The sequence below is a fragment of the Sinocyclocheilus grahami genome, unplaced genomic scaffold (assembly GCF_001515645.1).
Source record: "Sinocyclocheilus grahami isolate Dianchi unplaced genomic scaffold, SAMN03320097.WGS_v1.1 scaffold149.1, whole genome shotgun sequence".
NCBI classification, from domain to species: Eukaryota; Metazoa; Chordata; class Actinopteri; order Cypriniformes; family Cyprinidae; genus Sinocyclocheilus; species Sinocyclocheilus grahami.
The window spans coordinates 1,963,837-2,107,749 of NW_015505328.1; the positions used below are offsets into that span (position 1 = coordinate 1,963,837).

Below are 143,913 nucleotides of genomic sequence, written 5' to 3' on the forward strand. Positions count from 1 at the left end.
GGCATAGGAGGAGATCATCCCAGATGCAATGGAAACGCCCTCTGCTGTTCTTATCCAAAGTCAAGGCTTGTTTATGTATGTTAGAGGGAGGATGGAAAATAGTATGGAGTATTTTTCTCATAAACTTGCACATTTTGGCCTTGACAATGTATGAGATTTAACAGTGAATAGTAACATTTATACAGTATAATATTATAATAGATCAAACAGTAATATATGCCCCCTGGGGCAAGATGACCCCCTGATTTGGCATTTCACATCCGGGAGCTGCAGGAATAGCAGTAGAGCACCGATGCATGATCTCCAGCTGCTGTCAGTCGCTCACCAGCAGGTGGCGCAAGCGGCTGTTGATGAAGACCACAGCAACAGGTAAATTAAAGGGGTCATATGATGTTGCTAAAAATAACATTATTTTGTGTATTTGGTGTAATGAAATGTGTTTATGCAAAAAACACATTATTTTCCACATACAGTACATTATTGTTTCTCCTCTATGCCCCGCTTTTCTGAAATGCGTTGATTTTTACAAAGCTCATCGGTCTGAAAGCAAGGTGTTCTGTGATTGGCCAGCTATCCAGTGTGTTATGATTGGCCAAATACCTCAAGCGTGGCCTATATTGCTTTCGGTTGCTTAGTTTCCTTTACTTGTATCATGGCTTGTGTGACTCTGTGCTGTAATACTGTGGTTACCCTCATACATCACACTCCAGGATTCCCCAACGAGGCATAATGCGACTCAGTGAACTAATACAGTGATATAAGACATCAGATCTCAGAATACACTTTATTGATGATTATGCGAACTATATTCAGGCAAGCAAATGAGGTCAGAAGAACGCAACGCGCTGCATTTTCTGTATAGTTGCTTTCCCTTACCACTGATCTATAGAGTCAAGAGTCCTACAAAGATATAAATACCACGATTAGTTTTAACAATATGCAACCATTTTATATTGACATAAAAATAGGAGTTAAAAACCGCCTAGGTGTATTATTGCTGCAAATTTAAACCGGAGAAAGCATTGACGCGCTATCACACACAAGGGATCGTCTAACAATTCCACCGACTGGGTTAAAACGTCCAATGTATTTGAATTAAAATTACTTTTAACTTTTAAAATAACACACTGTCAAATTGTAAAGCTCGTACTGCTCATAGTGATTTACTACAGGTGAGATTTTGCCAATACCTCCCTTCATATCTGTACAGTACACACTTATTTACATATAAAAGATCCCTAGAAAGGGTTTTTTCATGTTCCAATGGTTGTAGTACGTTGCTAGATACAAGACTAACTTACTACAGGTTAGATTTTGCCCATATCTCCCTTACGGTATGTACAGTACACCAATATCTTTAAAAAAAACTACAGTAATTCACCAAAAGGGTTTTTTCATGTTCTACTGGTTGTAGTACGTTGTTACAAGACTGACTTACTTCATGGGAAATTTTGCCAATATCTCCCTTACTTTAGCCTATGCACCATTCACAATTATTTAAAACAAAACAAATCTGTAGGACCCCAAAAGGGATTTTTCATGTTTCAAAGGTTGTAGTATAAAATATTGATGTACTTTATGTACAGTAAGGGAGGTATTAGCAAAATTTCACCTATGTAAGTCAGTCTAGTCACTAGGAATGTACTACAACCTTTGGAACATAAAAAAAACTTATGTGAATTACAGTAATTTCTTAAGAATAATTATATACTGTATATACAGTGAGGAAGATATTGGCACAATTTCAACTGTAGTAAGTCAGTATGGTCACTAGTAACATAAAACATTTGGAACACGAAAAACCCCATTTTGGTGAATTACTGTAATTTTTTTTCTTAAAAAATATTTGTGTAGTGTACATACTTGGGGAAAGTATTGTCTAAGAGAGTTATTGGCAATATATATTTAGTCGGTTTGAGTAAATTATTAATTTACTGTAAACATTAATTTGAATAAATTATTGGACTTATTGGGCTCATATTATGGGCTCATCTGCTTAAATGTACATAATATACAGTAATATATTTTATTAATTAGATGCCAAATGTAATCATTTATTGTCATGGTCTTGAGGCAATAAACCACATTAAGTGTTTTGTTTATGGGAACTGTTTAACGTGTTAACATGCAGTTTCGCGCGTTTCGTAACTTGCGTTCATATCCTCATCTGCCTGTATATAGTTTGCAGGCTTCCTCCCATTGACAGACAGGCACATGACACACATGCGCATTTTTTTCCCCCAATCCACTTCAGTGCAAACTGCCGCCCCACAGCTCATTCTAAAGATTTTATTGGTTGTGTCAATTAAAGTGTTGATTTCCTACACTATGCTACAAAAATGCCAACCCCTCCGTAACTCCCCAACCGGACCTCACCGGACAATGGCACCTTTTTAGTTACACCCAGCATCACTATCCCCCTCCTACCCTGCGAATTTCGAGCCTCGTTGCTTAGAACAAAGTGATAAGAGTAAAATATTTCCCCTACGCTGCGCTGGGCTGGGATGGCTCGCAGGAGAGCTCGTGGGTGATTCCCGTTTATATCATTACGCAGAGGTTCAAACTCCAGTCTGAACACCACTGGCCACGAGCTTTGGGCTCTGCTCTCACGGAGAATATTTATTTATATAGCATATTTTATTTTAGATGAACTAGAAACGATATTTAATTTATAAAGTTTTATTTTGAAATGTAAGTCGATAACAATTGGCTGGAGCCAATGGTGAAAGTCTTTGCGTGTGGAGACCCCGCCCCATTTTGGAGGTTCTGCCCACTTTTGGAGTTTGCAGTTATGGAGGGTTAACCCCATGCCAGCGACCGCAGCGGTGTCTGCTACCGCTCCTCGCCAGGAGCCGGATGTCTGGAGGAAGGTGTGGGGTCCCGGGAGGAAACGCCACGGCCAGTGGAGGAGCCCGCGACGTGACTCTGAAGACCACAGTTTTTGTGAATGAATGACTTAATCCACCTGTTGCTTTGGTCTTCATCAACAGCCGCTTGCGCCACCTGCTGGTGAGCGACTGACAGCAGCTGGAGATCATGCATCGGTGCTCTATACTGCTATTCCTGCAGCTCCCGGATGTGCAATGCCGAATTTTCTGCTGAATTTTAACCACTGAATTTGAGGAAGCGAATTTGGAAAGTGAAATAAAATGGACCGAAATTTGCCTGTCGAATATTATACATCGTATTTTTAAACAGATTGGATATTTTGGAAGTGGATTCTGGAAGGTGAATATGAATTATTGATTTTTTAATTATGAAAATGTGTGTGAAATAGTTTGAATTGAAATTAAATTAGACAACTATGTTAAATTTCAGGACCGAAAATGCAAGCCCTGGAAATACAAGACATTAAAATGCAAGCGCTGTTAATGCAATGCATTATTTTTTCAATTAGTGCTGTTCAACATGCTTTTTTGTTTCAAAGACATATGGCATTATTTTTCTTCCATAACTCTCCCCCTTAAGAGTAAACATATTATAAAAACATACAAAATATGTTTACATTCCTAACTGTTCCTAGACACGCGACAGGGCATTTGACTGCTACCACGTTCTCCTGTCCTCTTTTGTGTTGAATCTCCAAATCATAATTCAGTATCATGCTCGTTCAAAGACGCTGATTCCTTCAGGAGCAAACATTTTTTGTCGGAGCAAAGATAGACAAAGTAACTGAATGTAAAGTGTAAGCTATTAAAAAGTAAGTAGCTCAATTATTCACTGAAATGTTGTGTAAAAGCAATATTACACACGCAATCATGTTTGAGGGTGGAGGTAATTATAGAAACAACAGCACTCTTGTGTGCGATAGCTGGGGCTTAAATATAATATTAAATAGTATAATATATTAGGTAATATATACTGTAATGTGTGCTCTTAAAACGTAAATCTAATAGTATTTAATGAGGTTTACAGAGGAAAACTAAATTAGATCTTATCTGAACATTTATTTTTGCTGAAATAGCTCACAATAACTTTAATATAGCTCATATATTAACTGAGTGAGTGAGAACGAGATACTGCTAATTAAAATGCTATGCTTCAGGTTCAGTTGATACTAGAAGGACATTATTGTTGCCTTTAAAGTCTCAGTCAGACCCATCTTCCTAAAATATACACGTCTGGATTACTGACAGCATACACACACTCTTCAATCATACTTCCATACACATACTGTTCTGTGGGATAATAGAATTAACAGCGTTGGGCTGGAGTATCTAAAGAAACAGAGACGATTAAATTGACAGCTACGGTAGGCAGTGCCAGCGGCCTGACATCTACATATGATGGATGGCAGACATGATTTTCATTTAGTGTCTGTATTCATATATAGCGCTCTCTAGCCATCCGCCAGCAGACGAGGGGAGTTACAAAGGAGAGAAATCTTTGTGCACAGATTAGTGTGCTGGGAAATGGATCGGCGCATGATAGGAATCTAGCTAAAGTCCATTATTAACTCAGCAAAAGATGGATAATGAGTTATTGTCTGAAAAAGTGGTTTGGTGTCTATATAAATAAAAAGGGACAATGAAATAATAGATGAACAACACTCAAAAAGGGAACGAATGAATCCATTAATGAAGTGCATTTTTCAGGTCTGTATTTTTGTCTGAATTATTTAAAAGCATTTGGATTTCAGAACAAAGAGAAAATGATGAGGGAAGGCAAGGAGAAAAAAAAAGCAGGGTCGAAGAGAGACGTGGCAGAAAAATAATAAATCTGGCTTGTAAAAAGAATATTATTAGCATTTAATGGCTCAGAGAAGAAAAATAATATGCCACACATATACAGTGGTGTGAAAAAGTGTTGGCCCCCTTCCTGATTTCTTATTTTTTTGCATGTTTGTCACACTTTAATGTTTCAGATTATCAAACAAATTTAAATAATAGTCAATGATAACACAAGTAAACACAACATGCGGTTTTTAAATGAAGGTTTTTATTATTAAGGGAAAACAAAATCCAAAACTACATGGCCCTGTGTGAAGAAGTGTTTGCCCCCCTGTTAAAACTGTGGTTTATCACACCTGAGTTCAATTTCTCTAGCCATACCCAGGCCTGATTACTGCCACACCTGTTCGCAATCAAGAAATCTCTTAAATAGGACCTGCCTGACAAAGTGAAGTAGACCAAAAGATCCTCAAAAGCTAGACATCATGCCAAGATCCAAAGAAATTCAGAAACAAATGAGAAAGAAAGTAATTAAGATCTATCAGTCTGGAAAAGGTTATAAAGCCATTTCTAAAGCTTTGGAACTCCAGCGAACCACAGTGAGAGCCATTATTCACAAATGGCAAAAACATGGAACAGTGGAGAACCTTCCCAGGAGTGGCCGGCCGACCAAAATTACCCCAAGAGCACAGCGACGACTCATCCAAGAGGTCACAAAAGACCCCACAACAACATCCAAAGAACTGCAGGTCTCACTTGTTTGTTGCTGTCGTGTGTTTTGAGTTTGAGCTCCGTCAAGTAAATTTTTTGTGGTCTAATTTTTTATCTTAAAATAATTTTATACACCATCATTTTCGTTTCTATAACGTGTGAATACATCACCTATCGTATTCTACAACAAAAACAATCAGAGCGCCTTATCACTAGTTTTATTTTGATTTCCCGAGTCCACTATTAGCATATAGCCCGCTAGCATCGCCAGCGTGGTTGCCGCTAAACTCGCTTGCATTACTAATACTCTATTCACACACATTGCCATTGTTTTACTCACTGTTACTTGCTTTAATGGCGGATGTGTGTCTGCCTTTGAGTTCAGGTGAGGACACGTTCAAGCTGCATTTGGTGCAGCTCGAGCTGGAGGCCGTGGAGAAGCAGATCCGCGACCTGGTAGAGAGGCAGACCCAGTTGAGAGAGTGGAGAGCTGCGCTGGAATCATCCCAGGCTGACGCTCACAAGTCTGAGGTAAGTATACAGCGCGCTGCTAATACTCCCACCACCTCTACTCCATGTGTTTCTCTGCACAAGCCCGGTGCACCCAGGACGCGATCTTCCCAGATGTCCTTCACTCCGGCGCCGGGACACCACGGACCCTGGGAGCATCCACAGCGGAAGACGCGAGCCAGACCCCGGGCGATGACCTCTCCCCCTCCGGTCTTCGAGATCTCCACCCTTCGCCGCTTCGCTCCCCTCCACGAGACGGAACGCGACGCTGTGATCATCGGAGACTCCATCGTCCGGCACGTCCGTGCTACGTTAGCTGAAGGTAAAGTGCACACTCACTGTTTCCCTGGTGCTCGTGTTCTCGATGTTTCTGCGCAGATACCCGTGATCCTGAAGGGCAACGAGAGCACTGGAGCGATCGTGCTTCACGCGGGGGTTAACGACACCAAGCTGTGGAAGACGGAGACACTGAAGAGGGACTTCAGGAGCCTGATCGAAACGGCCCGCGACAACGATCATCGTGTCAGGACCGCTTCCCACGTATCGACGAGGACACGAAAGGTTCAGTAGACTTTTTGCTTTAAATGAATGGTTATTGTCATGGTGTAAAGAACAGAAACTGCTCTTTGTTAATAATTGGAATCTTTTCTGGCAGCGTCCTAGGCTTTTTCGCGCTGATGGCCTGCACCCCATCAGAGTCGGAGCGGAACTCATGTCGGACAACATCTCCAGGACGCTGCGCTCCATATGACTAGTAAGTCAAATCTCAAATAACTACCCTGATGACTTGTGTTCTACCCGCTTAAATGGTAGAAGTACTTGCGCTGTACAATCTATAAAGACTGTGTCTGTTCCCCGAATAGTGAGGTCAAAATATAAATTGAATGCAGGATCTAGAAAAATTCTGATTGTGATTAAACCAGAAAAATGTAAAATAAATGAACAAACTATTTTTTAAAGTTTGGGCTCCTAAACATTAGATCACTCTCACCCAAAGCAGTTATTGTAAATGAAATGATCACAGATAATCGTTTTGATGTACTCTGCTTGACTGAAACCTGGCTAAAACCTAATGATTATATTGGTCTAAATGAGTCTACTCCACCAAGCTACTGTTATAAGCATGAGCCCCGTCAGACTGGTCGTGGCGGCGGTGTTGCAACAATATATAGTAATATTCTCAATGTTACTCAGAAGACAGGATACAGGTTTAACTCATTCGAAATACTAATGCTTAATGTTACACTGTCAGATATGCAAAAGAAATCTATTGTATCTCTTGCTCTGGCTACGGTGTATAGACCACCAGGGCCATATACAGATTTCCTAAAAGAATTAGCAGATTTCCTCTCAGACCAATTGGTTACTGTTGATAAAGCGCTAATTGTTGGTGATTTTAACATTCACGTTGATAATAATTAGGACTTGCGTTTACTGACCTAATAAACTATTTTGGAGTCAAGCAAAACATCACCGGGCCCACTCATCGTTTTAATCATACGCTAGATTTAATTATATCGCATGGAATTAATCTTACTGATATAGATATCGTACCTCAAAGTGATGATGTTACTGACAATTTCCTTGTATTGTGCATGCTGCGTATTACTAATATTAACTAGGCCATGTAGTTTTGGATTTTGTTTTCCCTTAATAATAAAAACCTTCATTTAAAAACTGCATGTTGTGTTCACTTGTGTTAACCTTTACTAATATTTAAGTTTGTTTGATGATCTGAAACATTAAAGTGTGACAAACATGCAAAAAAATAAGAAATCAGGAAGGGGGCCAACACTTTTTCACACCACTGTAAATGCGTATAACTGCATTTACATCACATACAGATGCATGTATAGACTATATACAACACTGCCACTCTTTTTTCACCCTTGTTCATAGTTTTTTTTTTATACAGAGAGGAAAATGCAACCTTACTTAAAACAAGATAAATTTACTTGAAAAGTGAAACTACCTAACATCATGAGACTTATTTTCAGAGAATGTTCTGCTTTATATAAATTAGATATAAATGAATACATTTATATATAATAAACGTTAACAGAACTTCTACATTTATAGACATTAATACTGTAGCTAGAATATATCTCTTCATAAATAATTGTAACCAAAGTTAAAATGCATTATATCATCTGAAAGTTTGTTTGTCAAGTATTATGATGCATTACTTTCTAAATGAATAAGTAATATAATGGATTATAACTATGGTTATAATTATTCATAAGATCATACAATGCATTATAAGGTGCATTACAAGGCATAATTAATGCATTAAAACTACGTTTATAATGAATTATACATAAAGGCTTTAAGTAAAGTGTTACCAATTTGTTTAATATACATTTTAATATAATTTCTACACACACATAGATACACTAGATAGATAGATAGATAAATAGTTAGTTATAGTTATAGATTAAAGGGTTACTTCACCCAAATATTTAAATTCTGTCATTAATTACTCACCCTCATGTCGTTTCAAACCCGTAAGACCTTCGTTCATCTTCGGAACACAAATTAAGATATTTCTGATGGAATCTGAGAGCTGTCTGACCCTGCACAGACAGCAACGCAACTGAAATCTTCCCAAGTCCAGAGACGTAGCAAGGAGATCTGTAAAATAATCCATGTGACATCAGTGGTTCATCCACAATTATACCAAGCTACGAGAATACTTTTTGTGCGCAAAAGAAAAAAAAACTTTATTCAACAATTCGTCTCCTCCGCATCCGTGTGACACAGCTGACACAGAACAGCATATGCTGTTTACGTCCAGCTGATACTCTCCAAAATGGCACCAGGGTGATGCGGAGGAGATGAATTGTTGAATGAAGTCGTTGTTATTATTTTTTTGCACACAAAAAGTATTCTCGTAGCTTCGTATAATTGCGGATGAACCCCTGATGTCACATGGAATATTTTACCGATCTCCTAGCTACGTTTCTGGACTTGGGAACATTTCAGTTGCGTTGCTGTATATACAGAGTCAGACAGCTCTCAGATTCCATCAAAAATATCTTAATTTGTGTTCCGAAGATGAACGAAGGTCTTACGGGTTTGAAACTACATGAGGGTGAGTAATTAATGACAGAATTTTTATTTTTGGGTGAACTAACCCTTTAAATGTATATTTAATCAGAATTTTAATATAAATGTGGAGATAATACATTATGAGACAAAATAACAATTAAAAAATTATATGATTTGTTTCTTAAAATGAGGCAAAATTATTTGCCTATACTTATTTCAACATACTGTATATTCTCTACAATTTTAAATGTCAAATCTCTGTTTGTTTCTTAAAATTATATTGTTTTAATTTCTGATTTTTTGCAGCGTTAATTAGTGAGCAGTGAGTGTCTTTATTTCAGGTACATTGTGTGCAAGTGCTATATGTGACACCAAGCAGCTCAATGTAGTGATTTCCTCTCATGTCATTTCTCTATATAACACTGAAACAGAGGTCAGCCCGGTTTGATAACCTTTCCTAACGCCTCTGTTTCCATCCTTCCATCTGAGCAATAATCTCCTGTCAGTAGCAGTGTAAAGCTGACTAAGTCCATCAGACTGATAGCAGCCTTGCGTCTGAGGACTTTGTGTTCTAGTTTAAAGAAGCTATTGACTGGTAACAGGAGTGTATTATTACAGTCATTCACCGTAAAAGCAATTGCTGCTATTACATGTTCTGTTGGAATGGCGAGGGAATGGGATTTGTTGCCCTATCTCTTCAGGAGCTCTTCTTCCCGCTGCACCTTAAATGGGAATAATCTCTTTCCAGTATTCAGAAGGTATGGATGGTATAGAGCAGAAAGGTACAGCACTGTATGTTGGTGCCATTTTTGCAATTTTTCTCTTTTTCTGTGGTAATATATTTAATTGAATATTCCTCTAAATTAAGAAAGTCAAATCAAATTTCTCAGAATGACAGATCTCCAGGTCATGGCGATCCATAAGTATTTATACAGTAGCAAGGGCATCATTCATAGTCATATTCATATGTGGCCATAATCTGTTCATCTGCATGGATTGATCTGCAGCTCGTCGGTTTCACGCTCACCAAGCAGGTCTGAGAGCGTTTGTGAGAAAGATAATATGAATATGTTCTTAAATATATCTTTGGGTGATTTTGCATTTTGGAGTTCAGATCTTAGGGGGCAAGTGCAGCAAGACCTCCTATTGAGTTTTGAACATGATTAATTCATGGACTGTCCTTCACCATCTAAATTTCTCAGTTAGAATGTGATGTGTCTCTGTGTGGGTGTAGAAATAGGTGGGAGTGAGAGAGAGATCACAATTGCTCTGAAAGAAAAATGAAATAAATTCATAAATCATAGAGGCCTCGCGGAATGCTGTGAGTTTTTTTTTAAGAGGAAGTGTACTTAGATGATTCAAGTGATCAATGTTAAATTTCATAGAGACAGGCTTAGAAAAAAAGTCCTGTGGCATTACCAGAGTGCAGCGATGGTATTGTTGATTGTACCATGGTACTAATGAATGCAAGTAAAGTGAGAAAGTTTCTGATAATAATCATTGTTTGGAAATATGATGCTGAATGGCTTAAACCCACACGCTTAACATTTAAATAGATCGCCAATATACTATGTAGAGGTAAAATTATAATGTTTTTTTTTATTTAGTAAGTAAATATGAACACACACACAAGTATATATATATATATATATATATATATATATATATACTGTATATATATAATCAACAAAAGTGTGGGGCCTTGCATTCTAATACTTGTATTCAGCATAGACGCATTAAATCGATCATTCAATTGATCAAAAGTAACAATAAAAACATTTATAATGTTCCAAAAAATTCTGTTTCAAATAAATGCTTTTCAAATTTTCTATTCATCAAAAAATCCTGAAAAAAGTATTATGGTTTACACAAAATTATTAAGCAGCACAACTGTTTTCAACATTGATTATAATAAGAAATAATAAGAAATATATAATAAGTCTACAGAGAGAGAGAGACCACATTTGCATTGTTGTATGTTTATATAATATTTCCACAGCTACTTGAAAGTATGCCATATAATTGAATAGAAAAAAGCATGGTATTTCTGTGTCCAAATTTACCAGCGAAACTGTTTGGTACTTGACAGTTAGTATGAACTGCTGAGTGTCTGTAATTGTCTTGTGTCTGCATGTGTGCAGCCATCTAAAGGTTTTTCTGTTAGGACACATAGTGCTTTGGCATTCAGAAATGACCTATTTTACCCACTGAACAGATGTCACCAGGGCCCGTCCACTCCGCTCCAAGCTGACATTGGGAGTTTGGCCTTGGTTGCCAGTTTGCAACCTGTCCAGTTTACCCCTGCCCTGTCTCACATGCCAGCCAGCACCTCAGTGCCAGAGAGGAAGAGACTTCACCTCTCTAATTTGCCCTCACTGAAGCTGCCAAACACACTCACACTCTGTGGGAGAGCGGAGAGAGAGAGAGAAAAAAAAGGAAAATAAACAAATGAGTGCTTGAAACCTGAGAAAATAGAAGTTGTGTTAGATTGGAACTAACTTTAATATTGCTTTTTTATTTATTTTTGTATATTTTTAAAAGACATTTTATATTTTTGTTGCAAAACAGTAATATGTAATAATAATAATTAAATTTTATTTAAAAAATGCTTTATGGATTTTTGCTACTCTGTTATTTTGTTTTCTCAAATTGCTTGTGTTTTTCTTCATTTTAAGTCCCTTTGGACAAAAGCATCTCCTAATTGAGTAAATGCTAATGTTTTCTTCATTATACAACACTATTAAGTCACAACATTTGGCAGCAACACTAATAGACAATCAGATTATTGTGTCGATGGGTGCACAAAGGTTTTTCTGACAAAGGCTTCATGACAAAACTACTATGTTGTGCAAACAAAACCACAGAGAGAGAAGTGGTGGATGTAATGAAGGGAAATAGAATGATAGCTTTAATGTGAACCAACCTCATCCTATTACTGTAAGCAGCCCCACCTCTCATTACCGCATCTGCCTGGCAGAGGTAACCAGAACTCTCGGACCGCGCTAAGTGCATTGAGCTCTGCCAAATACACCGACAATGAATAGACTCGAACGCTGAAACCAGCAGAAGTCTATAGCAGGTAAACCAGAGAGGAGCGCGCAGGGAATAAACTGACTACAAGCTGACCGGGAATGGGCATGCTGACACAGAGCATTGCCTGGAAACCCACCAGACATTGTCTAGACGACCCTCGACCTAACCTAATTTAGGATAACTGATGGTACCTGACGATCAGGGTCATTAGGGTGGACGTCACAAACAAGCCTCCCTTCCTCCCTCTCTTAGCAACACCAGCTGTGACCCACACTGCTTCGTGCTTTTGCCTGTCCAAATGAAATTCATAATCAAATCATATTATAAGATATTTAAAAGTAAACTATCGTTCAAAAGTTTGGGTTGGGAAAATTTGTTAAAAAAAAAATGTAAAGGGAGTCTCTTATGCTCACCAAGAGTAATATTTTGAAATATTATTAACATTTAAAATAACTTTTTCATTTGAATATATATAAGGACTGTTTGGTGTAATTTCAAAAGAACAGCGTTTATTTGAAAGATATTTTTGTAACAATGTAAAAGTCTATAATGATCAGTTTGATGCGTTAATGTTTGCATATGTTTTTGCTAAAGTTTTATGGTTAACTTTGAAGCAGTTTAATGTGTTAATGTGTTAATATGTTTTGCTGAATAAACCATTCATTTCTTTTAAAAAGAAGAAGAAGAAGAAGCAAAAGAAAATATGACGGGCCCCAAACTTTTGAATTTTGTGTAATTTGAAGGAAATAGTTTAAAGGTATATAATGAAAAATAAATGAGTCATTCTAGTGAATCATTTTGTTTGAACAAATGATTCGCTGGTTTGACTGATATACTGACTGCATATATTTTGACTCGGTTATGTAAATAAGAGTACTTTTGTTGTATTTGGTATACATTTGCTTGTTCAGTTTTGATACTATCACCCTAAAGGATTTTTTTATTGTTGCTATTGTATTATTTTTATTTATTTTTTTCATTACTTTTTTTTTTTTTTACAAACAAGTGAATGGTAAGTGAATGATAACAGAGTCTGTCATTCTGCCTGAAACAACATGTATAAGAAAAACGGTGATTACATTTTTGGTGGACTGTCCCTTTAAGAATTAATATGTTACAGGAAGAATAATTGTTGAATATTTATCTGAATATCTATGGTGGACAAATCCCCTATGGTGATCAATGTCGGTTACAGCCCTAGGCCTGAGGTGGTAAATATGATTTCTTAAAAGCTCAACTGTAATGAAATGGTAAGAATAAATTCTGATATTGCCTGGCACAAACGGCACTGTTTTCTGAGAAAGAGCCAAGCGCCAAAGCCTTATGTGATTTGTCTTGTGTATGCGAGAGTGTGCGTGTAATACGTATTGATATATGGATCAGATATACAGGTGCATCTCAATAAATTAGAATGTCATGGAAAAGTTCATTTATTTCAGTAATTCAACTCATATTGTGAAACTCGTGTATTAAATAAAATGCACACAGACTGAAGTAGTTTAAGTCTTTAGTTCTTTTAATTGTGATGATTTTGGCTCACATTTAACAAAAACCCACCAATTCACTATCTCAACAAATTAGAATACTTCATAAGACCAATAAAAAAAACATTTTTAGTGAATTGTTGGCCTTCTGGAAAGTATGTTCATTTACTGTACATGTACTCAATACTTGGTAGGGGCTCCTTTTGCTTTAATTACTGCCTCAATTCGGCGTGGCATGGAGGTGATCAGTTTGTGGCACTGCTCGGTTGTACTTACAACTTTGAAAATAATTTTTACACTATGTAGTTTCTATTCCATTTTATTTATTTTTAGGTGTTTTAGTACTTCAAGTTAAATTAGGCTAAATGAAAATGATTGATGTTGCCCTCGCAATTAAGATGAATTCAAATAAGTTTTAAAATATATATATTTCATTGTATTTAAGGTATGTCTATTTGTGTCTCATCCACTGTGACGGCATGGTGAGCGCTGGACTTCCTGTGTCGAGCCAGCAACACTCCGCTGCTCTGCCGTCACCCATCCTCCCAGATTAGCTAATCTCATCACTACTCTTAATGGAGGCAAGCAAGGATGACAAATTAGATTAGGCCATCGATTTACGTCTGCTGTTTAAGCATTATGCCATTTTCTGAATGAAATGAAGCTTTCTTAAAAGGAGGGAAAAGCTTTGCTCAAAAAAGGACTTGAGGAGAGAGTTTCTCTTCCCGATGTGCAGGACTGCATTATTTGTAATAGATATAATGACACTTCAGATTATGTGCTTGTTGTTACTTTTCCGAAAATTGACCCAAAATGAACATTCTGTCATAATTTATTAACTCTCATGTCGTTCCAAAACTGTATGATTTTCGTTCTTTTGTTGAACATAAAAACAGAAAACAAAAATCAATAGATTTTAGCTATGCAATTGAAGTTTAAATGTTTTTTTTTAATAATCACTTAGCAAACTCTTTAAACCTATTATTTTTGTATAATTTCTATATTATCATAGTTCTTGTTATTAGGAATGTAATTTTACTTTTATATTTTGTTTTCACTTTAATTTTAGTTAAAGTTTTAGTCATTTTATTGTGTGTTATTGTCATTTTTATTTGTTGTTTTAAAATATTTTAAAACAATTTTTACTTAGAAATTGCTGGTAAATTTTACAATTAATTAGAAAGAAAGGATTGTACACACTGAATTAAACAAAAAAAAATGAAATTGCATTTCTTACTATTCGTACTCCCATAATCTCGGTTGTACTTACAACTTTGAAAATAATTTTTACACTATGTAGTTTCTATTCCATTTTATTTATTTTTAGGTGTTTTAGTACTTCAAGTTAAATTAGGCTAAATGAAAATGATTGATGTTGCCCTCGCAATTAAGATGAATTCAAATAAGTTTTAAAATATATATATTTCATTGTATTTAAGGTATGTCTATTTTGTTTTAAGTAACAAAAATATTTGGTAACACTTTACAGTAAGGTTTAATTTGATTACATTATTTTTCTTTAATTATTATTTTTAACAATAAATAACTAACAATGAAAAATACTTGTAAAACATTTATTAATCTTAGTTAATGTTAGTTTCTGCATTTACTAATACATTATTAAAATCAAAAGTTGTATCTGTTAATATTATTTAATGGACCCGAGCTAACATGAGCTAACTAATGTTAACATGTATTAATAAATACAGTAGCAAGTGTCTTGTTCATTTTTGTTGTTTTAAAATATTTTAAAACAATTTTTACTTAGAAATTGCTGGTAAATTTTACAATTAATTAGAAAGAAAGGATTGTACACACTGAATTAAACAAAAAAAATGAAATTGCATTTCTTACTATTCGTACTCCCATAATCTCGGTTGTACTTACAACTTTGAAAATAATTTTTACACTATGTAGTTTCTATTCCATTTTATTTATTTTTAGGTGTTTTAGTACTTCAAGTTAAATTAGGCTAAATGAAAATGATTGATGTTGCCCTCGCAATTAAGATGAATTCAAATAAGTTTTAAAATATATATATTTCATTGTATTTAAGGTATGTCTATTTTGTTTTAAGTAACAAAAATATTTGGTAACACTTTACAGTAAAACCATTTTTACTTAGAAATTGCTGGTAAATTTTACAATTAATTAGAAAGAAAGGATTGTACACACTGAATTAAACAAAAAAAAATGAAATTGCATTTCTTACTATTCGTACTCCCATAATCTCGGTTGTACTTACAACTTTGAAAATAATTTTTACACTATGTAGTTTCTATTCCATTTTATTTATTTTTAGGTGTTTTAGTACTTCAAGTTAAATTAGGCTAAATGAAAATGATTGATGTTGCCCTCGCAATTAAGATGAATTCAAATAAGTTTTAAAATATATATATTTCATTGTATTTAAGGTATGTCTATTTTGTTTTAAGTAACAAAAATATTTGGTAACACTTTACAGTAAGGTTTAATTTGATTACATTATTTTTCTTTAATTATTATTTTTAACAATAAATAACTAACAATGAAAAATACTTGTAAAACATTTATTAATCTTAATTAATGTTAGTTTCTGCATTTACTAATACATTATTAAAATCAAAAGTTGTATCTGTTAATATTATTTAATGGACCCGAGCTAACATGAGCTAACTAATGTTAACATGTATTAATAAATACAGTAGCAAGTGTCTTGTTCATTGTTAATGTTAGTTAATGCATTCATTAATGAAACATAAATTTTGTATGTTTGTAAATCACATTGTAAAGTGTTTCCAAATATGGTTTTAATTAATGTTAATAACCTTGCTCAGAACACAGTGCCCTGCATGGCGCCCTTTAACCCATTTAAGCCCACCGGCAACTATAGTTGCCACAGTTTATAGTTGTCATTTTCCTTTTGTAAGTATTTTTCTAGATGTTATCCATGTTTTATTTCTCAATGACATGCAAGCAAACAACCAAATAAAAGATTTAAAAAAAAAAAAGGTATTCACTTACTTCCTGTCACATGATGCTGTCAAGTTCCTACCCCTACTTCCAGGAAGCATGGCGAAGGCAAACCCTCCAAAAAAATTAAATTTTCATGTTACTAATAAGTATTTTTTGTTGACATATATATATATATATATATATATATATATATATATATCTACATAATCATGAAGGTCTCTAGAATCATCCAAACAAAACAAATCTTACAGGAGATCTATAGTTTTTTGCATACTTAGTCAAAAGTCCAAGCGGCAACTATAGTTGCCGGTGGCCAAATGACTTGTAAGTACATATCATGGGGAAATGGGGTATACTGTGTTAATAGGTTAATAAATCAAGGTTCTTGGTCTTGTTTAGTGCTTATTGCTTTCATAATATCCCACCTAAAACATAACCCTTTAACTGTCATCTCTACTGTACAGTAGACCATAATTTTGCCCCACTTCTGTGTCTGCTTTTGCCATGGGGGGTGGGAATTTCCCATTTTCAAGTGACAGCAGCAGTTTACAAACTTCAGTCAGTCACACAAAAGAAGAATGGAAAGATAAAGAGCTAATGCATTGGATTAATTGCTGTAGATTAACCTTTTCTCCCTTTTATGACATTATGTCTTGTAAGGGGCAAAATATTGAGGCCCCTTTATCCAGTTTGGATGCATTTCCTTCTAATTGGTCAAGGACCCTAATTCGTTTTATAACTTATGATTCCATTATAATGTTGAAATTCAGACAAGTAATGAGTTTACATTTACATTATTATATGAAATCACCTACTACAGTCAGCCATTGAATACTATGAGCCTAAAAAAATGCATCATTTTCTTTCAGGTACACCTTTTTTATTATATAGATGTAATATTTTCTTAATTCTATTTATTTTTATTTGAGGAGATGAGAGAGCAATCTTTCACAGCTCTACTGCTCCACTTCTGTGCCTGCTTTTGCCATGGGGGGTGGGAATTTCCCGTTTTCAAGGGACAGCAGCAGTTTACAAACTTCCGTCAGTCACACAAAAAGAAGAATGGAAAGATAAAGAGCTAACGCATGGGATTAATTGCTGTAGATGATCTTTTTCTCCCTTTTATGACATTATGTCTTGTAAGCGGCAAAATATTGAGGCCCCTTTATCCAGTTTGGATGCGTTTTATTCTAATTGGTCAAGGACCCTAATTATTTTTATGACTAGCTTATAATTCCATTATAATGTTAATATTCAGACTCAAGTAATGAGTTTACATTTACATTATTATATGAAATCACCTACTACAGTCAGCCATTGAATACTATGGGCCTAAAAAATGCGTAATTTTCTTTCAGGTATACCTTTTTTTATTATACAGATGTAATATTTTTGTCATTCTATTTATTTTTATTTATTTATTTATTTTCATTTAACTAACACACCTCTAAGAATGAAAATACCTGCATGTTCAATAATAACCTCAAGCTTAAGAACGAAAGTGAGATTTTTCCTTGTGCACCTGTTCAAACAATAACTCGCTCATGTGCATTTATGAGAGAGAGAGAGAGAGAGAGCGAGAGAGCAGGAGATTTGACAGCCAAGTTGCTTCAGGGCCAGTGGATCTTGTTTCTTGATGTGGTTTCATGTTCTTTTGCATTTTAACACATGAAAGGTGAGCAGCTAAGTATTTGCATATATAGTTTTCCAGCCTGTGAGACAAAACACAGATTTATTTGTATCCAGTCATTACTTTCTTAGTAAATAGAGCAAAGCTGGTATCAAACAAATTAAGAAATTATTACAAAGCCAAACGTGAATCATTGAATGGAGTTTAGTCTATTAAATATTGTACAACAAATCCACTTTTTTTATATTAGGTATGCATGTCACAATATAGCCTATTGGTATGTTTCTTTGTTAGGAGATAGTATAGATTTTTTTTATTGTGGATGCTTATTTCCCTTATTTTTACATTTATATTACCTTTGCCCAGGGGCGTAAATTTCGTCACAAATAATTCAGCTAAAATTGTACTTGTAAGGATATGTATACATAGAGGAAAGCCTTACTACTATTAGTGCAGCAGAGAGACCGTGCCAAATTAGACAACTTCAAGCTGTTGTGGTTGCGCCACAGCAGTCGCATCCGTTGAAGACATTACTATCCGTCACAGTGTTGCCAAGTCCGCGGTTTTCCTGTGGAATTGGGCTAATTTATCACCGTTGCCGCGGGTTGTTTTTCATGTCCGCGCGTTGAAGCGACCCCAATAACGTGTATTTTATCCCCCGCAACGTGATTTTTTACCGGGGGACCCCTCGAAACGCAGATAGTTTGGGCTAGTTTTGAGTAGCTTTTGAGCGGGTTTTGTTATGAAAATCTGGCAACCCTTTCCCTCAAGTAGGTAACATTATTATTGCTAACATAGCGACTCATCAAAAAATACATTGACATCATCTAGAAAATAATCACTTCATCCGATGTTTAAGTGAATAAAATAGCCTTGACAGCCTTACTTACTGGAGTTCCACAACTATTGACTTCGTTCTCTCTAACCGGACTTGCTTGTGTGTGGGTGATGTGAAAGAGGAAAGCAGGCATTTGGACCAAAGCACTGTGAGGCAAGGGAGGGGCGGGGCCTAACACTCACTTAAGAGTATTTTTAAATGCTAATAATTTAATAACACTTTAAATGTAATTTTTTGAAAATCTTAAAAGTAATATATATTTTTAAATAATTATATTTATTAAATTTAACTATGTAAAAGTATATATTTTAAAACTGTAAATTATGTAGTGACGCCTACATTCAGTTGTAGCATTTAAAATGATTGATTTTAGTTTTTAGTGTTGTATTAAAAATTGATTTAGACAAAATACAATTTTAATATTTGTCCTTTTTCTGAAACGGGAAAAAATATATATTATTTTGGATGATGTTTCTATCTGTCATCTGCAGCTAATTGCTTTTTTCCTTGAGTTGTTTTTTAAATTATGTAATATAGTAAAATATAGTTTTTGCACTCTGTTACATTTTAATGTGCTTAAGAAAGTTCAGCTAAAGTTTGAGAGCGATGTTTTCATTCATAGCTCTAAAAATCCCCTGACACAACATCTTCCTGAACCTTGAATATTCCAGCTTCATTTGCATACATTTTGCAGCTCTCCTGCCTCCTTTGCCTTTTCAGGAGCATGAATCTTTCAGTGCCTCAAATCTCCTCAAAATATGTCATCAGTCTCCATTTTAGTTTTTAGTGTTGTATTAAAAATTGATTTAGACAAAATAAAATTTTAATATTTGTCCTTTTTCTGAAACGGGAAAAAATATATATTATTTTGGATGATGTTTCTATCTGTCATCTGCAGCTAATTGCTTTTTTCCTTGAGTTGTTTTTTAAATTATGAAATATAGTAAAATATAGTTTTTGCACTCTGTTACATTTTAATGTGCTTAAGAAAGTTCAGCTAAAGTTTGAGAGCGATGTTTTCATTCATAGCTCTAAAAATCCCCTGACACAACATCTTCCTGAACCTTGAATATTCCAGCTTCATTTGCATACATTTTGCAGCTCTCCTGCCTCCTTTGCCTTTTCAGGAGCATGAATCTTTCAGTGCCTCAAATCTCCTCAAAATATGTCATCAGTCTCCAACACCGGCCTGTTTAGTTGCTCCTTTAATTACTGGGAATGTAATTAATTATGTAAATATTTCTGTTTTCACAGGATATTGAGTGGTGCGCAGGATAAATGCCGGTAGCGAGAGAACTGTTGACATATCCACTCATTAAACATTACAATAAAGACTGCCTCAAGTACCCGTCCCTGCTTGTTTGTTAGCTCGTGTCCGAGATTTAATTGATGTTCCCTGGCATCGCTTTCGTTCAGACAGCTATTGCTCAAAGGTTACCAAAAGTTCAGTCTAAACTTCTCAAAGCGTTGGAGCTCAAGTAAAAATGTGGATTCTCTGAAGGTGGTGGAATATGGATGCTAGAAAAGATCAAAGATCTTCAATATTGGTCCATATGGACCTACATCAACAAACTCAAACCATCTTCTGAAAGTCTGAGAATGACAAACCTTGCTGTTTATTGGCTTGGGCCTATAACCGCTGAGAGCTATCAATGTAATCTATTTGACAGCGACTTTTTGAAGAATGCTTTGGAGAGCTATTATCCTTGATAAGATATTGCTTGGTAAAAAAGATGGTGAAAAAAGTATATATATAAAAAACAGTACTATGGCAACCATTTTAGCAATCTTGGGGTTGAAGATTGATGTTGTCGTGATCAGCAGAGAAGTTATTTGGCCAGAGAATGACCATTTTATTTATTTAGTTTGGAATGACTCAATAGTGGTGGCAATTTTTCAGAGCTCAACGTGGAAGGGTGAGATACAAATAAAAGGAGAAAGATGTTTTGATTCGGTGAAGCATCTGTGGCTAACCTCAGCTTTCATCTAGTATCAGGTTGTTATTGAGGATAATGTGTGGAATCAACTTTTTTTTTCAGAACTCGGAAGGCCTTTTTTGATGTCTGTCTATGAAGTGTATGACCATTTTTTTCTGGCACTTAAAATAAATAAATCCCAAGAATTTATTTGTATTAAAACAGACTTTTTGTTATGTGAAGGTCACACAGAAACTTGGAATCCTTTTATGTTTTCTTTATAATTTTTCAAATGTTTTAGTGCTAGACTTTCGATCAGACAATGAAAATCCATCATAAAAATTTAAAAATTATGTAAATCTAAATAAATCTACATCTAGAATAGAACTAAATAAAAAGTGAAGTAAACGTTTTTATTGTATGAGCATTATCTAGATAAATGTATATCTTATTTGTGTTGTCTTTACAACAAATTTTTATTGTGTGTCATTTGATGAGCAATAATTGTGTGACAATACAATAATATATGAAATGCTAGCAAATTTTTTGCCACTTTTTCATCAAATGATGCTATTAAACATGATGCACAAGTATTTTTGGTGTGGTGGAAATATTTTTATATTTATAAATATTTTGAATATTTTTATATAAAGTATTTTTGATGTCAGTGAACTAAGGAAAGCAAAAAAATATAAAAAGAAAAATCCTGAAGCTTTCAGAAGGACCAATTTGCAGACCTAATAAATATAATATCAGAATATGGTTCAAATTCAGGAATAGGTCCATAGAGAATACCTCTACATGCAAGCACTGTGATATAAGCCTGAATATTTAAACGGTCATGTCCCACATTGTTCTTTTACAAGCACCCAGTCCCAGGGGAAGAATACAAACCGACTACCCAGCAATGGCAACAGGCTCCTTTGTGTCTTTCTCTCTAGAGACTCCTTTTCCTCAAGTCGTTCTTTCCATCTCTCTCCATTTCTTTCGCAGACCTTATTTCGTTTATTCCTTGACCTGGATTCCGAGACAGACCCTTCTGCAGGTGTCTCCTGGTACGATATGTGTATTAGAAGGATCCAACCACAGTCCTTTTGATCAAAGGCCATGACTGGCTTCAAATTTGTTCACCGGCGAGGAGAAACCATGTAGGCAAGGGACAATAGGATGCAGTACACTTCCAAGGGTGTCGGAATTGATTTGCTTGGGAAAGGGCAAGTTGAGGCTGATTTGCACTTGCTGCATATCCAGCAAGACTCATGGGAGATGTCATTTTCTCTCATGGTGAAAACCAAAGATGGGTTCAAACGAAGACTCCATGACTGTGGCATGGAGATTCAAAACATAGTTGTGGAATAAATCGTGGAATAAATCCTGTCTAACAATTGCGCCTAGAAATATGGCACCTCAGAAGTACCGAAATAAAACACACATGCATGTAAACTCACACGTGTTCAGTGGCTATATAGAAAGAGGGAACCACGACAACAAGGTCATTTATCTTTCGTGATAAATCCCTATGTGCATCTCCAGAGACACCCAGCCCATGCGGACAAATCAACACATTTTTCACTCTCCTGCCGTCCTTTTCTGTCTTTCCCTTATTTTCTCCACCATCGATTTTTGCTCCAACTCATCTTTGTGTTTTTGCTATATATTTTTTTTTGAGAGAGATAGAGATTGTGAGTCTTACTAATGAATAAATTCAAGCTTCATTCTGAATTACTTTATAAATAACTATTTTAACCATTCCATGTTGTTCCGTTATATATTGATACATCAGATCCCTTTCAGAAAAACATCAGTGACATGAATAAAGATAACATAAAGGAATAGTACACCCAAAAATAAAAATCTGCTGAAAACCCACCCAGATTTGGAGAAATGTGGCATTATGTCACTTGGTCATCCTCTGCAGTGAATGGTGCCGTCAGAATGAGAGGCCAAACAGCTGATAAAAACAAGGAATTGACATGACTTCCTCAACAAATCCATCATCAAGACATTTTTAACTTCAAACCATTGCTTTCGCCTAAAATATCAGTCCTCTATCCATAATATTGTTTTCTGCAGTAAAAAAAAAGTTGTCACGTCTGAATCAGGAGAGAAATATGCAGAGATCAAGCACTGTTTACAAGTAGAAACAGTCTGAAGCAATCTAAAGAAGCATGCCAGTGGGTGAGAAGACAAGAGGGGATTGACTTTTTCTCTGTAGGAAGTGTTATTAAGGATTATGGACGTGTATTTTGACCAGAAGCTATGGTTTAAAGTTAGAAATGCCTTATTGAAGGATTTGTTTCTTACAAACACACAGCTTTTCACTTCACAAGACATTAATTGATAGACTGGAGTCATGTGGATTGCTTGTGGATTATTGTGATGTTTTTATCAGCTGTTTGGACTCTCATTCTGACTGCACCCATTCACTGCAGAGGACCCATTGGTGACCAAGTGATGTACCGCTAAATTTCTCCAAATCTGTTTTGATGAAGAAACAAACTCATCTACATCTTGGATGGCCTGAGGGTGTGTAAATTCTTAGCTAATTTTAATTTTTAGGTAAACTATTCCTTTAATGACTTTTAAGAACTCAAACTAGTGAAATTTGTAGCATTAATTTGGTGGCCCTTAAATAAATAAATAAATACACAAATATTTGTTTGTTCTGGCACTGACAAGGAGTTAAAATAAGAAAATCTCCTGTTTAGCCAAAACCTGCAAGCAGGTAAATTACAAACAGCAGTGGATTTTTACTGATATCCTATCGCTGACACTGTGCGTGCAGATACAAAGAAACTAAAGGCCACGCTTTTCCTGCCATTCGAATAAAACACGAACGTCTCATGACAACACACTCAAACACACACATACCCCCCAATGACAGTCTGTACCCCTGTCCATCTCCTTAATCCACCATCACTATGAGAGAAAAGCCTATCTAGGGTGATATTTGAGGTGAGCAATGGTTGTTGGCTAGCCGTAAGTCCTCTTTGGTAAAGGATATAACTGGGATTATGTCCGCATCGGGCTGCCTTTAGAACAGGGAGATGAATTCTCCTAGTTTGAGCATCTCCAAATGTGGCCGCCGGGATCATGCTAATATTTATGATTACTTAGCCGAGGTTCTTATCTGCAAACTGCCACACTGCACCCAGAATAATTTTGTTCTACTGCAATATCTCACAATCGATTTTTTCTTTAAAGGAGACAAAATAACACAATATTAGGCTGGTAGCCTCTGCGCTTAGCAGGAACAGATGAGGGTTTGGAAAAATTGGAACGTTACATGATGATGATTGAGTGACAGGTGAAGGCATAATTATTAACCTGGTTTTGGGGAAAATTTACATAAGCATTAACCCACATACTAACTTTTTTTTTTGCCTTAACTTTTACACAAACTATTTAATTTATGCACAGTATCTAAATTTGTTACTTCCTTCTTTGATGTATAGGCACTAGTGTTGGGAACCAAAAATTATGAAAAAATAAATAAATACTGGAACCAAACAGTTTTCACACATCCATTCTTTTGCTGATGTAGACGGAGCTAGAATACTCTTTTGACAGAATTTACTGCAATTTTAATGGCGCTGCAACAGTAGTAGATTTTCTACTGAATCTACGACTCGAAACAGAGAAATGTAATTTGCTTACTGAACAAATGTCGGAAAGAGATGAAATGAAATGAAAATTCTTTCATAAATTATTCACTCTCATGTTGTTCCTTCGTTAATCTTCAGAACACAAATTAAGATATTTTTGATGAAATCCGAGAGCTTTCTGACCCTGCATAGACAGCAATGCAACTACCACGTTCTGAGGTTCAAACTTAATTTTATGAAGCTGCGAAAAATATATTTTGTGTGCAAAGAAAATTAAAATAACAACTTTGTACGATGTGGTACTCTCGTGAATGTGCGACAAAGATTGACATGGAAGAGAAGAAATTGCTAAATAAAGTAATATTTTTTGTTTTCTTTGCACACAAAAAGTATTCTCGTAGCTTCATAAAATTACGATTGAACCACTGACGTCACATGGACTATTTTAACAATGTCCTTACTACGTTTCTGGGCCTTGAACATGATAGTTGCTTTGCTGTTTATGGAGGGTCAGAAAGCTCTTGGATTTCATCAAAAATATAATTTTTGGGTGAACTATACCTTTAATGGATGTTTATTTTTTGATCAGTCAACTTCACACAGTGCCAGTGCAGTCCAAATGTATGATTCTTAAGAGGTGGAACTTTTTAGTGAATCAAAAACATACAGCGTAGTCCAATTCCAGAATGAATGACTTTGAGTTGGTCCTTTTTAATCAATCAAAAAAACACAGTTTACAACGGTGAAGCTGACCCACTGACTGGTTGTTTGTATGTATGACTAAGTGTCTGTGTGTGGTTACACAATAAACAATTATGTGTTTTGTCAGTGTTATTTAGTAAAAAAAGAAGAATTTTGCCACATTTAATATGTAAATATGTATCATTTGTGTTGCTGATTAATATTTACAGCCAATTTAATATAATATAATATAATATAATATAATAATATATTATAATTTATTTTCTGTGAAATTACATTAAAAAGTCTCGGTAAATACACCTTTTGCAAGGAATTTTTAAAAATGTTTTTATTATTGTAATTATCTCATCATTTGCCAATGTAATTTCATTTCTCTATTCCATATATTCCTTAAAAGTATTAAAAGAATCATTAATGAAACCACTGTTCATGTTCGCGTAACTTAAAATTATATTTCTGACACCGCTTGAAGGCTGTCCCTGTCAAGTCCCTTGTTTTTTCTTTTGTTTCCACATCCACACATCCACTTTCACTTAAAATACAAACAGAATCTGGATGCTTCAGTTCCTGTTGAGTCCCAACGTGCTACAACACAGTGACCTTCAAGATGTCTCTTTGGCTCTGCTGGTAATTACAACAACCACACTCATTAGCCAACAACTGTCAACCTCCTGTGATTTTGTCGGTTTACCCGAGAAGCTTCGTGTACTAGTGTGAGCTAACATGGTTATGCATGGAGAACATCAAAGTGCTCTACAGAACATATGGTTATGAATACGAAAAACAAAATCTAAATAATTACCCACAATTCCCTTCCTTTTTGTTTGGCTTTCATTAAAATGTCAAAACGACTCTTTACAATGTATGTCATCTTTACAGCAGGGACAAACAGCGGGTTGAAATGATAGCGTTCCCCTGTGCCCATTTAAAAGAGTCTGTAGTCATTCTCCCTGGTGCAGTGTCTCTTACAGTGCCACATTAACACCTTCTCAGCTCACTGATTCCAGAGCTCCTTTTTTAGGGAATCAAACACACTCAGTACAGCACTACTGGGAATAACCCCCCTGATTTCTCCTGGCTGTAAGGGGTGAGTGTGTGTGAGTTCATCCCCTGAGATTGTCGAGTGATTACACACATATTACAGTGTGCGAGCTCCCATGTCACATTAAAATTGAGCTTGCTCCTAATAGCATCTTTAGCCACCTTCCTTCCACCCCTCCCTCTCTTTCTCTCTCTCCTTTCCTTTCTTTTTCTACCTGAATGACTGTTAAAATGACCTCTGAACAAAAGGTCAAGTGCTTCTCTGCAGACTTCATTTTTTTTAAGGGCCAGAGCTACAGTACAGAGTGCTTCAAGGTAGCCTAGCATGAAATTGTAATGCCGTGATAAACAATAGGTGCAGGCTTCACTGTTACACAGATGCAGCGTGTGGGTTTTGCGTAGGTGTGGGGCGGTAATGCACATGTGTAATTTCACAAGGACCCACATCGACCTGCAATCATGTGTGTTCCAATGCGCACATGAAATTGATTCTGTGCTGAATGTACCGTGGTTCTATGATATTTTGAGTAAAAAAACGAAACAAAAAAAAACAAGTAAAAAAGTGATAAAGATATTTTTAAACAGTATTATAATATGCAAATAAAAAACAACAACGGGGTCTCCCTGTTCGATGTGAGCTCATTAATTTTCAAAGTGAGCTGGCACCTTCAGGTTAAATGAGCTACAGGCGACAAGATGTTGGCATGTCCAGTGATGTGACAAAGTTGAGAAAAGTTTCACTTTATGCAAATGTACAGTGACTACCAATGAATGAAGACAGTGGAACTCTTGTCTCCTGGCAGCTATTATGCTTGAGTGTCAGTAAGATGCAAGAGAAGTTAATCTTTGCAGTGAGCAACTTCCTGAATGTATATGATATGTCACTGATTTGGTATGTGATCATTTGATATTGATATTGAAATTTAAAAAACAAATCTAAATTATATTAAATGTATGGCTGTAAATTGTGTGCATGTGTTGGAGTGTACCACGTATCCCGTGGGCCCCAGTAGAGATTTGATTTTTGAATGAATACTGTGATTCAATGATGCGCCACTCTTTTTGCCTTCACAGACTCTTTTCTAGCACTCAATTTGCCTTCACATCATAGGAAAGGTTCCTTACCATTTTTACTCTATCAGACAGCAAGAATCATATATTCCATGTGTACTTTATCAGCAAACTGAATTGTGGCATTCCTGTGACTGACATAAATAGAATTCCAGAATGTTTGGCTGCCAGACTGAGTTTTCTGTTGGTCAGCGCTGGTCAGTCAATTTGGCCAATGGCCGATACCAATTTCTATAGAAATGCTTGGATTTTGCATCAGCAGCTTTAACTGCGCCTGCACCTTTAATAGGCAAGTGTTCCATATGCACTAACATACATTAAAAATACTCAAATATGTTGATTAAATATTTTTTTTAATTTGAACTTATTCATTTACGAGTTTAAAGCATGTTTGGTGATGCAGTTCCCTTATCCAAGACAATTTCTTTCATGGGAAACAATAAAAATAAACTTAACCTTAATATATAGGCCTAGGCCTGTAATATATGATATCTTACAATTAATATATAATATTTATAATTATAACACCACTAAAAATGAACTTTTAACACCAGGATATCACATTATTCGGATATAAAATAATTATTTTTTTTTAATTTGAACTTATTCATTTACGAGTTTGGTGTTACATGTTTGGTGATGCAGTTCCCTTATCCAAGACAATTTCTTTCATGGGAAACAATAAAAATAAACTTAACCTTAATATATAGGCCTAGGCCTGTAATATATGATATCTTACAATTAATATATAATATTTATAATTATAACACCACTAAAAATGAACTTTTAACACCAGGATATCACATTATTCGGATATAAAATAATTTGAAAGGAATCTCAATGGACCGCTCACAGCTCTCAGACGCTATTGTCCTTGAACCTTGAGAGCTTACTTTGCCTTTTATTTAATAAAAAAATTAATAAATGCCGTGTAATCATTAGCCGCTTGTAATGTGAGCTAAAGATAACCAAATTTCAGCATTTTCAACACCGCCTCCCATTCAAGGGGGAGTAACTCTATGCGGTGGAATTTTATCAGACGTGATTTGATTGGCCCTTCGCTAATCCCCCTTCTCTGCAAACTCATTTTCCATTGGACGTTCTCACTGTCAATCAGGCTGTCTGTGCCCGCCCACCGGTGGCGCCAAATAAGGCACATAGTACCGCTGTATGTGTCAGTAGCCCGGACGGCTCCGTCTCATCCCGCACCGTGAGTCAAGCGTGCTCGGCTGCGACATGACCAGAGCCCCGCAGACCTGGCCACTCAAATATGGAGCAGTTTAAAGCGATCATTTTGGTGCTTTGGATACTATTGCTCTACAGAAATGAGGAGTCCCGTGCAGAGGAAGGTATGTGTCTTTATAGTTGTTTAGACGCCAGGTAAATTGTTTCCGTACATGGCGTGAAGTGTCTAGTGGAAGTATAACTCTCACTGCAGGCGTGTGCTTTTCATATTCCGGCGCTGTAAAGTTAATAAACAGATACAGAGAGGACTGAATCAGTGATGCGTTTTCATTATGAGAAGCTTTGAATAAAACTTGAAATCGAAATGACAGTCGGCGTGCTTTTAAAAACAACGATCCTAAGGAATCCGCTATAGGACGCTTTTGACAACTGCAACAATGTGTTGTTTAAGGGGAAAATGTTCATAAATAAATTGTTGAAAATGAACGAATATGGTTTTGTGTTTGAATTGCTTAGTTAGGCTACTAAAACAAGCAAATCACAATAAATTGTGGTTGTGCATCGTTTCAAAACAAAATTGTCTATATAAACAGTTTTTAGTATTGTAATATGGAGGTTAAAATGACAAGATAAATGTTTAAAATAAAAAAGATAATTAGACAATCATGTACTGTATGTGCATATATATATTTTAATGATCTTTATTTATTTTTTTTTTAAATAAAATGTACATAAATGTTTCTGTTTTGTCATAATCTGTATTCTTTTTTCTCTGTCTTGTCATTTCTCTTGGTCATGTCTTCATTTTTCGTTGTCGTGTCATTTTAATCTCCTTATTATAATTCTACAAAAGCAGATTTCAATAGATCAGGCTGTTATACTGGATTCACAATCGGTGCTTTTCTGACTGTGCTGCTCCTGGTGGGATTGTTTGACAGTCATGAAAGCTTCAGCAGTTTTGATGCCAGGCTGTCGCATTAGGCTCAGGTGAGGTCAACTAAGCGTCCCAATGAGTGGCATGGCACAGAGAGGGAAAGAACAGATAATAGCTGCGTCCCTTCAGGCTATTTGGCTATGCTGAAGAAGCCCAGCTGAGCCAGGCTGCTCTCTCTTGCTTTTTTCCCCTTCTTGCACTCTCGTACACAATGCTCTCATGTGCACATGGTTGAACTCTGCCAGCCCCCGTCCGTCTTCTGCTGGAATGCTGGTCGACTGGATTGGAATTGTTGCCTTAATGAATGTTTTGACTGCGATTAATTGCTGTGAAAGCAATGTGTTCTGAAAGGCCTTGTGTGGCTGCGCTGATATGGACGTTTTCTGATTGAGCTGAATATGTTCTCACTGTACGGAGAACCTCTTTGTCCGCAATTACATCCCAGTCCTGCTGCGTCGTTCCCTTTGTATTCAGCCCCACGGTATTCGGTCGCTGACAGGTGGGATTCAGACTAGATGAGAGCTCTTTGTTGGTGCACATTAAACAAAGAGCTAACATAAGTGAAAATTGTAGTCATTTACTTACCCTCAAGCAATTTCTAAACTCCTATGTGATGACATAGCATAGCATATGTCATCTATTCTATGGTTTATTTAGGATCAACAAGATTTATTTTTAAATAAATGAATACTTCTATTCAGCAAGGATGCATTAATTTGATTAAAAGTAACAGACATTTATAATGTTACAAAAAATGATATTTTCGATAAATGCTGTTATTGTGAACATTCTATTAGCAAATATTAAGTATATTATCAATGTTGATATTAATAAGAAGTTTCCTGAGCACCAAATTAGCATATTTGACTGATTTCTGAGGGACACGGTGAGACTTTGACAGTCTCCGCTTTGCCATCTCAGGAATAAATTACATTTGAAAATCTATTATAATAGACAAGTTATTTTAAATTGGAATAATATTTCACAATATTACTCTACTTTTGATTAAATAATGCAGCTTTGGGGAGCATAAGAGACGTCTTTGAAAAACATTTTTGTTTACTTTTCAATTTTAAATGGTGTGTATATATCATATGGGAAAAGCTGCATAAACATTCTCTCAGGCTTGCTCCATCCATCTCTCATTTCTTTTTCTTTTCCTGTGTCATTTCCCATTCCCCAAAGTGCAGGTGTCTTTCCTCACATAGTCAGTTGGAGGTGGAGGCTCCTCATTCCTGACCCTTCAGCCTTAACGCACCTTGGCATCTCATTGTGGGCTTATTTACTGCTTTTTAGTGGGTTTGCGGTTGTGGCCATGTGCCGTCGCATCTGCCGCGTTGGTCATGCTGTTCCTGTGCCGTTTAAGTACTCTGTCAGGGTGCAATTCAGACCATATGAGGGCACTTACCTAGGAAAGCTTTATATGCCTGTCATCTCTGTGCTGGGTTCCATCAACAGACTCTACCAAACTCCTCCTGAATGGCATTATGCTCTCTGAGTTGTTGGCAGAAGTGTAAAATCTGGACTTGGGCTCTGAATGTGTTAACAATGTGGCAAAATCATCATTTATCGATTCAAACAAAGACCAGTTAGCATGGAAATTCATACCGGTGCAGTGCATTTATTAAAAGCATGATTTTTAGTCCTGGCTAATGGTGACGGGTTAGACTGTCTGATGTCTGTGCTTGCGGTGCCTGTACTTGTCGTTGAAGGTGGCAGCCGGACTGTGCGGGCAAGGTTAGAGTGATTTGTGAGGTTGGCAGGTGTAGCTGTGACATCCAGGAGTTTATTTAGTGGGCCGTTGTGATGTGTGGACTCACAATGAGCAAGAAGGAAAGTAAAACAATGAGGCCTGGAGACAGGAGATGGCTGTGTCTGAAAGTAGAAAAATGCTGTTTTCGTAGGCAGTGTATGGAGGTAGAAAGGTGAGCCGTTTCCGAATTTAATGTTTGCGCAACATCCTAGCTCTATTTAGCAGCCTAACTGCCTTCTATGGCAGCATCCTAACTGAAACAGAACCACATAAGCGATTGATCTGAAGCGCTCTATATAGGCAGCAACTTGTGCGTCATAGAAATAGTGTCATGGAAGACAACTAAAAATGTATTTCAGTGCAGGCGATGTGAGAGGAATAGTGGTGCAATGGATCACAAAACTCACGGTTCGGATCATATTACGGATTTCGAGTCACGGATCGGATCATTTTTTTGGATCAGCAAAAAAAAAAATTTAGTGAAAGCTTACTTTAAGTACTTCTATACCACAGCAAAAACTACTAGCTTAACTAATAAAGTTAGTAATAAAACAAGAACGATTACACAAATTACAAGCATAGATGAATACAACAAAACACAGTTACAAGTCAGTAACTGTAGCATTCCTGTGCTCACTGCACAAGTTAAATACAGATTAATCTTTGTTAGAGCTGTGGTGTTATTTGATTAGCAGACAGAAACCGGTATTTATTGGGTGCTGTCTCTTTAAGACCAAATGCACGGACCTAATACTGACACGCATCCAATTTTTTTCTCTGCTGTTTACGTTCACTTAAGACAATACTTGCCAAAACGGGTATTTTAACATAACTTTGTGTGTATGTGAAAGAGGAATCAATTCGCTGTTCATGCGGTGTCTCTCTCTCTGCGTGTGCGCGACAGCGGCTGAGCGCACAGAAAACAGCGCGTGAGTTAAAATCGCAGTTAATACAACAGTTAAAACAGTTAATCCGCGAATCACATGCGTGCAGAACCGTGCAGCTTGATCCGTACGGATCACGCACGATCCGTTGCACCCCTAGAGAGGAATGATGCATAAAATACATTGAGTAAAACAGTCTGTTTTAAATGATTGAGAAGCTGTTTTTATTAAGAATTTCATTATCATAAGTGTTTTTTTGTTAGTTTTTTTTGCTTTGCTCATAGTCATACTGTGGATTTCTTTCACTGAACTTTTCACTATGCGTTCTATGATCACATTCTTTCTAAGTGAAGGGTACATGCAATGCTGCCCTTAAATTTGACCTAAAGAAAGTATTATTGCAGGTAGGGTTTTCACAATATCAAATTTTGTGAAAATTTCAAAAACATCATCATTGCCAAGAGAATTCACAATAACAGAATTATCACAATATCTACAGAAACTTTGAAAAAATGCTATAAAGTCAATTTCATCTTTATAATGTTGTTTTGTTTTCTCTTTTTTTTGATGGATCACCCTCAAAATAGGAATGTAGGGAGGAGAAGTGTGCGTTTGTAATTATAACTCTTCAAAAGTGCGCAAAAAGAACTTCCTGCAGACTGATGTGTTTAACAGTCTGTCATTTTTATGGAACCCAAAGGTGAGCTAAATTTTTGGGTCAAGTGTCTTGCTTTTTTCTGTCTTCTCCTCCCAACATGATTTTGTGCGTCAGTAATAACTGCATACTGTGTCATCGCCTTTTTTTATTTTTTTTATTTATTTTTTTGATAGGTGCAACACTGCCACCTACTATGTTGGAATGTTAATGAAATAGTTACTGGCACTAGATTATTTATGGTATTATCATTAGTGTACAGTTAACGTGATGTCAGTACTTCATTTCTTTTTATATATATAACAGTTATGGTCAATAGCAGTATATTACAACACCTCAAAGGGCAGACAGCATAATTAAGTTCCCTACCTTTTGGAACAGTCTTCAAAACTTAAATGTTCTTTTTTTCATGTTTTTACACTTCTAACGATAAATAAGCACTGTAATCATGAAATATTTGCTTGGGTACATTTAAAACTCACTCAAATTTCTTTTAGAATTTGCTTGAATTTATTAAAGATGTCATGGAAGTACATCTGAAACCATTTTCCTGAGGAAGACACTTGAACTGCCTCTTAAAGGGTTAGTTCACCCAAAAATGAAAATTAGCCCATAAATTACTCACCCTCAAGTCATCCTAGGTGTTTATGACTTTCTTTTTTCAGACGAATCCAGTCGGAGTTATATTAAAAATTGTCTTTGATCTTTCAAGCTGTTTCATGGCACTCAGCGGGTGTTGCATGCATCAGTCCAAAAGCACTTAATTAAAATGCGCCCATCCATAAAATAAAGTGTTTCACACGGCTCCGAGGGGTGAACAAAGGCCTTCTGTTGCAAATCGATGCGTTTTTGTAAGAAAAATATCCATATTCAAAACTTAATAATCACTTTAATGTAGCGTGCGCTCACTGTTGTACACTGGAAGCAGTTCCGGGCGGATGACGTATTAGGTCAGTGCTGCGCATGCGCCTGTGAGTCTCGTGAAAACCAACGTTTGTTAACAGGAGCAAAGGAAGCAAAGTTTCCTTCCTTTAGCAAAGGAAAATCAGTCTCCTCTTGGCTTATATTGAAATCCTCCGATATTCTTCTTTACAAATCCTAATTTTGTACTTCTAATTAGTGACTGTTGTTTTGTTTAGATCTCTCCGCTGTGCTTCCGTGTGCGTCACTTCTGAGCGGCGCATGCGTAAAGCCGACCTCCATACGTCATGAGCCCGGAACTGCAGCGCAAGCTACATTAAAGTGATTATTACGTTTTGAATATGGATATTTTTCTTACAAAAACGCATCGATTCGCTACAGAAGGCCTTTGTTCACCCCCCGGAGCTGTGTGAGAAATTTTTTTTTATGGATGGGAGCATTTTAATTAAGTGCTTTTGGACTGATGCATGCAACAGCTTGAAAGATCAAAGACAATTTTTAATATAACTCCGACTGGATTAGTCTGAAGAAAGTCATATACACCTAGGATGACTTGAGGGTGAGTAATTTATGAGCTAATTTTCATTTTTGGGTGAACTAACCCTTTAAGTCATTGACTGACTGGGCAGCCGATGTAGGTCTTATAGTCATGATTACCCATAATACCCTGTGTGGATGTCATAAGAGAATCGTTGCTTGCAATTTGGTAATTAAGCTTGATCTGTTTCCTCACAAATTGACCAAGTCCCGTATTGAGTGGAACCATGCGGATCGATGCTGCATTGTTCTCTGCGGCTTTAGGAGAAGGGTCAACGGGATTCATCTTCGTTCCCTGTGAGGACAAGTTTCTGCTGGATCTGCAGGAATGCCTCTGGAGGCGGAGTCACGTCTGAGGTGGTTTTGTGAAGGGGATGAATGGTTTTATTACCAGGAGAATATGGATGTTTCTGGAATGCCATGCAGCTTCATAAAGGTGAAAAATGAAATGTACTTTATGCCGTCAGTGTTGGATGAACATAGAAAACCAACCAGCAGAATGTTTAATTGTCCTTCCAACTGCATTGTGTAGTTGCTTTTGAATATTTATCTATTTACAGTACTGGAATGTGTCAGACAACTGGCAAAAAACATGCTGTGTATGTAACTGACCTCTTGTGCTGATCTTTATATTTAAAGCACTCTAGACAAGCATTTCCTCTGTGAAAATAGGTTGTTTGTTCTCACAGTTTCTTAATGTGGTTCAGTATCTTGATTGTAATATTGATATTAGGGTTGATGAAGAGGACAGGTTTGCTTTTGGAGGTACGGAGGGCCGCTAACATGCAGATGTGAGCTTATGTAAGACTCCAGACCTCTGGCTCTTTTAAAGGTTTAATTAATAAGACAAAGGAGCAGTAGAGAGTAAATGTTGCTTTTCTCTGTCTATGCAACAAAATTGACTGTGAGATTCTAAAGTTTCATGTTTAGAGTTTTTGAAGCTGAACACACTTTTCGCAAGGTCGACAAATTTAACCGAGGACAAAGGTATTGATCTAGGGTCATCATCTCTCCAGGCACCTGACCATCTAGGTAGATCTGGGTGGAAGTCTTGTTTAATGGAAGCCGATAGCTGACATGAAGAGTTTGCATATGAAATGCCACAATTTTGTTTAGTGTGGCATTCAAAAGTATTGATCAAATAACTTTTTGACAGTAAGAATGATAAAAATGGAACAGAATTTTGTTGCAGATAATTTTAATTATATTTTTATATATGCATAGAAAAACCACACACAGGCTATATTAAAATATAATAAAAAAAGTTTTATTTATATAGTTTAAACACAAAAACATTTATTCAAAAGCTAGATTTTTTTCATGCTTGCAAATGAGCACAATTTTCATGTTTTTTTTTTTTTTTTTTTTAAGGAAAAAATTATTCAAAAGCTTGATTTCTAATGTTTGTAAATTGCCGTATAATTTTCAGTTTTTAGGAAATATAAAAATCTGTCATATCATATGACTGACAGTTTCAGGGATTGGGCTAAAATACAAAATTGGTGTTAAAATATATATATTCTAGTGCCACAGTGTATCAGTCCTTACCAGAGGATAAAACTGGCCTTAACCCAGCAGGCTGAAAATCTTTGTCTAAATTATTCCATAATTGATATATAATATAAATTATGGAATAATTTAGACAAAGATTTTCAGCCTGTTGGGATAAGGCCAGTTTTAAATTTTCAGGCTGCTGGGATAAGGCCAGTTTTATCCTCTGGTAATGATTGATACACTGTGGCACTAGAATGTCACAATTACAGTGGTGTGAAAAAGTGTTGGTCCCCTTCCTGATTTCTTATTTTTTTGCATGTTTTTTATGAAATAAATTTTAACAAGATTACATTATCTTAAAAAAAACTTTCTTTTTTTTAAGCTTGTTGACATTTGTCAAAGACTCATCTCCTGAGCCACTGCACAAAGGAACATATCCAACACAAATATAAAGTTCAAATAGTTTTCAGTTTACACATCTGTTAGACTAAGTTTACACTAGTGCGTGTTCGTTTTAAAATGCAAAGCTCAGACAGAATCATAATTTCTATTCATTTTCCACTGATTTACTGATGAGCATCCAGTGCCCTTTCTTTTTTTTAAGCTTGTTGACATTTGTCAAAGACTCATCTCCTGAGCCACTGCACAAAGGAACATATCCAACACATATATAAAGTTCAAATAGTTTTCAGTTTACACATCTGTTAGACTAAGTTTACACTAGTGCGTGTTCGTTTTAAAATGCAAAGCTCAGACAGAATCATAATTTCTATTCATTTTCCACTGATTTACTGATGAGCATCCAGTGCTGGCTGCCTGTGTTTTCTCTTCCACGATCGCAGTTCTGACTCGAAATAAGGAAATAACATATTTCAGCAACATTACTTGGCCAAAACACACATTAGACGGCAATTGGAAGTTATTACAAACATGGTTTGAAGTGAATTTTGAGTAAAAGCAGAATATAAATCTTATTTATTGTCTTATGTAGCATGATGCTACAGTGTGCAAGAATGGTCACGTAACACACTCTTTCGGTCGTGTAATATCGGCGGAGATCTTTTCTGAAACGCCAGTGTGGACGAGGATCTTTTTCATTTTAAAACAAAAACGCACCAATGTAAACGTAGCCTTAAGGGTGTTGGGACGCTTTCACATTACCACTTCACATGTGAGCCACATCTCTGGATCTAACCGGTGTAAATTAGTAGGTGTGTTCAACTTGACGCGTTCAAGTCGAACACGCCTAGCTGCAGGCTTATTGGCTTACTGACGTTGACAAGATTAACCCCTCAGGTATCGAAATTTGGTACCGAAAGATAAGACGTTTTTTTTTATACTCGATGGTATCGAGGCAATTCGGTCGGTGCCTAAAAATGATCGAACTCAATACCCAGCCTGAACTGTCGCTCAGCTTAAAGGCTTTTGTATTTGAACCACCTGATATGTAAAGTGGATTTTAAGTATTCTCTGCCTGTTCATTGAGTGATGCCTGATAGAAACTTAAGACACTTACAGCAATTTACTCTTTCCTGAGCTGCCCACATGGGCGAGATATGTCTGCCTCTCCCTGTCTGGTATGCCAGTTTAACATGGACTTGGCGACAGTGCCGTAGGCCCCTTCGGCCCCCTCAGATGCCCGTGAAGCAGCACTCCGGTAATGTGCAAAACCCCATTAATCTTTTGAAGAGGCATTTGACCTTTCAAACTCATTAAGCGCGGCAACCTCGCACATGCCGGATGTTTTTTTTTATACTCGATGGTATCGAGGCAATTCGGTCGGTGCCTAAAAATGATCGAACTCAATACCCAGCCTGAACTGTCGCTCAGCTTAAAGGTTTTTGTATTTGAACCACCTGATATGTAAAGTGGATTTTAAGTATTCTCTGCCTGTTCATTGAGTGATGCCTGATAGAAACTTAAGACACTTACAGCAATTTACTCTTTCCTGAGCTGCCCACATGGGCGAGATATGTCTGCCTCTCCCTGTCTGGTATGCCAGTTTAACATGGACTTGGCGACAGTGCCGTAGGCCCCTTCGGCCCCCTCAGATGCCCGTGAAGCAGCACTCCGGTAATGTGCAAAACCCCATTAATCTTTTGAAGAGGCATTTGACCTTTCAAACTCATTAAGCGCGGCAACCTCGCACATGCCGGATATGAGCCTTCCTGCTCACCTTCTCCGTCTCCCTCTGCCCCCTTTATCAGGGCCTAGATAGGAACAATGTTCTCTCTCCCTTCCTCACCGCGCAGCTTTGACCACTGACCTGGAAAATCGCCCGACCTTTTAATGCGTGGTTTCCCGCTGATGAATAAATTCATAAATTGTATGCTCTGGCATGAAGGCTTTACTCAGTCTCCCTGGAGCCGAGATCAGGGCCACAGGTTTAGTAAGCCTGACTTCTGCGATTGCACTTGCTCCCAGTGGTAGGAAAACAGTTGGTGTTGGGTTCCAGGGGATGGACTGATAGGGTTAGATTTGATGGAAGCTGCTGCTGCAGAGGTTGGAGCCGTGGCATAGCAGTTTTGTGCATGTGCTCAGGTGTTGAGTTGTGTTGCTCATTTGGCAGACTTGACGGTGTTCACATGGGACATGTTATTGTAGGGGTCTAGATATGAGCTTAAAGGTCCACTGAAGTGCTTTGAAACACGCACCGTTATTTTATGTGTTGACGTCATTTTAACTGAAACGGGAGGACAGGGTGAGACATATCAAGCAGCCCTGCCCCCTTTTAAACAGCCAATAGCGTTTGTTTACATCACAACTTGGGCTAGAACTTTTGAGCTCGGTAAAGCTGCATTTGACAAGGCATGGCAGCCTCAATCTCATCCATATTGCTATAAAATATACGTAGCATTCTGTGTAGAATTCAAGTGGGTCCTATACGTTTTGTGGTCTGCGCTGACTCTCGCATGTGATTCGTCCCATGCTATCGTGTCTCTGGACCGGAGCAGACTGTGCGCGCGCAGTGCGTCGGTTCACAAGACACAGCGCGAAACCAGATTTCTTTCGCCCAATGTAAAGCATATTTACACTATCTGAATAGTTCCCTATCCCCTATATAGTGCGCTACATGCCATTCACCGTACAGAAAATACAAATTCTGTGAACAAGTGACCGATTTCAGCCGCAGCTTCAGCGTCTATTTATAGTGTAGGGGGCGGGACGGTTCGGATTCTAGAGAGCATTTGATTGGACAAAGTTTGATGAGAAGCTAAAGTTCAGGGTGATGTCATCAAAATCGTTGATCCATGTTGGCAGAAGTGAGAGACTGCAAGTTTTGAATGCTTATATCTTGTAAATACGAATTTTGTCATTGTTTTGGAGCACACTTATAGATAATGTTAAGGCTAACATATTCATACTAAAAGACAAGAAACTTAATAATTTAAAGTACCCATGAAATCAAAATTTAAGTTAAACTGCTTTTAATTTGTATGTGTCGTCTTAAAAGCAAGAGCATGCTAATTAAAGCACCACTATTAAAAATAAAAACTCCTCAAAAATCAACAGTTATTTTCTATAATATTTTCGTATTATATTTATAGCATTTATAATATTCTGAATTTTCTTTTGTTATTTTCTGTTTTCCATTTAATTTTAGTTTAAGTTATAGTAATTGTTTAGTTTTAGTAATTATGTGCTAATGTAGTTTTTTTTTTTTTATTTTTTTTATTTTTTTTACATAGAGCTTTAACTGTATTTTTACCATTTTTTTTAAACTTAAGTTTATATTTTAGTTATCTGTCAATACAAGATCTGCTAGTGCAACATTTCAAATTTTTTGTAGCATTCTAACATTTCTAAAGTTTTTCTTATATTTATATTTATCAGCTTTATTTCAAATAATGAAAACAATCACAACAGTTAACAACACTGCTAATCAACTAGTTGGTTACTGGACGGTTAGTCATCTAGTTGATCATTGTAGCCCATCTCTAATGTGAATTTGAATCTTGTTTGTTGTTTCATGTTGTTCTGACCTGATTTTGTTTCGTTGTCTGATCTTTTTTCTGTCCATCATTTCCTGCCATCTTCCAATAAAAAGTGTCAAAAAGGCCAACATAAAAATAAGATTAAAATTATTATAATAAAACTGAAAAAGGCCATAGAAATTACAAAGAGATGACATTTCAAACGTAAAATATTGTTTACTTGATCAGTCTTGACATAGTTCTTTCGAGTTTGCCAAATTAAACAAAACAAACAAATAAAAATAAACAATCAAGAAAGGTTATGCAAGACTTCAGAATAATGGAATGACAATATTTTTCTTTAACACTTTGTTCACAGATGATTGTGGGAGCTTCTGTGAAAATGTATGCCTGTGTCATTGTTTTTATCCTGAATGGGTTGACTGCAATCTCGCAGGCAAATGAGCCAGAGCTGTGGCTATCTGTATGGCTGAATCGCAAGCGCAGCTTCAGCGTCTATTTATAGTGTAGGGGGCGGGACGGTTCGGATTCTAGAGAGCATTTGATTGGACAAAGTTTGATGAGAAGCTAAAGTTCAGGGTGATGTCATCAAAATCGTTGATCCATGTTGGCAGAAGTGAGAGACTGCAAGTTTTGAATGCTTATATCTTGTAAATACGAATTTTGTCATTGTTTTGGAGCACACTTATAGATAATGTTAAGGCTAACATATTCATACTAAAAGACAAGAAACTTAATAATTTAAAGTACCCATGAAATCAAAATTTAAGTTAAACTGCTTTTAATTTGTATGTGTCGTCTTAAAAGCAAGAGCATGCTAATTAAAGCACCACTATTAAAAATAAAAACTCCTCAAAAATCAACAGTTATTTTCTATAATATTTTCGTATTATATTTATAGCATTTATAATATTCTGAATTTTCTTTTGTTATTTTCTGTTTTCCATTTAATTTTAGTTTAAGTTATAGTAATTGTTTAGTTTTAGTAATTATGTGCTAATGTAGTTTTTTTTTTTTTATTTTTTTTATTTTTTTTACATAGAGCTTTAACTGTATTTTTACCATTTTTTTTAAACTTAAGTTTATATTTTAGTTATCTGTCAATACAAGATCTGCTAGTGCAACATTTCAAATTTTTTGTAGCATTCTAACATTTCTAAAGTTTTTCTTATATTTATATTTATCAGCTTTATTTCAAATAATGAAAACAATCACAACAGTTAACAACACTGCTAATCAACTAGTTGGTTACTGGACGGTTAGTCATCTAGTTGATCATTGTAGCCCATCTCTAATGTGAATTTGAATCTTGTTTGTTGTTTCATGTTGTTCTGACCTGATTTTGTTTCGTTGTCTGATCTTTTTTCTGTCCATCATTTCCTGCCATCTTCCAATAAAAAGTGTCAAAAAGGCCAACATAAAAATAAGATTAAAATTATTATAATAAAACTGAAAAAAGGCCATAGAAATTACAAAGAGATGACATTTCAAACGTAAAATATTGTTTACTTGATCAGTCTTGACATAGTTCTTTCGAGTTTGCCAAATTAAACAAAACAAACAAATAAAAATAAACAATCAAGAAAGGTTATGCAAGACTTCAGAATAATGGAATGACAATATTTTTCTTTAACACTTTGTTCACAGATGATTGTGGGAGCTTCTGTGAAAATGTATGCCTGTGTCATTGTTTTTATCCTGAATGGGTTGACTGCAATCTCGCAGGCAAATGAGCCAGAGCTGTGGCTATCTGTATGGCTGAATCGCAAGCTTTGCAATCAGCGTGTGAAGTGTTTGGGTCTATGTATTTCTACATTTGCTCTGATTGCAATCAAAACAACTGAGGGGGGTCTGCTTTCAGAGGCAAAGAGTGTGTGTGAGCATTTCACTAAACCGTTAACCTCAAGCCAGGGTCAGCTTGAACCTCAGATATAGGCTATTAGATATAACATTGTGCATGTCGTCCAGCTTTAAAATGTACCTGATGCTATTTTTTTAATAGTGGAACGTTTCTGTAATATCACAACTGGTGCTTCATCTAGAGGCATATAAATCCTGGCACGGTTGGAATGGATACGTTATAGAGATAACAGCTTGATTTATCGGCTTTTTTACTCTTGTTAAGATCTTGTGCATGCTCAGACGTGCACTGTGATTGCTTTTTCAGAGTGTTTAGACGGCTTTACGTTCTGTTCAAGAAGCTGATTTCTCAGGGCTCTGAGCTGTTTGCTGATAGAATGTTTATTATTGTGTAATGTACTGTGGAGGTTTGGATGTTGGGCTGCAACAACTAATCAATAAAGTTTGATAATGAAAATAGTTGACGATAAATGTCATTTATAGATTTTAGTTTTTTTTGTGTGCTATTTTATTGTAATGTTTATACTTGGAGAAAATGTATAGCATGCCATACATTTGCTTTTTGTTGTTCTACAGCTTTTTCTCATTATTACTAGTCATGTGATATGAAACATAATGGTGTTTTACTTTGACATCTTCAACATTGTGATGTGCCGGTTTGTAATTGCACCTTCATTGTTCTTTTATCCTTGCACATTATGGAAAGTATTAAAGGGGTCATATGATGCTGCTAAAAAGAACAGTATTTGGTGTAATGAAATGTTTATGCGGTTTAAAGTAAAAAAAACACATTATTTTCCACATAATGTACATTATTGTTTCTCCTCTATGCCCCGCCTTTTTGAAACGTGTAGATTTTTACAAAACTCATCAGTCTGAAAAAGCGAGGTGTGCTCTGATTGGCCAGCTATCCAGTGTGTTGTGATTGGCTGAATACCTCAAGCGTGAGACGAAAATGTTACGCCCCTCACATACTGTTGCGACGAGACATAAACATTAAAACCCATTAAAAACGAGGCATTTGTTGCATCCAGTGGAGACATAATTACTGACTATAATGACTTGTACTGTCTTTTTACGTGTTGCATCGCGCCGCATAAACATAAAAGTCTGTCTGCATTTGTGATCGGAGAAATGACAAACAACAAGTGCTACTCTACTGCCCAAAACTCGCGTTTGAATCATCAGTGGCAACGAAAAACACAGCAGTCTAGCGTGAGGGGAAGCCCCGGCTTAGTGTGCGCTGAGGCCGGGATAGAGTGAGCTGAGGCGGGCTGGACTCTGCTTTGTCCACGGTGAAAGTTGATGTATTCCCTCAGCGACCAGCACAGATCAGCTCTAGGCATGACGAAGCAGATATCCGTCCTCTTTTGGAAGACCAAACAAAGTAGTTTCGCTTTCACAACGAAGCACACAGTGTCTTCGGGACATGGCTGCAGCGTCAACAATACTACAGTGAGAATAAAAGTTACGCCTTCTTTTTTTGTGTGAACATTTGGGCGGCGTTATGCAAATCTTCCCACATAGTGATGTAGATATGTGGGGGCGTGTTAGAATGAGCCGTTTTAGGTAGGCGTGGTTAACTCAACTTTTATAAAGAATATCTCTTTGGTTTTGAGACTTTAGTGTTTGCAACTTTACAGATCCTCTTTATGCACCAAGAGCTTGTAACACTCCAAAGAGAAAGGAAAAATTGAAATTGCATCATATGACCCCTTTAAATAAGATAGTACATAAAAAAAAAATGTATGTAGTTTTTTTTTTTTAAAGTAGTTTTTATGTCCAATACTGTTCAAAGGTTTGGAGCCTGTAAAATGTTGCTGTTTTTAAAAGAAGCCTCCTATGCTCACCAAGGCTTCATTGTTTCCTGTAAAAACTGTAATATTGTGAAATATTATTACAAATTCCAATAACTCTTTTCTATTTTAATGTTTTTTTTTAATGTAATTTATTCCTGTGATTGTAAAGCTGAATTTGAAGCTGTCATTACTCCAGTCTTCAGTGTCACATGATCATTCAGAAATTATTTTAATATGCTGATTTGGTGCTCAAGAAACATTTCCTTTTTAGGATTATTTAATCAGTTGTATATAGGTCAGAAGAGCAGCATTTATTTGTAATAAAATCGTTTGTAACATCATAATGTATCTTTATAAATATTATGTCTTTACTGTCTCTTTTGATCATTGTAATGCATGCTTGCTAAAATCAAAGTAATTTCTTAACTCTTCAGTGAACTATCCCTTTAAGTGTGTGTGTAGTGTTTGGTGATGTAATGTGTGGTCAGATGGTCAGTTGGCGAGGTGGTGTGGTCCTCTCTCTCAGGGCCAGATGGGGAGGCTCTCAGGAAGTGCCAGTTCCTCCTCTCCATCCACTCTGCAAGCCTGTCCTCACACACACACACACACACAAGCTCACTTTAATGGCTGTGTGTGTGTGACAGCGTTACCCTTTATTTCTCCTTGTCTCTGAGGTAATTGTAGATTACTTTAGCACTCCTTGAAGGTCAGCTCAAGGACAATTTAGCAGACAGGTGTCTAAATGAGAAGAAATAGGATTCACCTGGCAGGGAATGTGTGTGTGTTTGGCCCTTTGCTTTTTGTACCCATGTTCCTAAGACTGTTCCTGACCCAGAATGCAGCTCATACAGTTGTGTGGACGTCAGTGCATGACTGATGTTATGGTGGCCTTGTGTCTTTGTGTGGATGGTTGATGACACCAGTACTTCTGTTGCTGTCCATTCATTACCACTGAACTCTTTCAGTGTCTCTCTCAAGTATGACTCTGGTAAACCACAGATTTATTAAAGTTTGACATTAAGAACCATTGACGTTCCAGTATGACAAACCGAATGAAAGCACAAATGCTCCAGTCTTCAGTGTCACATGATATTTCAGAAATCATTTTAATATGCTGATTTGGTTAACATTTCATATTATTATTCAGCATTTATTGAAATATAAATCTATTGTGACATTGTACTATTCTTTGCTGCCACTTTTTATCAATTGTAAGCTCCTTTGCTCAGTACAAATATTAATTTCTTAAAAATAAAAAAAAAACCCCAGTTGAACTCTGTAGCCTATGGGTGCGTTACAGTGCAGCAGCGCATTAGATTAGAATGGCGATTAACGTACCTGTACAATAAGCTGCATTAAAACATGCATTCTCCCGTTCAATTTCGAGCATCCAGTAATATAATCACACATGTCTTGTGGATTGCTTTCAGAGTATGCATTTATTTGTCCCTTGAACTGTTTGGAAACGGAGCGTAAATGTGGAAGTCCTTCAAAGATTTCTTATCCTGTTGCACCCTCTATAGAACCAGCGACTAGTTGACGTCAAGCTTAAAGCGTCATGGCAGAGCATTGAAGTCGATTAGTCGGTGCAACCCCTAGTGTGTACATGCTTCCTTATAGGTAGCAAAGGTGCAAATCAATGTCACCAAATGTCAACCTGAAGGCAGTGCACAGTGAATTCTTCAATTGAGAGATGGTGGGACTTATTGATGGGCATAGTTTGCATTAGGTCCGTTTGTAATAGCATTTTAAACCTGCCAGAATGTAGCGTCTCGGTTTGTAGCTCAGTATTTTAGAGTTCTGCTGAATCAAAGTCCGATCACATTCCTAGTGTTTGAATTAAAGTTCAACAAATACTTCAGAGCTGTCTACCAAATCCTCCAATACAACTAAAACAAAGCCCAAATGCCATTGCACCTTACAAATAACACCGCAAATACAAGCATAGCAGATGTATATTATAACAGCAAACAACAGCATGCAGTTGCATTACTCAGAAATCCCTGCAGTGAATCCCTATGCTAAGAAATTGTGAAATTTGTTAAAGCAAGAATCACTTTTATGGTTGTACATTTTCCCCTCTAACTAAATATTACTTTTTGGCATATAACATGTCCTGCACCGGCATGAATAATGCCTCATATCTTGTAGCTTGAAAAGTGCTAGTGGGTATGGCTTTTAACTTACTAGCAGCAATCAATCAAACCCCTTAGCAATACACTTGTAACCACCCAGATCACCCTATCAACTGCTTAGCTGCTGTAAACCACTGCAACACCTTAGCAGCTGGATGCCTTTTCAACAACACACTAGTGGCAACTTTTGCTCAGACATGACTTGCATGTTCTTCAGAAATTACAGTGTTATTATGTAACACCACACTTAGTGATGTGCTTACAGTATTATTGAAATGCCTTGAAATGTGCTTTTTAGCTTCATTTACACAGTCTTCTGATCGTACATGCACACGTCGCTCTGTTAGCTGGTCCTGCCCGGGAGAGTGCAGATGTAATGAAAAATTCAGGGCTGTTCTGTGGGTTGTGCGAGCTTAGAGTTGAGAATACTGTTAAATACTGCAGCAGTCACAAAAGGCAGCGATTTAAAACACTACCTGGCTCCTTTCGTGCCCCAAGAGCCTAAGACTGTGTGTATATTCAAGCTATCAGTCTATCAGTATTGCTAACCCAGAGTCTGTTACATTAGCATTTCCCAAGTTGGTCTGTCCAATTTCTAATGTTTTCTGGAGTCTTTTTGGTAGAAAGTTTTATTCCAGGTTGGTTTAAGTGTGAGAGACTGGAGAATTGAGAACACCAGCTTGTTTTTTTTTTTTGGAGTGATTTGAGTGGTAGCAGGCTTGGCCAAGTGGACTTCCTCCTGTTTTAGGTCTGGACTCTGACTCTGCTTAGTGCGATGCCACATTTTGACATTCCAAACTTGTCTGAGCTGTCGTGTTCAAATGCTTCCCATCTGCAGGCCGGGCTGCTTGAAAACTAGCAGTGGAGCATTTGCATTTTAATTTGCATTCAATCACCGTTGTGTGAGTGTGTGTTTACGTGCGTGTTTGCATTTATGGTGTCTTCTGAAAATTGCCTAGTGTTTTTCCGTTTTCCTTCTTTTTCATTATAGAGGCACTACGAACCTTAAATTTCAATCTGCCATTCAGGGTGAATGTACTGTAGATGAGCCTCCCACTATCTTTTTTCACTTGCAGTCTGTATCTTTCTTTTCCTTTCCATACACCGATTTCATTAGCGATGTGATAATAACCAAAACTCTTGGACAGCAGTTCAGCAGAATTTATTTTTTATTTTTTATTTCTCATGCTGCCTCATACACGTACACCCACTCACACTAACAAATTTAACATGATGTTTTCCTTGATTGCTAACACACAAAATATGATTCTGTTGGCCCAAAATCCCAAACCATTGCTTCAGTTCTCAAAACAGACATTTTTTCTTCTTCACATTTTTACATTCAGAAGGCACTCAGTGTCTATATGAAGCACAGGTTAAACCATTTTGAAAGCTCAATGCAATGTTAATTTATTTGTCAATGTTGTACTTTATCATATAGATTGAGTAGCAAAATTGTTCACAAGTCAAAAGATGACATTGATTATTTGTCCAACAATTATTTTAATTTGTTTTGATGGGAGAAAAAGTTTTGGACTGAAGTGTTGTAATGGTTGTTGTTTGTACAGATTGCTGTGTAGTTTCAAGTTTCTAGAAAACTGTATGTGTTTTAAAAACTGTCAGGGAAAGTAGTTACAGTGTCCACATTACGCAGGGCTTAGTTTAGGTAGTTATGTAATTTCTCTTTTTCTCTCTCCCTAGTCTGCAGTATCACCTGTACTTCGTGTCATCCTGCCCTCTCTCCTTGACTTTCATTCTCTTTATTCAGCTCCGCGTTCAGTAGTAAGGAGGCTGTTGGGTTTCGGGGCTTCTAAATGATTGGCAGTAGAGAAATGGAGAGAGAGAGAGAGACCCTCTCCCTGTGCTTTGATTAAAATCCCTGAGATCTGTCCATTAGTGGATGGGCCTCTTCAGAGGATGTGTGGGCTGGTAGATATTGGGGTGCCACAGGAACCAGGGTTAGGACCTTTTCCTTTTCACTTTATGTGATGCCTGTCACATTTTTCATTTCAGTCTCCTAAATGGTTTCGCTTTCCTCTTTCCTTACAACTTGAAATTTAAATGTGTGCAATCTTTCCATTCCTCCACACTAAATAAGAAGATGGAAATCCCTCTCCGTGGCTAAATTACTCATCAAAAGCATAGTCTTTTAACAGCGTTGAGCATTGAAAGGGTATCTTAGATCATATTTCCAATGCCATCATTGATTAATGTTTCCTTCAAGGTAAACAAGTTTGGCAGATAATTTCCTTGCCACAGGAAAATACACTCATTGGTTTAAACCATTTATGGAACATTATTGGTCAAAAAGCTCCTTTGTTTGATCTAGTGATGAATCACAATGGACTTCTGCCTACATTTGTACATTCCATATGTGCCTCAGGTGGTTTTAAATAGAAGCACTTGCTTCAATGAGCTTGAAATTGATGTCTTCCAGAGATGACCTTATCCTTGCCAAAGGCAAAGGTCAATACAACACATCTGGAAAAGTCAATTTGTCAACTTTGACCTGATAGAGGCTAAAAAATCAAACGGGCATTTTGAGAGCCAGCTTTGGTTAAATGGTTCATTTGATTTGATTAGCATGAAGATTCATCCGCAATTCCATGTTGAGTTTCACAAAGGCTGCATCCAAAATCGCATACTACTTTTGTATTTTCGAAAAAGCGTGTTCTATATGGTATGAATGTGTGTAGTATAAGATGCAAAACATTTGTCATGTTACCTACCAGTGTGAACCATTCACAAATCCTCTCCCGTAGCCTCATTGGATAGTAAAGTGTCCATTGGATTTGCACTTCAAAATCTTGTTGGAAGTGCTACTTGCCGTACTACTTGCCATATGCATTCTGTATGCACATTACCTTTTTTAATCAAGTTATTTGATAGTCATGTGATCACAATGTAGCATTTGCTGTTAAATTGCTATTGTATCCTAGATTGCACTCTTTAAAGTGGTAATTTTGGAAAAAAAGTATGCCGTATTCAGCATTGGATGTAGTAAACATTCCACTCTACATCTAGACAATGAACTCTTGTGCTCTTGTACTGTAAGAATCCCAAACATGTTTTAGCCACATGTGAGTAACAGTATTGTCATTTGATATTTTGGCTTCAGCACCCAAGTTTTTGATAGGTTGGTATGACTAAACTAACAAAAGTTTAGTCATACACAAAGAGATTTTTAGTCATGCGGAGGTGTGATTCACTCCATGACCATTCCGTCTGTTCTTCCATTTCTAAGAAAACACAGAGTGCACAGAGGCCACAATCCAGAATAAGACTTGTCTTTTTAATGGCCTCTCTATCAACGCGGGGACCGTTTATAGATCAACAGGCCTGTGGAAAGAAGCAATAAGGGCCTTCTAATTAAATCCAAACAAGCTGAAAGGAGCCATTCTGCACCTGATTTACATAATTAGTGGATTTTTTCCCTTTTTTTTGAAACAAGGTATTTGTGGATTAATATGCTCAAAATATCTACCTCACAGATAAGCAAATAAACAATCATGGAATAAATTAATCGAGACAGTGTGAGACAGCTGAGCAATGAGATCTGACAGTTGTACAAATGATAACGAAAAGCCTCGACTTCAGACAGAAGAAGAGCAAGATAAGCGACATCTATTATGAGACTTTGGATTTATACTTTTATAGGATGTTGCTTGAAATTTCTGGTATATTCCTATCTAGATTTATTTTTTTTTACTTTGTGTTTTTATTTTGTATTATATTACGATAAGTAGAGAGTCCTGTTCCCATCAGAGCTTAAAGGGACCCTGCAGCGCAGACACCATTGCGACTGATATATTTCCCTGTCATCTATCCACTGAGCACACGCCGGTAAGGACAAGCTTTCTGTCCCATCTGCCATCCATTCATCCTTCCATCTTTCCGCAGTTTAACAGGCACAGACCTGTTATTCTAACTTATCGACTCGCCTGGCCGTATTCTTTTACAAGCCGCCCGGTTGTGCTGCCCATTGATTGATCAGCTGTCGAGAGTATGGATTTCTGCGGTTCCGTGATGTGCCGTATTGATGGATGGCCGGTCGGGCTCCATTCTCTCTCGACCCCAGACCTTTCCGTCTCTCTCTGTCTGTCTCTCACACATACACCTTTGACTTGCCTTCATTCATCAATAGGATGGAGATCAATGTCTATAGTAATAATGGAAAGACGGAGGGGGTTGGAGAGAGTTAGAGAGTTTGGACTGATGATATGATATGATGAGAGGCGTTGGATGGATGTGATTTGAGTGTTCATTTGGAAGAGTTTGGTTTAGCGTTGTTCTCTTATTTAGTTCATTTCTTTTTCACATACACGCTTTACATTTTCAATCTTTTAGGGTTAGTACGGTTTTTAAATGTTTTGGAATGAAGTCTCTTAAGCTCACCAAGGCTGCATTAATTAGATACAGTAAAAACCGTACTATTATGAAATATTACAATTTAAAATAACTATTTTCTGTTTTAATAGGCCTACATTTCAAAATGTAATTTATTTCTGTGATGGCTAAGCTGAAATTATTTTATTTTTAGCCTTTATTCCAGTCTTCAGTGTCACATGATCCTTCAGAAATCATTCTAATATGCTGATTTGCTGCTCAAGAAACATTTCTTGATATTAGTAATGTTGAAAACAGATGTGTTGCTTAATGATTTTTTGTTTGAAACCATGATTAGATTCTTTGAATGGTAAGTTCAAAGTAAAAATTGTTTATAATGGAAATATTTTGTAACAATGTTACTTTTGTTCGATTTAATGCATCCTTACTGAATAAAAGCATTAAATTATTTTCAAAAATGTAAAAAAGACTTTTTCAAAATAATTTAGACTTTTGAATGCAAGGTTGTAAAGTGATTCTATTACAAAATGAGACAATATTTGTAATGTTTTAATTAAATTAAAGTATCATAATGGTTTTCAAAACATTACTGTTGTATATTTGTATTGTTTGTATCCTTGCTGTATAATTATGTCTTAGATTTCCGTTGTACTTGCATTACATTGAGCCCTTTTTTAAAATTCTTATTTGTATTTTATTTACTTATTTAGTTAGTTAGTTTGCCAAATGGGGGCTATGCCAAAATATGTTTTTTCTGATATTTAGCTTAGAATATTTCTTTATGCATATAAGTTTATACTAACTTATCAGTGTGTGTTTCAACAATTTAAATGACAAGCAGTTGTAGTACCTCTGTGTGTTCATGTCCCAGTGTAAGGGAAAATAACTCATTTTAGACTGCCAGTCAAGATTAGCATCAGTGACGATGCTTAGTTTGATGACATGAAGCATTCTGAACATAAGCCCACCCCTCAAACAGCCATGGGTGGGAGTGTGTGGATATGTGAGTATGAGGACAGCAAAGGAAAATTCAATCCACATCCTCATAATATCTTTAGTGATGCCTCTGTAATCTGACATTTAGTGCATTAGAAGAGGAGGAGAAGATGCAAGGGCAGGGGAAGTCGTCATCTTTGAGGATGAATGAATGAGACAGGTGGGAGTGCTGGAGAGAGGAACGGCCCTCCTCCTGTCAGGGGCGTGAATGGGAGGTGATGTGGTAATGTGGCGAGAATCAGAGTCTAATTTGATCTAAAGTGGATTCCTAAATTGAGAGAGGGGGAAAAAGTCTTTCCCTCTCTCTCTTCCACTTACGTAACCTCTCTTCCACATTTTTGACTCTGTTGCTTATTAACAACGACAGAGAAAGAGAGAGAGAGAAGGAGATTTAGGGATGGGAGAGGAGTTGTTCCCTTACACTGTTCTCCTTTCCTAGTACAGTGTTTTTAGTAATGCACCAAGAAGAAAATTCTTGGTTGGAACTGAACCTTAAAAAAAACAGTAGACACTCACATACTGTAAATGCTGCTTAAAATTTGCAATGATGTTATTAACTACCACTCAAAAGTTTGGGCTCGGTATAAAATTTTTGATTGTTTTTGAAATAAGTATTTTGCTCACCATGGCTGCATTTATATGATCAAAAATATAGTAAAATGATTGAAATGCTGTGAAACAGTAATATTTTTAAAATATTGTTTAAAATAATCTATCTGTCCATCTATCCATCTATATATATATATATATATATATCGACCCCAAACTCAAAATGAGCAGTGTATATTTAAGAGCATTGGCATTTCTTTATAACTTTATTTTCTTTATAAATTGCTTTTCAGTACTTTTCTTTATAATTTGTGCTGTCAAACAATTAATCACATCCAAAATAAGTTTTTGTTTACATAATATATGAGTGTATACTGTGTATATTTATGTATGTATAAATACAAACACATGCATAAATATATTTAAGAAAAATGTTGTTTATATATTCAATATTTATATAGAATATAAAATATAATTATATAAATGTATATACATGTAAATATTTTCAAAATATATACTGAATGTGTTTATTTGTATATACATAAAAATACACACACATTATGTAAACAAACTTTTATTTTAATCGTTTGACAGCACTAATTATAGCTAAATTACTATTATTGTTTTGATGCATTTCTCATCTTTATCATTAACTTTGAGCGAAATTTTACTTGTGTAAGTTCCTCATAATCTCTCATTGAGTTTCTATATTTCTCTAATATTTTGAATGAATAACGCAGCAACTGTGCGTCTCGTGGGCTAGACTAACAAAACATTAAAATTAAACAACGTCACTTATATCATCATCACCGCATCTCATGCTCCACTGATGACGCTCCCTGACGCACTCCTAACATTCAAATGCAAATGTTTATTTTAAATTTGACAAATATTGATTCTTTATTCACAATCTCCTCATCACAGGCAGGCACTGCACACATTTCAGCATGTGTTCGTGTTTGTGTGTGCTGTCTGCGTCACTTATAGCACGTGCCAATATCGAAAAATGTTTTCTATCGTTAGCGAAGAAGGTGTACCGTCGATAAATATTGATACCGTTTTATCGCCCAGGCCTAAATTAAACCCTCTTGACTTCATAAGGGGAAAATCCTGACCAACATGGACAGGAACACAAAGGGCGAGAGAGGGAGATGCCAAACAGTGGCTACAGCTACAGAAATCCTAACTGCTGTGGCATAGTCGGGACAAGCATCCTGTTTTGCTCACAAACAAACAGCTCTCATCTGAATAAAACATTCTTTTGCTCGACATGGCCAGATGACATGGAGGTACCAGCAACGATACGGCTTTATTTATTGAGGTGTGTCTGAAAGCTCCACTAAAACTGTCCTCTCACTCAGAAAAGAGCTCTGGTTAACACAAAAGGCCCACCATGACATTTAAAAAAACACAGCAATCAGCACAAAGGCTAAGTGGGACAAGAGGTCGAGAAACAAGTGTGTGTGTGTGGTTCTGAGAACTTGTGGATGCTCAAGGGTTGTGCATGTGTGCTTTCTTATTATTGGTAGTAGTCAACCGCCTAACATCCACCCAAAACTCTATATTTCTTCGGAAGATGTAAAATTCTAGTTGTACAACATTTTTGCAAGTAGAACAGTTCTGTCACTTTGAATGTACATTAGCCAGAGCTGTCTGTTGTCTCTTTGATGCTTTCTAATCATTTTGACTTGGCTCACATCTCATAACTCGTTATGTAAGCACATGCTCTGGCTGACAGCACTCTCCACTCTCTGGGAGTTGGTCACATGACCTGCCTGCTCTCAGCCTAACCCTTATTGGCGACTGCTGTCTTCATTCGTGACGTGTTTTAAAATAAGGAATTATGGATTTGTGATGAACCTGGCTGTATAGGCAATTTTGCTTGGGATAGCACTGAAAAAAGTCTGTGTAAATGCATATTTTGCAGTATATAAAAATAAGGCTTAAATATAATGGTTAAATAAATTTTAAATTGGAGGGGAAAATATACAGTATGCATGCTTCTCACTAATCATGAAACTCTATTTCAGCATTTTCTCTATATACTACTCAAAAGTTTGTGATTGGTACGAATTTTTTTATATTTTTGAAAGATGCTCATCAAGGCTGCATTTCTTTAATTACAGTAAAAATGTTAAATATTGTACAACCTAAAAAAAAGTTTTCTATTTGAATATATTTTAAAATGTAATTTATTCCTGTGATGGCAAAGCTGAATTTTCAGCACTCATTATTAAAAGTTTTCAGTGTCACATGATCCTTCAGAAATCATTCTAATATGCTGATTTGCTGCTCAATAAACTTATTATTATTTTCAATATGGAAATCAATTGTGCTGCTTAATGTTTTTGTAGAAACAGTGATACATTTATTTAGGATTCTTTGTGAATAGAAAGTTCAAAAGAACAGCTTTTATTTGAAATGGAAATCTTTTGTAACATGATAAATATCTTTATTTTTTGACTAATTTAGTCTATCCTTGCATAATAAAAGTATTAATTTATTTAAATAAATAAATATCCTACTGACCCCAAACTTGAACTTGTTCTTATGTTTGAAGAAAAAATTGTTACATTTAGTTACATTTTCTCAATTCACTCGCTATTGTCAGATGTGGCAGAATTTTGGATTCATCATATGCCATCTCTCATACGGCTTCTGATGTATGAAGCCGTATGAGAAATGACATATGAAGCCCAGCCCTCCTCATATACAAAAGTAAAAATATGCCTTTACTTGCTTAATTCCAAATCATCTTCACAGAGCATGAAGCAAAGCAGTTTTCAAAGCTGTGCATGTCAGTCTTAAGTCATTCCATGACCGTTTAATGACCCCAAATCACTTGTTAAGCACATTAACTTATTTCTCTTCACTCTGACAGCTCAAAGGATCTGGTGGGGAGATGATGACGTTACAAGCGAGTCAAGCTTCATCATTTAGGGAGACTGAATCAATAGGAAGCTGTCACTCACATCTCCGTCAGCACACGAACCTGCCATAACCGGACCCCACACGGTCACCGCCCATGACTCAAGCCATTCTCACTGACCAACCGCAGAAAATCTCTTGCACCTCGACTTCCGCTCAACCCCCTTTTCCTGAAAACAGTGTTTCATTTATAACTGCCTACAAGCCTAGCTATGTCAAGATCATGTAAGAGCCAAGCAAGTCGGTTTTGGAAAGGATGTCGTGTTGTGTTAGCTCGGAGGGGGGTTGTGTTTTTAAAAGCGGGCGCTCGGCACCGTGACCCATTTCGAAATGATGCCAAGCTGATCAGAAAGAAGAGCGAGAATGACTGAGAGGTCCTCGTGAATACACCTCCCCCTGTGCGGAAACCCAGGCAAACAGCTGTTTTTATGATTCAGTGGCTTGTGCGCGTACGTGCAAACGCTTCCATAGAACCCTAGAGAAAAGCAAGCGCTCTTTAGACCCCAATGGCAGAGCTGAAAGTTTAATGAGGTCATAAAGGTCTGTGTGGGGCTTCAACTTAATGCGCTTTGGCATTTGGTTGGCTTTAACGGCCACTAGCGCACGCATGCACATAGAGAGTCCATTTAAGTTTGTGTGTGTGCTTATTAGAGGGATAATGTTTGGTCGATGAGTGTCCCACAGGTCTCTGGACTCTGATTGGTGCATTCTGAGCCTGTGTGTGCTTTATGTATATACGCAGATAAGCTGCATGGAAGCGAGTTTAACAACATGTGGCTAATCCTCTCTATTGAATGTTATGGTTCTCATATTATAATTCTTTCACTGGGATTTACATAAGTGTGTTGGGGTTGACAGGGAGATTAGTGCCCCTGTGACATAAGCACATCCTTCAGTCAGTCCTCTTTCTGACGTTCTCTTTGTTTGTGACCTCTCTTCAGAGGTTAATTTGGGTTTTTGGGGATGAGGGAATAATTCTGCTCCCAGGTTCTGCTAATGTGTAGATGGAAGAATAGTGCTTAATGTAGTGAAGGTTATTTGGGGTGAGTACATTCGCTAAATGGAGACAAAATATGTGTATTTTTGGAATCAAAAGCCCCGGAATGACATCCCGGATCATTTCGGCTCGATTCAATGGAATAGTTCATGTTAAAATAAAAAATTGGTCATTTACTCACCTTCATGTCATTCCAAACCTGTTTGAGTGACTTTCTTCTGTAGATCATAAAATGAAATGTTCAGCAGAATCTCCAAGCTGCTCTTTTTTTGTATAGTGAGTTGGGGACTATGACTGTCAAACAGGATGTCTAGTGAACAATGACTTAAAAAAAAAAATCTAATGCATGGCTTCAAATGATTTGGAATATAGCGCTTGAGTTTTATGACCTGTTTTATGACACTTTTATGCTGCTTTTGCGTTTTTTGGAAGCTTGAAAGCTCCATTAATTGCATGGAAGAGAGTGACTTTAAAGTTGTGATGATCTTCCATATTGTGATGTACATCAGAGTGAAACAGATTAATGAAAGAGAAAAATATGTTGGAAGCAGACTTGGATCTGTCGGTTGGATGGAGGCAGATTTGAATGTGAGCTCAATTGTAAGAAAAGGGCAGCATTCAAAATTATAAGAGAAGTCTGGCATACATCAAAATCTTCACCGGAAGATCGAGTTATAACATTTTGATTTTAAAAGTTACTAGCTCTTTTTTTTAATTTATTTTTTAATTAGAACATATGCATGGATAAATCGTTCACAATAAGATCAATCACATGCATTTAGAAAACAGACTTTATTAAGAGCACATTTTTAAATCTACCCATTTGTGTTCCACAAAAGAAAGACAAATGGTTTTGGAATGACATGAGGCAAGTAAATGATTTTTCATTTTTGGGTGAACGATTTCTTCTACTTCTTGTTTTCACATTTTTTTGCTGTTTTTCTATTTTCTCTTAGTCTGACCTCACTGTGTCTCTCTTACTGCATTGTGTAGTATAACTTAGTCTGGCACAGCGTCTCTTTCTACTTTTCTGTGCGTCTCTTGAAGGTCAGATCAGTAGGGGGCCCGTGTCAGCAGAAATCAAATGGCATCTTGTCCCCTAAAAGTGGAGAGACCAAGCAACAGCTGTTCTGAGGGCGAAAAAAAACCCCCCACTCAAACCAACTGAAGCAAAGTCAGAACACTGTGAAATTTATGTCTATGTTTACCACAGAAAACCTTGGAAATGTAAAATACTCACCCCTCAGTACATTTTCTATATTTTCCCCCCCTCATAATACTTGGCAGTAACCGCAAATCTACAAGGCTAAAAAATGCTCTGAGTTATGCTGTAAGATACAAGTGTTCTCGTGGCAGAAGTGCACAGCTCCTCTGAAGGAACTTTCTGCAGCTCATCTGGCTTGTTGTGAAGTGGCATTCAGACTAGAGTTGTGGTGTCAGAGCCGTGTGTGTGTGTTAATACAGAGTCCGCCCCCCACTCAAACCAACTGAAGCAAAGTCAGAACACTGTGAAATTTATGTCTATGTTTACCACAGAAAACCTTGGAAATGTAAAATACTCACCCCTCAGTACATTTTCTATATTTTCCCCCCCCTCATAATACTTGGCAGTAACCGCAAATCTACAAGGCTAAAAAATGCTCTGAGTTATGCTGTAAGATACAAGTGTTCTCGTGGCAGAAGTGCACAGCTCCTCTGAAGGAACTTTCTGCAGCTCATCTGGCTTGTTGTGAAGTGGCATTCAGACTAGAGTTGTGGTGTCAGAGCCGTGTGTGTGTGTTAATACAGAGTCCGTGTCAGTGGCATAGTGGTGGCATTTTGCTGGTCTCACGTGGCTCTGTGTTTGACAGCAGAGAGCTGAGCAAAGAGAAACATTTTGGTAGCAATAAATATTAATGAAAAATTCAGCTTCTGGTAACCCACCATGTTTGGCAAAATGAGGGCAGGTACTGTATGTGGCAGAATGTGGGCACTTTAAAACACTAACTAGGCAAACATGTACTTCCATTTAAAAGTTTGGATTCAAACGTATATGCTGTATACTATACTATATAATATATAAATATATGTTTGCCAATTTAATGCACCCACATATCTTTCATAATTTTGCAGAGGAATATTACAGTATTACTACAGTTACTACTATTAATACAGTTTTACGATCATTTTTATATTTAATATGAATAATTATGAATACATTTAAGTAATAATATCTAATATATTAAATAAGAATAGAATGTAAGAATAGAAAACTAATTTTTAAATTTGGAATAATATTTCACAATATTACTGTTTTACTGTATTTTTGATCAAGTAAATGTAGCATTGGTGAGAATTCTTCTTGAAAGAAACTTCTTTCAAAAACATAAAAAATTGCAGACCCCAAACTTTTGAATGGTGTGTAGTTTACTTGAATTGTTCACAGAATATTGTATCTGTATAGTTGAAACTTTAGGGAACATGTGCAACTTCTGCAGTGCAACCCTGCTCCTCCATAATTGCAAAAAAGAATGATTACTTCTAAATACAAATAGTGGACAAATAGTTAGTCCCGCCCCAAACTCACACCATTGGTTGAGCTATAAGTTGACATGTTGGACTGCTCAAACAAACCACAGCATAACAGAGCTATAGTGTTTATACTCTTTGTAAATGTATTTGTCTTTGCACATTACTCTGGAAAAGGATACTTTAGCATAAAAAAAGACATGTTTGCCCTTATAAATCTTCTTGTTTTGTACAGATTTAGGCAGAGTGTTTTAGGAATGAAAGGCAGTGGTGCTGTCCATGGTGCTGAATTGTCCCTACAGTCATGTCGCTGTCCAGGGTGCTTATACAGTGTTTCTGAGTACTGGTGTTGTCTGTGGTTCTGAATTATAGGCTTCATCCCAACAAGCCTTGTCCAAGGTGATGATTTAGAGCCCAGGCTCTATTTGTGTCAAGGGCATCTTTTTAAAAGTGTTTCAGCTTGCCCGAGTTAGTTAACACAGTCTTGTACTTGTCCGAATTGCTGAATAACAACATTCAAGGGTTCACTGCTCATTTTAATTTAGTTTATAAGCAGAGTTTCACATTAGGGCTTTGTCATTGTAGAATTGCAGCAGAAATGACAAATGCCAACATGAATTTGCTTCACAGGCCTCTTGGGCTCTATTGCATCATGGTGGTGTCGTAAAACATTTATTTTCTCTTTAGAAAATTAATGTTTAAATGTTAAACCAGCACATTGTACCACATACCATATTTTCTGGCTGAAATTCATCAAGATTCCTGTGCTTGGCAAAGCTGACCAGCATTATCAGCTGATGACCGGTGCACTTCATTTCACTAAGTGCAGCTCTGCAGGTCTGTCAGTCCCCATTTGAGCTCTAATGCTCCTCTGATGCAGTCACCCTCCAGATCAACAGCCCGTCCTCTGGGTCTGTGTGTTCATTATTATTGAACACTATCAGTTCTATGTGCTCTGACAGTGAGAAAGAAAATGCACAACATATAATTGCAATTTAGTGATTCTGATACCTTATCAGTTCTTATATTGTTTATCTCTTGATTTGTTTTTTCCTACAGTTGTCTTGCTGAATTCTAAGGAGTCCCAGGCAGAGCTGGGTTGGACCTCATATCCTTCAAATGGGGTAAGACCTTCATTATTCATTAGATCATTGTAGATGTAGACTATACCATGGTTTTAGTTAAGTGGCTCTAAGACCATCATATAGTTCATTGTGGGACTGAAACAATGATAATGATAAAGCTGATAACAATTGATAATGAAAATAATTAACAACAAAGCGATTATGGAAAACATCCACCACCGTGTCACTTTACAGTAGTGAGTAACACTTTTGAAACTTACTATGAAACGCATCTGAAACAGCAGATGTCACAGTGCAAGCTTCTGCAGAAAGAAAATGCAAAACCAAGCCGAGTGCGTTTATATTAAGAGCTTTAAACAAATGAATAAGCATAACGTTTGATGCAGGTCTCTGTTTAATGTGTTATAGACGTGTTTCCTTCTTTTTAATGTTTTTATCTTCATTCCTGTATTCCATTTTGCATAATGCTGAAGAAGTGAGTGTAATAGTTTTTTATGATTTTTTTTGTAATTTTGTATTGTCTAATAGATTTTATGTTTTAGGTTTGTATTTTATTTCTGAGTATATTCTTGTCTATTGTCTGTGTACTGATGGATGGAATAAAGTCGTTGTGTTCTAGCCATTGTGTTTCTACAAAAATGACCGGACAGTGTGTATGTGAGCACCATGAGTCCAAGACAAATTTCCCTGCAGGGACAATAAAGTGTCCTGTACTGAACTGAATTGAATTGAACAAACAGATGGAGCGCAATAGAATGGGAGCACAATAATAACTTTTTTTAATAAAATACAAAATAAAATAAAGAAAGATGGGATTTTTTTTTCATCCAATTAATCGAGACAGATTAATCATTTATCAAAACAATTGTTAGTTTCAGCCCTAGTTCATTAAAAATAAATTTGCATTTGTAATATGTAAAATGTGAATTATGAAATTGTGATTGTTTAATTGAACAGTTTTTTTTAATAAGAGTTCCCTGAGTCCCGACCCTAATTTAAATAAATAAATGAATGAATTAATTAATTTGAACTTGCTAGTAATAACCCGGTCTCAGTATAAACGTCTGTTTATTCAGAAATATGTGGTTTGTTATAAAACATATAAATACTATAGATAGGTAAATAGAGAAATAACAGAACCAGATTATTTTTATGATATTTGTTTACATTAATGGTTCTTGAATATCTCTAATCCTTCACCAATGTGTATAGAATACCACACTAAATTCTAAAATACTCGCCTATTTCTCAGTACATAAAATTCAGATGCTTCTGTTGCAACACAACGGCTGTAAACCAGTGTAATCCAATTCGTAAACGAATGACATCTGTGGTCTGGTTCTGTTTAATGAATTGGGCTAAACGACTCATAACCAATGAAGCCATTGGTCTAAAACTGCTCACTTGCTGACTGAATCATTCAAAGTGTTTACTGAATTAACATCTGACTCATTCACTGAATTACAAGTCATTGGTTTCAGTCATATCTGACTCGAAATTCACAATCAAGTGTCAATGTGTTATGATGTACTTGAGATTTGTGAGACATACTTCAATGTAGTTGCTGTTCAATGGGATTTTGGGCTAAACTCTATACCCAATTTCTTTCTCCATCTCTCTCCTCCCCTGCATCTTTACCTTTTACTGGTCTATTTCTTGTTTCTTTTCTGCGTCTCGATTCCCCAACTGTATTACTTACTCATCCCTGCTGTAATCCCAGTATGGACTGCTTTGCCCTCACCAGATAAACCCCATTTGTCTCTTTCTGTATCCTATCTCTCATCTTACATCTTCTGCTCTCTTTCTCAATTCTAAACCACGTGCTAAAGATTACATGCATAGCTTGATTCATAGCTGAGATGAGCAGTAAGCCTTACAGAGGACGGCTCAGCTCAGGACGGACACGTTCCGTCATTCGAAACGTTATCTGTGAGGAAAAACGACTGCGTGCTGGGGACTCGCTACAAGCTGTTATTTGTTTAGCTTGTTAATTCTGGACCTGACAGCGATTAAATCCTCCGTCTCCTGCTCCCAGATGTTGCCCACCACAGCTGCGTGGACGTACACACACACGTACATGCATACATGCCACGCAGGTTTGATCTCTCTGTGGTTTTCAACAGGATGCGTTGAAATTCACTGCCACTCATAGTCGTATCTGTGGAGAGACTCTGCCAAACTCAGATGCGGATTCAAACTGCTCCATTCCCTCAAAAACGAAGGATCTTCATTACACTGCAATTAATTGTGAAAACATTGTGAAATTGTTCGTCTTTAGAGGCTCATTATAATCTCTCTACAAGACGATGAGCTTGTTTGTGGTGCTGATTGAAGATGCTTTAGTCTTAATATATTCTGTGTTTGATATACTGTAGCTGATTTGGCATTAAGCTTTATAAACTGTACACACTAAAAATATATATGCCAACATGATGCTCTTATTGACAAAGACAATGATGTGTACATATGTTTACTCTTTGTAATAATTATGCCTATAGATCTGCAGTAAGTTACTAATTTACATCTGTGTGTATATAGATATCCCCCAAAATATCCCCTTTCTAGGCATTTAATGTACCACAGGTAGCATTTAAAAAAATATTATATTTTATCTTATTAAATAAAAAAAAACATGTAATTTCATTTCATATTTAATTTAATTTAATTTCTCACCAATGTTAATAGATAAAAGGCCAAAAACTTTTGCAATATATACAGGTGCATCTCAATAAATTAGAATGTCATGGAAAAGTTAATACACGAAAACCAACTTGTGTATTAAATAAATTCAGTGCACACAGACTGAAGTAGTTTAAGTCTTTGGTTCTTTTAATTGTGATGATTTTGGCTCACATTTAACAAACACCCACCAATTCACCATCTCAACAAATTAGAATACTTCTTAAGTCTCGTGAGTTTGCTGGCCAGTCAAGCACACCAACACCATGGTAATTTAACCAACTTTTGGTGCTTTTGGCAGTGTGGGCAGGTGCCAAATCCTGTTTGTTTGAAAGAATCCTTGAGAGATCCTAATCTAAAAGATAATATAGAGTGTATAGATATTTGTGGCTGTTTGCGGCTAACTGAAGCAGTGCTACGAGTAGGAATGTTACACACAAAAAAATCCTTTTATTTATTTATTTTTTTTACATCGCAATTCAATTGAAGATAATTCGATCTATGATTGTCCCACAATGAAATAATCTACATCGTCAAATTCCTGAGAATGAGAGCTTTCTTGTGATATATGACTTGACTTTTTTGTGAAAAAAATGTAAAATACACATTTTTTGTAAAAATTTTTTGCAATGGTTAGGCGGAAAATCGTGTGTGGGATGAATACATTTCTAAGCTTAATTTTACTGCTTTATGAATATAAAAACCAAAAGGAATTGTATTCGTTGTAAAGACGACATTCCAAGCTTTCAAATGAACCCATATATGGGCTGATACCATATAAGGAAGGCTATGTAAATGAAGCATACACATTTTTAAGTATCCGGGTCCGCAGAGTTTAAGTTAAGGCACAATGAAAAAGTTGAGATTTAAAGGTGCTGTATGTAGGATTGACACAGAGTGGTTGAACTAGGTATTGCAGTCCAAATTCAAAATATTGGAGAGGGTTTTTTCACCCGGCCCCTCCTCCTCAGACTTGACGCACACGCAGGTTGCCTGATAGACGACACCAACAGGAACGAGCGCACTTGACGATGAATTAAATGAAATCCACTGTTTCCCGCCAAATGGCAACCCGGGGTGCCAAAAAACAATTGGGTAAACTGGCAGTGGGCGGGTTTCACAAACCAAAACAGGAGAATAACTGACTAGCATTGTTTTTCAGATAAACAAATTTGTTAACTTAGGATGTTTCTTAAATATCTGCAAACATATTATGGTATTTTTATGCTTTAGTAGAGTCACAAACTTACATACAGCACCTTTAATTTAATTTAATATTATTTCATTTCATATTTCATTTTCACCAGTTTTCCCCAATGTCAATAAATAAAAGGCCATGATTTTTAAAGCACGTTCAAAAAGATAGTACATTTCACCAATGTTAATAGATATTTTATTTTATTAAAAATCTTTATTCTATTCTATTCTGTTAATAGGTTAATGGCAAAAAAAGCTTTGCAATAGTCTAGATCTACAGTCTGTGATTCTTATTCAAACATTTCTTTATTTGAAACATTTTTTTTCTCCCTCTTATCATTTCAGTGGGAGGAAATCAGCGGTGTCGATGAGAAATACAAGCCCATTCGCACATATCAAGTATGCAACGTGATGGAGCCCAGTCAGAACAATTGGCTCCAGACGGGTTGGATATGGCGGCAGGGGTGCCAAAAAACAATTGGGTAAACTGGCAGTGGGCGGGTTTCACAAACCAAAACAGGAGAATAACTGACTAGCATTGTTTTTCAGATAAACAAATTTGTTAACTTAGGATGTTTCTTAAATATCTGCAAACATATTATGGTATTTTTATGCTTTAGTAGAGTCACAAACTTACATACAGCACCTTTAATTTAATTTAATATTATTTCATTTCATATTTCATTTTCACCAGTTTTCCCCAATGTCAATAAATAAAAGGCCATGATTTTTAAAGCACGTTCAAAAAGATAGTACATTTCACCAATGTTAATAGATATTTTATTTTATTTGATTAAAAATCTTTATTATATTCTATTCTGTTAATAGGTTAATGGCAAAAAAAGCTTTGCAATAGTCTAGATCTACAGTCTGTGATTCTTATTCAAACATTTCTTTATTTGAAACATTTTTTTTCTCCCTCTTATCATTTCAGTGGGAGGAAATCAGCGGTGTCGATGAGAAATACAAGCCCATTCGCACATATCAAGTATGCAACGTGATGGAGCCCAGTCAGAACAATTGGCTCCAGACGGGTTGGATATGGCGGCAGGGTGGCCAGCGCATCTTCATCGAGCTGCAGTTCACCCTGCGCGACTGCAACAGCATCCCAGGCGTGTCCGGTAGCTGTAAGGAGACCTTCAATCTCCTCTACGCCGAGTCTGACTGGGACCTGGGCCGTGTCACCCGCGAAGACCGCTACAGCAAAATCGACACCATTGCGGCGGATGAAAGTTTCACGCAGGGCGATTTGGGAGAACGGAAGATGAAACTTAACACTGAAGTCCGTGAAATAGGACATCTCAATCGCAAAGGATTCCATCTGGCCTTCCAGGATGTGGGCGCATGCGTCGCGCTGGTTTCCGTGAGAGTGTACTACAAACGCTGTTTGTCAACAGTGCAGAATTTAGCAGTGTTCCCAGATACGGTAGCTGAAGCTGCCTTCTCGACTCTGGTGGAGGTGAGAGGGTCATGCGTGAATAACTCTGAGGTGGACACGGACAGTCCTCCCAGAATGCATTGCAGTGCTGAAGGGGAGTGGCTGGTGCCCATCGGCAAATGCAGCTGCAGTGCTGGGTATGAGGAGGGACACAGCAGCTGTGAGGGTAAGAAACACTCTTCTACCCAAAACTTTGTACTGTAGCACAAAAGTTTAAAACGCATAATGGTTTGAGTTTTACACACAGCAACCTTGGTGAAATCCAAGCAGTCCTTGCGGTCTCATAATTTATGCAGGTTAGCTGTGTTTTTTTGCCAGATGATGAAAGTTTTGGTCTGTTTATTAAAGTAATAGTTCATGCAAAAATGCAAATTGTCATCAGTTACTCACCCTTAATTTATAACTAATTATTAATAAGCAGCAAATTAGGAGTTTGAGGCAAAAGTCATAGTTAATGGTTTGTTAATTGTGAGAATTGGACCTTAAAATAAAGTGTGACTGAAATATAAAAAATTATTTATCTTTTCCATGTTTGTACAATTAATATAGATTGAAACATTTCATCTTTAAAAACACTGCTAAAATATCATAAAAAAGTGATCAATATGAATCGCTCACTATATTCTGAGTCCTGATAAAAATGAACTATTCATAGATATTTTTAGTCTAGTGAGCTGTTAACCTTTGCAACTGGATCATTGAATCAGTGAGCAAAACCAAATCTGTCATTTATAAACAAATCATTCTGACTCATTTCAAATATCTGACTCATAAAAATGATAACAATTTACAATAAAGTCCCATTAGTTAATGTTAGTTCATGTATTGTATGTTTAGATTAGTTTAGTTTGTTTTTATAAAGCACATTTAAAAACAAGTTGGGTATAAAATAGGGCTGTGCGATATTGAAAAAAAATGTGATATGCGATACCTTGTTAAAAAATGCGATATTCGATATGCAATACGATATTGCTTAAAGTGTGTAAAATCAATTTAAATGATATTTTAAAATATTTAAAAATGAAAATGATATAACTAATTTGTTTCACATTCTTTCTTGGAAAATAAAGAATCACTATAACTTCTGAAAGTGACCAGCAGTGTTTTAGCATTACTTAAAAAGTAATGTCACAAATCAGAAAATTTAATTTAACATCAATGTGAACATACAAACAAAACAATTAATGACACTAATTTTATATCATTGTAACTTTGCTTTCCACACACTTTAAGTACTTCTTCATAAACCACAGCAAAAAGCGAAAGACGAATCAACTCGGTGTTCGCGCGCTGTCTGAAACGCGTCTCTCTAGGTGTGCGCGTTCAGGTGTGAGTCAGACAGCAAGATGAGACAGCAAAGAGTTGTTTTCTGCAACTTATTGCACTTAACGTCAAGCAATTCTCTGCTATATGCGTCAAACTAAAACTTTGACCTTTTTGAAACGTTTTGATTTAAGTAGCCTATTATTAAAATTAATATTGAGATATTGACATTTGCGATATTTCGATAATTTCGATATATATCGTGCAGCCCTAGTTAAAATGTTGAAGCCAAAGTGCTATACAGGTAGTATAAAACAGAATTAAGAACTAGACATTAAATGATGCTGCTGGACAAATGATATAATGTATGTAATGAACTAAGATTAACAAATGCTGAAGAAGTATTTTTTATTGTTAGTGCATGTAAACTAATGTAGTAAATGAAACCTTAAATGAAATCCCAAGTGAAATCTTACTGTAAATTAAAATATATTGTATAGTGTGTTACCAAAAATGTAGTTAATTTTGGTCTTTACACAAGTCTATAATATGGCAACAGAAGACTTGGAATATAGCACACGAGTCTTATAGACCGTTTTAACATCTCTTTTTGGGACTTTTTTTTGCCATTTTTGACAGCCTCAGTCATCGTTCATTTTCATTATGTTGAAAAAAGTAGCCAGGATATTCTTCAAAAATCTTTTGCTTTTCATGTAAGAAAGATATTCAGGTTTAGAACAACGTAAGGGTGAGTAAATGATGACAACTTTCATTTTCATTTTATTTAAAACCCAACTTCTTTTCAAATGTGAGGATTTAGTCAGATTGCATTTTTAGATGCGTTACATGACGGTTTTAGAAGCTCCCAGCTGTTTGGTTGCTTTGACGTGGGTCAGCGACACTAACAGTCATCCGTTCGGTTTCACTTCAAGGGTCAGAAATACATCAGCGCTGACTGAGAGTGTCATGCTCTCTGAGCTTTCTGTCTGTCAGTGTTTGGGTGGTGGAATCTCTCCTCCCACTACAGCTGTATGTCATTTGACCAGTGCGTCACTGCGTTATCAACAGCCACTGGTGTGTGTGTGTGTGTGTGTTTGTCAGTGTGATATTTCACAGTCCATCTTGAAGAATTGTGTGATGCAGTGTGGGAGTTGTAGTCAGTTCACACGTACAGCAGCAGGCTGTTATAACAGACCCTGCATTGTGTCTATTTTGTTAATGTTGTCAATGAATCATAAATCACTAAGAGGCATGTGATACGTGGGCGAAGTAAACTTACGAACAAATACATATTGGGCAAATTTAAAGAATTGCTGTAGTTTGTAAACCTGAAGCTCTTTAATGATAAATGCATATGTTTGAAGGAGATACATAAACTCTATAAATCTTAGGTTTCATTTATTTATTTGTTTGTTTGTTTATTATTTTGTTCATTTAACACGACATTGCCAAGTTTTGGATATGCGCCTTTAAAAAATATAATATAATATAATATATTTTATTTACTATTTAATCTATATCTTTTTTGGATAGGTTACTTTAAAAAATATTATTGTTGTTGTTTTATAATATCATAGAATAGAATAGAAATGTAAATAAAATAATAAGATTATATTATATAATACAATATAATATGATACAATATTTTACAATATACAATATTACATTTAGGTTCCTTTAAAATATGATTATATAATTTTTATATATAATATGCAATAATATTGTTCTTTTTAATATAATATAATATAATATAATATAATTAATATAATATAATGTAACATAACGTAATATATAGGGGTGTGTGATATTGACAAAAAATATATCTTGATATTTTCTGGAATTTTAGAGATAAAGATAATTAGACAATATTTTGCTGAGTGTGTTATTGTTCTGATATCTTAAGGACTACCGTGGACAGCTGACTCCTAATGTTTTTGATATTCTTCATATTCTGTGAGGTGGTCAGTTCACAGCAGTGATAGAAAGTAGCTAATATTTTTCAATGAGTTTAAATTGATTTTATAAACATAATATTGTTCTTTTTAATATAATATAATATAATTAATATAATATAATGTAACATAACGTAATATATAGGGGTGTGTGATATTGACAAAAAATATATCTTGATATTTTCTGGAATTTTAGAGATAACGATAATTAGACGATATTTTGCTGAGTGTGTTATTGTTCTGATATCTTAAGGACTACCGTGGACAGCTGACTCCTAATGTTTTTGATATTCTTCATATTCTGTGAGGTGGTCAGTTCACAGCAGTGATAGAAAGTAGCTAATATTTTTCAATGAGTTTAAATTGATTTTATAAACTTGATAAATGAGTCATTGCGATTGAACCGAATCATTTAAACGGTTGATTAATTCAGGAACGAAACACGTCATGTTGTTTAGAGACGCAAAACAGTGCTGTGGTTCTGTTTTGTATTATTTTTGTAGGCAAAATAGAGCAAAAACAGGCAATATGGTGTCTAAAACATAAGTCTCTTAATAGTAACTTGTTTATTGAACTGTTGTATAAAATCAATATTATCACATTTGTAATCATGCTGATTTTTGGAGAAAAAACGGCTCCCTTCGCGTGATTTTAACTATATATATATATATATATATATAAAACTGCCATTTTACAAACACACACACACACATATGTATATGTAATATGATAATCAAGTATTGTTTAATAATAGAAGTTTAGTAATTAGAATTAAAACTTGGTAACTATGAATGCAAATTAGTCATTTTAACTGAACTTAGTGCTGGTGGTGGTGTTTTTTTTTTTTTTTGGGTCATTCAGGGAAAAGAACGAAAAATGGGGGGGGTTTATGGGAAAAAATGAACAATAATACTAATTTGATAATAATATATGAATTCTACTAATAAGAACAATATAAAACGCACCAAGGATTAACAAGCTGCTGGATTCATGAATGTTAATCAGATTGTGTTCGTTCGCTGGAACTGATTTGCTGAAATCAAAACAGGGACGATAATAAGTGAGCACCAGCCAATGAGATTTCATTGCGCATTAGTTCCGCCCACTACCGGAGAACCCGGCAGTTCTTAAAAGCTGAAGAATTCCAATAGAACTCCATTATTTTGACAGGAAAATACAACAAAGAATATTGTTTACATGTAGCGCATCAATTCTGCATGTTATGTCGTGCGCCTTCACACTACAGTTTATGTTACGCCAAACTTATACTTAGCCTCCAACTCACGCAGTGGCGAGTAAAATCTGAGAATTTATTAGCCATTGGCTAATATTAGACATCATTTAGTCGCCCAGAGTGAAGATTTAGTCGCATAAGCGAATGATTTACTCGCAATGTAGAGGGTTGTAATATATGGTTTTTGGAGCTCATAAAAACATGTTAAAAATAATACGTTGTTGTTGTTGATGTTTTATACCGTGGTATATATCTAATTACCATGATTTTTGTGTGAAACCAACATTGTACCATCATATTTTTGGTATGTAATTGCTATAGTACATGGATGATTTAGTACCGTATATATTTCAAACTCCTATGGTATTGCTATCTAATGACTTAGTATTACCACAGTATTTTTTTTGGGTGGAGAGTGGAATGCGTCCTTGTTTAGCATTTACTCTGTTGTTCGTCTGAATGCATGTTGTCTCTCAATTTCTCTCTCCGTGCTGTCAGTCTTCGCTGTCATCTCAGCTCTTTGATTAGTCCTGTAACCCCAGATGATCTTTTACAGACTCGGTCACACTCACTGTGGGTGAGACGGACTATCAAACCCCACACATGACACTCGCCATCTCCCACTCACCCCTCGCTAACACTTCTTCTTAATTCTCCTCGGTGTGAGCTGATACATATGTCCAAACACAACCTGTCCGTGACTTCCTGTTTCACCTCATTTGTGGCGCAGTACACCATTCACACATAACCACAATGACAGTTTACTAATCAACACTTGCAGAAATATGCAAATATGTCAGGGTCAAGGCAAGGCAGCACTACATTCAATCCTTAGCACTGCATCTTAGTTTTCTGCATGCTTCGGCTCTAATGAATTCAACTCCAACCTTTTAATACACAGACGCCATTCAAACTTTTTTAAAATGAAAAATTTAACTTTTTTTTTTTTTTTTTTAGTTAAAATCAAGTTCAAGTTTCTTTTTGTTATGTTTAGTAAGTAGTCAACTAGTCATTCACCTGAGGAGGGAGTTTCTTTTAGACTCCCTTTATTTTTTCGAGTGTTTAGCTGTGCCCACATGCTCTTTGTTTGAAAATGTGAGTGTGTGATGCTTCAGATGTTTTAGTCATGATGAGCTGTATGTGTGAATGGTGTTACTACATCAGAGAAAAGGCTTGTCATAACTCTCTAAAGAGAGGATGATTCAAAGGCCAACGATGAACAGGATTTCACACCACACATTTAATGACACAGGAAGACAAAAACCGACAGCCAATCAGAGAGCGGGCAGGAGCTGAGGAATGTGTGTAGGGACAGATTGGATGAGACCCGAGAGAGATAGATGGAGAGAAAAAACTAAATTGGAGGAAGATGGTAAACAGAGCATGAAAAACACAAAATCTTGTATTTATTGCATGTGCACTGACTAGGATTGTGGTGATACCCACATTTCAGTATTGGATACCAAAACAAGCTATTTTGTACAAAGCTTGATGCTAGTTTCAGTTCTATAGGAAAAACAAACATGCTATTGAACATGCTGCTTTGCTTTATTTCCTTTTACTTTTTTTGGTTTTAGGCAAATTAAATTGAAACAATTTAATGTTGCCTTCTAGAATTTTTCAATTAACTATTTATTCAGGTTTTTCCAAGTGATTAAATAATCATCAAAGACGTTGAAAGATAAGAGCAGTGAGGTTTTTGGCAATATTGTTACATTATTACATTATTGTTATATATTATTATTTATTATTTTATTTTATTTTTTATTAAAATTTTTTTTTTTATTCTATTTTATTTTATTTGTGTATATATTTATTTTTGTGTATAAATTTTTTGTTTTGTTTGGTTGTTTTTAATTTTGTTTTGTATTGTTTTTTGTGCTAACACACTGAATTAGTGCTATGCAGGTGATGCCAGTTTGGATTTGACTTGCAATACTTCCTAACCCTTTCCCCATCTCTTCGTTATTTTCCCGTCTCTCTCTGTCTATAAAAGTTGTGAAAAATATACAGAATAACACAAAATATTCATTCATTCAAAGAAGAATAATGAAGCAGAAGTACAGTGGAGGGATAGAGGGAGAGAAAGGCATGAAGTATGGATGAGGTGGACTGAAGGATTGAGGGATGACGGGAAGGAGAGCTGGTGAATTTGAAGATTGCAGCGGTGTCACTTGGTGTGAGCTGAGGTCTCCGCTGAATGCTAATGAGATGGATGTGCGGGGCAGACTCGCCACTCTGTCAGGAACTCTCAGCTATTGATCAGCTCTAATGCTTCACTAAACTGTTCAAGCACACTGTGGATTTGTCCACTTGCTGTGTGCTGTGGGTCGGCACTTTTGGACACCTGTACGTGTGTGTGTGTGTTTGTGAGCGAGAGAGGGAGAAAGTGATGTTAATGAGTGAAGAATGAACGGCGATTCTGAAGTGTGAGAGTATGATTTATGTGTTCACGTCAGTGTGTGTGCGTGTGTGTGTGTGTGTGCAAGAGCGAGTGTGTTTTAACTAAATGGCTCGATAGTATTGACCCAGGCCATGAGTAGCTGTTGATTGTGTCTGGAGAGGTTGCACTTGACAGGACTCTCTGTGTGTGTGTGTGAGGCCATGAGCCTTGACGCATCACATTTAATTATTTGCAGGCCGCTGTGGGCCTGTGTTCTGTCTGAAAATGCAGGAAAGGATTTAGGGGTTACTGGAGCGGTATTTCTGATTTATGTTCAGTCAGTGATAAATGCAAATTCTGATAAACCGCGTGAAGTCTAATCATTACAGTTTAACACGTTGCAGATGGATTTGTGGATATTTGCCTTGTTTAGTTCATCAGTTGGTCTGTCATTGAACATTTGAAGGTTTGAAGTTAACATGAAATCAAGATTCACTCTATTTACTTTATTAAAGCACAATGCACATCTATAATTTAATTATTTTTTTCATTATTCTTTCTTTTATTAATTTTCTTTCTTGTTTTGTTCTTGCTTTCATTAGTGCTGTTTCACTTGGATATATGTCAAGTTACAAAAATGAAATGGGCCGTGAGCAATGGAAAACAAAATTTTCTTTTTAATTCATGTTCATGTTTATTTTGTGACTGATTCATCAGTGTATGTTATTTCAAAGAAATAATATCCTTCATAATCTTTAATCAAAATAAAAATGTTCTCTTCTTCTGAAACAACTTGTTTTTCCACTGATGTCGCTTAGGTCATGCAGGCAATTAGATAGTATTAACGAATAGCCAAAACAATTTTTATTTTATTTTTTTATATTTAAACCTATATTTAAAGAGCTCAATTATTTAAAGCGACAGACAACATAACTGCTGTGCATGCTTGTTGTACATTATTGGGGATAATAATATAGTTAACTTTATAGTACAACCTTAGTATAACCTTGTTCCTTTACTCAGGAATATGATTATGTTTTAGAAGTAAAATGGGTTGTAAATGCTGTTTCATGTTTTACTTAAAAGATGAGACAGGAAGCAACATTTTAGTCAGGTTAAAAGCACATATGATAAGAGATCATCTGAGACGTGCAGTATGTTTCTGCACGAAGACAAAGCTTTCAGTTAAATTAATTGGATGAGAAGCGGTTGTCTCTCGTTTTCTCTTCCACTGTCTGTCTCTCTTCATCTGTCTCTGAATGACTGTGTGAGTGGGAAGCTTAATTTGAGGACAAAGTGGTGAAATGTTGAAGACCAGAGGGCATTTCAGTGTACTTGCACACTGTGTGTGTGTGTGTGTGTTAGGGGGCAGTGCAGGTCATCCGTTGTGTCTGTGGGTAGCTGCTGTGTGTCAGAGAGCAGCTGATCTGATGCAATTTGATGTACCAGCAAGTGCCGCTCTAGAGAGACCATCTGCTTTAACAAACACCTCGGCCTTCCCATTGTGCACATTTCAAAAAAAAAAATTCTAATGTGTGCATTTACATTAATTTGAAGCTTTCCATCCAGTCCATCTAGAAGGCTTGTTCAGTTAGGTGCAGTGACTTAAAGGTATAGGCACAAACAGACACATGTTTTAAAGGCAGCGTAACAAGACCAGCCCATTTTACTATAATGGTCATTATATTTGAGGATGAAACTAAAGACTTTGAGGATGAAATAAAATGCTGTGAATGTGTAGAAAGGTTAGGCACTTTAAGTAATTACAGAGATGGCACAAACGAAGCAAAGAAGGAAAGAGAAGAACTAATGACAGGAAGAGTGAATGGAGGAAAAAGGGGAAAACATAATTAGACATGTAAGCATGGGACTGTGTGTGTGTGTGTGTGTGTGTGTGTGTGTGTGTGTGTGTGATTTGTAGTAGTTTAATTAAAGGTGCTGTTGTAACTCACAGATGTATAATTAGAAAAGTCTTAAGCCTGCAGCAGTTGTTGAGATCGTTCTGGTGTGTGGCGACTCTCACGCCAACGCCTGCCATATTTCCACACACACCCTTATGCAGCTTAGTTGAAACGCAGTGGGTGTTTCTCTTGTCTGTTAGTTAGTTTGATCTTTTGAAAGTTCTTTTGTTTTTGTTCTTTTTTGTTGTTGTTGTTGTTCTTCAGTTTCTTTTTTTCAGTCTGTTTTCTTTTATTTTTGATCTTTAGTTTGTGTGAATGTTCGTTTGTTCTTTTGCTTGTTTTATCTTTCTTGCTTTCATTTGTTTGTTCCTTTTGTTTGTTCTTCTGCTTTTCTTCATGTTTCGTTTGTTTATTTTTTTAAGTTCATTCTTTGCTTGTTTCATCTTTCTTGCTTTCTTCCTTCATTTTTTTTCTTTTTTCTTTCATGTATTTGTTCTTTTGTTGTTTTGTTTGTTTTGCCCTTTTCTATCATTCCATTATTCATTTTTCTTTTTATTCCTTCATATAAATTTTCACTTGTTTTACTGATTTTATTATGATTTTCTTTGGTCACTTTATTTTAAGGTACAACTTTCATGATTGACAAGCCATTAACTATGACTTCTGCCTCAAACTCCTAATTTGCTGCCTATTAATATTTAGATAGGTAGTTGTTAATTTTAGGTATTGGGTAGGATTAGGGATGTAGAATATTGTCATGCAAAATGTGCTTTATAAGCAGGGGTTAAATTGGAATTTGTTATGTGGGGGGGGGCTCTATGGTATCGAGCTTATATATATTATTTAGATAGGTAGTTGTTAAGTTTAGGTATTGGGTAGGATTAGGGATGTAGAATATTGTCATGCAAAATGTGCTTTATAAGCAGGGGTTAAATTGGAATTTGTTATGTGGGGGGGGGGCTCTATGGTATCGAGCTTATATATATATTTTTTTGCAAATGATTTATTCTTTTCCCACTAATCTCATTAATACTTACATTTCATCTATAAATTCAATTGTAATAATGTGATTATCTATACGTTATCAAATTAAATCATTTACACTGAAAAATACAACTGCATTAAATAATATTGTGAGGTTATTTTAAATATGTTTTAATATACAAACAAGAAATTATGGTGGAAATGATACTTTTCAACAAAATTAAAACGCTAGTAGGTGCCAATAGTGAGCGTTTAATGAGTGAGTCATTGAGTCGTTCATTCAAACGATTTGTTCATACAGCAGATTCATCAGATGTTTATGCATGGGTCAACCGATTCGTTCAAAACACGGAAACAATCAGCAATGAATCAATTGGCTGGTTGCTGTGAGATGCGCTGTGTTTCCGCCTAAAATGTAAGTGACCTAATATTATTGTATTTGCTTATTGACGTCATAATGGTGAAAACGTTGTGTGATGTTGCCTAACTAACTGTATTTTAAATATAAAAACCTTTAAATATAAAAACTTTTACCTCAGGATGCTGAGTTTCTTTTGTGTTGCATGTTTTGATTTCTCCTGGAGAGGCTGCGTGAGCCCCGGACGGCCCAATTTAAATCCTGATTATAAGTACTAATAAACAGCCAATATTTTAATAATAAGCATGCTAACAAGCAACTAGTTAATCTTGAGAATTTGCTCTTATAAAGTGTTTTTTTTTCACTGTCTTCTTTCTTTCTTTCTTTCTTTCTTTCTTTCTTTCTTTCAACTCTTAAGTCTCTCATAGCTATTTGTTTCTCTCAGTTATCAGAACGGGTGGGTTAACCGGATACATTACAGTGTGATAGTGAGATTAGTGTGTGTGTATGTAGGGGGATGTGTAGGGAAGACAGCCAGCCATTTGTGGCTTGGCACCCCAGTCTTTGTTCTGGCTGGCATCATGCCACCTATGCCCATCTGGTACAGGCTCTGTGATTCTTCCCCCGTGGACACTCACTAGTGTTCATCATCTCCAGAGCTGCAGCTTTAAAAATTCACACTTTTGCCTGAGAGACTGCTGATCATGGACAACTGCATACAGTTAGCGCACATACGCATACAACCATATGCAAAACATGGGCTGATGGAGCCATTTGTCTCTTGGCACATGGTGGGGCTTCTGTCTTTTTGTGTGTGTGTGTGTGTGTGTGTATGTGTGGGTGGGGGAGTTTTTCTGCAGGTGTCTTGGGTCAAACAGAACTGGATCTTTGCCACAGGGTCACCTTCAAACTCCATTGCCTATCTAGTTCTTTCTCTTTCACGCAAATGCTCACTGAAGGGGGAAAAAAACATCTCAACAGGTTAATTTCTCCACAGAGCTACAAAACTGTGACAGTAACCACAGTAGAGTGTCATACATAAATTACACACATTAGCTCTGCTCCAAAACCCAGTGAGCTGCCTCGCTGCATACTGTCTACACAGGCAGGTGCCTTCCAAGGCAGCATCCCAACTTTCATGATGCTTCACAAGTGACTGATTTGGAGTGCTCTACATAGAGAGCAACCCCATGTGCCACACAAATAGCGCTCTGCATGGGAGACTTCAGTTAATTTTCAGTAGAGTTTGATGTTAGCATGTTGTTAGAGGATTAGTTCACCCAAAAATGAAAATTCTGTGATCAATTTCTCACCTTCATGCCATCCCAAACCCATTTTGTTTGTATTCAAAACACAAATGAAGATATTGTTAATTAAATATAATGAAAATGAAAAAGCGATTTCAAAAAGTTCATAAAGACACCGTAAACGTTAGGCTATATATATTAATCAAGCAGTTTAATCACAGGTTTCTGAAGAGAAGCAATAGCTTTATACATTGATTAAAAGTTGATTAACACAAATAGAGTACATAAAATCAACCCTCTCAGAAAAAAAGTACAAAAGTTGTCACTGGGGTGGTACCCTTCAGTGTTAATTTCAATGACGCATAATTTTCATCAACAATATTTTTTTACCGACGATAACAAAATAAAACTCATTTTGAATGACAGAAACTATGATGATAAATCTACTGACATTTCGTAATCAGTGACAAAACAAGACAAAAATGTTAGTGAGGGACGATTTGGGAAGAGATCCAGTCAGAACAAATCTCCTGCATGGTTGGGAGGGTAGATGCACACATTTGAACCTACTGATGTATCCGGACTTAATAAGATACTTGCTCCACGTCTCATAAAATGCTCAAATGTCAACATCTGGGAGTAAGAGTAGAGCAGACATATGGATAAATTTGAAAAGCATGACAATGCGAAAGACAACTCAATTCGATCCAGTTTTCTGAGCGCATACACCCGAATAATGCAAACAGAAAACGCCTTTCAGACAACACACAAGTACTGAATTCAGTTCTCTTTCACATCTTATTTCACATGAACAGAGAAATAAACACAAAAATGATGTCAAATTATCCATAAAACAGTAAAACAGGTATTCACTAGGGTTGTGACGGTGAGGAAATTTTCCCACCGGTTAATCGACGTGTGACAACACCGGTAATACCGGTATCACCGCGGGCGTTCCCTATTTTCCTCGCTTTCCTTCGCTTTTAAATAGCTTGTAAAAGCGGTGTGCCCATTTTACTTTAATTTTCAAATAGCAGCAATTCGGAGTAAAGCAATTGTTAGTTTGAATTTTCCTTCTTTTACTCTCTTTCATTCGCTTTTAAGTGGCTTAAAAGCGCCGTGCGCATTTTACTTTCACTTTTGAATTAACGGCAGTTTGGCGTCAATTGCTATCAAAACGATGGTGGGGGTCGGTGACGCGGTGGGAAAGTGACGTAACCGGTGTTGCGGCTTAACACCGGTATCACCGTCAGCACCGTCTATCGCAGCAAGCCTAATATTCACGTAAACACACTTGGTTATGTTTTAAGTGAAGGTAAACAGTTGGGAAAATATTGGATATGTACCAGTATATGGCATATGTGCAACTGGGTTTAAAGGGACAACACCCTAATTTAGTTGCTGTCTCGGTGTCATTAATGTAATCAAAAAACTAAAGAATTAGTTTTTATTTAAGAATTATCACTCACTGCTAATAAGGGTTAACCTAAATTTAAAATACCTATGTAAATTTGCTTAAAAGAATGAAGAATGTTGTAAGCAATTTGTTATACATAATGCATATTATATAAACATTGGTATTTCATTGAAAAGAGGACAATGTTCTTGTTTCTTAATGAGAAGTGTTTTTATTTAATTTTAATATAAAGGCTTGCTATGTGTCACAGCAGTTAAATCTGTGTATTTATTGCATGTTAAATCCTTAATATCAGATTAATAGACGTTTTCTCCAGGAATATATAGTATATATTAGTCAACTAAAATCTTGTGATATTTAGTCGACTGAAACTTGACTAAATCTAAAACAATTCAGATGACTAAAATATGACTAAAACTTATAGCATTTTAGTCAAAAGACTATGACTAAGACTAAATCAAAATTTTCTGTCAGAATTAACACTGGTACCCTTTCAAAAGATACACCTTTGTACCTTATTTACCCCAGAGGGTGCATATAAGTACGTTAAAAGTGCCTATTAGTACCTAAATAGTACATATTTATACTATACCCCAGTAACAGCTTTTGAACCGTACATGCTTGACATGTGAGGACAAACCTTTATTCTTTAGTTATTTTCAGTTTTGAAGGAAATTTACTTTTTTGCCTCTGGATTAGTTTTTTTCACTCAGCTCATTGCAATGCTTTCTGGGATTGCACAGCAATGTTGCCTTAATTTAGCTTATAAGGCAGGATGATCAAGTTGCATACCTTTTGCAACAGCCTTCACATATGATGCCCTCGAATGCTCCCTATGCAGGCAGCTCACTAGCTTTTGGATCGTAGCACTGAACACCATCAGGATTAGCATTAGTAGCATCTGTCCACCTATTTTATAAGCATTCTGGTCAAGGTGAATGAGTTTGTGTGAGGTGACAGTGTGTTCTCAGATTCCCTCAGTTAATGAAGATTTTCATGCTCCTCCTGAAACTGAGTCATCAGCTGTTTTTGAGTGTTCCAAGACCCATTTTCCCATGAGACCCACATGGGTTCTTGCATGCACACATCTTGCCTTAGTTATGCAAGTTCAGTTAAGGTTTCCAGACCTGCCACCAGGAGTATTTCAGCAGTCTGAAGTGATCCTGTGTTTATCTGATGAGATGTGAGCTGATTCACCGCACTCCTGGTCTGATCCCATAACATTTCTGTGACTCACGGATCACCGTGACCTGGGTGCTGCAGTCTATCCTAAGAGATGGGTTAAAAGCTCTTAGCTGTTTGCAGGATCAGACCCATTAATCTCTTATTTATCAAAGCTGCTGTAGCTTTTAACCTGTGAACCTGGTGTGTGAGAGTGTGAATCTGTCTTTTAGCTTTTGTGAGTGTTTTTGCATAATCCAAGTGCTTAAATATTTTTAAAATCCTAATCTGCACCACAACTGATCTCTCGCTTACCTGATGTTAACTCACATTTATCTAAGACCTGTGGAGTTGGAGTCTTGATCTTTTGTATAAACGTGGTCTTGTGCGAGAGTTTTGTAATTTTTGTTTAGTTTGCTATTAAATGTTATACATCGGGGGGAAAAATGGTGAAGAATTTCCTTTGAAACAGTTTTCACTCATATATTGCTGGTAAATTTGACAAATAATTACAAAGAAATGACAAGTAATGCATTTAATTAAACCAGTCTAAATATTAAAATAGTAAAACATACCCCATCTTTATTTTATTTGCTTCAAAAATAATTTTATACAGTGTATTTATCTTTATGCTGTGTGGAATTTCTGCTTCTGGAAAAATTGAAAATGTGAGGATTTCAATAACATAAATTCATTAATGAAACGTAAAAAATATTTATACACATTTATACCCAAAAATATACACATTTTTAGCAGCACATGTTTTGTTGCATAAATATACAGATTTTCTTTTTTTATTGTCATAAAATCTCTCCAAAATAAATAAATACAGCAAATAATTTTTTTAATTTGCATTAATAACTGGAACTTTTACAGCTTTATTGTAACTCCATAATTGCTGTGAACTTAAAAAAACTGGATAACGATGTACAGCATTAGTGATTTGTTTATAATTTTCAACCCAAAGTCTAAATATTAAAATAGTAAAACATACCCCATCTTTATTTTATTTGCTTCAAAAATAATTTTATACAGTGTATTTATCTTTATGCTGTGTGGAATTTCTGCTTCTGGAAAAATTGAAAATGTGAGGATTTCAATAACAAATTCATTAATGAAACGTAAAAAATATTTATACACATTTATACCCAAAAATATACACATTTTTAGCAGCACATGTTTTGTTGCATAAATATACAGATTTTCTTTTTTTATTGTCATAAAATCTCTCCAAAATAAATAAATACAGCAAATAATTTTTTTAATTTGCATTAATAACTGGAACTTTTACAGCTTTATTGTAACTCCATAATTGCTGTGAACTTAAAAAAACACTTCTTCTGGATAACGATGTACAGCATTAGTGATTTGTTTATAATTTTCAACCCATTTTTGCTGATGTTTCCAAGGCTGTCACATTTTCAACAAAACCCCATTTACGTTAGCCAGCTAATGTTGTTCAGTATTTACATAAGCAGAATTTGCAAAACAACTTTCAAAAATATCACAGAAAGCCAAATGTTCGAATTTGCAAGGCATAAAAACACTCAGCATTATCTGCAGATACAAGAACGTAAGCACTGGCCTTAAATGCCAAGGGTCTGGTTCTTGTCTGGGTCTGGTTTTGTCTGGGTCTCGAGTCTCGACTGTCCACAAGTGACAGTTGGGTCCTCCTGTGCTGTGGGTCAAGCTGTAATGGTGTGATTCACCGGGCCGGTGTCTTCACTCCTGCCTCAGGTATCACACTACAGCGTTGGAGTGTGTTTACGGATCTGCCACCTGTGCCGGCGAGACTCTCCACTGTAGTCTTATCATCCCGGAGTGTCAGGATAGGTTTGTCTTGTTCTCTGAGCTGAGGGACAGCAGTCTGGCAGTTCTCCTGGCACTCGCTTGTCTTTGTATTTTGTAGTCATTTGCTGTGTGTCAAACCCTCCCCCTCCAAGTGGAGCGGATGACATTTCCAACAACACCTGCGTCCCTCGTAAGTATTTTTGGTGCTCTCTCTCACACGCACACACACGCACACACGCACATGCTCTCATGTGAGCCCATATGTGCTCACACTTGCGTGTGCCCACTCACACATAATACCCAGACGTAATGGCAGAAAAAGGGTGTAACAGTTGCTCTGTCTCTCTCTTTTTTCGCTTGCTCTATCTTTTCTTATTATTTTCTCACTTTCTGTCTTTATTTCACACTTTGATGAGTAGCTATCCACAAAGTTGGTTTCATGTTTTAAATAAAATGTTTTTCATGTTTGTTCAATCATATTCCAGTATAAACCGTGACGTTATGATTGTTTTAAAGTAATAGACCACCAAAGAAATGAAAAATCTGGTATTATTTGCTCAGCCTCACCAGCTGTGTGAAAATCATTCATCATTCATTTCATAGAATAAATAACTGCATGGAGGTTTGGGGTAACACAAAGGTGAAATAATGAAATATATATTTTTTATAAATATTTTCCATGTAAAAGTACAATATAAATATTAATATATGGGCTGTTGATTTAATGTTAATTTGATGTGTGGTTAAAGAAAATACATCATTTAAAAAATAATAATTTCATTATTAATTTTTTAAAATCCTATTTATACCCATTTATTATGATTGTTTATGCAATGTTGAATCAAAATATTTCTTTCTAAGCTACTTTTTCATGACCCTCAATTTCTGCACTGGTTTGTAGCATTTTATTTTTTCCTTGAAGTCAACTTATGTTTGTATACAAGGATGTAACCAATTATTCAGCCTTCTGTGTTTTTGGTGGTTGTGGGCCTGGTAATTGTAATCTGTGTGTCTTTTGCATTAAAACCTGTATTAAATGATTGGCTATGGTCAAAGCTGTTGTTCATCAGGGAGAGTCAAGTTGCTGAATAGGTTCATTGTAAATAGAGTGAAATCGGAGTAATGGCCACAAAGTGTTTTTAAGGCTTTTGATTACATAGAAGTAGTGTTATTTAGCATAATTGGTGTAAGACTGTACATGTAAACACATGTTATGATTTCTGACTTTACCTGTGCTTGTTTTTGCAGTTTAATTTCATGGTCTAGATCAGTAATGGGCAAACTTGGCCCTTCCAGGCCACTTTCCTGCAGAGATTTGATCCAACCCTGATAAAACTCACCCGCCTGTACTAGTAGTCTTGAAGACAATGATTAGCTGGTTCAGGTATGTTTGATTAGGGTTGGAGCTAACATCTGAAGGAAAGTGGCCTGGAAGGGCCAAGTTTGCCCACCCCTGGTCTAGATGGACTGGTGATGGAGCTTTGTATTGCAAATGTTAGCGTCTATCTGTTATACTCCTCAAACACTTTTACTCCAATAGAGCAAGAATAAATTGTGTTTTTTATGATACAACGCATTTAACAGTGAAACAGATGACACAGGCACACAAAGGTGAATTTGATTTTGTGCGTTGAAACGCACACACTGACACCTTCATTCATCCTCATGAAGCATTATAGGATGGTAAAGATAATATCTTCATAGACACGTCTGTTCATGTCCAGTGTGAGGTTATTCAGATGGATGACTGCTTTCTCTAGGGACTAATGATCTTCATGGCTCCCGTGGTGAGGCTAAATCTCTCTGGCTTTACGAGGGGCCGCAATCAGCCCTTGGCCGGTTGTTAAAGTAACCAGGCTGAACACCTCTGTTCCGCTCTCAGTCTCCACTCAGCTCTTAAAGTTTAATTACACACAACTGATGGCTGGCTTGAGATCTGTGCTTTCCCCAGACTATACATGATCTCTCTTCAATTTTACACTTGACCTTAGATTTGGAATTCCTTTCGGTTTGACCGTTTCCTCTGTATTGCATTCATAGCCGAGAGCTGATCTCATATCAGCCATCTGACTGGATCACTCGTGCTCGGACTACAAAACCTGTGAGGTTAAACCTGCGCAGGAGTGGAGCATCAACATATACATATACACATTTATTCCACGTTTACATTTTATATTTTAAAAATCATTTTTATTTTACTTTACTTTACCCAGAGTCCTGTCTGTCTGTTTATCTAGTCTTGTAGTGTATCTGCACATAAATTGTCTATTTAATGAATTACATTTAATGATTAATATAATAATTAAAATAATAATGAATAATTAAATAATACTAGTTATTGTAATAAATAATACTTTTATAAATATTTAATTTAATTGAATTATTATATCATTGTTAAATGTACACATTCCATTTTTACATTTTGTTTTTAAATATGCAATGCTTTTATCCTGAGTTTTCTGCATATGAGCCCTTTAAATCAATATTTCTTATGTTTTTTAAATATATTTTTACTGATATGACTCTAGTTTAACACTCCTTACTGATTTTTAAAGCTGACTTTTGATTAAGTGCTTTTAAAGTGTTTTGTACAGTCTTAAACCCTGATCCTGGATCAGTGGTGTTTGCATGAGCAAACAGTATTTTAAAAATGCCATCAGTGGGGGATGAATCCTGGGGGAATCGGACCACACTGCATGGCCTTGGGGAAAAGAGACCAGAACGCTACTGGGAACACACTGGTGTCGAGCAGCTGTCTGAAAGATTTGTGTCTGTGTGAGTGCCTGTGTGTACATACGTTTTATGTCAGTGAAAGACTATGAGATGTCAGACTGCATGTCTGCTGTATTTGTTGCATTCAGGTTGACGTAAACTCTTATTTGAAATTAAAAAATCCCACACCATATTTAAATATATTTCATTTTGTAACGTGTTCTGTCAGTCTAAATGATTGCGGTGCTCATGTTTGTGGTGTGAGGTATACGATAGGGCCCTCGAGGGCTCTGCGGATGCTCTGATAGGTCATTGGAGGCTTCCCCCCATAAACACCAGCATTAATAACAATCAAAACAGCGGCAGGGCCGAGCGTTTAGTTTATACGAGTGCGGAATTCAATTACGCTGCAGGGAGTGGCGAGAGCCCGTTATGACTGCTAGGGTGACATCTCATTTGCAGTGAATCATGGGACTGAAGGGACCGAAGCAATTCAGCCCTCCTCCTCTGTTACTTTGTAACTTTGTATTCGCTTGTCTGCCCATTGTGTTTTCCTGCTTCTCTCCATTATTCTTGTCCTCTCAGTCTGTTTGTTTGGTGGAAAATCTGTTGTTCTCAGTGGTGTGTGTGTTTTTTGTTTTTTCCCCCAACAATGATCTTGACAAAGTCTAGTGCCAGATTAAAGTCGAGTCTCCCTTGGGCTTTTGGATATCCGCACCTGTTTAGCAGACAATCTAACCAGATTTCTATTTGATATACCAATTTATTATAGCCAACAACCTGGTGTATTTTCTTTGTTATTCAGTATTTTGCATGATCTTCATATGATGACAGATATTAAAATTCTATACTATTTGTTGTCTAAATTAAGACAAAAAAACCTTAAAATCAATTGGTTGAAATGATACAAATGAATTTGGCATCATAATATTACAGTATGACAAATAGATATTCAAAATGAGATCTATCTATCTATCGATTTATCTATCTTGATCGATCGTTCATTCCTTCGGCTGTTGTTTTAATAAATTAATAGATATTACTTGTTGCTTTAATTATTACAAATTTGTTTGTTTTATTTTAATAAATCATTTTATACATTATTTTTAATAAATCATTTTGTGATATATATTTTTTTATAATTTATTTTATAATATATTATTTAAATAAATTATTTTGTAATATATCATTTAAATAAATTATCTTATAATATATCATTTAAATACATTCATTTATGCTATATTGGTTTAATAAAACATGTTATGTATTATTTAAATAAAACATTTTGTAATATATAATTAATAAATTATTGTATATGTAATTTTAATCAAATATTTTATGAACTATTTTGATAATTTTACAATATTTTTTAAATAATTTATTTTATAATAATTTTAATTAATGATTTTAATATATAATTTTAATTAATGATTTTATAACATTACTTTAATAAAATAGTTTATAATGTATCATTTTGTAAATGATTTTATAATGTATTATTTTAATAAGTAATTTTATAATATATTTTGAATAATATATTTTATAATACATCAATTTAATAAATCATTTTATTAATATATTTTTTATAAATTATTTTGTAATATGTAATTTTGATAAATGATTTTATAATATTTGTGACATGAATATTTGATTGTCGACATAGTCATACTTTAAATATAATCTAAAGTAATTTAACACTTAGTCTAACACCACCAGGGGAGATCTGGTCAATTACGCTTTCCAGTCTTTTTTTTCCTTTCTACCCTTCCTGTCTCCTCTCTCATTTCCTCTTTATCATAAGTTCGTCTCTCTCTGACAGACTCTGAAGGCTCCCTACTTTTCACGGCTGTTTAAAAATGCAGCGAGCGCACGCGGGCCGCCAGAGAGGATGCAGATGAGGCGGCAATTAAAGTTTTAACGAGGGCTGTGTCTGTTCCTCCGATTAGCATGTCCCACCCCACCCACCTTAGCCGAGCACTGCCCCATACAATATTCATATTGGTATTACAGCCGAAACTCATTTTCATAAGCAGTTCCTCGGGCCTGTTGGCTGTGGACATATGCAGAGCGTATTGCATTGCAGCTTTAAAAGATAAATACGGTGCAGTGGGTTTTTTGTATAGGGGCTCTTAAGTTGAATCAAACGTTCAGGTTTTCTATGCCGTTTGGCATTTAAAATATGAAGCAGGAGGAATTTTACCCAAAGGCAGACTAAACTTCCCATCATCCTTTGCTGCTGCTCAAACGCAGTGGTAACATTCTGTGAACTTCAACCAGTAATGATCATTTCGCACTGATCTGGTTCCACTCTGGCCCACCCGGGCTTAATCCAATTTGTATCATACCACACTCGGATAAATGACACTCTAAGAACCTCCATCCCATCAGCCAGTTTATGTTCCCATAAACCCTCTCGTTCCGTGAGAGAGACGGACTTCAGAGGCAGGAGGAATGAATTTAATGTGACACCTAGGAGGCGAGGAATAAATTCAATGTGACACCACCGATAAGGGTCAGAAAGGGGAACACAACGGTTAATTGCGCCCACTCTGGAATGCATTACGCGCGGAAGCGACTGCCACGCTGGCTCTGTGACCTTCAGGTTGGAAGCATTTGCATATTATCAGGAGGAAAAGGTGTGCGTACGTGAGCGTGTGTGTGTTTGTCTTGTGTTGAGATGTCTCTGAACCCCCCCCACTAAACATCATCTCATTTCCAATTCCTGGATAGATGCTCTATGCAGATTAGCACAGTAATGCGGTTATCTCACACACACACACGCACACACACGTGTGCAAAGACACACAGACTCGTGCGCGCTCGGTCTTTGTTGTCTCTTTGAATGCCAAAGTCTGGTTTTGGAATGAGTTTTGGGATGAGCCGATCCCTATAGAGAAGGTGATTTTTATTGAAATGTGATTTCGCAGTGTTCTCGCTCTCTCTTTCTATCTCTGTTCCTCACAAACACACTTCCACACCCATAGGAAATTTGATGCCCCTCTATCCTTTCTCTAATAGGATTGGGGTAAAACCAAAGAAGGCGGCAGCTTGTAATTGCTGGACTAATGTGATTGGAACATTGTAAGGTTGATCAAAATTAATTCTAATTTATGATGTCTGAATTTCTGCTGTTTTGGAGCAAAATCCTACAATCCAAAAATCAATGTTGTTGTTGTTGTTGTTTTTTATAATAATTAAATGACAACCATAGCATATCAGGGAATTTTATAAATTTCCAGGCCTAGAAAATAAGTTTGAAATTAAACGAAATTAAATTGAGAATGAATAAATAAATAAAGGATTTTCTATAGTGACAGTGGCTGGGTATTATCACAAAATGTATTTTTCCATATTGTTTGATGTCAGTATTTATCACAATATTCACTTCACTGAATTAATGTGAAAAGAGAAACTTTCCACATGTTTGTCAGACCTAAAGAATGACTTTACTCATTTATGGCTCCATCAAACCAGTTTTATCTTTCCCTTTTTCTCTGGATTCTGTGTTTTATGATTAATAGAGGCGTATCATTAAAAATGTTGTCTAATGAAATAACTTCATAAAACTTTAACCATATAATCAGTCTATTTTGAATCAAACTGAAAACAAAATAATTAATTTACAATAACTTTGCTTTAGTTATTTGTATTGTATAAAATAAATTGGATTAAAAATTTTATCGGTTGTATAGTAATACAGGTTGTATGACATTCCTTAAAGTAATCAGTGTAATGCTAATACTATTACTACTAGTTATTAATATTATTATCATTAGTATTATTATTATTAGTAGTAGTAGTATCGATTTGAGAAGTACTGTCTCTATTTCACTATACAATAGTAATACATGTATAATTGTCATTCTTTGTTAAACCATTTTATTTTGGTTGTCATAAAGACAAACTAAGTTTTAGTGTCTTGTAGTGGATTATATCTTTGTGGATTTTTTAAAATAAATATCAATATCAGTTTTTACTTTTTTTTTATTTTAAATTCATTGCTAAAAAGGTGTGTAAACCCTGAGATCTGAAGTTGGCACACACATTATCACACATTTGCACACATTTCATGTCATTTGAATTTGCTTGCAAGCACTAGTTAACTTCATTGATTATGTCTGTAGAATTCAGCCTCCATAGGGATTGTGTTCAATTTTATGTTATCCATTTACTCTGCCATGAAAAATAGCTTGGTTCTTATTTCTCGTTTATAGGAATTCAGATAGAAATTGTTTATTTTGTTTTCCCCTTTCTTTATAAACGTTTTAATAAATTTGAAGCGTGCTCACTATGTGGCTCCAAATCCATCACAAATCAGACATTTGCGGATGCAAACTGGAGCTAAAGCTCAGATCAGATACTCTCAGAGATAGCGGATCTTCTATCTCTCACAGTTTGACTCAATCAGATTTTCTTGTGCTAGAAATCATAATTTACTAACACTACAATAACAGAGCATGATCCGGTCTTATCAGCGTATTGGAGGAAGTTCTGATATATCACTTGATATCTCAAGACAGTGGGGCCTACAGGAAAAGGACAAAAATAGGGTTCCGATGGTCAAATATCCAATCGCTGAATAGTTAAAGGGATAGTTGAATGAAATGAAAATTATGTCATTAATTACTCATCCTCATGTGTTTCAAACCCGTAAGACCTTCGTTCATCTTCAGAACACAAATTAAGATATTTTTGATGGAATCTGAGAGCTGTCTGACTCTGCATAGACCGCAATACAACTGAAATGTTCCCAAGTCCAGAAACGTAGCAAGGAGATCGATAAAATAATCCATGTGACATCAGGGGTTCAACCGTAATTTTATGAAGCAACGAGAATACTTTTTGTGCGCAAAAGAAAAAAAATAACGCCTTAATTCAACAATTCGTCTTCTCCGCATCACTCTGGTTCCATTTTGGAGAGTATCAGCTGGACGTAAACAGCGTATGCTGTTCTGTGTCAGCTGCGTCACGCCGGATCTGTTTCCTACGTTGTTGTGATTTGATCTGAACGAAAACAGCGTATCTGTGTGACGCAGCTGACACAGAACAGCATATGTTGTTTACGTCCAGCTGATACTCTCCAAAATGGCACCAGGGTTATGCGGAGGAGACAAGTTGTTGAATAAAGTTTTTTTTGTTTTTTTTTTTGTGCACAAAAAGTATTCTCGTAGCTTCGTAAAATTATGGTTGAACCCCTGTTGTCACATGGAATATTTTACAGATCTCCTTGCTACGTTTCTGGACTCCAGTTGAATTGCTGTCTATCCAGGGTCAGACAGCTCTCAGATTCCATCAAAAATACCTTAATTTGTGTTCTGAAGATGAACGAAGGTCTTACGGGTTTGAAAAGACATGAGGGTAAGTAATTAATGACAGAATTTTCATTTTTTTGGTGAACTAACTCTTTAAACACTTTAAAAGCGCATCTCATTTCCAGTGATACAAAGCAGATGGACTCACCTTGTTTGAGGACATTTGTGTTTCCTGTCCTGGGGTGATGGGACGACTCCCTGCTTGAGCTTTCTGTGTTTGTGGTACATCCATTATCTAGGGTACATGTGTGTATGTCGGGTCGATAGGGAGAGCAGCGGGATATGCACCACTCTAGAGATGGATTGATCTTTTGTGTGTATGTTTGTGTGAATGCTCTTATTGCCATCTCCTGTGCTGCACAATGCCAATTATACTGACACCTCTGTCTGGTGTGACCTCACCCATGTTGGCACCATATGTATTCCCTGAGTGGACACTCCACAGGTGGACGTTCCCAGAGGATTTGGTGAGGATTCAACTCTCATCCCTCTGTGTCTCGCTCTTTCCCTGTGAGTTTAACTTTTGTTTTTCCTGAGTGGGAAAAAGTTTAGATAATGGCGCCGTTTAGAGAGTCCAGACAGACAGACAGGAGGGGAAGATCAATAGAGAGAGAGAAAGAAAGTGGAGGTTGGCAGTACACACTGTGCTCTTGGAGCTGGATTGATGGCTGAGTTTACCTCAAGAATCATGACAGGAGGGATGGTGTTTACTTTTGCCATTCCCATCTTTTTCTTTCCCTGTATCAAAGTTAGATTTTCACACTTTCGCCTTCCTCACACACACTCTTTCTCTCATTGTGGGTCTGATCACTGTGTTTTACACATTACTGTAGCTCTGTTTCAAAACCTACTGAGCTGCCTCGCTGTCTGCTGTCTGCATAGACAGCATCTTATTTAAAATGGATTCTCGTAAGTCAGATTTCCAGCTGATTTCCATGTAATTTGACTGTTAATACTGGAAGCAAAATGCTGTAATGTGACACCATTAGAGCATATTTGATATTTAAACCAAGTAGCTGTTTAAAAAAGTTGACTTGATTAGAATGTGGTGTAATGCGAAGTTGATTCCAACAGAGTAGAGTAGTCTTTTGGCTAATGCTGGCACAAGTTTTTGAATCTGCTTTGAGTGAGGTGAAATATATTGGCAAACACTTTTGTGGCTAGACCGCATACGACCGACAGACCAGATGTGATTGTATTCTACTTAAAACTATGAGCATGAGGTGAGACATAACAATATTCTAGCACTAAAGTGCTCTTCATTAAACACTAAATCAATTATAATTAGGTATATTAATACTAATTATACTATACTAAGTCGATATATTTAAAGTATATGCTGTTAGCACATGACTAAATACTATTGCGCACAGAATTATATATTAAATTCACCCATTTTATTACAACTTTTTATTGTCACTTCTCAATAAAAAATTATAATTAGCATTTCATTGCATTAGCATTGTTGTTTTTTTATTTTTTTATCTGAGCAAAAATGCTATGGGATGTAAAACACGATAAGAACATGTTTGATATTCAGTAAATAGTAATGTGGAGCTTTTTATTTTATTTTATTTTATATTTGTTACATTACGTTATTTTAGAGGTTGTCCCATTCTGGGATGAAGTATCAAAATAATGAATATTTTTTGGGCTACTTTTTGGGAACAGTTTTAGTGTCAGAAGTGTACTTATTCAGCCTTTGTGCCATCTAGATAGTCAGCAGCTCACTGGATTTTTCACATGATTACCATACAAGTTCTGGTCCATTTCTCACACCCTTTCTTTCCTTTCACTTGATTATTTATTTGTTTTCCCACAATCACCCTCTCCCTCTTGGAACTTTGAGCCGTGGAGATGTGGACATATGGGAACAGCAAATCTTGCCATAGCCCATCATTAATGTTGTTTTTTTATTTTTTTATCTGAGCAAAAATGCAATGGGATGTAAAACACGATAAGAACATGTTTGATATTCAGTAAACAGTAATGTGGAGCTTTTTATTTTATTTTATATTTGTTACATTACGTTATTTTAGAGGTTGTCCCATTCTGGGATGAAGTATCAAAATAATGAATATTTTTTGGGCTACTTTTTGGGAACAGTTTTAGTGTCAGAAGTGTACTTATTCAGCCTTTGTGCCATCTAGATAGTCAGCAGCTCACTGGATTTTTCACATGATTACCATACAAGTTCTGGTCCATTTCTCACACCCTTTCTTTCCTTTCACTTGATTATTTATTTGTTTTCCCACAATCACCCTCTCCCTCTTGGAACTTTGAGCCGTGGAGATGTGGACATATGGGAACAGCAAATCTTGCCATAGCCCATCATTAATTCATGACTTCCCCTTTTTCTTGAGTGTTAGTGTGTGTTTAATGCATACTGTATTGTTGTATGAGCCTGTGAAAGCAACACTAGGCCTGGATGGAGGGTTTTCTGAGGAAAGTCTGAAATCACATTCCCTCAGAAAAGGAAAATTGCTATTTCCTGACAAGACATGGTAGCCTCAAGCTGTGGTTAAGGCACACACATACAGTATACACTGATGCTAGATGGCTCTTTTCACTTATTAAGTGTTCAAGCATGAAAAGCACTGTGTCCGGATGGTGACTTCCTTGTCAGTCCATGTTTACCATGAAAAGGACACATGTGAACTGAGACTTAGCATTTAACATCCTTCCAAAGGGCTCAATGACTAAAACAGCTAAAGGCTAACCGCAACAGTAAGAAAAGCTAATATAGCATGGATGAGACAGCTTTCATTATGGCTTATCTTTCTCTCTAAGGAGGTCTTTTAAGTTTACACGCCAAACAAAAACACTTAATGTAATGATTCGCCTTAAACAACCCCTAATGCATAACGAGTATTTGGGTGACATCTCAAAGGCTTTGCCGTAAAAGGAAGTCAAGTGCTAATTCATGTAGCGCACTCTTACTTCAGAATGGTATTCATCTACAATATGTAAATTATTCATGAATGCAGACTTTTGTTAGGTTGGATGCCATATTTAATGCAACTCAAACAAAAAATTAGGCTTTTAAGGATGACATCTGTATATCTTAATGCATTTATACTAATGATGTTTTAAACAAGATAAGCCTGGCATATAATAATAATATGCATAAAAGTACCATATTACTGTATTTACATACTTGTACTTACAAGTTGTTGTACCTCTAAAGCTTCAATTTTTGCACATTTTATTTACCCTTAAAAAATGACAAAAACACTGAAAGCACAGAAGAAAAGTAGGTTTGGAATAGCATGAAGGTGATTTAAATAATGACAGAATGTTCATTTTGGCGTGAACTATTTCTTTAAAGTGATTTAATTATATATGTATCCCATAAAAAGGCACTCTTCTTGTGTCGTAGTAATTCCTCAAGGTCACTGCTTGGAAAACAGCTCCTGCTGCAACAAGAAACACACACACACACACACACACACACACACACACACAATTTTTTATACAGTATAGTAATAAACTATTTCAGATGTATTTCACTTCTGAGATGTGCAAAGCTCCAAACACAGTGTTCTTCACACACATGAACACTTCCTCTCTCTGTGCCTGTCTTTCTCTCTTTCACACACACAAAAGCACACTACTGGGTTCGTCTGTCACCTTTCACCATTGCCCACAACCAGAGAATTAAACTGAACCTGTTGTGATTCTCTGCTATACTCAAGAGTGCCGGTTCTGGATCAGTGCACAGCCTCATAATAACACGAGGCAGAAACGACACTGGAAAAGCTGATCCCCGATCAGAACCACCATGTATATATTTTTCGCAGCAGGTTTTATGTGCTTGATAATGTGTACTGATTTTCAGATGGACAGTAAAGCTCCCTCGCTGGAGCACGGTAGATACATAATGACCTGTTGTTAAAGGTAAATGTCATGTCTTGAAAAGGGATCGAGGGAAAATGAGGGGAAAATGATAGCAATACAAAGCTTTAGTGTTCTGTTTCTCTTTTGTGTTCATGTTTCTCTCTGTCTCAGGCATAAAAAGCTATAAAAATGTGGTTCAAAGAATGTTGTTTTTCTTTGAAGTCATGTTGCAGTCGTATGTGTGAGGTGTTTTGGTTTATAACAGTCAGTTTAGTTTTTGTGACCATTTTCTGTCTTTTATTTGATTGTATGCTTACCTGTCTTCTTTATGCAAATGACCTTTGCTATGATTGGCTAACTACAGAGTGCTGGTGTAGTTGACAGTAGTCAATTAAGACATGCTGGGGTGCGTTTCCCAACAGCATCGTTAGCTAACTATGGTCGTTAGTTCCATTGAACTCTATTGGTAACGACGGAACTTACGATCGTTGTGTAAATGTGGGCAGTCATATACAGTGGGTACGGAAAGTATTCAGACCCCCTTAAATTTTTCACTCTTTGTTATATTGCAGCCAATTGCTAAAATCATTTAAGTAAAATTTTTTTCCTCATTAATGTACACACAGCACTCCACTGTATATAATAGTCATTATGTAGTCATATAGAAATGTAGAAATGATCTGAAAAAGCGAATGGGGCACAATATACAATTTATAAGCTTTGCACATGAATATTAATGACATGACAATCATTAGCTCAGTAGTCCTAACTGATTTGCTGAAAGGCAGACATTGGTAATTGTGTACTAGCCTTATTAGTATTACTGTTTTCTGTTAAACATTTGCACGTTTATTCAGTCCACTGCCACCACTTGCTGTCAAGTCATTATCTCATGCTGTCGGCTGTGTTATTACTCTTTAATAGGGATGTAAATATTCACTTAACTCACGATTCGAGTCACGATTTTGATTTCACGACTCGATTCACGATTTTTTTTTTTTTTTTTTTTTAAAAAATGAAGTTTAAGACAAATTATAAATAAATGTGTCCTTTTATTATTGCTTGGACAAAATGCTGCATGTTTCTTTGTGAAATTGAAATATAACACTATAATAATATACTAATATAGCACTTGTATATTATTGCTCTTTTGTTGGTTTTGATTGCTTCTATTGTCCTCATTTGTAAGTCGCTTTGGATAAAAGCATCTGCTAAATAACAAAATTTAAATATAATGCAAGTGTAAATAACAAAACTAAATTAACATTTTAAAACAAGCCCCAAATCAAATAAATTAATAACGCAAATAAAATAAATATCTTCATATAAACAAAATAAGGCCTTTTCTGTGCTCTTTCCATTTAAAATGAGAGGCAATCATTTCCAAAGAATGATATAATTGTTTAATAATCATTAAACATAATAATAATAATAATAATAATAATAATCATTATCCAAACAAAGATGCTGCATACATGCAACATGAGGATTTTTTTTATCTAAATTACATTGTATAATTTCTAAGTTTGAAGCAAAAACAGAACGGTTTGACTTCAGTTTTGTGAAACTATACATAAAAAATATCTGCATGAAACAGAAAAAGCGGACGAGCTGAATGAGACACAGATTCACTCTCTGCCAGCAGGTGATGCTTAAAACATTTCCTTGGTTTCGGCTGTAAACAAAGCAGTGCTGCACTTATGAACTTTAATATGCATTTTACAGAGGCAAGATGAAACAAAAAAATACCATCTAAACTTTTCTAAAGACAGTAAGTTCCCCTCAGACATACATTCATATAAACTCCTACACCTAAATGAATCGCGATTTGTTTAGCATCTCAACCGATTTGAATCGTCACATATTTGAGTCGATTTTCAACCGGCTCACGGTTAATCGTTACATCCCTACTCTTTAAATATTAAGCTATAATAAAACAAATATTGACCCTTTTTTGATGATAACTTTGCACCGTTATTAACATCATGAAATTTCAGAAAACTAGTTAATGCTGCTGCATGGGTGTTTCTAACACAATAATTGAGTGAGTGATGGTATATTGAATTTCCCATCCTTCTCTTTTGACATAATCTCTCTATATTTTGTGATCTTTTGAAATGGAAATGCTATTGTGGATTTTTTTTCTTTTGCTATTGGAGCAAATAGGAATGCAAAAAATATATTTGTTGCTTTTATTCACTACTCATAGCCAAGTATGACTGGATATGAATAAAATAGAGTGGTTTTATATTCTTATTATTCTAAATTATTATTATTATTGAATCGACTTCGTCTGTTTATTAAAATCCAATATTCATTATTTTGATTCAATTTCTTAGTAGACTTAAGAGAAACTTTTGCATTGCAACTTTTGTTGCATTTTAAGCCTGGCCTATGGTGACATGGTGTATAGTACCATAGTCATGTATTTACATGCTTTATGATGCTTATTATTATTTTTCCAGAGCCATTAAAATAATTATTACTGATGTATAATTTCATATTTGGATACACTTTATTTTAAGGTGTCCTTGTTACGGTGTAATTATACATTTACGTACTGAGTAATATTAATTACCTACATGTACTTACTATATGGTTAGGGTTTGTCTTAGGGTTACTTGCATGTAATGATGCATAATTTATTGCTATTATAATAGTAAGTACATGTAACGTGCAACAAGGACACCTTAAAAAAGTGTTGCCTTATATTTTATTTATAGTATACAGTAGTATATTTTATTGAATTATATTTTAATTCAGTATTTAATTATGTTTTATTCATTTATGTGGTGAGAACAATGATAACAATAACATTGAGAAAAGGGAATAATATCCTAGAAATCTCATCTAGAGCATGTGCTATGTTTTTGTGATATGACCCCTTTAATGTATAGAACTTGTTTGCGAGCGCCGTCATGGTGGGCCGTGTGTCTTTATGTGTGCATGAGCACCTGTGGGTGTTCCCATTTTCTCCTCAGTGCAGACGGGGTTATCAGAAGCTCCCACTCTCATTTGTCTGTGAAGCAGCCAGGCAGAACACCCAGACAGCCCGCAGGAACAGAAAGGACTGCTGTTTGTCTGAAAGAGAGAGAGAGGAACCGAAGACGAGCAGAGTGCGTGTCCGATTCCTCAAACCCTGATCCCAGTGTCACGTCTTCCAGAGTCAAAGCAGCAGGTTGTCAGCTTGACCGCGGCATGGACAGATCAGGGTCAGCAAATGGAAAAACCCTGAGAAAAGAGGGATGAAGAGCAGAAAAACGGAGAGTGGGAAGCGAGAGGGGGAATTGTTTGGAGCAACAGATTTGCAGTGGCTGTCGGAGACCCCGCTGAGAGTGCAGGCCGATTTTTGAGTGTTTGGACATCTCCGTAAAAGAGGTGCTTGATGGGTCTGTCAAGTTGCCACTTGTATGCGCTCGTACCAGACTGCTGATTCTGAATCCTAAGAGATGAGACAGCCCGGAATCAACCCACTGTGAGGGACAAGCACCCTGCTGTTAATACATTGTATTTCTGCACATTTCTCATCCCTTTCTTCTACTCTTTCTTTTTGATCTGGCACTATGCATCGTTGTTTCCCCCCCGCTCCTACTTTTCCTCCAAAATGTTATGCCCTCGATGTGTTTCTGCTGGCTTTGACATTCAACAGACGCTGCAATGTGTCTCTGTGTGTGTGTGTGTGTGTGTGTGTGTGTGTGTGTGTGTGTGTCGCAGTGCTCCCAGAAGATATCTGAGGTGTGCACCTCTCTTCCCTCAGGTTAATCTCATGTCATTTCACTCTCAGATGGCCTCGGCCACATTATTGCTTTCCTTTATCCACGGGTGTTTGGGATCTGCCTCATATCGCTCTGTCTCTCCCTCGTCCTTCTGTTCAGGTCGTCTGCCTCTGGGCAAGAGCATGAGATTACTGTGCAGGCTGACATATTTCATACACACAAACACAGTCTGTTCACACGCCTCCCTTATGACCTCCTGTACATTACAGAGGTGGACCTGAGCAGCTGGGAGGATGTGGGGTGCAATGTGATCAGCTGATTAGCTACATTTACACTGCAGCAGAATACGGTCGGTCCTGTATGCAATGCTAAATGTATGTTCATACACCGTTTGCTTGGGTAAAAGATAGGGATGCACCGATACCACTTTTTCCAGTACTCGCCCGATACTGATACTTTTATTTTTGGTACTTGCCGATACCGAGTACTGATACCAATATTTTTATTGCATTTGTCAATTTTTTAAATATTGGGTACAGAAACCAAAAGAGTATGTATAACGTTAGTTGGTTAACTTTATTTATCAAATAGATAGTCAAACCCAAATTTATTCAGACACCTTCAACATTTCTCACATTATCACAGTTTATTTGCTATATAGTTTAGAAAATGGTAATAAAATATGACAAGAACTCAGAGTTAAACTGTGTCAGAACAAATTAATCTTGGTAATGTTAGATAACTTTGATAGAAAGGTATGTAATGGATTACAATCAACCAAAAATTATTCAGACAGTATGACAGTATTTAGACAACTATCAATACTTAGTCGGGCAACCCTTAGCCTTAATGACAGCCTGTAGTCTCCTGGGCATGCTATCACCCAGCTTCATGAAAACCTGAACTTCAATGTTTTCCCAGACTCGGTCTGAATAATTTTTGGTCCCAAATTTTTTATCAGTTTTACTGGTAGACCACCGTATGAAGTATTGTTGGGTATAATTTATCACAGTTTACTTTATTTTGCTGTCCTCACTTACATAAATTAACTATAGTGTCCTGCACCCACTAAAAAAAAAAAATTTTTTTTTGGTTTGACTGTATATCCTTAAGTTATTTTCACTTAATTATGGCCATTAAAATGTATTTTACAAGTTTTTGTTACTTTCACTGTTAATTTGTTTGCTCTGTGGTACATCATCTTTAATTTAATAGCATTAGAGCTGCTCCATTGCAGCGGCTTAGTACTGTAATCACGTGCTTTGCTGTAATAATGCAGGGAACCACTCGTTATAAATCTCCTAACTGTGATATTTTCAGAAATAGAAGTCGCGTTTTTTTCATCTGAAACATGCTGCGATTTATATTCCAAAGCCACTCATATAATGCAGAAACACTCAAGCAAGCAAAACACGCGCAACGCGTGCATGTATTTGTACTGATGCAGAATAGTACAGCCTAGCGCATTTCACACAGGCTAGATTCACTTTCGCCTGAGAGTCGTGTATGCCTAAGGTTGAAAATAAATTATGTTTATAGTGAATGCCCCTATAAATGGTCTTATTTTTACGATTTAGTTTTAATCCAAATGATGCGTGTGCTAAGTGAGTGAACATCAAAGATCACACAAAAGTGCGCTCTCTCTCTCTCTCTCTACTGTTATGTAACTTGTGCATTGTTTTACTTACTTGTTTATGACACATTCGACCAAACTACAAGCTTTCCAGTGATGTCTGTGAGAAAGAAATATTCACTCGACAAACTCGCGCATCCACTAAGCGTGATTTGCTTATCAGCTCGCACACATCAGCTATTTAGACGTTAATACTGAATGTTTAACATTATATTCGTTGCATACATATACTTCGTGTACATCCTTAATCTCTAATCAATCCATTCTGATGTCTGTTGTTCTGTTGTCAGTGTTTCTTTGTCTGAATATGGCACTTATCACATGTTGTGTGGTATCGGCGTTTGGTATCGGGGCATTTTAACGAGTACGAGTACAGAAGCTCAGTATCGGGCCCGATACCGATACCAGTATCGGTGCATCCCTAGTAAAAGAGTGCTCTGACAATTTCTGGAGTCAGAGGAGAGTTCTGACTGCAAGGTTGGCGAATATGTGCTGTTTGAATGGACATGCTATTTGACCAAAAATGTACTGAATTGCAATTCAAAGTTCAACAGCCACACATTTTCAAAAGGAATTTCATTAGACTAAGTATGCAACAAAACAAAATCAATTTGGAAAATAAGATTGTGTGTGTGTGTGTGTGTGTGTGTGTGTGTGTGTGTGTGTGTGTGTGTGTGTGCGTGCATGCATGCATGCGTGCGTGCAAACAAACAACTCAAGAACTGTTACTTATTAATTGGCTTACATGTTATTCAGGTTAAATCAGGCTAAAAGTGTCGCCGGAAACATAACAACGGGTTAACATTTATCTTGCATTTTCAAAAGCTCTTTACAGAGGTCACCAGAAAAAAAAAAGAGAATGAGAATGATACTTTTTGCTGATTTGTGAGTGTGTGTGTGGATACTTTATCACAAACCTTTGAATCTTGTCAACACGTTGGTGTTATATATATATAAATTTTTTTATACACATACTACTGTGTCTGTTATTTGTACTATTTTGTTGGCCGTGTAATTTTTTTTGATAATGCTCAATTTAGGAAAAGTATTATATAGGTAAATTCATTAATATTTACTTTATTGTTTAATTATTCATTTATTTGCATTTCAAATAACATTACTGCATTCTGTTAAGTCATTCTCAAATCAAATCTGAATGGTTTACAACCCTATAGAAAGTAAGAAAAGATAGCCTAGCTGTTAGGAGTTTTTTTTTTTTTTTTTTTAAAAAATAGTATGAAACAAAGTCTTCGCTTTCAAATTGTCATTTTATTAAAATATTCAAACAATAAATACAGTTTTGTGGCTCTTTAATGTGTCGTACAGATCACTGTAGTGCCTCTTTTAATCTTTTCAATCATCTTTTCATATTTACTTAAAGCATGAAATAAACATGAATAAACATCAGAAGGTATTTTATCAAAACTGTGGAAAGACATCAATACATACCATTTTTCAAGTTTAAGTCCACCAATGTTAATCTACTCTCTTGTCTAATTTGTTTATCGGACAAAATTGTGTTTTTGGCGTTATGACTGGTCCGATCTCCTGTCAGTCAAACTCCCAAAGTTGTGAAGGGTCAATTGTGAATCTCAAACACTGACTGTGTGAATGTAGCTAGCATGTTTTGCATTTGCTGAGACTGAACACTGTGTGTGCTGAACAGAACAGTCTTGATATTAGTTGAAGTTCAAAGCAGTGGAGTTTCATTAACCTTGGAGCACAAAACCTTTCAGTCTCGCTATCTTGTTCTTTCTCATTTTCTGTTGCTCATTTTCTCTTCGTTTGCTGTTAAATGACCTCCAGTTGGCTGCCAGCAGGTCCGAATGTGCTCGTATTTGCGCCTGCGGCCCATAAAAGGCACAGCTATTGATATTTGTCATATGTTTACATGGGACACAGTAAGAGGTTGAGGGTAATATGGGACATGGTGTGTTGTGCTGGTGTCTGAAAGCTATTGATTTCTTACCATGTGCAATCAAACACAATTAGCTGCCGAATTCCTCAGACGGAGCGCAGGCGCCTCTCCTGCTATGCTTCTCCGGAGGGAGGACACTGTGAGTGTAAGCGTTCAACCCTAAAATCAATGTATAACAAATGGGGAAGTGGATGCAAATTGAGATTGGGAGAGTCAAGTTATGCTCCTCCCAATGTCCTTAGTTCAAACACACACACACGTTTTGCTGTAACTTCTGTGTTCTTCTCTCTAGATAGCACTGCTTTACAGCTCAGCTCTGTGTTGTAAATCATGCAGTCTCCCGTCATTGGCTCTGCTCCATATGCCAAGAGGTGAGTCCCAATGGTGGGAGGCACCGCTCGGGCATTGTGCCCTGCTGAAAGATTCACTGGCGCGCTCTAAACGCATTTATAACTGCCGCTTCACCTGCACGTCTGCACTTCACTTATGGATTGACCAATGCAGATGAATGGGGAGGCATATATGTGTTGGTACTTGGCCAAGAGGATGACGATGGATTGGAACTGACTACCTCTGGCTGCCTCTGACCCTGGCAGCTGTAGCTTGGCAACTTTTGTTTGTTTCCATCTGCAGGATCAATCTAATTGGCCGACTTTCCAATTACCAGCGGCAGACACTCCTCCTCTGGCCAATGGTATCACTCAATGGACACCAGGTGTAAATAAAAGACAGGATGGATGGATGAATAAATGCCCCTTGTCGTTTATTGACCGTCGGGTGTTATCCTCGGCATGTAAAGGCTCATTGTGTATGTTGATGTGTATATGTGTGTTTGTAACAAACCAGGACGCTTTGTGGGGGAGAGGAAAGGTCAAGCATTGTGTGTTTGTATTTATGAAGCGTCATGGGGGGCATTGGTGAACATTTGATTTGGTGGCAATTTACCTGGACGCAGACCTGGCGTGATCATTGTTGCATTGACACTTGGTGCTAAAAGACAACAGCGGATCAAATTGATTCACAATTATCTTTTTCTTTTTTTTTTTGATTTTTTGTAAATTCAGAACAATTCAATTTGATCAGATTAATAACATTGTGATTTAAAGTATATATTATGTGTGTATATATATATATTTTACATGGGGTAATATATTTTAAAATAAGATATTTTAATATATTTTATACTTAAGAATAGGGCTGCATGATTAATCGAATGCGATTGTCATGCAGATTTAGATAGTAATGCCGGTTCTGTAATCAGCAGGAAATCATCATCACGTGCTTTCAGATGGAGCAGAATTTACTACACATAGCCGTAGTTCACTGACAAGTTACGCAAAAAAATCGCAGACGATTTTATTGCGCGATTATGAAATCGAAGAAATCGTTTGCGATAATGACATCTGTTTGCATAGCTTCTCAGTGAACTACGGCTCTGTGAAGTAAATGCTGCTCCATCTGAAAGCATGTGAAAATACCACATTTAATAACATATTTTTACTCCAAACTCACTTCATAACGTCAGTCGAGTGTTTGAAATAAATCCTTCTGTGAGATGATGTGGCTTCTTACACAGAATAAGGCACGCAACATATTTCATAGTATTTAAGCAGTGATAAAGGCATTGCATTTTAAATATACTTTATTTGAATGAAAATTATAATAATAAGAACTTATTATATTGCCGTAGTCGTGTGTTTATTAGTCACGTTGAATCAATGAAAGCAGTTGAATCTTCTGTTTATTCAGCTGCAGCGATAAGCATTTTCTGGGTTTCTTTTGCGAGGCGTTTTTGGAGTTTCAGCGCGAGAGCGCCCTCTGGCCTTTGGATGGAGATTTACTGCTGATCACAGAACCGTGCTTCACTGAAAGATACACATGACAATTGCAGCTTCTGTCAAATCGCGATCTCGATTCCATTTCGATTTAGCGGGCAGCCCTACTTAAGAATGAGCATGTAAAGTTAAAATTCAGTTTTTAGTGGTGTGTATGTGTAAATATATATATATATATATATATATATATATTGAATTTATAAATGAATACGTAAATTAATAGAATTAAAAATATACACAGGGGGAGAGATGGGTGGATGGATATAGATATATACAGAATATTTAATATTTATATGACAAATTATTAAAAATAAGCCAGTTTTGAGTGACTATATGGTGTTGCTAAGCAGAATGGCGTTTTGCAACATAACTGCTGCTATATTGTGTGTTTTATTGTAGATTGGCCAGTCATCATCCAGGAGCAGATCTGTTTGTTTTGTTATAATATTTATGACACACAGTCACCCGCTTTCCAATCTACACCACAGCCCTCATTTCCCCTCTCAAATCCAATTAAACATCACGGCTACAAATCTAAACTTGTTTAGTGCTGACAGGCATGCATAAACAGTTACTTGAAACAAGCAGAAAAAAATAACAAATTACAAAAACACAGCCGGCAAATAAATGCATCAAATCAAATTAATCACATACTAATGGCTCATTAAATTAAACCGCCACAATGAATTTATTCTGCCAATAAAAGATGATGATGATTTGTGTTTCCTGTTTTGCCCACACAATACTGTAAATGAAAGTCCTTCTGTGCATTTTAAAACATGCTCTTGTATAATCAGGAGATTGCACTTGTGTTAGAAGTGGGGCATTGAATTGTGCAGATGGCCTCTTTGAATTACAATCGGCCTTGTTGCATTAGTTTTAGAGGGCCTTGATTATAAACGTTTTGATTAGAAAATAATATTATACAAGGCAACTTTAACATGCATTTTAGTAGCATGTACATTAATAACTAGATTTTTTCTTTTTTGAACAAAATGTAAGTGTTGCTGTGTGGTTGAATGTTGCTTTAAGAGTTTTTTAGCAAATTACTAAAGGTTTTGAGTAGGGTTTTTTTTGTCTGTAGCACAAACAATGAAGCATTTAATACTCGTTGTTTGTGCCTTGGCAAGCACCACTAATAATCTGTAAGATCTCAAGGTTTCATCTTGTTCTTAACATTCTCATCTGTCCCTGACATTGTGTAAGTCTTTAAAGACACTGTTTTTATCTGGTTCCTTTTGTACTTAGGCGATCATGTTAAGCCAGGGTGGCTGATTTATTGGTTGAGCCACAGGGCAGGGGTAGGTCAAGCTCTGGTTTGACCCGTACTGAGGCAACAGAAGTTATGCGGATTGCTCCAGTGGTAATAAAGGGTGTTTGTGTTGATAGGCACTTTATGTGTGAGCCCCATCAGTATTAAGTGATCCAGAGCCGCTGTATTCTGGCCCATGTGTCGTTCCCGCATCTCTAGATGATGTCACAGACTCCCTAATAAACTGTCAGAGCTTTAATCCTCACTCTGTGTGTGTGTGTGTGTGTGTGTGTGTGTGTGTGTGTGTGTGTGTGTGTGTGAGGAGACGATCTCCTTAGCAGCGTTCAATATGACAATGATAGAATGTCGTTCTGGGAATTGAGCGGGGGGTCTGGGATGATTTTTATTAAGATGTGTCACCTTGGGATGATCCTGTCTGGCTCTAATAAAAGCTTTAGCTTGCTTATTTCCCCAGAATCCCACACACTGATCAAGGACTTTCAGCAATGTTCAGGACACAATATGTCTTATCAGTACACACTTATTAATGTAATCCATGTCTGTTTTATATTTATATATATATATATATATATATATACAATATTTTAATATAAATATATTTAAATACATTTTTATTTATTATTATTTTTGATACTGATTTTGTAACTTTTGAGTCATACATTGTTATTTAGTATTGATATATTGCAGTAATTTTCTATGTATATTTCATCATTTTTCATTATATATAGCTATATTTGATGTTATAAATGATGTTTTTAAGAAATTACAAAAAAAAATTATGGCACTGCTTTTTTTGTACATTTTGTAGTGATCGTCTGTCTGTCGGTCTATCGCTCTATCTATCGTTCTGTCGCTTTATCTATCGTTCTATCGCTCGTTCTATCGTTCTATCTTTAAAACTTAAAAATGTAGTAACCAAATTGGCTGCTGAATGCAACTAAACTAAACACAACAAAACACAAATTTAAACTCTGTATATAATATTTTATTGGATGCTTTTCATCCTTATATCAGTATATTTTTCTTCTTGTTTTTGTGTTGTTTTACAAATTAATATTGAAGAATTTCTAATGTCTAAATGGGCTTTTGACTCCGCATCTTGACGTTTTGTGTGGTGAGATGGTCGATGACACTCATCTCTAAGCTGGGATTTAGTAATATCTCTCAACACCTAAACCTTTTAAACCGTTACACACATCTAATTATTATGTGTCCTTTCAAGCACAAAATGGCCTCCGTCTGGCAGGGATATTTCAGCAGCTGTTAGCTGTTGTGTGTCTGCAGTGACCACAGCTGGAGCCCAGTGTCAGAGTCCAGCCAGCCTGTCGTGGTGTTAGCATTAGCAATCACGCTGACCCCAGGCCCGTCACCTTCTCTGATGGGGTTGGCATGGTGACCGAGTTTGCTGTGGAGACTGACATGCTGAATTGCAGACACACAGAATGAATGTGTGTGTGTGTGTGTGTGTGTGGTGAGTCAGGTGAACTGATGTGCCTGTTGAAACTGTGTGTCCTGGTTGAAGGGAAGCTCATTAGCTGAGATGGCTGCAAATAGTACCTAAAAATGTTATACAGATGACCTTTGTTACACATTTGTAGTGTATTTACATAGCTTTCAACTGTAATGTACATATTACATATGTGCATGACATGACTTTGGTTAAAAACGCATGAATACTCGGTACATATTAAACGATCTGTAATAACAGACAAAGCAATAGTGAACATGTAACAAAAACACTTACACTTGTGTGGTGCGACATTACTGTCTGATCCAATATAGTCGGCACAGCATTGTCTTTTGCTTTCAGTCTTTCTGAAAATCCGTTCGAATCGTGGCTTATTTGTAAAGAAATCCACGGTAAAATGAAGTGAACAAAGGACCAAGTTCTTACTGGTGCAGTCTGGATCTTCATTAAAAATAAAGTTCATCCACTCTTTTTGCTGGGATCCAAAGGGAGGCAATGCAAAGACTGTTTTTTCCACAATTAGGCACGGCATCTTATTGTCTTCAGAGCCATCTTTATCGTTTGGTTTCTTTGTAGACCTGCATTCGCCTCTCTCGTTATTTACACTACATGCGCCTATCAGTGGGCGGGGCTAAACAGGCAGTGACGTAGAAGCAGGCGTTGATGATCTTCTGCGGAGGCGGTGTATAGCCACACTATTACATCATAGAGACTGGCTTCAGTATAAGCTTATTTTAGGCTAGCAGGAGAGTTCTGAAACTTACAGGATGTTTTTATAGTACAGTGACCTCTTATATGTCGAAAGATCAAGGGAATTTTGATTTCTTAGTTCATGACCCCTTTTGTTGAGAAATTAAACTGGATGAGTTTAGATTTTACACAGCATGTCTTTAACATCAGAGAATTTGCTTGTGTTTGTTGTCTAGTGGCAGGTGGTACATCACCCTTCCTACACAGGTATAATTTGTCATTCATTGCTCTTTTTCACCTCACAGTCATGAAGCGGGCGTGTGCGTGTGTTTTTGTAACTGCTTAAATGTTTGTTTGTCCTGTCCCTCACTCTACAGCTCTGCATTTCCAAGATTTCCTCTGCACATTTAGCATCACTGGTGCATCGTAAGCGGTCCTAGATTATATTTGCCCCACCCTCACTCTGTCGTTCACTGGCTTACTGTGAACCGCAGCTATTTCAGCACTTTGGCTGTGACACTGAGTGGCCTCACTCTGAATAATTCACTGCTGAGTATAGAGCTGTGTGCGAATGAGAGGGATAACTGCCGGATAGCTTATGTCATTTTCTCAGCTGGTTATCTCAATGCACTCTCTCTTTCTGTCTCACTCCATCTTTCTGTTGCTCTAACTCGCTCTCCTCTCGTCATTCTGGACTTCAGTGTAGCCCACACTGGGCGCACTGTCTGTTCTTCTGAGGGTGGACATGAATAGTTTATTTAATGGTTCCTGTAGCTCAGCGATTTACCAGGAATTCACCATAGGCTGCTTGCCAAGATTCATGAAACAGGATAAGAGATTAATTTCATGAGAGAATTATTTATTAATCATTTATTAGAGTGTGAATGTGAGTGAAACCAAAAAACTAACACCTTCAACACAGAGAAATCATTTTACAAATTAAAATATGAGAAAACGATACAAAACAGTGTATTCTATATATATTTGTTAATATTTAAATATTATTTATTAATAAATGCAATCACAAAAAAGGTTTAAATATATTTTTATTCAAATGTATTTAGTTATATGTACATGCACTACCATTCAAAACATTTTTTAAAGAAATTAAAGGGGTCATATGATGCTTTTTTAAAGATCATTATTTTGTGTATTTGGTGTAACAGAATATGTTGACATGCTTTTAATGTTCAAAAAACACATTATTTAAAAAAAATACTGTACATTATTGTAGGTCCTCTATGCCCCGCCTCCCTCAAACGCGTCGTTTTCTACAAAGTCCCTCCTTCTGACAAGCGCAGTCTGCTCTGATTGGCCAGCTGACCCAGTGCATTGTGATTGGCCGAACACCGCAAGCACTCATCGGCAATATGACGCCCCTTACCATAATCGCGAGCTTCATCTTTCAAAATAAATGTAAAGACAGAGCCCGAAAGGGGAACAGAGTCGCGTGACAGACACAGTGATGAAGCTGGTGTGTGTTTGCATTACACAAGCCATGGTTAAGACAGCTGACTTCACTGTGATGTGACCCCCCTCTCTTTCTCTCGCGCTCTCTCTCTCTCGCTCTCCCTCTCGCGCTCTCTCTCTCGCTCTCCCTCTCGCGCTCTCTCTCTCGCTCTCCTTCGCTCTCTCTCTCCCTCTCTCTCGCTCGCTCGCTCGCGCACACACAAACGATGCGCAAAACTCCGCATTTGAACAGTCAATAGTAAATACTTAAACTAATAACAAAACAGTAGCTGATTGACTTCACTGTGATGTGACCCCCCTCTCTTTCTCTCGCGCTCTCTCTCTCTCGCTCTCCCTCTCGCGCTCTCTCTCTCGCTCTCCCTCTCGCGCTCTCTCTCTCGCTCTCCTTCGCTCTCTCTCTCCCTCTCTCTCGCTCGCTCGCTCGCGCACACACAAACGATGCGCAAAACTCCGCATTTGAACAGTCAATAGTAAATACTTAAACTAATAACAAAACAGTAGCTGATTGCGCCAGATTGTCATAGCAAAGTCAGAATTACCTCCTCTCCTAGGTTCACGAAATGGTCGTCCATAAAATGCATTGCTGTTCTGTTGTAAGTAATCTTAAAGATTCCTAAATGCATCTACTTCCGGAAGGCCAAATAAAGTGCTTTTGCTTTCGCCTAGAAACACACAGCGTCTCCCTGACATGCTGCATCAACATTAACTGCGGTTACTGAAACCACGCCTTCTTTCTTTGCATGCACATTTGGGCGGCATAATGCAAATATTTCCACATACTGAGGTAGATATGTGGGGGCGTGTTAGAACGAGCCGTTTTAGGGGGGCGTGGCTGAGTCTTAACTTTGATAAAGAATATCTCTTTGGTTTTGAGACTTTAGTCTTTGCAACTTCAGGGGTCTTATCTATGCACAATCAGCTTGTAACACTCCAAAGAGAAAGGAAAACTTGAAATCGCATCATATGACCCCTTTAATACGTTTATTCCACAAGGGTGGAGTGACAGACTTCTACATCGTTAAAAACATTATTTCAAATAAATGCTTTTCTTTTAAACTTTACATTAATCAAAAATTTGAAAAAAGTACCATTTTACATGAAAATATTATAGTTTACATAAAATATTATAGTTTACACAAAAATATTAAGCAGTACAACTGTTTTCAACAAATCAGCATATTAGAATGATTTATGAAGGTTCATGTGACACTGCCTTGGTGAGCATAAGAGACTTCTTTCAAAGCATTAAATATCTTACCAACTCCAAACTTTGAAACGGTAGTGTATATAATTTTAATTTATATGAGTCATTCACATAAGATATTATGACTTTGAAAAACAAACTCTGATGCAGTCAAACACTCTGAGGAAATACATTCCTGTCCTCAATAACAGCATCCTCTCTGTGGGTGTCTAAAGTTTTTTAACATCGGTGGGACTTCCGCTCATAACCAAGGTCTCAACAGAGGATGCAGCGTCGGATTCACTGATCTGTGGACCGCCACAGGCAGCGTCCGCTCCAACCGCAGCGCTAACGTCTGAACACGCCACTTTTTGCGTTTTGCCTTTGTGCAGCGCTCCAGGATTTCTCCATTAAAAACAAGCTATTGATTTTTTTTAAGTGTGTAGATTCACTTGGCACAGCACTAGCTCTCGCAGCTCTGATGAAGCTCGGTGATGTATAGCTCGCTGGCTTATGCTCATTTATTCTGAGCAAAAAAAAAAAAAGAGGGAGGCAGGGAAGGAGTGATGCGAAAGGTGACTAGCAAAAAGGGAATATTTTTTTCCTGATAGTTTTTGTGCGGTTCTCTCTTACACATGGTTTTTCTCTGCAGGCCTAATAAATGTCCTCATATAGCATTTGAACCCATCTAGTGAGTAAAGTTTTTATCATATGGCTTTGAACATATAATAAAATAGAGGATCTGTTCATTATATTACTAATTAATGCATTCCTTTATATGAATATGAGAATTAGATTTATATAAGGATGGGTACCGAAACCCGGTATTTAATCGGTCCCGGGGCTAAATTATAAAAGATCGGAGTATCGATAAGCTCTGACGTTAACGGTTCTGCTATCGGTACTGGATAAATTAAGAAAACACACATACATTTATTATTGCTATAGATACATTGTCTTGCAAATTCTGTCTCACCAGAGTCGCCAGCTGTTTTTATATGCAATAATATTCAAACATTTGTCTATGATGCCTTTTTGCTATTCGCAACTCAGAAGCGAGATCGCGCTCGTGCGGAGGAGCTTCAGCACTAATTATGATAGAGGAGAGAACTAAACATTCAAACGTCTGCTTACACTTTAGGCCTGTGGCTGTTTTATTAAGCTATTTTTATTTTTTATTTTTTATTTAGATTTTGGCTTCTAAGGATTATAGCCGCGTTTCTTCTAGCGCAACTTTTTTCCCTTCACAGCGGTGCGCATTCATTCCTCCCTAAAACTCAAACTTAAAAGTCAGAATCAGCACAATCGGTGATTGTTGAAAAAAGACCGTCTTATACTGTTGCTAAATTGCGTGACATGTTTGATAATAAAACGTTGAAAGCACAATCCGCACAAGAGACACTGCTCCCCATGCTGAAATGTGTGCACGCGACACGCTCCAAAACGGACAAGCTAATTACACTTTGAGCTTCGGGCGCGTCCAAACAATGAAATACACACAAACCATGTCAAAATGGCCGGTTTGGAAAGTATTTACTTAAACACATTTTATGTCTTAAGTGGACGAGAACAGTTGGGAGAAAAGCCGATGTGTGTCAATATATTGTCTTAACGTGACAGACTGGCGCTTGGGCCATCAGTTAATCAAACAACAAAATGCAAAGACAAAATCACTCACAGCTCTTAATCTGAATTATGTTATAGCTTTAATAAGTATTAATCTATCAATACATACAGTGAAAACTGTAATTACTTAACTTACTTGTAATACTTAATTACTTACCTGAACAGTAATGTTAGTAGGCCTTCATGGAAAAATGAAAGCACTGTTTATTTCATTTCATTTGTACATTTGTTTTATTGTATTTGTCAGTTTGTTTTACTTTTGTTTCTTTGTTCATGTTTTTACTGTATTTTGTCTTATGTACAGTATAAAACACAAAAAATGCCTGCACACTGGTGCATTTACAAATTGATGTATATCATTTCATTAAATATTTGTTTTACATTTCAGAATATAAAGCAATGTTAATTCAGCTCTTAATTTGTCATATATATATATATATATATATATAAACAAAAAGTACAGATAAGAATACCGTTAAAGTACCGAATCGATAAGCAGTATCGATAAGAGTAGTAATACCATTAAAACCTTAACGATACCATCCCTAGATTTATATTAGAATACACTTTTTCCTCTGTAGATTTTAAATACATATTCAAAATCTGTGTCTTTTAGATTTTTCATTTATACTACAGAATTTGTTATCGTGTTTGGCTGTGTACTGGTGTGCTTATCATCTGTGCACGGAATCTAATTGGTTTGATCTCTCAGTTGTTGAAAGTCAAGCCAATCTGCAGTCTGAGTTTACATATTTCAGAATAATAGTATGATGGACACAAAGTCATATTTTTTAGCTTCCGACTATGAATCCATCCAGTCTGAGGATATCACACATATTTGAAATTTTGAGACTATTTTAGAATAAGTGTTGTTGCATTCACACTGAGGTGCAAATGCAACAACAAATGTTTTCTAGTATCTGTCATCCAAATGAGTTACGGATAACATAATTCAGCATTTGTAACGTTTTCAGCTTTTTGGTGTCAACTTATTAACATTTTTCCATTCTGTTTTTTTAGTTAAGGGATGGAATGGCGATAGCTTGATTCTTACCTTTTCCATCCCATATATTCAACATTAGTGCAAGAAATACGCATAGAGCTTGCCTTCTACAGGGAGGGGAGTAAAAAATATTCAAAATTTGGTGTGAGAAAGAGGCAAAATATAGAACCGTATGTCAAACTGGTGATCTTTAGAAATGTCCATACCGAATCTCTTGGGATTACAATACACCCTACTAGGGCTGGGCGATATAGCAAAAAAATGTATCAACGATATAATGTTTCATATCGTTCGGTATCGATAATTAGTGACATTTTTTTATAACCTTTTTTAAAACAAAGAGCAATAAAAAAATAAAAATAATAATAATTTGGATTAAATGTTTTAAATTTAACCACTGTATTTTTAAATTAACCCAATTTATTGAGACAAACAACAAATATTTTTGTTCAATCAAACACAAAATAAAAATTAAACGAATATCTAATTTCTAATGGTTATATGCAGATTAAATAGGTCTTAAGGAAACTTTTGTCTTGTCTCCCGAGGCCACAAGAGGGCGCAATGAGCAAAATACCGTATTGACCCGAATATAAGACAATGTTTTTTTTTCTTGGAAATCCATCTGAAAAAACGCAGTCATCTTATATTCAGGGTCTAGACTTTGACATGTCAATAATAGGTGGCGCCAAATATGCATAAAACGTGCCATGAAATACGTAATGTAATGCGTGTTGTAAAGATTGCGAGTAAAAACAAAAGAATAAGAAAACCTTACAGCTGCATGAGTCGTGACTGTCACGTTAGCCTGATGGGACCAAACTCCCTTTGTGTTTTTAAAACGTAAGACAGATTTGAAGCAAAAATATGCAATATGAAAATAATTGAAGACAAAATGTGTTTTACTGAGAAAAAACAAGATTTGTTTTTTAAAAAGCCTTTTTCCAAAAGGTACATCTGGAAAAAGGGGGGGTCATCTTATAATCAGGGTCGTCTTATATTCGGGCCAATATGGTAATGCAAAGCATTTAAATTGTCAACGCAAGGAAGTAACTCTATAAATACGTGCATTACGTCTAAATTAACTCATAAAAATCTAATATAATTTCGTAAATTGCATAAACAATTATGAACAAAACAGCATCATGTATTTATGCATTGCTTAATCCAAAGAGCCGAAGCGCCATTCACACAGATTGCATTTAAAAACATATGAGACGCAGTGAAAAGGAATAAACCTCAACAAATTCATGATGTGTTTTCTAAAAGTTTAAACTGTTTTAACTTTGCATGGCTTTCTATATATCTCTTGTGTGAGACACGAGTGCAGCAGTCATATTTGTCTGTCTAAAAAATTTGCTGAATTTGCGTTCTGTGTGAATGGCTTTGTTTCGGTTTTAACCTAATCAAGATCTTCTCCGCATTGAGCTTCTATATTTCTCTAATATTTTGAATGAATAACGCAGCAGTGGTGCGTCTCGTGGGCTAGACTAACAAAACATTAAAATGCAACAACGTCACTTACATCATCACCGCATGTCGCGTGCCGCTGATGACGCTCCCTGATGCATGTGTAACATTGCAAATGTATATTTTAAATTCGACTAATATTCATTCTTTATTTACAATCTCATCACAGGCAGGCACAGCACTCATTTCAGCATGTGTTCGTGTTTGTGTGTGCTGTCTGCGTCACTCATAGCACGTGCCTATATTGTGCACTATATCGAAAAAAAAATTCTATCGTTATCGAAGAAGGCGTACCGTCGATAAATATCGATACCGTTTTATCGCCCAGGCCTACATCCTACATAGTATTTTCCATTATCGAGGGAGGAAGTTAAGGAAGACACTTGGCAACCAATGGAGCTATAACATTCCAGACTAAGCCAAGAGCAATGGAGACCTTAGACTGGAGCGAGTCTCGAATGAGACGAATGGAGTGAGGGAGGAGGAATAGAGGAACTTGGAAGACCGCAGGCCAGGAGAAATCAATAGATACACCCACACATAATCCAGACCCATCTGCTGTGTGTGAACACCCAACACCACCTCAGAGTTGGCATGGAAGAGGCGAAAGCACATTCTGTCCAAGTCTTTATGCACAGTTTGAGCAGTATACAGTGCACTGTATACTGTACTGGTGTTCAGTTGCAAGTTCTTCGGCTTTTTGTTAAAGGCCACAGCTCTAGTGACCTACAGTGTCCTTAATGAACTTCAGCACAGTTAAAAAGTTACAAAAAATGTTGCCAGACCTTTTAGTTTTTTTCCAGACTACAGTTTTTTGCAAGCAGTATTGTTCACTTTGTAAAAATCCATTTAAATGTTGGGGTGGTGTAGCCTAACTGTTAAAAGGTCTGGGCTGGTGAATGAAAGGATGTAGGTTGCTTGAAGGATCTTTGAACCGTCATCATTGTGCTCTTGACATTTAACCCCAGTTCCTCCATAGGAAATATTACTACAAGTATTCAGTTCTGTGTTTTGGGTAAAACATCATTAAAAAAAATAACCAGTTAGTGGTTAGTTAAGAACTGATAAAAGCATTCAGAAATGGGTGGTTTAATTTGTGTGATTCTCAAAAGTGTCATTCTCAAAACATCCTGATTTACAAAATGTGTGAATGTTTTTCTGGCATAAAATATTTGATTATTAATCATTATTTATATGATTCATTTCTTGATCTCTTTAGATTTTTTTGTACACTATTTAGACTTTACACTAAGGTTTTGCTTGAGCAAACAAAATGGATTAACAAAAAACCCTGCAAATGTCAAGTTCTGTTAGATGAAGGCACCTGGAAAATTCAAATGATTAAAAACACATTTAAACCACTTTATTATTTAATAATTTTTTTTATTTGAATACCTTTTTATTTTTAAACTGTCTTATTGACTGTAAAGTCAACAAATATGTATTTGTCACCACAATTTATTTTAAACAATTTAAAATTATTTATGATTAATTTCTTATTCTCTTTTGATTTTTTGCACACTATTTAGACTTTACACTAAGGGTTTCCTTGAGCAAACAATATCGATAAAAAAAACAACAACAAAAACACTGCAAATGTAAAATGTTTGATTGTAGAATAATGCTTTTTTTATATGAATACCTTTAAACCGTCTTAATGACTGAAAAGTCCAAGGCACATATTTGTCACCATATTTTTAATGACTGTTGAACAACCTCAAGGGCATCATGATAAAGCTGGATTTTACTTTTAGTGACAGTTTGTTGAACTTTATGATTCTAATAGCATTTGGTCCATAAATAGGTCTAAATGTGTTTGATCTTAATTACATGTATTTTAGTTGAATCGCGCATTCAGGCATCACAAAGACTCATCAAGCACCATTGTGCCATTTAATGTCCATCTGTTTCATCCAAAAGTTAACATGGGGTACACTTGTTTGAATGTGTAATCACAGTATCCCCAGACTTAGTGGTTACAAAATGTACGGTCTTAGAACTTACTGTGTGCATTTGTCTGCAGCATTCCAGAATGGTGCAGGGCTACAGTTGGTCTCGGTGCACTGGAGTAGAAGAGCCCTTTAAGTGAGATAAAAAATGCATTTGACAACCCAGTGAAGGATCTAGTTTGAGACCCTCTGATGACAGGCATTTCACTTTTCTACATTACAGTATGTCTCTCACTGTAAATGCTTGTTCTGATCTTTGTGTTCCTCTAATCTTAAACTCTGCCTCTGTTTGTCTGCTCTTCTCTCGTCCTCTCTCACTCCCACGGTTCCTCGTCCCAGCTGCACCTCAAGCTCTAATTCTAATTTTCCATGTTTTTAGCAATGTCTTGACTTCCCTTTCAACTTCCACTGACAGCATCCTGTATCTTAATTAAAACTGGACCCTCAAAAAAAAGAGCAATTAATGAAAGAAGAAGCTGTTAATTACACAACAAGGTCACAATCATTTTACCTTCACAGCTTAATTGTGGCCTTGATTGTGTTTCTGCCTCATTTTTTATGCAAACGCCAGACTGACAAACTCAGTTAATTGTTGCCCTGGCGCTTCTGTAGGGTCACACATTTTTGTGTGCATTCGTGCGAGTGTGATACAAATTTAACTTTGTTTGACATTGTGTGTTCTTTCTGAGCATGTATGCATGCTGACGCATTGCTTTTTTCCTAGGATTCCTGTCAAGATCCTTCAGGGTGACTGTTAATTACCCTTCATGGCCTTCCTGCCCTGTACATCCATTTATCTTCAGCTGAGCCCCTCATTTCTCAACGAGGGTTACCATGACTTTTAATCCCTTACAGACCTACAGTACCAGTGTCCACCTACCCTTGCCATCGATCCTGTCATGTATAGATCCATGTCTTCCCAACCATTTTACTTCCTTTCGATTTCCAAAGGTGGACCACCCTGTAATTTCCATGGCCAATTGTATTAACGACTCTTAGGCACTAAGGTCAGAGGCGCTACAGATTTGGGTTAGGGTCACTGGATATTTTCATAACCTTGGCATGGTCAATACCTCCCCCTCAATCTCTTCCTTCCTTAAGGTCACTGAATCTTTTTTATAAATGTTACTTTATTCCATGTAGCTTGACCTGGTCTAGCAGGTCCAGTCTTTCTGGAGGGCCAATGTCCTGCAGAGTTTAGCTCCAACCTCTCCCAAAACACTTGCCTGGAGGTTTCTAGAAATCCTGAAGACCCTGATTAGTTGGTTCAAGTGGGATTAATTAGGATTTAAGCTAAACTGATAGTGGTGCTTCAGGAGCAGGACTTCCCACACCTAGTCTTTACTTTACCATTATTTCCCTTCCATCTGTTCATCCTTTATTCTTTCCCCCTTTTCTGCTTTTCTTTCTTTTTTCTGTCTTTTTCTGTTTATTTTCTTCCCTTCAGCACTGAGGTCAGATGTCAGAGTTATAGTTTTGGGTTGAGTTCAATGGATTTTCTCATAAATGTGCATTTGCATGTGCATATCAGTTCTTCTCTTTTCTTCCTTCCTTGCTTTCATTTCCTCTCCTTTCTTTACCCCTTTTTCTTTTCTCCCCCAATTTTCTGTTTTGTGTTCCCCACTCTTTGATTATTCAGCACAGCATAATTGTGGTGTGTTACTTGGAAGGAATATCTGTTATCGTTCTTGACCTCTGCACCATTGATCATGGAAATGTGACCAACCTCCAGATATCCGTTTGTCTTCAAGAAATGAAAATCAATCAACAAACACGCCTCTCATCTTTTGTATTATAATTAAATTGTCAGGTTTGCTGCTTACTAACCTGTTCAGAAGGATATGTTTGTACATTTCACAGCAATTGGTTTGTAAAGCCTGTGTTATACTTTCCACGTGCGTGAGTCTGTTAGGGTCCGCTATGGTATGCGTGTGTGGAGGCTCTGGGCGGACATCCGCATGTTTCCCATTTTTTGTGACCTCGTGGACAAGTACATGCACATGCGCAGGCAGTGTGAAGAAGCCCCTTGCTACTCGAACTTGTATAATCTGTCGATAAAACAATATAAAGACAGCCAGATGTGCAATAATTCTGGGCAATTGTATGTTTGTTGCGGAGCGGACCATCAGCGTATGCTTTCGGTAGTATAAATACAAGTAGTCCGTGCTGTCCGTGTACGCGTCTGGATTGCTCATGCGGACAGTATAACACAGGCTTAAGGCTTGCTGAGTCTTTTGCAACTGCAAAACTTTGAGGAATTACTTATTTTCAACTTTGCTTTATCACTTAATGTTCAAGCTGAGCCTCACGCCCTGAAAGCAAAAGGGGAAAATGAAAAAAGAGGGATCCATTACCTGAGCTAACAATAAGGAGTGGTGTTTGTTTGAGGCTGCAAATGTGCCCAACCTGTCATGCTTAGATATTTCTGAGAGATGTTGCAAATTTGCCTGCATCTCATTCGCTACCCCGTTCTCATTCTCCAAACCTAGCATCCTCATCAGTCGGACACCCTTCAGTGATTCAGAAACGAGGTTTTCCTTTTTTTCCCCCTTTTCCATCTCTCTCAATTTCTTGAGTGCCGCACCTGAAATTGCTTTGACATTCAGATGCAAACATAACCATTGACACCCGCCTGATGGTTTTGGAATGCAAATGGACAGGGCTCTCTCTCCTTTCCTCTCTGCTTTCCGATCTCATCCCTCTCTCCCAGCCTAATGAGGGAAAGCTGATAGCTTGCTTTCTCAGATCAGGCAGACGTGGATATGGGCATGTTGAGATTGGGGTTTGAGGGGACAGGGGTAATGTCACCGAAAGCCTACAGGAAATCAATTTCACAAGTGATGTCTCCCCACTGTGAAACGCTACCCCGCTGTCTGCAAGGAGCAAAAGTGATACAGACAGGACAGTTCTCTTGCACTCTCAAGGAAACCCGTGAACTCATTAGTACATTTTATGTGTACATTTAATGTTGCATTGGCACAGTAGATTTTCCCTCCGTCCATTTCCCTCTCCTTTCTTCCATTCTTTCCTTCCACGCTTCCTCCTTTCCCTCTTTTTATCATCCTTTACGTCTTTGTGATGTTTCCTTTCTGTCTGCCATCCTTATTTCATTCCTACTTCCCCTTTTCCTCTTTATTCCTTCCAACTTTTCCTCTTGTTTTCCTTTTTTCTCTTTCCTTTGTTCCTTACCTACTTCCTTACCGCTCACTTGTCCACTTCCTTTTTCTTCTCCTCCTCCCTCCTCCATTTTTACTTTCCTTTTTTCCTTGCTTGCATCTCTTTCCCTTAGTCTTTCTTCCCTTTAGTCTTTCTTCCCATCCTTTCTTCCTTCTTCCATCAGTTTTTCCAGTGTTCCCCCTTTTCCCCATCCTTGTACCTTCCCTCCTACCTATTTTTTCCCTTTTTTGTTTCCTTCCATCCTTCTTTATTTTACATTTCCTTCCTTTCTTCTGTCCATCTTTCTTCCTTCTAGTTTTCTCTTATTTTCAGCACTTTCCTCTTCTCATCCCTATGCAAAAACTCTTATAATTTATGTAGTTCTACTGTACCTGTTTTACAAGGATCCCCAGGCTCTTCTGTGAGAAATTACACATGTGCACGTGTGAGTTGAAGTGGACTATGTGAACACAATGAGCTGAATGCTCAAGTTCATGTGACAGGAGCATCGTTCACACATGTAGCGATGCCTGGCTCCTCAAGGATATGCTCAGCCATGTGCCTCTCCATCAGGGGTTTGGGCTTGGGCTCGAACATTTACAAATCTCCTCCGGACTTGACTAAATGGAAACCATCCATCAGAGGTGACAGGAAGCAAACAAAACCCCAACATTAGCTGCATGGACGCTTTTGATGATGTCTTAAGCCTCTAGAGGTGGCTGACCTAATGTGGTGCATTGGGGAAGGAAGGGAGAACACAGAGTGCAAGATCAGTAGATGTAGTGAGTGTGCAAACCAACAAGGGTTGACAGAACTCTTTTATACAAGAAGGGTGTGAAAGTCTAAGACGGTGAGCAAAGGGGGTGGTCATTGACTTGGGGCATAGCAGATCTGTGTTTTAATAAGAGAACTGCATTGATGAAGATTGATCAGTGGTGGTGTGGGAGTTGGAGGCTGGGATGCAAGCCCCTTGAGGCAGAGCTCAGATCATTCTTGCCCTGATTAGGATTAAGGCTGAGCAGTGTAATGTCCTCTAATTCTGACTCTTGTCCATGGTTTTTCTATTGTTCTGTTTGGTAGAGATAAGCAGCATTGAATTTGAGAGTGTGAAAGGGGGGATTTGGGGGAAGATGGAGAAAATGGGAGTAAGTAAGAGGCTGAGAAAGAGGATAAGAGTAGAATACAATGAAAATAAAAGAAGAGTGAAGAAAAATGGTGAGATGTGTTTAGAGGATCTAAGATATCAGAATGAATGTGATGGACATGCAGAGAAAGAATCCGTCCAGTCTTGACACCCTAAGGGCGCCTCTTTTGTCTCTCTCTAAATCCCACTTAATGGACCAGTTTGTCCAGTTTGAGTGATTTATGGCTGTTATGTTAACCATAGATTTTTCTGAGGAAAATGTGAATGGTTATTACTCTAACCTTCCATGCTTCCATGATGCTCGGATATTGTCCTGTGATTTGGATTTCTGAGTATCTTGTAGCATGTTGGTAGGGCATTTTGGCTGGTTGCCACAGTAGTTACTGGCTCAGTAAGTAGAGCCCAGACCTAAATCTCTCTAAATTTCTGTTCCCAAACAGATTTGATTTTGCTGCTGATACCAGACCACAGAAGGTGATTGTTTATGACATTTGAGATTTGGAAAAAATAGCTTTTTGCTGTCTGATTAATGCAGAGGCCATATCAATGTCACCATAATCACTGTTGCAAAATGCAACAGATGGAAAAACAGAATGTCAGTTACCTGTGCAACTTGAACGGGTTATTATAGCCCTTTAAAACCCAACAGTGTCACAGGAGCGTGGAGAGCGTGTGATAGGCAGGACCTTCAAAATAGACCTTTCACTCCTTCATTTATGTGGATTTATTCCATTCGCAAGGGATTCTTTAATAAATTGGAATTAGCAGCATTGAGGCAATGATCTGAATATGATGACATGAATTATTGATTCCCTGACAGCTGCTTGCAAATCTAGCCTGACATTTGGAAATAAGACGGCATGGAATTATAGCCCGAAAATAATGAAGGCCATTTGTGTCGAGACGAGAGAAGGAGAGAAAAGCAAACGTCTTTTTGGACTTATTAATATTCATTAATGCCTCCTGTCAGAGCGCCATTGAAACAATTCATTGCTCACGTTTACGGTGTTACGTTCTTTATGATTTATTGATGTGTGTTCGAAAGAGCCGGGTGGTTATGAAGAGACTGCTCAGTGAAATCTGATTGCTCATACAAAAGCAGATCATTGTCAGTGAGAGTCAGCGACTTCAGATTTTATTTCCAGTATTGTTTTTCCTCGTCTTACAATCTTTTTATTTCTTAAATTATCTAAAAAACTGCACTTACTAAGTAGTCTTTTTGTATTAAACTCATTCTCCACGTATATTTTAATCTTTCTAATGGAAATTCAGCATGGTCGCATTACCTGTGTTTTCTCTTGAATTAATTGCTTCTGTTTCTATTATTCTAATTTGTGAGTCACTTTGGATAAACGTGCCCATTAAATGAACCAATTTAAATTATTTGTTCTCAATTAGACTATAAATGATGCATAATTTTAGATGATAAAATGAGGCATAAAATTAGGCAGAGTGTGTCCTAAAAATTGCTAACTTGTATATGCTATGCCTCCTACATCCCAAAGTGTAATTCTGAAAGCTTGATCCACATTCCCTGTAGATATTTGGCATTTACCTTTGTTGGATTCTCTGCAACCTGGACCCCTGGTGTGACTTTTTGCTTGATCTGCATTATAGTTCCTTGTAGCACTATAGAGCCAATCATCTCATTGGTTTCTGTGAAGCAACCCCTGCTGATGCCACATTAGATAAATTGATCCGTATGTAACCAGCTGGTCTGTTGTGGAATTAGAAAAAAACAGCGTCCCTGGGAATTTCTGTGTAATGTCAGTTGATAATGGGTTGTAGTCTCATTCCCTTCAGTGTGTTTGGCTTTAGCTGCCTTCAGTTGGCTGTCTGTTTTGCCACAGTCCTCCCGGCAGTGGTAAAGTCAAAGTGCATTGCAGTTTAAAGTTGTAAAGACACCAGCGAAAACAAACAGTGGCGTACAAGCACAGGTCCACAAAGTTTGCAGTCATTTTGGTTAGTGCTGTTTGCAGGAATTAATCTGACAAGCCATGAGATTGGTGAGTTTTGCTTTCACATTTAATTCATTATAACACTGAGATGTGCTTGTGTATTGGTTTGTATCTGCGTATGTCTTCTGAATGCATATATTTTGATGCCATATCACTTACTTTGGGGGTTTTCCCAATGTCTGTCTCATTTCCCTTGCCTCACTGGAAAAGTTCACGGTATGTCTGTGCTTACTACTTGTAGGGTTTGTAGGGCGGAATCCAGTCATAAAAATGGAATATACTGTATAACACGGAACGTCATGGAATTTGCCAAATTTTGGATGGATACATCGAAAGTATGTCCGTACAGGTAAATCAAAATGCGATATAGACTAGTGTCTGTAAATATTAAGCAAAAATAAAAATTTACTACACACATACAGAAGCGCTTGTGATGCTTGCAGTGTTTTACAGCCCCTGCTGCCTCAGTATATGAGTACATGAACATAATCTCTAGAACTGCTCTGAGAGTCACTTCATGAGCATTTTGCCATTTCTTTTGAGCAAAACTATAGTCATGTCATATACAATTAGAAACCTAAAAGTCTTCATAGCCCCCTTCAATATAAAAGTTTGGTTTAACTTGAAGAAACCATGACAGAAATATTACTTAATGTAATGATAGTATTACTAATTATAAAAGTATATATATATATATATATAATATTTATAAATATATATAATTATAATATAAAAAATATTTACCAGAATGTATTTAGCAGAAACACAGTATTTCTGGAAAAATATATACTTTTTAAAAAATTAGAGATGCTTTTTATTATTAATATTTGGCAAAAACTATCTGGTAAAAATAAAACTGAATTTAAGAAGAAGAAAAAAACATTTTATATGGCCTTAAATTTTTTAAATTTTTGTTAAACTTTAATAAATTGCTGTTTAATATTGTAAGTTTCATGATTTCAATTAATTAAACATGCTTTTTGATGAATACAATTTAATTTAACCATTAAAACAGAGGCTAGAAAAAATAAAACGAAAAAAAGAATCAAGTGTGCACAAGTGTGTGCATCTGTGTATCCATGTGCATGTTCATTGTACCTGTATGTTTTCCAGAGAATTGTTTTTATGACCCTATCAGTGCACTGGGGCAATAATGAAGTGATTTGTTCCTCTTTTGTAAGTTATTTTGGATAAAAATATCTGCTAAATGCATAAATGTGAACATAAATTATTGTAAATAATGACCAGAAAATTAGGGGATGGACAAATGGATGGTTTGTTCTTTTACTTTTTTCAGTTTGGTCCAACTTATTCTACGTGTTGTCATTCTTAGTGAGACGAATGAGTCTACCATTAAGATGTGGGACTTCCTTTTCTTTCCTAGAGCCCTCATATTGAACATTGCGATTCATTTTTGCACAAGTGCTCTGTCCCCTCTTACAGTCGCTGTTCACACTCACAGCAGTTACTTTACGAGTGTGAGCTTCCATCACTTATTGCTTGTACAGGCAACAAATAGCCCCTTAATCATGTGTAATATGAACCTCATTAGTTTCAAAGGATTTTGTTCCTGGAGGCACAGTGGCATGTGGGTTTTTTCCTCTTCAAGTAGCATATTATACTCCCAAGGGAATCTTTTATGTCGCCTAATAAGGTCTAAAGCCATGTACTCTTTTCTAGTCTCAGGTTGTAAGTATTGCCATTTTTCAGGGTTGTATTTAATTCTGCCGCTAGAAGCTACGGGTTTTGTTGTCTCAGAGTCTGTAATGGATTCTTCGCTGTGTGTTCTGTCTTTTGCCAGCCTGTCCCCCGGGCACCTACAAGATGTCGTCACGGCAGCAAGAGTGTTTCCTGTGTCCGGCTAACAGCAAGGCTGAAGACGAGGGCTCTGTGCTGTGTGTGTGCGAGGACGACCACTTCAGAACTCCACTGGACCCTCCATCCGCACCCTGCACGCGTAAGACAGTCAGGTTCTGTGTGGGGTGAATGTTTATGTGTGCATTTGCGTGTGTACTTATTTGTGCACAGGGATTTATTTATTAATGTGTGTTCTAATGTTTGTACAATCCAATCCTGTTGATTCCTGGTTTTATTTTGTTTACAGTGGGGTTTAGCACTGCTTGTCGTGTGTACAGTTAGGTGATATATGGTAACAATTTAGTTTAGAGAATTCTCACTATTAACTATTAGCATGCATATTACTAGCATATTGGCTGTTTTTTAGTATTTCTAAAGCACATATTAACCTTATTCTGCATGACCATATTTTAAATCCCTTGAAGGGTTAGTTCACCCAAAAATGAACTACTCACCCTCATGTCGTTCCAAACCCGTAAGACCTTCGTTCATCTACGGAAAACAAACTAAGATATTTTTGATGAAATCGGAGAGCTCTCTGATCTTCCATACACAGCAATGCAACTGCAATGTTCCTAGGTCTAGAAACGTAGTAAGGACATTGGTAAAACAGTCCATGTGACATCAGTGGTTCAACTATAATTGTATGAATCTGTGAGAATACTTTTTTTATGCAAAGAAAACAATAATAACATAATTTATTCAACAGTTCTTCTCCCTGAGTTACCTTCTTCTGCCATTTTGGAGAGTACCCCAGAACGTAATCAACGTAATCAGCATTGTTTGCGTTCAGCATGCGCGCTGAACGTAAACAATGCTGATTATATTGATTTAGTTCCAGTGTACTCTCCAAAATGACGGAAAAGACGGTAACGAAGGTCTTACGGGTTTGGAACGACATGAGGGTGAGTAATTAACCCTTTGACGCGTACGATCACACCAGTGTGATCAGTCTTGGCTGGTCCCTGAAGCGTACGATCACACCGGTGTGATTAGAACTTTCAGTGCGTCACGTCATCAACTGCTGAATTTAAATCCGCTTTTGCGCTTTGGCTGGTGCAGAGCCAGATCAGACGCGCTGAGCGCTTGTCATAGTATCACAAATAGTCATTGTTTTCAACCATATAATACTTATTTTATGTTTCAGACATTTAAATACACATAAGTACTAGCAAAACCATACATTTACAGTTTGTAAAATACACGCTGATGTTTATGGAAACGGCAATAATGATCCTTACAAATATAATCTGACGACATGTTTCTATTGATATCATATACAGATTGTGTAGGTAACTATAAAGTTTACTCTGCTCTTCTCCCAGTTTACCGGAGACCTACTTTAACGTGTTTCGGGAGGAGAGGATGAATTTGCGTGTTGTAAATCCCACAGCTGGGATTCAGCGCGAACTAACATAGCGTCGCCCATCACCCAGTATAGATCAAATAACATGGTCGATATAAAAGTGTTTAAACTACCAAACAGATTTAATTGCACATATTTCAGAATCGGAATATCAGATATTTCATAATATAGTGAGCGTGTTTGTGAATATTTTGAATAAAACAGGAAAAACGAAATAAAAGCGATCCATGTGTCACACAGATCTATTGTTGCTGCGTTGTGTCACATGACAAGCATGACGCGTCGCCATGGAAACAATAAGGCGATACATTTTAAAATAACGGTCGCCTAAAAAAACTCACACTGGGGGGTCAGCTAGAATATTTTAAACTCACATGCGAAAGGGTTAATGAGAGAATTTTCATTTTTGGGTGAACTAACCCTTTAATTCTACTACATACGTAAACTTAACAACTAACTATTAATAAGCAATAAATTAGGAGTTTGTGGCAAAAGTCGTAGTTAATAGTGAGAATTGGTCCCCAAACTAAAGTGTGACCATATATATTTGTACAATTCACTATAGTAGTTACACAGTTATAGTTTATTTATTTATTTATTAGTTATTCACACAATTAAGGATAATGTGTTTAATTTTTTTCAATTTTGAAATGTTTTCTTTCCTAGCTTTATGTGAATTATTAGCCGTTGTTAGCCAACTGTAAACCATTCATAGGTTGGTGTCACTGGAGAGTGCTCCAAAAAGCCTACTTGGTTCCCACAATTAATTCAGATTAATTCAAATTCCTTTGGTGGCATTTATTGGAAGTGACATTTAGTTAAAAGAAAGATATCACAAGCAGACTTGTAATGTAATATAATGTAATGTAATATTTAAGAATATTTTAAGAATGATTTAATATAATACAATAATTGTATTTATTATTATTATTTAATTTTGTGTTTTTATTTTATTTGTTTATTAGCCTATTAGATTTGTTTATTAGATCTTGTTTTAATATGTATTATTCATTTTAGTCAAGTTATGTTGTGAGTAGTATTCATTGAAATTGATCCACATAAGTCTTTGTTTTTAAATGGAAGTATAAATATATTGAGATTAAATATAGTTAAGACATAATAATTGTTATTATTATTACATTTTATATTGATCTTAACGATATTATTTCATATTATGTTATATTGTGTTAAATTATATTATGCGTCTTATTTCACTAGTTTTGTTTTTAAATATTTATTAGCCATTTTAGAAGTATTCATAGATAATAGGTCAGATAAAGTTGTTTTGTTTTGTTTGTTGAAATGTATTGTGGATTACTATTTGACGGAGGATGAATGTAAATAAAGATGTATTCACACAATTAAGGATAATGTGTTTAATTTTTTTCAATTTTGAAATGTTTTCTTTCCTAGCTTTATGTGAATTATTAGCCGTTGTTAGCCAACTGTAAACCATTCATAGGTTGGTGTCACTGGAGAGTGCTCCAAAAAGCCTGACACAGCAGCATTAGCTCAACCCTTCTTGTTTGCTTACCAATGGCAGATGTGGTAGTGAAAACCATTTCCAAAACAATTGTTATTTTTTGCTATTCTGTTTAGTGGCTCTGGTGGCACAGAAATCACACACTTAACCTTTCAATTCTTGTGTGACCAGCCCTTTATTCTGGGCTGAATGAGTGTCTGAGTGCTTATGACTTTTATTTACACCATTAATTACTGAATTGATTAGGCTGCTGTTTTATGAGGGAGAGAAAGACTGTGTGATCATGTTAATTATAGTATCGATTCTACAGTCACTCTTATGAGCAGATGCCACCAGTTTATTATTGTGTGTGTGTGTGTGAGAGAGAGAGAAAGAGAGAGAGAAAGAAAAATGTCTATTATGACTGTAAATGACTGAAGACAAAGAATTGAAAGGAGGAGAGAGATGATATGGATTGCATTACTTTTCTATGTGTCTGTGCCTGTGTGTAGGTGTGTGTGTCTGTACCCTAGTGTATGTGCTACATAAGTGAAAAAGCACTGCTCTGTGTGTGTGTGTGTGTGTGTGTGTCCTGTCTTGTGGCGAATGTATCCTGACTGCAGCTGTTCCCCACCGCTCATGGCCACACGTGGACCCCGTTGCATAAGCCTTCAGAGCCTTTAAAAATTAACGCTTCTTGCACACATCTAAATTATTCCATACACACACACTCACTCATGTTTGAGCATTTGTGTTACAATTTCATTATCATCTTTTGCATTTATGAGACGAGAGACTATTTTTCAAAAGCCTAGATCTCAAAATTAAAACTTAACAAATGCATGCATGAGAGAACAATCAGGTCCTCAGGAATGCCGAGTAGTTATGAACCACTTTTTATTATAATGTTTCATACCTATACTTGGTTCCCACAATTAATTCAGATTAATTCAAATTCCTTTGGTGGCATTTATTGGAAGTGACATTTAGTTAAAAGAAAGATATCACAAGCAGACTTATAATGTAATGTAATATTTAAGAATATTTTAAGAATGATTTAATATAATACAATAATTGTATTTATTATTATTATTTAATTTTGTGTTTTTATTTAATTTGTTTATTCTGTGTCATGTAATTTGTGTTCTGAAGATGAAAGGTCTTACAGTTTTGGAACGACATTTTTGGGTGAACTATACCTTTAACTTTAAACAGTGGTTTACTGAACAAATTGCTCTTTTTTTTGAATAAATTCAATTATAATTAAAATTTTCTATAGGGATGAAAATCTACCTCAGTTTATGATATAAACTATATGCAGCCCTTTTCCATTACTATAAGGTTACAATTAACAACAGAGCCCAAACGTAAATTTAATTACTATTTATTTTTAAACATAATAATCAGCACTTAACTTAAAAAATTGTATGCAAATATGTAAACTGCAAATGCAGTTTTTAAATGAACTTCTAAATTATAAAATTATAGAAATATCTTCATTTACACAGTGGCTGTCATAACTTGTTTCATAACAAATTGATTTAAACATACATTAAATAATTAAGACATCACTAACAGGTAAAGTAAAAATATAATGAGTACAAAATCTAATATTTCGCAAAATGCTCTTCTCTAGACTTCATTTCTCTAGCAATCCAAAGAGCTGTGGACTTTGACTTGCCTGAGGTAAATTAAATGCTACGTGACATTTTGTTTTGATGTCGTTCATTCATGTTTATTTCACGTTAAAACTAGTAGTAGAACTAGTAGTTCATTGGAAGTTTCCAATGAAGATCCACTCGTGCAGTGGTTAAAAAAATGCTGTATTTGTTCGGTACAGATTTCAGTAAAGCATTTTCGGTATAAATACGTGTACTGTTGCACTCCTAACTAGTATCTTTCCATGTATTTCCAAATAAAGTGCCTCAGTGAGTCAAAGTCCATTTTTTTATGAGGATAAAGTAGAGCTGGGCGATATAGCTAAAAAATGTATCAACGATATAATGTTTCATATTGTTTGGTATCGATAATTATTGACATTTTTTAACCTTTTAAATTTTATTTTACCCATTTATTTTTTTATTTAACCACTGTATTTTTAAATTAACCCAATTTATTGAGACAAACAATAAATATATTTTTGTTTTAACGGTCAAACACACAATGAAAATTAAACATAAAACATTAGAAATTAGATATTTATGCAGATTAAATAGGTTTTAAGGAAACTTTTGTCTTGTCTCCCGAGACCACAGGAGGGTGCAATGAGCAAAATAATGCAGCACATAATGTCAACACATGGAAATAACTGTCTAAAAAAACGTGCTTTACGTATAAATCAAATATAATTTTGTGAATTGCATAAACAATTATGAACAAAACAGCATCATGCATTTATGCATTGCTTAATACAAATCGCCAAATCGCCTATTCACACAGATAGCATTTAAAAACATAAGAGACGCAGTGAAAAGGAATAAACCTCCACAAATTCGCGACGTGTTTTCTAAAAGTTTAAACTGTTTTAACTTTGCATGGCTACATCTCTTGTGTGAGACACGAGTGCAGCAGTCATATTTGTCTGTCTTAAAAAATGTGCTGAATATGCGTTCTGTGTGAATGGCTTGGTTTCGGTTTTCACCTAATCAAGATCTTCTCCGCATTGAGCTTCTATATTTCTCTAATATTTTGAATGAATAACACAGCAGCGGTGCGTCTCGTAGGCAAGACTAACAAAACATTAAAATGCAACAAAGTCACTTTCATCATTATCACTGCATCGTGTACGCCACTGATGACGCTCCCTGATGCACACCTAACATTCAAATGCAAATGTTTATTTTAAATTCGACTAATATTCATTCTTTATTCACAATCTCCTCATCACAGGCAGGCACAGCACTCATTTTAGCATGTGTTTGTGTTTGTGTGTGCTGTCTGCGTCACTCATAGCACGTGCCTATATCGTGCACTATATCAATAATTTTTTATATTGTTATCGAAGAAGTTGTACCGTCGATAAATATTGATACGGTTTTATCACCTAGGCCTAGGATAAAGCCTGTTTAGCAAGAGGCAGTTCTGTAAAACACAAGATAGCGCTGCTTTTTTTCTCTTTATATGTCTAATGTCATATGATCCCACATTGCAGCTTTTGCATTAGTCAGTGTAATGTGGATGGTGAATGCTGTTTTGCATGTTTTTTTTGTCTTTGAGTGGTTGTCTTGCTCCTGATGTTGGCAGAGACCGTATTTGAGGACGCTGTCCTCTCTCAGTAATACTGCAGCAGATGTTTTCACTCATCTCCATTTGATTTTAGTGAAATAGTCCCTTTTTGAGCCAAATGAGGTTGTGACAAAGCAGCTTATTCATCTTAGTGCTTCTCGGTTTCATTGCATCCTCGTGTTGTTGATGTCTTTCCATACCATGTGGGATTAAATGACGTTCCTGTCCTCTTTAATGAGATCGGCAGCAGTGGTCAGTGTTAGTGCTTTTTTTATTATTATTGTTTTTTTTTTATTATTTTGGGTTAGTGGATATATAATGGTACACACGAGTATTATCAACAACAAAAAAATACACAAAACATTTACATGTTTTTTACCATTAGTTGAGATGGACGTTTTATTGAGGCTTAGTGCTGAACAACAGAAACTACACAATTACAAATCCGCTGCTTGCAGTTTGTGGCCACTTTTTTTTTTTTTTTTTTTTTTTTTTTTTTTTAGTTTTTAGTTGAAGACTAAATGTTCTGCACATAATTGGAGATTATAGTCATTTCTTTCAGGTGAAATTGCCATTTTTCTGCTGTTTTATACCAAAATAAAGAAAAATTGGTGTCTGAATGCAGTGTAATTCTCAAAGACCCCTTTGCTAGTAACAGAATTCAGTAAACAGCTAGGTTTATGGGTAAGAAAAAGACCAGAATTGTGCTCATAACAGAAATGATGTCATAATAATAATAATAATAATAATAGCTTTTTTGACTTTTTAGACTTTTTGTGACCAAATGATTTCAAAATATTTTTGCCATTAAATTTTTCTTATTTTTTGTGTTTGCTTTGTGGGCTCATAACAGAAATTACTAATGTTATTAATTAATTACTGAGAAATTACTAATGTAACTTAATCATACCTGCATAACGTAAGATTATTGTCCATTTTTAGAGTCATACTATGTCAAAAACATAGTTTTACAGCTAGAATGCACCTTGTTTTGTGTTCCTGTACAGGTATGTGTGTGTATCTGTAAATAGGTTTTGCTTATATTGTGGAGCCTACAGTAAATGTCACCATAAGGATAGTAAAACCTCACATTACCTCCAGCCAACAGCCTTCATGAGGTAAATGGCTTATTAACATAGAAAATAATGTCTTAATGCAGAAAGGCTCATGTGAGGGTTTGTTTAGGAGCTAGAAAATACCTTTATCAAAATGTAATATCAGCATAACTGATAATAATGGAATGGAAAGTGCCCACCGTGGTAAAAAAACACAGACGTGCGTGTGTGCATGTCGACCCATGAGCGCACACTCCATTTTTAGTGCTGACCAATTACAAAATGAAGTTGTATAAGAGCAGCATCTGGAGTCAAGCAGGGCTTAGTGAACAGCTGGTGTGTGTTTGTGTGAGAGGTCAGTTCTAAAGAGTTATAAACACATACATACATTGTACGCAATATTATGTAAATGCACGGTTACACACTTCAGAAATCACTTGGAGTATTGTATCAGCATAACTGATAATAATGGAATGGAAAGTGCCCACCGTGGTAAAAAACACAGACGTGCGTGTGTGCATGTCGACCCATGAGCGCACACTCCATTTTTAGTGCTGACCAATTACAAAATGAAGTTGTATAAGAGCAGCATCTGGAGTCAAGCAGGGCTTAGTGAACAGCTGGTGTGTGTTTGTGTGAGAGGTCAGTTCTAAAGAGTTATAAACACATACATACATTGTACGCAATATTATGTAAATGCACGGTTACACACTTCAGAAATCACTTGGAGTATTAGACCCTCACCTGTGTCGTCAAATGCCTCTACAGCTGATATTAACTCCCTTTACACAACACCCATATTAACACAGACCCACTGAGCCACACACACATACTGTACAGAGTCACACAGACTCGCACTCACATTACCGCTTGCTCAGATCCTTCAATGATCCCAGAGTGCCCGCACACAAAGGCTGAAATAAGCAGTGCAGGAGACGCATGTTTATTAATGGAGGAGATCTCTTTCATCAAGACTTATACACTCTCAGATTTTGCTTTCCATTAAGAGTAAATTGCAGAGCGTTTATTTGGCACTCGACTCCTGCGCCTTTCATTATTTGATACTCTTCCCAACACAATTGCTTTTTCTCAGCCAAAAATGACTCTTTCTTTGTCTCTCACACCTTTTCAGTAGACAATTTTTTCTTTCTTTCTCTCCTTTTCCCCTTCAGGCAGAGTCCAAATTAACTTTTTTTCACACCTGCCAAAGCAAGTGAATTGAGAAAATTTGCCAGCCATGAAGCAGTTTATATAGATTTTTTTCCAGGATATATTAGGATATATATGTTTCGTTTTTTCAGGATCTTTTGATGAATAGAAAATTTGAAAGAACAAAGAAATCATAAAGAATCTTTGAGAAGAAATGTCTTTACTGTCACTTTTGGTTAATTTAATTGGTCCTTTCTGAATAAAAGTATTAATTTTCTTTAAATATATAATAGATATAATCATTTATGATGTAATAATTAATTGTTTTATTGTTTAATTACTATATTTATAATTTATTATTTTATATTTATTTTCATTTGCTATGACACTTGCAAATATTTTGTTACCTACTCACCAAAGCCAGATTTTAAATTGCATTTGGCACTTGGTTTGGACCTGGGTCTCAGGTATAAATCATATTCCTTTGTGTTTTCATCTTTGTGTGCTTGAAGTCGTGTGGGTAGCCAATAACACAAATCTTTAATTTTTATGTGTGTTGCATATTCTAACTTAATTTTGCTCTCTTCTCCCGTTCCATTCTCAATAAACACACCATTATTCTCTCCCTTACCCAGCACAGGCTCAAGGTTAACTGGAGCTCTCAGAGGAAGTGCTATTACTTTATTGTGATGTACAGTCTCAGAGGCAGCTGTGTGTTTGAGCTCTGTGATTAGAGTCGGTGCGATTGCAAGCCAACACAAAGGAGTTTAACTGACTAGAGGCTGAGATCAGTGCCACGCTTGTGTTGAATGTGCATTTTCTGTGTTTATTGGCCCTTTGTTGAACTCTCTGTACAAATGAAATATAAGCATGCTGATCATTTTGAGAGCAGTTTGCAGCAACCAAATCGGGTCACTCGGCAGCCATCTTAGTAAAGCCCCCGGACATATGTTTTCTATGTAGGTAAATGGCACGCAAGTACTGCTCCTATCTACTTGAGTAGGGGAAGACATTTTAATTCCCTGAAGTGTCAAAATTACATTTAAGTAAATATTTGTAATCAGCTGTAAAATGTGGTTCATCGCAATATTAATGCATTTCATGAGTTTAAAGGGATAGTCCACTAAAAAAGGAAAATTCTGGCATAATTTATTCATGTGGTTTCAATCTTGTGTGACTTCATTTTATTCTGTGGAACACAAAAAAAGATATTTAGATGTACGGTGGAAACCAAACTGTTTTGGTTACCATTGACTTCCGTTGTACTTTTCGTCCATAATGTGAACTGAAACTTTGCTTGCCAACATTTTTCGGCAAGTTCGGTCCTAGAGAGCCGCAGTCCTGCAGAGTTCAGCTCCAACCCTGAAAAAAAACCGGTAACACTTTACTTGAAGGGGTGTGCATAAGACTGTCATGACACCTTCATAATCATGACATGACACATGTCATGAATATGAAGGAGGTTTTATGCATGTTTATGACAACTGTCATTGTTTCATTCGCTCGGTTTCATTCGCCCTACCCTTACCCCTAACCATAGCCCATAACAAAGACATCTCAAACAATGTCATCTTTGCATTAAAAATTAAATAACTGAGCGAATTACACTTAATGACAGTTGTCATAAACATGCATAAAAAAACCTTCATATTCATGACACGTGTCATGTCATGATTATGAAGGTGTCATGTCAGTCTTATGCACACCCCTTCAAGTAAAGTGTAACCAAAAAAACTCACCTGCCTATAGCCTTAGTAATCCTGAAGACATTGATTAGCTTGTTCAGGTGTGTTTGATTAGGGTTAAAGCTGAGCTCTGCAGGACTGCGGCTCTCTAGGACCGAACTTGCCTACCCCGCGCTAAACAGTTCTGGTACTGTGTTGGGTCACCATTTGAAGGGATACTTCAAGGGATGCAAAAATGAAAAGTTGTGTCCAGTATTGCTTTAGACTCCATTGTGTGTCATTGTATAAAAGATAAACAATTGAAACTTTCTTCACAATATCATCTTTTATTTCATACAGGTTTCACGACATGAGTAACATGATGACATATTTTCATTTTTGGGTGAACTATCCCTTTCTAACTATCCTTATGTCTAATGTAAAAAATTAACAACCAAAACTAACAAATTAAAAAAAGTTCTATATATAGCTAACCACTGAATTATCAATATATATATATATATATTAAATAAATAATATGCTCATTTACTATATAAACAACTTTTCCCCTTTATTTTCTAGCAAAAACATTTCTAGGAAAAACATTTTTCACTCAGAAATTGCTAGTAAATTTGACAATCTATTACAGATGGCAAGTAACACATTAAATTAAAGGTGAAATTTTGAAGTATAAAAACGTAAAACTTATTCTAATAATCTTTGTCATGTTTACAACTTTGACAAATATTTTTTTTGAGTGCATATTGTGAATGGTTCAGTTACATAAAATGACTATTACTGTGGTATAAATTTTTGGTCACACTGCCCATCCCTACTGTATGTTGAAATGTTGATTTTGATTTTAGAAAAACCTTAGTAAGTGTTACATTTTGGAGTATGTATAATGTAATAGGCTTAAATCAAGCAGCTTCCCTCCTCACTATGGGAGCAATAATCTGAATTTAGCAGAAGAAATCAGTCAGAAATGCACACGCACCCATAAACAACCCCGCAAAGGTTCACAAGTTTATAAAAACTTTGTGTCTAATCAGCTGTGGAGGTCCCTGGAGATCCGAGGCAGGAGGAGTTCCTGTCCCCCACAGGACCTCCTTCCCTGCGGCCTCTCAAGAAAAGAAGCCAAGCAACCTCTCCTTTCAAGCCGAACTTCCCAATAGGGCCTGCGGTGGGCCGATAAAGTCCGGCTCAAAGCCTCCTTCTCAAATACAGGGAAATCCGTTTGGTCAGGGTGCACTTCTCATCGACCTGTGGTCTTAAACCCTACACTGGCTAAGAGCCAACGCTGCCGACCGTAAACCGTGCGCTGTAAAGCTCCACAGACCTTCTTCGCAGCGTGGAGACACCACTGAGCGCTTCTCCTGAAAGGAAGTTTAATATTTCCCATTGGGAGAGCGAGAGGAGGGATTGGCTAAAAGCTTTAGTTTAGGGTGGGGGTGAGAGTGTGCCCTCAAAGTCACTAATGCAGTATTCATAAAGGTCACTTTTGTGTCATATTGTCTCAGAACACAGCAAGGGCGTCAGTCCCATCATGCTCTCTGCTTGCGTGGAGCCCGTCACGGTTAAGTGAGGTAATATTGCAGCAGTACACTAGAGCGTGTTGACATGTACACAGATACATGAAGAGAGACAGCACAAACACTGGCTTATATGACAGCTTCAACGTATAAACTAATCCCTGAAGGTACGAGAAATAAAATTTCTAATAATCTTCACAGTACTAGTGATAGACTGATATATTGGACAGGGCGGTTAATCGCTTGAGATTCAGCCATTCTGAGACTTGAGATTATCGGATTAACAGAAGCATGTCGGTTGCACTTTCTGCTGAAAGCCTCGTCAATTGATAACATGCATTTTCCAACAATGAGTGAATTCTGAGTAATTCACTGTTATTGTTCTTGACAGGTCCACATAGGTATGACTAAAATCAGTCATTTTATCACTGAAAAAATCATTTTGTTCTTAATTACCCTAAAAGGTTGTTTATACGTGTATATTAAATAAGCACGTTCTAATGCCTGTTTCTGGATAATCCAGTGTATTAAATAGTTCATCAAACAGGATAAAGTACCCTTTAAATTGCTGACACTGTAATAATTCACTGTAATAGTTTTTTTAAATGCCTCATACACCATTTATTACTGTTGATCTGAAAATTTGATCTGAATTATTTTTCTCTTGTCTCTTATTTTTCTCTTTTTATTTATTTTATTTATTCCTTGTGTTCATAAATATATTTATTTAAATGTACATTCTAAATACATTAAAAAAATAAAATAAAAGTAAGATAGTCATACCACCCAGGCCTTGGACATATGTGCGTTAACATCTGACTGTGTGCATTTGCAAGCTGGCTTGTGCCACAGTACATGCTACAAATTTGATTTAGCTAGACATCTGTTGAGGCATTATTTTTTTTCCCAAAGTTAAATCAGTGTGAATTTATAAACTGAAAGAAATCTGACGGCATTCCAACCCCTTTGATTTGTAAAGGCTTTTTGTCACCATGGATGAGTCACTTATTTTTTTGGCGTATTTTCTGTGGTAGATAAATAACCCCATCGGCTACATGAATGCGCAAGTGCTTCATTCAGATCTTTAGAATCACACATGACACATAGTAATTTTTAAAAGTGCCTCATACAACATTTAATACTGTGGATCTGAAAATTTGAGGGTTTAAATTTGAATTTTGAGCCAGCCATGAGTAAGACCCAAACAAAGAGCAGGCAGATTTGGGTCACATCATCTCTCAGATCTGAGTTTGGACAGCTCTGCTTTTGATAGATTGCAGCTCTTTTACACCAAAACACACTTTCCATAGTTGCTCAACAAAGCCCCAATGTTTTCACGATTGTTTCAGGGAGTTTACGCGCCCGATGCGCGCGCGTGTGTGTGTGTGTGTGTGTGTGTGTGTGTGTGTGTCAGAGGGAGACAGTCAGAGGGGAGGGGTCAGTGTGGAGGGATTGACATTTCAATATCTTCAGAGGATTTGGTTTGGCTGCTTTAGATGGCCGAGGCCTGTGGAGCTCTCTGGGGTCTGGCACCTCTGCGCGCCTCATCAGAGGAAGGGTTGGGTGAGAGGGATAAGAGGATGACATAGGGTGAAGGACAGCAGGATACATGGCCCAAAGAGGACAGAGAGGGAGAGAGAAGTGTGTGTATGTATGTCAGCCTTACTTTCTTCTGTGGAACACAAAAGAAGATATTTTGAGGGTTGTTTTTTTTTTTTTGGCCAAACAGTGAAAGTCAGTTGGGTCTAAACCGTCCAATGTTGTTTGGACTCACTGACTTTAAATGTATGGACAAAAACTGTTAATTATCTTATTTAGCATTTCACAGAAGAAAGAAAAGCATACAGGTTTAGAACAACTTAAGTGATTAAATTATGACAGATTTTTTTTTTTTGTATTTTAAAGTGGTCATATCATTACAATCTATTTTGTTTAGCTTTTGTTTCTTGAAAAGCCAAATTGTGAACAGAACGATTGTTGAATGAATGGTGAAAGCCTTTTTTCAACTTTAAATACAACCGTTTAAGTTAAAAAATAATAATTCTAACATATATATTACATTTATGGGAATAAAGGCATGAAATTGTGAAAATAATCTCATAAGCCTTTTACAACAATAAAATAGTAACAGTTTAAAAAATTCAATTTAATCTTGTTTTAGGGTGGCACTTATACGGTGGTGTATTTTCAGATAATTTCGTTTGAATTTACTTTGTTTCATATTTTCTAAATATTTTAGATTTATGATTAACTTACAATCTATTTTGTTTAGCTTTTGTTTCTTGAAAAGCCAAATTGTGAACAGAACGATTGTTGAATGAATGGTGAAAGCCTTTTTTCAACTTTAAATACAACCGTTTAAGTTAAAAAAAAATAATTCTAACATATATATTACATTTATGGGAATAAAGGCATGAAATTGTGAAAATAATCTCATAAGCCTTTTACAACAATAAAATAGTAACAGTTTAAAAAATTCAATTTAATCTTGTTTTAGGGTGGCACTTATACGGTGGTGTATTTTCAGATAATTTCGTTTGAATTTACTTTGTTTCATATTTTCTAAATATTTTAGATTTATGATTAACACATACATTTTTGAATTTAATTAAATTGAATCTTGAAAAATATTTTTTTTTAGTGGATTTATTTCCAAAATAAACCAACATTCCTGGCTGTTTTGTAGTACCTGCTGCTCTATGCTACCTTCCATAGAATCCCAGCATTAGAAAGTTTATTTTTACTCTCAGAAAAAAGTTCAAACCTGACACTGTGCCCTGGTAAAAAGCTATATATTAACCCCTATTAGGTGCATATTCGTACCTTAAAAGTGCATTTTAGTACTTTAAAAGTACACATTAGTGCTTTAAAAGTACATATTAGTGCCTAGAGTGTACAAATTAGTACCATTTGAAAAGTTATTGCCCCAGTAATAGTTTTGCACCTTTCTTCTGAGATACCTGACCATTACAGTCCGACTTCAACAGATTGACCAATCAGCATCTTAAATGTTGGTTTCTGTCTCCCTCCTCCCGTCAGAATCGACACACTCTCAGAAGCTCAAATCTTCCAGCTCAATTCACAGCACTTCCGTGCATTTGCTCTGGAGTGTGCATTACCGCACCCTCTGTCTCTCTCCCTAACAAGGGAGCTGCTCTCTCGGTCTGCTCTAATGGGGGAAAATGAGAGAGCACAAGGCTCCAGCAGCTCTAAAAGAGATTGAGTCATCACCCTCCATTCAGCGCCACACTCATCCAATTTGGCCCCCTTTGTCACAGAGTGCAAAGGATTTTAATTGGTTGCAACGCAACGTCTTTTCCTCACCCTCTGCGAGGGCTCGCTTTTACCGTTTGAGGTCTTTGTGGTAATCATGGCTTGTTATGTGGCATGCAAGGAGTTGGATGTTGGATTGAGCGCACACACATACACGGCTAGACATCCTTAGATCATCAGAGTGTTGCAAAGAGCTCTAAAAGAGTGACTAGCAGCTAAAATGAATCAGGCTCTCAAGACAGAGGGAGGTGAGCGAATGCATGAAAGGAGATGAAAACTAAATGCCCCTCTTCCTTAGTCTCACCCTCGTAAATGTTGAGATCTTTATTACGCTGGGTAATATATTTGCAATATACTGTAGTCGTGATTTTGTTGATGATATAAAATTAGGAAACATTGTGGTTTAATGCAGTCTTTATTTAGCCATTAAGTTTAAAGAGCGTGTCATTAGATTAGTTTTGCCATTCTTCTTGGTCTGCGACTCATGAATATAAGACAGCTGTGAAGTAACGTCTTAAACTTGAGTCACTAAAAGCTTCAGAGTTGTTCAGTCAACTCATTTCAGATATAAAACTTGGATTCAGTGATTGTTTTGTCAACACACAAATGGTTCATGGAAGTCCCTGCATAGCATTTGTCCACAATTGTTAAAGGGGTGGTTGATTGCGATTTCACTTTTTTTAATGTTAATTAGTGTGTAATGTTGCTGTTTGATCATAAACAATATCTGCAAAGTTATGAAGCTGAAGATTTGGGTCAGTGTATTAATGTATATTTTATATATTTATTTTATTTATTTAATGAAACATGAACACTTTTATTCTCCAAGTATTAATTAAATTGATCAAAGGTGACAGTCAAGACACTTGTAATGTTATAAAAGGTTTTTATTTTAAATAAATGCTGCTCTTTGTAACTTTATCAAACAATCCTGAAAAAATGTATTACAGTTTCCATAAAATTATGAAGTAGTACATCTGTTTTTAACATTGATAATAGTAAGAAAATGTATTGAGCAGCAAATCGGCATATTCGATTTTTGACTGCAGAAAATCACAGGAATAAATTACGTTTTAAGAAAACATAAAATCGAAAAACAGATATTTTAAATTGCAATAATATTTCACAATATTACCGTTTTATTGTGTTTTTGATGACGACAGTGCAGCCTTGGAAAGAAACCTTGAAATAGTCTTCTTTTATAAACATTTAAAACACAGACCAAACTTTTGAATGATAATGTATTAAATGTTCTATTAAAAATATATATATTTAGGTAAATATAGCTGTTTATTAAAATGTATTGCAAACTGGGTGGAAAATTGACTTAATTGTTTTAAGAAGATTTTTAAATTTGATATTTAAAATATTACTTAATTATTGCCATTAAACCTTTTAAGTCTGCTGTAGTGGCTGTTTAGTTGAAGTGACATTCCTTCTGACTAAAAAGGTTTAATAGAAAACACATTAATATTAATATTTGTAAATCCCAGATATCATCAAAAAGCTAAAAAATATCTAAATATATATACTGTATATATATTTATTTACCTGTATCACCCAGCCTTATTGTATGTGTTTGTTTTGCGCATATCTCTGTGTAATAAATAGCTCAAAATTGCATTTTTGACGGGTTATTATGCATGCAGAATGTGTGTATGAGTTGTTCAGGACGCTTTGTGTGTGTGTGTGTGTGTGTGTGTGTGTGTGTGTGTGTGTGTTGCTGTAGGGGGTTGATGAGTTGCTCTGTCTCCACTCCCACTGCTCCGGCAATCTTGTGATGAGACCGATGGCCTAATGCTTTGATTGACAGCTGTCTGTCATCTCTGGGGGAGACGGTTTGCTATCTGCCAGACCACCCCGTCTCTGGTTCTTTTCTTTGCAGTCAGTGCTGCATAAATGCTTTTTTATGTGTATGTGTGCGTGTGCATTTCTTTTACACAGAGCTCGTTTTCTTACTTCTCAATTCAGTCTAACTTTGCTGCACTTCACATGAACTCTTACAGCTTAGTGTGTTGTCTGCCTGTGCTGTCGGCTTGTTTTACGCTCTGTCTGTAGCTTACAGCATTGTTGCTGCTTTGTGTCTGGAAAATGAAGCTCCTTATATTTCTGTCAGCCCCCTCTCTCTGTGTTTTTCCCTTTTTCATTCCCCCCCCTCCCCATTTCCTCTTTATTTATAAGATAGGTGAATAATAAGCTTCTAACATAGAATGTTTCTGCTTACATCTTCAGGGGTGTTTTTGTGTAGAATGTTCAGATAGATAGATAAATAAATAAATAAACACGCTTCCCCTTTAATTATTTACTGTTTAAAACTTTCTTCTATCCTACTTTCTTCTACTATATACTAATGTAATAATTGTTAATATGCTAATTTATACTAATACTTTCTTCTAATATGCTGTGGCAACCCTGAATTTAGTGGCTCTGTAGAGCTTTAAAAACCTTGCTCTGTTTGTTTGCGCAACACTCACTCCAACCAATGACATGGGTTGGGGGCGGGGCTATCTGTTAGACCAGCCAATGGTTGATTACTTTTTTCAAATGTAAACCTGTGTGAAAACATTCATTGTTTTTGTATCTTGGTGTTGGAAATAATGCAGAAATTACACATTGTATCTTTAGGGACACATAATTCTGAGGTAAAGAATTTGAAATTCAGTGCTATTACTATTGGCAAATCTGATTCATTTATTCGCCTTTTTCTGCCTTCCGTCTCTGTTTGCTGTTCCTGCACTCTTTCTTTGCTCTTTTTCTTCTTTTTTTAAAAGCATTTTTCTCCCATTTATCTCCTTTTCCTCACCATTCACCACGCTTTCTCGTTCCCTCTCTTCCTCTCCCCCTCCACCTCCGCTTCCTCTTCCCTTCCTGCTTCCTTTCATTCCCCCGTCTCTCTGTCCCAGGTGTACGTAGTGTGTTGTAATATCATTCGTTAGATGGAAATGTATATGTCTTGCAGGCTTCAGTCCCTGCTCCTCTATCTCACCCTCCCAGCAGGCCGACAGAAATCCCCTCTTCCACATCCTCCCTCTTTCCCTCCCTCTATTCTATCCTTCCCGCTCTCCCTGCGATAATATAAATGATAATAGCAACTCTATCAACCTGCCCAGCTGGTGAGGCATACTGGGTAATGTGTACAACCATTTGTTTGTTTAGTTCAGAATATTTTTTTCTTTATTTATTTCTTGGAAGCGGATTGTAAATGTGTGCGTGTGTGGAATGTGCTGTGTACGTATGCAGCTTTTTGGCCACATTTTGGGGTGTATAATGTGGTGGAAAAAACATTTAGTCATTTTGGAATATCTACAACTTTGTCAGTGCATAATGTATCATGTCATATAATGAATTTTGAGTATGTTCAACAATGTTTTAATGGTTGAATATGTTTAATTCAAAGTATGTACTTTTGTGCTGCATTGATGAAGAGCTTGACTCCTTATCCTCACAGAGCCCTGCAATGGATGTGTGTAAACTGTAATACGCACACACACTTTCTCCCTAACTGCAAGGTTATCTCAAACCTGGAGGCAACTCATGCTCTGCGAGACTGCAGTGATATAGCAGTGGCGTATGTATATATGTTTGTGCGTTATCATGCATGACTTGACTATTTGGTCACGTTCTCCACTGCCATTGCTGAGGGCAAGAACTCATTTCACCCTGCCAGACTATTGCAACCCTGTATTTCTCTCTCTACAGTCAGCAGTGTTTCACTGCCAGTTGTCAAAAACATTGCTAACTGGCTGTATTGAAAGAAAACACACTCTGAATCTTTTTTTTGTTTTGTTATTTGCACCCGTTCTACTCTTTCACACACAACTGTCCTTTAAGTGGATGATACTGTAAGTATTTAACAGAAGCACCACGATTAGCCGGATGTAGTCGCTGCAGTGGCGCGAGCCAAAGACTGCAGAGCCAATAGAAGGAATTCTCCAGACAATAATGAGACGACTGAGGATGAGAGAGAGACTTACGCATTTATTCACAGAAAGATTTCCTGAGGGAGTGACGTGTGCTTGCCTGCACGCTCTGATAGCACACTGCTCTGTGCCAAACGGAGTTTCCAAAACGCCCCTGCTGAAAGAATCTGTGGCTCTGCCACTGCAAAAAAAGCCATGTTGGCTCTGTCTAGAGGGCAATACAGACTGCTCAAGAAATCCAGTTCCTCCTTTACTCTTGTGACCACTGGCATGCTGCAAAGATGATTTTCTTTATCAGAATGTTGAATATCAAATTAATGTGGGTTTTCCATTGGCAAGTCAGTGTTATTTTAGTTTTATGTACTTTTATAGTATATATACTGTGTATATATGTATATATATATATATATATATATCTATATATATTTTTTTTGAATTCGTTTTTATTTTTATATTTTCAGTTTTCATTTTAATTTTAAACAATTAATATGTTTTTAAATACTTATTAAAATTATTTAATTATTTATTAAATTAACAATTTTTTATATTTCTATGTTTTATTTATACCAACAATTTTGCTTTTAAGATTAAGTTAGACATAGAAACAAGTGCAAAGTATTTAAAAATAATATTTAAATATCAGTTATGCATAGAACTGATAAATTAGAAAATTGAATTGAAAAATCTAAAATCCATAAATTAATTTTTGTAATTTTGTGCATTTAGCATGCATAAAATGCTAGATTTTAAGTCTTAGCAAAACAAATGAATCAGCAAAATTAATCCAGAAATGTTTAAAATGCAATTTCCATAAACTCATTGGCGGTGATTTTATATATAGTTTTAGTACTTCAACTTAAATTTTATTAGCTATTTGCCAAGGCAATGTTTTATTTAATATTTGTATTTATATTTATTTTATATTTTTATTTCAACTTTATTTCAATTAGCAATTTTTTTGTTTCAGTTAACAGTAACAACACTGTGGCAAATATATGAAAACCTTTTTTGTAGTGCATTGATCGGGGTTTAAAGATGACATGTTCGCATTTACCTAATAGAGTGTTTGTGTATGCTGTGAATGCATATGTAAGTGTGTTTGTGTGTGTTTGAAAGGTTAACCTGTAGCGTAACACCCTAACCTGTCTTACAGAGGTCAGTTCAATATCGCTGTCCGATTCAGAACATTGTAACCTTCAGTTTGGTGCCTGCAGTGATGGAGTTACACTCAAAGCAATTCATCTCCTTTCTCATTTCCTCCCACTTGGATGGGGTCAGACTGCCAGCAATCAGTTGTGAGTGTATCTGTGTGTGTGTGTGTGTGTGTGTTGTGCAGGGTGGTGTTAACTATGTTTGTAAGTGCATTTTTTGGAGTTGGAGTGGGAGGCAGAGCAGCAGTTTGGAGCTCTTTATACATTATTCATTATGGTGGGTAAGAAACAACAGCCTGGAGTAGAAATGGAGAGGGAGAGAAGCTTCTCTTACACCCAGTATAACCCACAAACTGTTATGTTGTGCCTCTCATCCCTCTTGAGATTATACATCCATTTATTAGTGAATTAGGGTTTTTTTTGCTAGTTTTTTCTCCACACATAACTTGTTGTGGGGTCCAGAAGTGTGAGACCATGTAAAAAAAAAAATCTGGGAAAGTTTAAGGAAATTTCTAGGCTACCAATAATATATGCGGATTTGACCTTGTGAACTCCAGAAAGCGTTTTATGCTTCAATGGAGCCAAGAGCATCTCACCTGATGATCATGTTCTCCAGCATTTGTACAATTGTACATCACGTTTACACAAACTTGTGAAGTAGGATTTCTATTCCTGGAATTTAATTGTATTTAATTTTATTTTATTTTTCATTGGCTATAAATTACTGTAACTAAGTACTGGTGTGACCTTTTTTAAATTCCTAATCTAGTCACTAGAACCCTGTTTAAAAAACACAAAATACTACAAAATTCTGTAATTGAAACTTCAGGGGTTTTTTTTATTTAAATTGTAATGCTGATATAATTTGTAGTCTTATTATGTATTGTGTATTATGTAGATTTCTGTAGTTTTAATTTGTTTGTTTTTAAATCATAATTTTTGAAAAAAGATATGAAAGTTTAACACTATTATACAAAATATAATATATATAATATAAATAATAATTGTTCATAAAGCTATTCTTAAAGCTATTGTGAATGCATATACTACACACACACACACACACACAACTTGATAACTAGCTCTTTTTGTTTAAAAGTGTGATTTCCTTTCCTAAAACTGCCTTATTGAGTGTTGAAAAATCCTCCATTCATATTTTCTTACCTTGCCGTAGCCTGTGTTACCACATACACGCTGAATTGTGCTGGTTATGTGTCTAATGTGAGTTCAGGTTTGTTTTTTGTCATTTCCCTCCATTCGCCATCATTTCCTGTCATCTCTACACAACACCTGTCAACAAAAGTGGCATAAAGGCCAAAGATAGAATGAAAAAGATGTCACACATCTGGTCATGATTGAATCGTCTGTACACAGTGTAGTCATAAAACTGTCAGCCGTCTCACACAGCATGTCACAGTACAGTTGTCCGTGATCTTTAATGAGCAGTGTAGCTGTCACTTTGTCTGAGATCAAAGGATTTTTACTGAGATATCTTAGTTTTATTCCATGCCAGTGTCTCGTGGGATGTCTGGAGTAGCAGGCCGAAAGAACAGCCTGAATGACAATAACCCTCATCCCTTTGTCAGACACATGAAGAGGACAAGTACTGTCTTTGATCAGCACCACAAATTACACTGTAATTTTGAATCATGATGTAAAGACGGCGTGATGGAAACTGTGTGAGTGTTTTTGTTAGCATGTGCTACTGCATGTGAAGAAAGAAAAGCAAGCATTACATGAAAAATAAGGTTTGTTTTGGTTCTTGGTTGATGTATGAGAGTCTTATTTGTCCGATGCTTGTTTTTGATGTGATGGAGCTGTCAGTCCTCGCTGGGGGATTTTGAGTGGCAGCTCTCAGCTGTTCTGTTGTCGTTAATCATCTCTTAATCAGAACGACAGGAGACACATTCGCACTCGCCCATCTAACTCAGTCTCTTACATTCAGGACATGAAATAGTCTTGCAGTTTATAGTAGGTGAAAAACAGCATGTAAAAAGTGTAGTTAGGGCTGGGCGATATAGCTAAAAAATGTATCAGCAATATAATGTTTCATATTGTTCGGTATCGATAATTATTGACATTTTTTATAACCTTTTTTAAAACAAAGAGCAATAAAAAAAATTTAATTTAACCACTGTATTTTTTAATTATCCCAATTTATTGACAAACGACAAATATTTTTTGTTTTAACAATCAAACCCAAAATAAAAATTAAATATCTAATTTCTAATGTTTTATATGCAGATTAAATAAGTCTTAAGGAAACTTTTGGCTTGTCTCCCGAGGCCACAGGAGGGTGCAATGAGCAAAATAATGCAGTGCATTTAAATTGTCAATGCAAGGAAGTAACTCTATACAAAAAAACGTGCATTACGTCTAAATTAACTCATAAAAATCTAATATAATTTTGTAAATAGCATAAACAATTATGAACAAAATAGCATCATGTATTTACGCATTGCTTAATCCAAAGAACCGAAGCGCCATTCACACAGATTGCATTTAAAAACATGAGACGGCGTGAAAAGGAATAAACCTCCTCAAATTCGTGACGTGTTTTCTAAACGTTTAAATTGTTTTAACTTTGCATGGCTTTCTATACATCTCTTGTGTGAGACGCGAGTGCAGCAGTCGTATTTGTCCGTCTAGAAAATGCGCTGAATATGCGTTCTGTGTGAATGGCTTGGTTTCGGTTTTAACCTAATCAAGATCTTCTCCGCATTGAGCTTCTATATTTCTCTAATATTTTGAATGAATAACACAGCAGCGGCGCATCTCGTGGGCTAGACTAACAAAACATTAAAATGCAACAACGTCACTCACGTCACTCACCGCATCTCACGCGCCACTGATGACGCTCCCTGATACACACCTAACATTTACATATACATTTAATCATTTAGCAGATGCTTTTATCCAAAGCAACTTACAAATGAGAACAATAGAAGCAATCAGACCAAAGAGAGAACAACAGTATGCAAGTGCCATGACAAGTCTCAGTTAGTAACAGAAACTACAGTTTCTCACCTAACATTCAAATGCAAATTTTTATTTTAAATTAGACTAATATTCATTCTTTATTCACAATCTCCTCATCACAGGCAGGCACAGCACTCATTTCAGCATGTGTTCGTGTTTGTGTGTACTGTCTGCGTCACTCATAGCACGTGCCTATATTGTGCGCT

At 36.4% G+C, this 143,913-nt stretch overlaps 2 protein-coding genes across 2 annotated transcripts in view; both read left to right on the forward strand.

Moving 5' to 3' along the window:
• Positions 1-28,385: 28,385 nt before the first annotated feature.
• On the forward strand, positions 28,386-121,085 carry LOC107591986 (ephrin type-A receptor 10). Its single transcript, XM_016281302.1, has 4 exons — positions 28,386-28,563; positions 58,691-58,755; positions 63,527-64,196; positions 120,876-121,085. Exons 1-4 carry the CDS (start codon positions 28,485-28,487, stop codon positions 121,058-121,060), a joined length of 999 nt encoding a protein of 332 aa, XP_016136788.1. The 5' UTR covers positions 28,386-28,484; the 3' UTR covers positions 121,061-121,085.
• A 21,167-nt stretch (positions 121,086-142,252) lies between these two features.
• Positions 142,253-143,913, forward strand: part of LOC107592051 (ephrin type-A receptor 7) — a 14,382-nt gene continuing 12,721 nt past the window's right edge. Inside the window, exon 1 of the mRNA XM_016281408.1 lies at positions 142,253-142,331. Coding sequence (XP_016136894.1) covers positions 142,253-142,331 — 79 coding nt within the window. The remainder of the gene's footprint in view (positions 142,332-143,913) is intronic.

Excerpts from the sequence above, each read along its gene's own strand:
- LOC107591986 (XM_016281302.1), top strand. The coding sequence starts at position 28,485 with ATGGAGCAGTTTAAAGCGATCATTTTGGTGCTTTGGATACTATTGCTC. Across the intron at positions 28,564-58,690 it reads GGAGTCCCGTGCAGAGGAAG|TTGTCTTGCTGAATTCTAAG; the intron begins GTATGTGTCTTT and ends TTTTTCCTACAG. Across the intron at positions 58,756-63,526 it reads CCTCATATCCTTCAAATGGG|TGGGAGGAAATCAGCGGTGT; the intron begins GTAAGACCTTCA and ends TTATCATTTCAG.